Genomic DNA, 139,089 nt, shown 5'->3' on the forward strand with positions numbered 1-139,089 from the left:
CCTCGTTAAAAAGACACTTAAGTGTCAGTGCCCCTTTAGAGTAATCGGTCGTTTAACTGATGATGGTTGGAGGATAACCGTTGTAGACGACACACATAATCACTATCCAGCTGAGAATCTGGAGGGTTACGCGTACGCAAGAAGGTTGACTGAAGAGGAGAGATTATTTCTGGAAGAAGAATATCATCGTGGTAGTACGCCCCGTAGGATGTTAAAGCTGTTGAAAGACAAATTTCCAGGAAACTTGACCCGCAGTGATGACATTTACAATTTCCAAAAAGCTATGCGGAAGAAGGCGGCCGAAAAACATGGGAACACTCCAATGCAGGTATATCATATCAAATTTACATATCTTTTTATTTATTTACTATGATAAAGTATCTGAAACGACATATGTACGCCATATTGTTCAAACGAAACAGGTTATGTTCAGTTTGCTTAAGGAGCATAATTACTTGTATTATCATACAACAAACAGTGTATCTGGTCGGTTGGAGAATTTGTTTTTTATACATCCGACAGCATTTAAATTGTGGCGTGCATTTCCTTATGTTATCCAAATAGACGCCACGTACAAAACGAATATGTACAACATGCCATTGGTCGAGATCGTTGGTGTCACTCCAACAAACAGGACCTTTAGCATATCATATGCGTTTATCATAAGCGAACAAGAGCATAATTATAGATGGGTGTTGGAGTGTTTGAAGTCGACGTTAGGTGAAGGCTTTGCTGTGCGTGTTGTACTCACGGACTGGGATTTGGCCCTAATTAAAGCATGCAAAACCGTTATGCCTGAAGCATACCATTTATTGTGTAGAGTGCACATATGGAGGAACATAGACAAATTTAGCATGCCATCGTTAAAAGGGGAAGGGAAATGGGGGCCTTTTTACGGATGGTGGAAAAAACTATACGAGTCCCGCACACTAGAAGAGTACACCAACAATTTATCATATTTAAAAGAAAAGATGGGTCCCCGTTTAGATAGTAAGCGAACTGCTTTTGAAGTTTTTTTTTCCCTAATTTTTGGTAAATCACATATACCCACACAAGCTAAGCACATGTTAAATTGACAGAGGTTTACAAGTACCTGCAGAAGGAGTGGCTTTCCCCGTACAAGGAAAAGTTTGTGTCCTTTTGGGTGGATCAGCACCTCAACTACCGTAATTACACTACCAATAGAGTTGAGGCTGAGCACTCACTCCTCAAGTCCGAGTTACAGGGGAGATGTACATTTCAACGAATAATTCAATGTGTTAATGATGTCCTCCTCGGACAAGATACAGAAATCAAGGGCCAACTGGAAGAAAGCAGGATTTATAGAGCTGGTAAACACAACTACCCATGTTTGAAAGACCTGCTTTGTGTGGTATCTGTGACAGCTCTTGATATAATGGTCGATGAAATAAAACGATTAAAAAATGAGATCGGAAAAGACTTCAGAAAATGCGGGTGTAAGGTGTGGACTAGTTGTGGCCTTCCATGTGCTTGTCTTCTAGCTGCGTACATGCATTGTAGTAAGTTTATTGAAATATATGCAATTGCTTTTTTTTTCTTCTAAGTGCACAAATATTGTAATTATTTTTCGTCCAAAATGTAGACAAACGTGTTGAGGTGCATACCATAAATGACTTTTGGAGAAAGCTAGACCTGACACCGTCGACATGCCTTCCGGACAACGATCATCGAAAAGACTCTGACGATGACGAAGCTATCGACCAATTAGTAGAGGATGTTAAAGTCCAGTTTAAGGATCAACCGAAGTCAAATCGCAAAAACTGGATTTCTAAATTAAAAGACATCGTCTATCCGGGGAGAACGAAAATCAAGGACCCGTCTGTTATTAAAAATAAACGTGGAAGACCAATCGGGTCAAAGAAAAATATACCTCAAGTATGTCGGATCATAATTAGAAGTACATTTAATTAATTGAAATTTTTTTTTTTTTGGTCATTGCCCCCTATTTGTTAGTATACTTGCTAAGTGTAATCCGTTATTAATATTTTTTTTTTGGTAGGCGCCCGAACAAAACAGACCAGCGACAAACACAGCATCCTCGGGTCTTCAAAAATCCAGGTCGGTTCAATTCTCCGATCAATTTTCGCAGCCGTCATGCACATTTGGAGAAGGCCAATATGCGAGACACAGCGAATACGTGAGCACCCAATCACGTTTTTTTGAAGAAAGGGAAAGTCAACCACAATCACCTGAAAGTCGTAGACAGAGTGATTATGTGGGCACCGGTTCATTTTTCGCGGAAACACCATCACGTTTCTTCAATGAAAATGAAAGCCAGGCACAATCACCTGAAAGTCGGAGACAGAGTGATTATGTGGGCACTAGTTCTGTTTTTGCGGAAACACCATCACGTTTATTCAATGAAACTGAAAGCCAGCCCGAATGGGGTCAGATTGGGAGACAAAGTAATTATGTGGGCCTATCAATGAACGTGCCAGACAATGTAGACGAACCATACAACGAAGTAGTATGGGGTCAAAGTGGTAGGCAAAGTGGGTATGTGGGTTATGAGTTCAATATCCCGGGAAATACAGATTCCTTTGGCGAACCTTATAACAAACTATACTGGGGACAAAGTGGCAGACGTAGTTCGTATGTGGGTAGCGATTCACGTTTCGCAGACACACAAAGTTATTTCGGAGAGCAGAATAACCAAACGCAAGAAGAAACATATAGCTTTGTTGATCAATTGTTCTCGACACCCACTACACAGAATACACAAAATCCCCAGAACAACCCTGAACCGTTTACACACAACTTTTTCCCGAGTGAGTCTACATCGTTTGACATGAGTCATTACCTAGGCCAGCTCCCTAAGTTCTTTCAAAGATATGTTGTAAATATTAAAAATGTACAGTCTGATGGTAACTGTGGGTTTCGGGCACTGGCTGTTGCTTTGGGTGAAAACGAGCAAAAACTCGAGTGGATTCGCAAACTAATGCTAGATGAGTATGAGTCCAGGCGCGGATACTATGAGGGTGCATTCGCTGGTGACGCTAAGCACATACACACTTTGCTATCAATGTCTTATCCAAATGGTCGCCCACACGATTACTGGATGATGAATCCATATTGCGCTATGCTGCTGTCTAATGCGTTGGGGGTAATAATTATCTGTTTAAGTTTAGAGGAGAACATCACATGTTTTCCTTTTTGGAAGGGGCCAGGCGAGCTATACGTAGATGACCCGATATGCATTGCCCTGGTATCGGGGTCGACACATTTTGTTACGGTTGTTTTAGATACGGACTACCCAATGCCTTACACCTCAGCTTGGGGACATGATAAACCTGCATCGCAGGCCTGGGCAAGACATCCGAAGTACAGAGACCATTTTGCTGAGTACCACAGACACGTTCAAGCTAATAAGGCACCTACGGGATATGAGATCCTTGAATAGTTTATTTATATCATATAATTGTTTGTTTGTAACTCTTTAACGTATGTAATAATAGTTATTACAAGTAGTAGATATCGTTGATGTATTTTTTTACATATATTTGTTATAATGACTACCGGGAAATAGTTGACGTATTCTATATCTATCTTTGATGTTTTTGTTTTTAAAAGTACTAGATATCGTTGACATATTCTATTACTAATAATAGTTGACGTATTTATTTATATATACTAGGCATATTTTTTTTACGTTTTTTTCGTTAGTTATGACCATCATCACCAGCACATCCGAAAAGATAAACACATATACACCACAAACATATTTTATACAATAAAAAATATATTGTTTATAACAAAAAAAACTAATCATGAGCACCATCGCTCTCATCATCATCATCATCGTCATCATCGTCATCTAAATTGACATGATACGATCCGCCTGAGTACTGAGGGGCTGTGGGCAACTGCTGGGACGGCTGAGGAGGAAAAGAAGCCTGTGCATAACTAGAATAGTTAAACAATTCCTCAAATAAGGAGGACGTTTGGCTCGGCCGAGGTGGGTCATTGTTCAAGTCGAATGATGCACGTGGCTGTCCCTGGGTAAGATGCGTATAGTCATACGCCTCGGTACCCATCTGCCTGATGACCCGCCCTATGCCTCGACGATGCCCCACCCGGGGTCCCCGTACATCCATGACAATGTCAGGATCTGGTGTGGGAACGGGGTCCTGTTCAGCCTCCTCCTTCTTCTTCTTGAGCTGAGACTGTAAAAAACATTACATTATACATAAGGTTGATTAATTAACGTTTAATACTAAAAAATATAAAATCTTACAGAGAGACACATACATGTATTTCTTCAGCCATCGGGTGTTCCCATTTTTTATCCTTCTTCTTCTTGTGCTTAATCTCGAACAAATCCACCAAGTCTACGTCTTTGTTTTTTTCAACCTGTAAACACATCAATTTATCATAAGACATATACATTCTTTAATTTTTACTTTTAAACACAAGTATTTATATTTAATACATATATATTATAAAAAATATAAATTATTAAACTTATACTTTTAAACACAAGTATATATATTTAATACATATATAATTCATAACTAACCTTCTCCTGGTGGACGTACTGAGAGTAAGACTTACGACCATGGGTCCCCGCAAGAACTTGCTTGCCCCTGTTCGTGCTGTTTTTCGCCGACTGCTTCACCCGGTCCTCCCTCTGGTAATACCCCAACAAAGCTCTCCAGTCCTCCTGTGACATACCCTCTGGAGGAACAGCCTGTTCCAACTGGGGAACTGCATCCAGGCCCCCCTTTTTGGAAAAGTGGGCTCTCTTGAACTGGCTCTTTCGGAGCCGATACTGATCGGAGCAGTCCCTATCAACACACAGCCTGAACCCCCGCCTGATAGGATCCTCGGGGTTAGGAATCTGAATGAAGTGGTCCAGTTTGAACCGAGTCTGCAATTTATAAAAGTAAAAGTTAGCGAAATTAAAAATTGATACAAACATCAAAGAAGAAGTTAAAAATGAATAATATTTTACGTTCAGAGTCGGGATGATAAAATCCTTTCTCTCAGCAGGCACATGGTCCCAAGAGTCGTATGTCTGAGGGATGTGGCGGACCAAGGTGCCGATGAGGCTCTTATACATAGAAGAATTTGGGCCGATCGCCTGCCACGTCTTTAAGTTGCTCGTGTCGAAGTCGATCGACAGGCGGCCCTTTTTCGCGAACTCAGCCTCCAAAGTTAAATTTTGACATGGCCCCCTCCCATTTCCCTTTCGAGGGGCTAGAAAAAATTAAAAAAACAAGTTAGTAAAAAAAATATTAAATTAAAATATGAATTATAAAGAACCAAATTCTAAAAAAACAAGTTAGTAAAAAAATATTAAATTAAAATATGAATTATAAAAAAACCAAAATCCTTACCGCCGCTGCCTTTGCAGCCCCATGTAATCTTCCACCATGGTCGATGTGGGTCTTCATTGCCGCCATCACCGCCATCACCGCCATGGTAAGTCGCCATCTATACTGCAAAATACAAATCATATTATACGTTTTTTGCAAAATACAAATCATATAACAAAATTATCACAAATTTAATTACTTTTATATATATCTTTTTTACTTGATAATAATTTTTAGAACTCCGTTTATACAATATAAATTTACTTTTATACTTTTAAACTTAACTTTATAGTAATTTTTAATACGTCTAAGGTAGTTTATTTAATCAAAATTTTTAATTCAAATTTTTAAATAATTTTGTATATTTAGTTCAATACATATATTTTTAACATAATCTTGGCTATTTAATTTAATAAATTTTTTAACAAATTTTAATCTACGTCATATTTTTTTTTGTCAATATTCTAACCAAAAAGTAAAACACCTAACACTAATGACTAAAATATTCTAACAAATCAATATATTAACTTTTTAACTAAATTTTTTATACTTTTGAACTTAATTTTTTAAACGATTAATTTTTATGTATATTTTTGTTAAACTAAATTTTATTACGTCTTAACTAGTATATTTAATCAAAATTTTTACATAATCTTGCCTATTTATTTTAATCAATTTTTTAACAAATTCTAATCTTCTTAATTTTGCATTTAAAGATATATATTCTAACAAATCACTAACAAAACAAATTCGTGGCTCATAACAAATCACTAAATTATCAACAAATCAAAACTAACTATAGTAACAAACCTATTCAAATCCTATAAACAACTAATAATCCTAACAAAACTAATAAATATATACAAAAACTATACTCACATACCAATATTCTAACAAAACTAACAAAACTAATAAATATACAAAAACTATACTAAACATACCAATATTCTAACAAAACTAACAAAACTAATAAATATACAAAAACTATACTAAACATACCAATATTCTAACAAAACTAACAAACTAACTAATAATAACATACCAATATAATAACAAACCTATTAAAATCCTATAAAGAACTAATAATTCTAACAAATTAACAAAACTGATATATGTACAAAAACTATACTAACATACCATGGAGGTCGAATTTTTTCACTTTTTGCAGCGAGGGTCGCTGCAAAAATTATATAAACAACTAATAATTCTAACAAATAAACAAAACTGATATATGTACAAAAACTATACTAACATGCCATGAAAGTCGATTTTTTTTTTCACTTTTTGCAGCGAGGGTCGCTGCAAAAATTAGTAACGGTCTAGATAAAAAAATAATGGTTTGGATATTGGAAAAAACATAAAATACATACCAAAATTGAAATGGCTTGAAAATTTGGGGGAAGACGACCGACCGGAATTTGGGGGAGGGTAATCCCGACACTGGCGGTACTGCGGTGGCGGTGGACGGCGGCGGCGGCTGGCGGTACTGCGCGGTGGTGGCTGGCGGTGGACGGTGGTGCCTGGCGGCGGTGGCGCTGGACGATGGTGGCTGGCGGCGGTAATGCAATAGATGGTGGAGGAAGAAAAGGCTGGCGGTACTGCACGGTGGTGGCTGCCGGTGGACGGTGGTGGCTGGCGGCGGTACTGCAATAGCAGGGTGGAGGAAGAAAAAATGTAAAATTTTTTTATATATTGAAGGGAGGAGGAAGTGTAAAGTGTAAATGATAGAATAGATGGAACGGGGGATCGGTTTTTAAAACGCGCCGGGGTAAACTTATTGCAGCGACCCTCGCTGCAATAAGTGGAGTAACGGTCGGGTCAAACATTTAAAGCGGTGAGTGAAAAGCTGACGTGGCTAGTATTTTGCAGCGATGGTCGCTGCAAAATGTCCCTGGTCAAATTACTAAAATACCTGGTCGAGATACGGGCCGCGATTAATATTTCTATCATGGGCCATCAATGGTCACATGACCTACTTTCCGCGCCGGATTTTGGATATCAAATCCGTTTCATTAATTATTCACTTTTGAGCCATCAGGAATCTCTTTATTTGTTCATTTATTGTCTCCTCAGTCCTCACTATACTCTCAACAATAGTACATTGGCTTCAATGGAGATAAAACATCCAACGATGACTAGTTCAACTGGTTATAGAGGCATTCCAGGTTTAACTAAGGTTTTGAGTTTGATCCTTAAGGATGACAAGTCTTAGGGTTTTTTCCTCCGAATACTTGTAACGGCCCCTGGTCAACATCTCGTTGTCTAGGGTACGTGCAAGGCTTCACCATTATACAGTGAAGTTTCCTTGATGTCACATACCGACTGAATGTTTAGAAAAAAAACATTAATCCTTGTCGAGAGAACAATAAATACGTAACAATAGATATTGAACGAATATAATTGTTATTATATAGTTATGAATTTGTTAAATTGAGTGGTTACAGGTAAATCATTGTATCTTTTGGTAGTAACCCTCACTTTTTTTACGGGGGCGATGGTTGCGTCTTTTGGCCAATCATTGCATCGTTTTAAAGTATTATTTAATTATATTATCTTTTAATTATATACTAATATAAATATGTCTTATAATTCTTTGTTTTCAACTAAGTCAATAGTTAAACATTAATATTACATTTGTTCTCAAATGATATAAATATTTAAATGTGAAACGTATATAATAAATTAATAACAGACGATTTATATAATTATGAAACTGTTGTTATGAATGGTTAAAAGTTATTGAGAGGTATACGCTGCATTTCTTAACTAGAAAGGGAGATTATTAGTTGGATTTCTAACCAATTTTTTTAATGGAAATGAGCAATTACCGACAGTCTTTTATTCATACGAGTGTAAGTACCTGCACGTTGCGGCGGTGAGATGGTGGAGGTGATAGGTCATAAAGTGTGATAGGTCATAGAGTATGATAGCCAAATGCCTTAACCGTACGTCCTCAACGAATCAGATTTGTTCGACGATTTGCTTCAGGACAGGGCTCCTAAAGTAGAGTTTTCGGTGAATGGGCACCGGTTTGGAAAGGGATATTACCTAGCAGATGGTATTTATCCTGAATGAGCCACTCTTGTGAAGTATTTCAAGTGCCCGATGGACCCGAAAACCACCAAGTTCAAGAGATACCAAGAAGCTGCAAGGAAGGATGTCGAGCGAGCATTCGGGATTCTTCAAGGTCGTTGGCAGATTGTTGAGCAACAAGCCCGGGCCTACAGTGTGAACAAGATAAAACGTATCATGTTATGTTGTGTGATTCTACACAATATGATCGTTGAAGATAACGGGCGCGCACTCATACCGTTTGAAGAAGAATTGATAGCTAATACTGTCCTCCCAACCTGCACGTGGAATGAAAGGTGTTCAACACAGCTTTGTATGTACGAGGAGTTGCGTGATAGAAGGACTACTCATCATGAACTCTGCAATGTTCTGATTGAACATGTTTGGAACCTCCCGGAACGCGATCGTCAACGTTGATGCGTAGGTCTTTGTTTCCTAATAATGTGTTTTTTCACAATTTATGTTTTTTAGTTGAATTTTTAAGTTTTAAAATAAATGTAATGAGTTTTATGTTTTTTTTAAGTATTGTAATGTGTTTTATAATAATAAAATATGTTTTAATTATAATAAAATGTGTTTGTTTAGTTATGTGAAAAATAAAAATAAAAAATAGTGTTAGAAGTGGGTTAGAAGTGAGGGTTATAAGGCCGCTCCTTATAGCTCTTCTACACCACGTCTAGCCCGCTTCCGACGCACCAAACGCAGTCGACGCTATAAGCACCGACTGCGTCTAGCCCGCGTCTAGAGGGTTACTTCTAATATTAGAAGTGCGTTTTTGGTGTGTCTAGAGGGGAAGAATAGAAAAGAAGTGGGTTAGAAGTGGGGGTTATAAGGAAAGGATGTTTTTGGTGTGTTTAGAAGTGATGAATAGTGTTAGAAGTGGGTTAGAAGTAGTTCCTTATAAGGGGAGGCCTAAGGAGGGGTGTGTCTTTGTGTGTCTAGAAGAGAGAAAAACTGATGAATTGTATTAGACGTGAGTTAGAATCGGTTCCTTATAAGGAGAGGCCTAATAATCGGATACCCGGATTATATGTGTCACCAATATGCATAGATCTTTAATTCAGAAGAGACAACTAAACCAGTATGTTGAAAATAAGGCTAAGAACTTAGAGGCAATAATAGTAATCAAAGGTGAAAGTATCTCAGACAAGATGACAAGAACTCCATGTTGTAAAATCATTAATGGATCGTAAAATTGTTGGCGATTCTCATTAACACGATATTATTCCTAGCTTTTTTTTTCTTTCTTTTTCTTTTTTCTTTTTCTTTTTTAAGTTATTAAGTACGAAATGATCTTGATTGGACTATATACACTGTATGGTCTTAATCACCTCACCAAACACAAGGTCGATCTATAAGTATTCTAATATGTGGATTTGGTTGTTGGTTATCATTTTTACCTATAATTTTATATATGGTTTGGTTTACGACTACCATGTGATGCGATGAAAAATAGCTGATGTAAAAATCTAATAGCCAATTTTCTTGATTGGTGATACTACTTAATCGTATAAGCACAATTAATGAGAGTTGTTTCAAATTTTAACATAGAGTAATGAAGCTTTGTTTGTTAATCGAGAATATATTAAGAAAACCAGTTATAGTTGACCCTTTCATAAAACATAGCCATGTATATGGTTAATCTGTCACTATTAGGACTCTTAATTAACAAGTTGATCGAGCCATTTATCAAATTATTTAAATTTGAACTCAAATCAAGCTTGTTCGAGCCAAAGCTCGAGTTCTTGTTGAGCCTTGTATAATATGTAAAAATGCTAAATGAGAGTACTTATTTAATTAAACCGAATGTTTTGTACACACTTTTATAAAATGCTAAATGCTAAATGTAACTTTTATTACTAAATTGGAATTTGACTTTTAGTGTTTGTTTTGTTGTTTTTTCTTTATATGCAATCGAAAGGATTTATATATCTATTCAACCTTTTAAGGTCGAGTATAAACTTATCAAGTTTGAGCTCAATTCGACTCGTTAACGTCTTAACGGCGTATTTGTCTTTGAAACTTCTATGTAACCTTTGACCCGTGGCCCGTGGGCGTACTTGTAAACAGGGAACCTTTCAACTCTCATGTGAAATTTATCATCTGTTGTAATATGACATGATTCAATTCGTAATATACACGTACCGTGAGATCCAGAAGAACCTGTAAAGGCATTAAACATATTTGCCATTGATTTCGGGTTCCCAAAATAAGATGATTGATTAAGGATGGAGTGATGAATTCGGTTCTAATGAATTCAACAGAGAAGATGGACGAATTTTATAATTGGGAGGCCGTGAAGTTTTTTGTGATTAACCTTGAATTAGGGTTAATTACTCTCTCTATATATAAAGAGAGTATTTTCATATTAAGTCCCTCTGGTGTTTAATTCGTGCCTCATTAGTCCTCTCAAGTCCAATCACCTAATGGGAAACCCTATAATATGTCTTTAAGAGTAAATACGTCCATCGAATATTTACTTAGACATAGGGATTTCATTATCGTCAATTATCATATCAGGAATGACACATGATCAGTAACGGTCACACTAATGTGGTTCCCACATCATCAACCAAGAGAAAGACAAGGACAACACGAAAGTAGTAAAAGTATTATTATAATGCTAATATAATTAAGATTTCGGTTTTAATTAAGAAGTTTAATTAATTATAATAAGAAATTGTCTAGCAAGCACGAAGACTAATTATTCCACAGCACACGGGTCACACTAAAACTTGACCAAAGACTTTTCATAGTTGCCAATTTATAAACCTTTCTTGATGTATTGAATTCGACTTTTCTCTGTTTTTTCATGGATCATGTCAACATCTATAAACACCATATAAATATGCTAATATCATCACGGCTTCTTCACTAACAAATTATCAAATTAAATCAATAAATCTCATAATAAGTTAATTAAGTTCTCTTGTTACAACATGAATAGAACTAATTAAGTCCCTCTGGTGTTTAATTCGTGCCTCATTAGTCCTCTCAAGTCCAATCACCTAATGGGAAACCCTATAATATGTCTTTAAGAGTAAATACGTCCATCGAATATTTACTTAGACATAGGGATTTCATTATCGTTAATTATCATATCAGGAATGACACATGATCAGTGACGGTCACACTAATGTGGTTCCAACATTCTCCCACTTGACCGAGCGATCATTTATCTATGAGTATTCAAATAAGTTCCGGAATAATACTCATTTTTTTTTTTTATAAAAAAAACCGAAATCATAGCCAATAAGTACAGTCGTAGAGAAGAACATCAACTCAGGACCCCCACTAGTCAAACTATGATTCAAATTTAAAACTAATAAGCAATGATCAATTGACTAAGACAAATTTTGTCACAATAATGTCAACACACTAATACGAGTACTCAAAGTGTGATTAATAGACAAACAAAATCTGAATAAGGAGGAAAAATTTTAAACAGTAATACTAATGACCAAATAAGTACAATATGCTATTAAATTAAACTAAGTCTTTAGTAAGCCCCATCTTTGACACGTGTCCTACGAAGACATTAGGAGGAAGACCTTTGGTCATCGGATCCGCTAGCATGTCATTTGTACTTATGTACTCAATACAAAGAACATTTTCCTCAACCCGTTCGCGTACAAACAGATACTTTGTATTGAGATACAACCCAGCGCCAGTTGAACTGTTACTGTTCGAGAAAGTTACGGTAGCTGAGTTATCACAGTAAAGCTTCAATGGTCTAGAAATGGAGTTGACGACTTTGAGTCCACTGACCAGATTCCTAATTAACATCCCATGGCAAGTAGCATTATAAACGGCAATGTATTCAGCCATCATGGTGGATGTTGCAGTCAGTTTCTGCTTATGACTCCGCCAAGAGATAGGTCCGCCAGCTAACATGTAAATATACCCAGAAGTAGATTTCTTATCTTCCTTGCTTTTGGTAAAATCAGAATCGGAATAGCCTACTACTTCTAGATTGTCACTTCTTCTATACGTTAGTTTGTAGTCTTTGGTCCCTTGCAGATATCGTAGAACTTTCTTGGCCGCTTTCCAGTGTGCTAATCCAGGATTAGATAAGTAACGTCCTAGCATACCGGCGATATAAGCGATATCTGGACGAGTACAGACCTGAGCGTACATAATGCTCCCAACTACTGATAAGTAAGGTATCACCCTCATTTGCTCCTTTTCAATCTCAGTGTTCGGACTTTGGAAAGTGCCGAATACATCTCCTTTAACTACTGGAGCTACAGTGGGTGCGCAATGTTGCATGCTATAGCGTTCTAAAACCCGCTCAATATAGGCCCTTTGAGAAAGACCTAAAATACCATTATGCCTATCCCGATGTATTTCGATACCTATAACATAAGAGGCATCACCGAGATCTTTCATGTCGAATTTCTGCGAAAGCATCCGCTTCGACTCATGCAACATATCCAAGTTATTACTTGCTAGTAGAATATCGTCTACATACAAAACAAGGATTATAAAATTACTCCCACTGATCTTGAGATAGGTGCATTGATCCACTTGATTCTTTATGAAGTCTTGTTCTTTAATGACTTCATCAAACTTAAGGTACCATTGTCTTGATGCTTGCTTCAACCCATATATGGATTTCTTTAACTTGCAGACCATGTGCTTTTTACCTTTTGGAATGAATCCTTCAGGTTGCCACATGTATACGTCTTCTTCCAAGTCTCCATTTAAGAAAGCTGTTTTGACATCCATCTGATGTAACTCGAGATCAAAGTGAGCTACTAGTGCTATAACGATCCTTAAAGAGTCTTTACGAGACACGGGAGAAAAGGTCTCTTGATAATCGACTCCAGCCTTCTGAGTATAGCCCTTCGCAACCAATCTGGCCTTATATCGTTCGACGTTTCCTTTCGGGTCTAATTTGGTTTCGAAGACCCATTTGCAACCAACAGTTTTGGATCCTTCAGGAAGTTTAACCAATTCCCAAACGTCATTATGTTGCATGGAATTAAGCTCTTCAATCAATGGCTTCATTTCACTGAGTGGCCTGATCACTATTAATGGCTTCTTTATAGGAGGTAGGATCAATAAGCTTTCCAACATCCTCAACTTCAGTGAGATAAGTAATGAAGTCATCAAAATTGGTGGCCCTACGTGACCTCGATGATCTCCTGAGTTGATTTTCGGGATTTTCGGAAGATCCTTCAGCATTAGTGGTCTCATGATTAACATTAGGAGGAGTTGGATCAGTGACATTCGGAGCAGCGTTCTGTACAAGAGGAATAATACTAACCGACGAATCGTTTCCCCCCGCTTCTTGTACTTCTTGCAAATCGAAATTATGATTTGTCGTGCTCCCACTGATCTCTGAGTTCTCTAGGAAAGTGGCATGTTGTGCATCACTGATGCGAGTAGTGTGGGAAGGACAGTAAAACCGATAACCTTTTGAGTTATCCGGATAACCGACAAAGAAACATGTAACAGTCTTAGGATCAAGTTTCTTTAAGTTAGGGTTATAGAATTTAGCTTCGGCAGGACAACCCCATACTTTCATATATCTAAGACTCGGTTTCTTCCCTGTCCAGATCTCATGAGGAGTTTTAGGGACAGATTTAGAAGGAACTCTATTGAGTATATGAACGGCTGTTTTTAAGGCCTCAGTCCAAAGGAAAGTAGGTAAGTTAGTGTTGGCAAGCATACTTCTCACCATGTCCATTAGGGTTCTATTTCTCCTTTCAGCAACACCATTTTGTTGAGGAGAACCAGGCATGGTGTATTGGTTAATTATGCCATGTTCCTTACAAAAGTCATGGAAAGGACCAGCGGCTTGACCAAAATCAGTATGTCTACCATAATACTCACCTCCTCTATCTGATCTTACAACTTTTATTTTTCATTCAAGTTGGTTTTCAACCAAAGTTTTAAAATCAGTAAAAGTTTGTAAGGATTCAGACTTTTCCTTAATCAAATAAAGGTGCATATAACGTGAATAATCATCAATAAATGTAATAATGAAGTGTGTCCTGTAATGGAAGCGGGATAGGGGCCACTAATATCAGTATGAATTATTTCCAACAAGTTGGAACTTCTTGTGGCTCCTTTCTTATTCCCTTTAGCCATTTTGCCTTTGAGTTATTGAATACATGTTTCAAAATCACTAAAGTCAAGAGATGGTAAGATTCCATCCTTTACGAGTCGTGTCATGCGATCTCGTGAGATGTGGCCAAGACGTTTATGCCACAACATGGAGGAATTCTCTTGTTGCTTAAGTGATTTTGTCTTTGTCTTAGCTATATCATCAACATTAAAAGACAACAAAGATTGTGAGAAATTATGATCTAGTTCTAATTTATACAGCATTCCATCCAAGAAATCACGACCAAGCAATTCATTATTAAGAGTAATAGTAATCTTGCCGAAACCATGAATTATTACAAAACCTTCAATGTCTAGTTTAGAAATAGATACGAGGTTCCGAGTAATTCTCGGTACATATAAGGTATCTAATAGTCTAATACATTTTCCAGTACTCATATGTAAAATATAAGTTTCCATGGCTTTGACATCTAAAAGATCACCACTTCCAACTCTAAGTTTTCTTTGGCCCTTTCGTAGCTTCTGGATTGTATGGAATCCCTGCATTAAGTTAGTCACATGGACCATAGAACCAGAGTCACCCCACCATGTATTAACAGGAACATCAGTAGTAAAAGAATCAAATATTACATAAAGTACGTTACCTTTCTTAGCTAGCCATTCCTTGAACTTAGGACACTCTTTCTGAATGTGCCCTTGAGTACGACAGAACTTACACTTGATGTTCAAGGCATTAGAGCTAGAGGCAACTGCACCAGGATTCATCTTTGAAGCTTTCTTACCATTCTTGTTACTGTTGTTACCCTTCCTCTTCTTGGAATTAGCAGTGGTAGTAAGGTGAACAGCTTCAGGTTGCTCGAGCTTAAGGCGATCTTCTTCTTGTTGACACATTGCAATCAGTTCACTCATCTTCCATTTGTCCTTCTGAGCATTATAGTTAATCTTGAAGGCATCAAATTGAGCAGGCAATGATGTCATTATGAAATGCACAAGAAAGTTGTCAGAGACTTCCATTTCGAGAGTCTTAAGCTTGTTCGCCATGTCGCTCATTTTCATTATGTGTTCACGGACACCGCTTTTTCCATCGTATTTCAGAGTAAGCATCTTTAGCATTAAGCTGCTTGCATGCACTTTAGACGATCCCTTAAAGTAATCCTCAACAGATTTGAGGTAATCTTTCACTTTATCAGACTCGGGAATAGCTCCTCGGAGACCAAGAGGAATAGAGTTCTTGACCGTCATAAGTGACAAGCGATTCGCCTTGTCCCACTTCTCAAATGCCGCTATCTGCTCTGCAGTAGAGGTTGCAGTAATGGCAGCGGGTTCATCATGACGAATGGCGTAGTCCAGGTCATAGTACCCCAGAGTAAGATCTAACTGATCTTTCCATGAAGCATAGTTTTCACCGGTAAGTGGCTGAATGCCAATGGGAGGTACTACAGTGGAAATAAGGAGGATATAGATTTAGGATAAAAGTAATAGAAGATTAATGACGTAATGCCTAAAACTAAGGGCAATGAGCTTATAGTGACATAATTAGCTATCTAAGGCAGACTAAGTAGTATCTATAAAACTAATGGAACTAAAGTAATGCCTAAACTTAACTAAGGACTAACAATAATGTTCCTTACGTAAGAGGCTAAAGTAATGTTCCTGAAGTAATGAGACTAAGACCATTATACTAATGAAGCTAGTGATAGGTAACCTATTGTAAACACCAAAACAATAAGTTAACATAAGGCTATACTTAGATTTACATCACCTTTGGGCAGAAGTAACTAATATCTAAGTACACAGGAGCATTAGGTTCATGCGGCACAACGCTTATCTTTTGACCTTTGGGCACAAAATTAAGAATCGTGTATCTTATGCATGAAAAATGTTCCTTTCAGCACACAAAGTATATTAAATCACCTTTGGGCAGAATAAATATACTTATTGTTCATTATCTAAAAGGAAAAGAACACACCATGAGAATCACATCTAACCTTTGGGCACAAATGATGAAACCATGTACATTTGTGTGAAGCCCCCATACACTACGGGGGTCCGGGGGCAGCGCCCCTGGGAGCGGGGTCCAAGGGGCAGAGCCCCTGGCTTATTTTCGAAAATAAGAGACAAATTTAGCCATCGAAATTATAAGGTAAAACTAGTAAGCACGAACATGATAATCAACTAAGTTAATCAGTAATCCATGAAAATAAGCACGGTACGAAGATAGCTAAGTTCGTAATAAGGATTAACTTCGTAAGTAGTGATTAAATTCGTAAGTAGTTGACTATCTTCGTAAGTTGTTAACTATCTTCGTAAGTAGTGATTAACTTCGTAAGTAGTTAACTATCTTCGTAAGTAACAAACGAAGATAGCTTACGAACATAAGCAACGAAGATAGTTTACGAAAATAGTGTAAGTTCGTGAGGAAGTAAGTGCGAAGATGAGCAGAAGTTCTGTACACAGATAAACCTTACGAACTTAGAGTGTTCTTACGAACTTAGTGATTTTGTTTACGAACTTAGAGTTCGCAAGGAAGTTCTCACGAAGTTAGAGTTCTAACGAACTTTAAGTTCGTAAGAAGCATACGAATTTAAGCTTCTGCTTTCATCAGTTCACGAATTAGGGTACGAAAATGAATCAAATCAAGGGATAGCTTCGTAACCCGCTCTGATACCACATGTTGTAATATGACATGATTCAATTCGTAATATACACGTACCGTGAGATCCAGAAGAACCTGTAAAGGCATTAAACATATTTGCCATTGATTTCGGGTTCCCAAAATAAGATGATTGATTTAGGATGGAATGATGAATTCGGTCTAATGAATTCAACAGAGAAGATGGACGAATTTTATAATTAGGAGGCCGTGAAGTTTTTTGTGATTAACCTTGAATTAGAGTTAATTACTCTCTCTATATATAAAGAGAGTATTTTCATATTAAGTCCCTCTGGTGTTTAATTCGTGCCTCATTAGTCCTCTCAAGTCCAATCACCTAATGGGAAACCCTATAATATGTCTTTAAGAGTAAATACGTCCATCGAATATTTACTTAGACATAGGGATTTCATTATCGTCAATTATCATATCAGGAATGACACATGATCAGTAACGGTCACACTAATGTGGTTCCCACATCATCAACCAAGAGAAAGACAAGGACAACACGAAAGTAGTAAAAGTATTATTATAATGCTAATATAATTAAGATTTCGGTTTTAATTAAGAAGTTTAATTAATTATAATAAGAAATTGTCTAGCAAGCACGAAGACTAATTATTCCACAGCACACGGGTCACACTAAAACTTGACCAAAGACTTTTCATAGTTGCCAATTTATAAACCTTTCTTGATGTATTGAATTCGACTTTTCTCTGTTTTTTCATGGATCATGTCAACATCTATAAACACCATATAAATATGCTAATATCATCACGGCTTCTTCACTAACAAATTATCAAATTAAATCAATAAATCTCATAATAAGTTAATTAAGTTCTCTTGTTACAACATGAATAGAACTAGTATTGTTGCAACAACAAAGGTGTCCCGGTTGCTACTATCTCAACTGGGACCCCGTTTGTTCTCCACAACTACAAGTGTTGCCCGCTCAACCAATATCGTTGTACATTCCAAAAATCCAATGGGTTCATTCATTGGAACCACTAGAGTCATGACCATGCATGCTCGTCAGTGGAGCACGCATGCATCCTCTGACTCTGGATCGATTAAAAAAGATGAGAGTGAAAAGAAAGCAATCTCGAGCTATTGGGGCGTTGCTCCACCATCACTCACAAAGTCTGATGGATCTGCTTGGAAATGGAACTGTTTTCGGGTACGTGATCAATATGATCAAACTCTTGAACCTCTGTTTTACTATAACGAAGAACAGCCAAATTTAGCCAATCTACATATTATATGGTTGTAATTGTTTTATTCTTATCTTCATGATTTCAAACAAGTCAAATGGGTCAAATTTAGAAGCTTAATGAGCTACAATATACGCAAATGGGCCAGACAGGATGTAAATCATATAAAATGTTAATTTTATAATACGTTAACTAATTATATATCATTTTTTTTTTGGATGTAACAGCCGTGGGAAGCTTATCAAGCAGATACATCTATTGATGTGAAGAAGCATCACAATCCAGTCACTTGGAATGACAAAATTGCATTTTGGATAGTTCAAGCCCTCAAGTATCCCACCCATTTATACTTTCAGGTATACATCTATATATTGTTTGGTACGAGTATCATACATAAATATTTTTGTATCTAACTAATTATAACGATTGATTTTAATGAAATCGTTACAGAAAAAACACATACACCACGCGGTTTTGCTAGAAACAGTAGCCGCGGTTCCTGGAATGGTAGGAGGGATGTTGTTACACGCCAAATCACTACGTCGATTTGAGCAAAGTGGAGGCTGGATCAAAGCCTTATTAGAAGAAGCCGAAAATGAAAGAATGCATCTCATGACCTTTATTGATGTATACCAACCAAAATGGCACGAACGAGCCTTGGTTTTTGCGGTCCAAGGGGTATTCTTCAATGCATATTTTCTAGCGTATTTGGCTTCACCAAAGCTCGCTCATCGGATCACTGGTTACCTTGAGGAAGAGGCAGTGAATTCGTATACGGACTTCTTGAATGACCTGGAGAACGGGGCTATGGAGGACATTCCGGCACCAGCTATTGCTATTGATTATTGGTGTTTACCTCAAAATTCGACACTAAAAGATGTTGTTAGAGTTATACGGGCTGACGAAGCACATCACCGTGATATTAACCATTTTGCATCCGTAAGTTTGTCGCTAAATCTTATATTTTTGTTTGTAGATCTATTCAATTCGTCGATAATGATTTGAGAATTATTGATAGCTTTACTGCTTTTTGTTCTTCAGGATATTCAATGTCAAGGACATGAACTAAAGGAGCATCCTGCACCAATTGGGTATCACTAAAGAATACAAAACGTTTGCGTTAATTAAAGTTATATGAACCTGAGTGCGCGTGGGTTCGAATTGGGTAGGATATCAGGATATGTTATGTATAAATTTGTGTTATATCAATTGTATTCTTCATTTATTCTATAAGTTTAATGTATGAAAAAGTTGTATTTGAATATTGATCGAATATGAGACAAGAGGCTGGAAATGATGTCAACGTAATATATTTGACGAGTGAGTCTAAACTTGTTATAGGTGTCACATCGATCATAATCATATCATCACGAATCAACGACACCATTAGGTGTAACTCGTAATCCACTCGTAATGGAGTCACATGTGATGACTATTAAAATAAATGGTCATGGACTATTGATGACATTATATATATATAAAAAGGGAAATGATTAATCATCAGAAAAAGAATTAGCAGAACCACATGTCGATCTTTTTAATGTATCAAGAGGATTATTAAGCTAACTATTTAGTTAGAAGAATTTACTATTTTCCATATAACAGTTAAAGTTGAGCTTGTGTACAGTCACTTTATAGGGCAGTTTGATACTTTGATAGTTGTTAGTATGTATTAGTGATCGATGAAGAGGGTATCAAAGGTGTTCTTATTATTTTACCAAAACTCAAAAGTTGTCAAGGCATTGCATCTCGATAGGGCATCTACAAGCGAAAATGCATATATTCGATATAAATAAAATTGAACACTACTACATAAAGTTTATTTGCAGAACTCTAACACTCGTATAATTTGGTTCAGATTTTATACAACTTTGTATTTGAATCTTCTACTCGTATTGATTTATTTGTTGATCTTGAAATTTTTTAGTTATGAACTCACTTGACTAGTATTCTGGCTCGATCATTGAGTATATTGTACATATAAGAATGTGAATACATGACACATTTGATAATACACCCTTAATTATCATGTGTATTTTTTTTTAATTTATTTTTAGATATAACAATATAAGATGAAGCTATCATCTCTCATGAAATTAAGTATTTATATATACATAAGATAAAGTATTTTGCATGTAATAAATAATTCAATATTGCTTACTAATATCTATATCTATATTATCTATATAAACAAACTACCTCTAAAATTTAACACTCTACCTTTAAAATATCTAATTTACCCTTTTAATTTATACTACCATTAAACACTTTATCCCTGAAATTCCAAAAATACCCTTAAAAAAAACCTTATGCGTGCCCCTTCCCTGCAGTTGCTCACATAGTATACCAAAAAAGCTCACATGCGTTACTGAATTTAATAATGAATCAACATAAAAATGCTCACTCTAACACAACAACGCGGTTTGCACTTTCAGCCGGACTAAGAAACACTTGAATTGAATCATACATTCATGTAATAACACGGTATCACTACTTAACCATCTTTTTTTCCTATGCCCCGGCGCATCGCGCGGGTACAAGGCTAGTTTTATATTTATTGATCGTGTGTTTAATTACAAAGGCAAATGACTAGAAGAAATACCAAACAAAGGGCATGATGCAAGTTTCGTGAGACCTTTCATGATACATATTTGAGTAAAATAAATGAGTTTTGGCAGGACAAGTTTTCCTGGTCTCGTTGGCAATTTTTGATTCACAAAAAAGTCGACCAAATACGTGGGAGTTACTCAAAAATCTTGGAGCCAAAGAAAAGAAAAGCTTCCATTTGGCATATTCCCTGCTGTAAGTTACTATTATACCCTCATGGTGTTCAATTTGTCCTTTTGTATTCTTTGAATCTCTTTTTGAAATTACCCTTACACATTTTGCCCATTTATAATTTTCAACCCATATATTAGAACATAATTCTTTATACCAATTATATAGTCAGAATTAAAAAATCTAGATATTAATTATGAATTATATTTTACAAAATATAAGAGGTTTTTTTTTTCCTCTGAATATTTTAACGGCTCATGGTCAATATCGCATTGTTTATGGTACGTGCAAATTTTCATCATCATATAGTGAATCTTTACTGATGTCGTATTTTAACCGAATGCTCGAAAAAAAAATTATTTCTTCAATTGAATTATTTAAAATACATATTGGATAACAAACATAAAAAGAAAAAAAAAAAAATAATGTACTTTACAAAAGTCTACGCCTAATACTCCTGAATTTTATTTTTATTTAGACGATATACTTATCTTGTCTAAACTTTGTACAAAAAATTACATAGCATATTCTCCAAATATTGAAATCGAGGTAATGAAATTAAAAGTATTAACGATTTTAATTAATATTTGGTTTAGTATACACTCTAGAATCTTCTTAGTAACGAAAGGCTAATATAGGAAAAACGTATAAGCATAACCATAACGATTAATGACCACAAATTGACTCTTTCCATATACTTAAAAACGACACGAAACGGCGTCGTATCACACCACCGCCATACTTTATTGTATGGGTATAAAAAAAAACTTAACAAAACCCATAATCCATAAACCCTTTCTCTCCAAGAAAACTATATTCACACAAAATATATTTACAAACAAACTTCCGATTTTCTCGCAAATTTCCATTTTACTTCCTTCAAGTATAATAAATATATTACAAAGATGATGACACGTGGATCAGTAACCGCCTTCCGATCCGTCGTACATTCACGTTTGCTTGCCGGAAACGGAGTTGAGCCGGCGGCGGTGACGTGGTGGATGAGGAGTGGTGGTGGTGGTCGGAATGCGAGTACGATGGCGTTAGGTAATAAAGAACAGCAGGATGTACGGAAGGAAGATGTGGCGACTGACGGAGGTGCGGCGGCGGCGGCTGGTGGTGGTGGTGAGAAGAAGGAGAAACAAGTGATGAGTTACTGGGGAGTTCCGCCGTCTAGGATTACTAAAGAGGATGGCTCTGAATGGAAGTGGAATTGTTTTAGGGTTTGTATACTTTTTCTCCTTCTCTATCCTTATATATATGTATATATATATATTATGTATATATCTATGATGATAATTACTTGATATATGTATAGATGTTGAATGTACTTTGACTATATATGTGTAGCATTATGTAATTTATTATTATGTTAATCGATATTTTGACTATTTGTAAGTGAATTATAATTGTATGTATGTATAACATTGGCTAATGATCCGAATTGCTTGAGCTTTGTGTTAGCAAATTGTATCTAAATGCTGATTGTGTGTATTTGATAAGATTTAACAATGTTAGATCATAAAACTGGTATAAAGTGGTTGAAATTGGTAAAAGTAAAATTGGAGTAATATAATACAATTTCAATCTATGTACCTACATTCTGATTTGCATCAATTTGGCAGCCATGGGAGACGTATCAAGCCGATTTATCAATTGATTTGAAGAAGCATCATGTTCCAAAGACATTTTTGGACAAATTTGCGTACTACACTGTCAAGTCTCTGAGACTTCCTACTGATATATTCTTTCAGGTGACCAGATTTGAGCCAAATTTGTAAAATATGTTCTGAAGTTTGTGTGTGAATGTAAATTGTGCTGAAAGTTTTGATTTGGTATAATTAACAGAGGCGATATGGGTGTCGGGCAATGATGCTTGAAACTGTGGCTGCTGTGCCTGGAATGGTGGGAGGGATGCTTCTGCACTGTAAATCTCTGAGGCGATTTGAGCACAGTGGTGGTTGGATCAAGGCTCTGTTGGAAGAAGCTGAGAATGAGAGAATGCATTTGATGACTTTCATGGAAGTTGCTAAGCCAAAATGGTATGAGCGTGCTCTTGTTTTCGCGGTTCAGGGTGTTTTCTTCAACGCCTACTTTCTTGCATACCTCGCTTCACCTAAATTTGCTCACCGGATCACTGGGTACCTCGAGGAGGAAGCTATTCACTCGTATACTGAGTTTTTGAAGGAGCTTGACAAAGGTAACATCGAAAATGTCAAGGCTCCTGCCATTGCCATTGACTATTGGCGTCTTCCTGCTGATGCGACACTTCGTGATGTTGTTATGGTTGTGAGAGCAGATGAGGCTCATCATCGTGATGTTAATCACTTTGCATCGGTAAAATATTCTGCATTTTGTTATGTTAGTTTGCTTCCATGGTATGTATATCTTTGATGAAACTAATTGGTGACGTTTGGATTTGAATATACTGCAGGACATAAAGCACCAGGGACTTGACCTTAAAGACAATCCAGCTCCAATTGGATATCACTGAAGGAAGTCCCATGAGTAGTAACTGAAACTGAATGGGTCGTTGACCCGGATCAATAATAATAATATTGGTTTAATACTTGGGTATTAGTGATTTCTTTTTTTGCTTACTTTTGTATAGATTTTATGATGTTTTTGTGTTAGTTAACTGGTTTGAATGCTATACATGAAAACCTTTATGCTACAACTATTGAGGAAATATGAAACGCAATATCTTTGTTATATTGGTGTTGATGTGTTATTTTCGATTGGCAGGGTGTGTTACCTGCCTTTAATTCGATGAGATTCATCTTTCAGGACTGGTTTTGGTTTTGAAGGAGACTGGGATCTCTGATGAAGGTCTGTATATTAGTTGGTTTATAAATGTTTGGATTGCAATAACTTCTTATGGATTAGTTTCCGAAAACAATCATTTAATTGGCTTAGTGTCATCAAATTGTTCACATATGGAGACAGGTGACATAAGGTTTGGAAGGATAGATGTTTGATTTGAACAAAGATTTTGGAAGTGTTGCAGGGTTTAACTAAGATATATCAAAGGTAGCCTAAATGACCAAATTAAAGAATACAGACTGTTAGGTTGTTGTATTTGTGTGTTGGACTTCATCATCGATACAATTTAACTAGCTACTATTGATCTGGTTCGATAGTCGACCCAATGAAGTCAATGATGGAATTATTTTAACTTTGAGCTGCTATACATATATTGTGAGATTATTAACTTCGGAGTCAAAAGGGGGTTAACGTGAATGTGGACATTTTAAGTTGAAGGGGGTATTTTGGCCGTCCAAATAGGTGGTTGTAGAGCATGGATGAGACAAAGAATAATTATACGAGTAATTGTCTTACAATCGAGGATCTTGTTTTATTTTGTTTGTGCTATAAATGGTTTTGGTCAGCATGGGTAAAGTTACCGGGATATTTAAGCGCTACCTGTGAATTGTGGTCAAGAACAGGTGAATTGTATTTTCTGGAGTACTCGATTCAAAGGGAACACCAACTCCGTTAGCTATATTCAAGTCGCATCGATCATGGACTAAGTTGAACATTTTATTAGAGTGAATATAAAAGGAGGTTTTGTGGACCAAAACAATGTTAGGGCTAGGCAACAATAAGCAACTAGATCTATACCCGGTCGTTGACCAGGTTCGAAACTATATATACGAAGTGAATATCATCATCATCCCAATTAAAATTCATCCTACAAAAGAAATTGAAATAATAGAAAATTAGATACATTTTAGATAAACATATTAATAAGCAAAGTTATAACATATTAGATGTATATAATGATTTTGAATATATGTTTGATCTTTCATTATATAGAAGTCATTTTTTAGCAACTTAGCATCATCTAAAAGCTTATCACCATCAACCTCATCCTTCAATAAAAAAGGGTAAAAAAGAGAGTTACAAATTATTTTTTTTTACAAAAAGTATTAATTTACGTAATGTTACTTTTTCATCGCCTAGATCATTAACATTGATAATCTTATGCAATTTCATTGATTTGAGGTTTGCCTTACCCTCGGTTTCTTGTTTTGAATCATTGTTCTTCAAAAAGTTGTTGTCAACATTCAAGATGTACTCATTAAAGTCAAATGCATTTTTATTTTTTTTGTCACTTTGTTGGTTGGAAAACATGAATGTTGTAACTAAAAATATACTTGCCTTATATTAATAAGAAGCCATTTGACTGTTATGTTGTAAACGGCTCATTCACGTTTAATTTTGCAATCATGTTTAATATATTTGTATATAATTTCTAAATTTTCTTATTTATAAAACTTTGACTTTGACTTTGTATTTTAATGGTTTAGATTGATTTTTGTTATATTTTCAATGGTCTAGATGAAAACTTAAAATGTTTTTTTCTCTTGGCTATGGTAGCCATTAATATATATAATGTTTCAAAAGCCGGTCTTTTAGTTCATTGATTGGATGCCAAAATCGGTTTTAACTGGTTGAACTAGGTGACTAGCCAACTTATATTTCACCAAAATTGCTACTAAAGCCGTTACGTTTCAATTAAAGCACTTAACATTCACCGAAAAAGCATACAAGTGGTTATAATAATAATAAAAAAGTTTTAAATACAACAAACAATCCAAGATATTATCAAAGTATACAAATCATTGTCAAATTAATATAAAATGTTTTTGGGATAAAAAATAATAATAAAAGAAACAAGAATCGGCTCAGTTGGGAAAATTAGCTATTTGGATTAAAACATCTGCAGTTTAACCAAAAAGGGGCCTAGTTTAACCGGTCGATCGACCAGATACTGGGACGGTTCGAATTGGTTTTAAAACATCGGCTATCATAGGTCTTTATCTTGAGGACGATGTTAATTTATATCCCTATAAACAAAGGGTTTGAGCTATATGCATTCTTGTGGTGATTGGAACAGAGGTGTTTATATAATTTATACGTACGGATGAGGTCATAATGCCCATGCCGAGCCTGTATTACTCAAGTCTACTGACAGAATACGAACAACTAACCTTCCATGTAGTTCAGGTATATATATATAGTTTCCCCTTACTGGTTGTCTAGTCATTTATCATTTGGGCTTTTTTCCTTTTTGATGGTGGGTTAAGAAATCAGCAAGTTTGAAGAGTGGGATGTTATATATGGATTGGATTATTTGGACAAATGCATTTAGCCCATTAGACATGTATCGTATTGCTATTAAGGCATCCCTTAAGATATCGGTGTATCACATCACCATTTTTTAATTGGTCTTCATTTTTTTGTATGTTCGATTCTCAACGGATGAGTATATTCACTAATCCGATGATGAAAGGACACCGATAGAGGGTATGGTTATATATTAAATCCGTTTACTTCTAAAACTGTCAACGATCCGTTGGAAGTCCGATGTGTTATGCGTGAGGAACGGAACTAAATCTATCCATCGTAACTAGTTGTGTGTTAATTATACTCTTACAACTGAGGACTATACAAACGTTTAATTATTAGGAAGATAAATAAATTAATAAACGACTTGACAAAAGATGTCCTTTCAGACTTGGCAAAATAGAAATTAAACGAAGTCAAATGATCAGATTGCGTAAAGCTAAAATGTCGAGGGACCACTATTTATGATACACCTAATGACAATTACAACTTACAAGTTGCACTCCATAGAAAATTTTGACCTACTTGCTCATGTAAAGACAACACAAGCGTACATATACAATACTTGTACATGTACTATTTAATGTGAGTATATATTTCGAAGATACAATATATATTCTTTTATTTAATTTAATCCGAATAAAGAAAATTATGTTTCTTATGAAAAAAAACTAATGTAAAGGTTAATCTCATAACCTGATGTAACGAGAGAAGAAACTATATTGGTCCAACCTACTACGAGAATCCAATATCAAGCTACCCAACCTATACGAAGGTGTCATCCATCAAAGTCGAGTGATTTAATGAGTTATAACTCACTTTGTGATATCTCTCCTAAAACAAAATACAAAGATACAATAGGAAATATGAACTAAAGGCGCGATAATTGTGGTTAATTTCATGGAAAATTTGGATATTATTGTTTTCTTGAAACAATTAAGGTGTTCTTCACTCAACTAACATAAAATTAATTAACTTTTTTTTAATGTAATAATATATTGATACAACATAAATCTATAATTTCAAGTTTAATGTTTAATTAAAAAGTTTAAATATGCGTTGATATAAAAGTTTGTTATAATATGTTGGAGATGAAATTTTACCAACTCATGCATTGATTCCATGTAAACCAATAACAGAGGTTTAATTTAAGAACTATTTCAACTTTGAAGTATGAAGTTACATCAGGTGTTACTTATCCGTTATTTTATTTTTGAGCTGGCTAGTGCTGCAATTTAGTTAGTCTTTCGGGAAAATGAAGTCAAGTGGGTTTGAGGCTCCGTCCATCTGAATTAGACTAGTTGGTGCATACTTATAGTCGTTAGAATGTTATGTACGAAATACCTGGTATGAAAATTGATAATAGTACCATAATTTTTGTTTAATCTATCAATTATGTATATATTATGTTTGTATAGTCTGCTGTTTTAATTGTTCTGATATTGCATGTTTGTATAGTGTGTTGTTTCAGTTGTTCAGATATTTCATGTGTACTAAATGGTAGATTAACTAAAAACCATGATCAAGTTTGAGGGGTGGACTTAAAAAGTCCCTCTATGAGGTATTGGTTTGGGTAAACCAAGTTCAAGTTTGAAAGGATAAGGTTAAACCTATTAATCGTCGTGCCTTCAGGTAGATTAGTAGGAGTTTTTACTCCATTGGATATTTGAAAAAACATATCTATTTCGAGAGAGTTCTCTAGCATAGACTAAGTTAAAACAATATATACTAGACCTCCTACTATCGTTATCGAATTGTGACACGAAATTTCAAATGAAATTCGCCTAAAATAATAAAAACCATCGTTACAAACATGGGTTCCCATTCCCATCATTATAGAAAATATAATTATGGGTAAATTACAAAAATCATACCTGAGGTTTGTTCAAAACTACATTGGTCATACCTAAAATTTAAAAATTACGCGAATCATACCCATCGTTGTCAAAAACTTACACTGACCATACCTATCACCGACGGCCGTCAATTTGGCCGTTAAGTCAAGTCACGTGCTGTGTATGTGAGATATCAAAACCGTAATTTCGTGTATACTTCAGGTATCATTTGTGTAATTCACTCTAATAAAAATTATTAAGATATTTATATTTATATTTCATTTATTAAAGTAGGTAGATATTCTATATTAAAATTAACACACACACACATATATAATCTATTTCAAAATAAAAACTAAAAAAACTATAAATGGATGTCATTATGCGATACAAGTTTAGGCTTAGAAATTCTAAGATTAGACTAACGATTAACCCTGGAACTTTAAATACAAAATACTACAAATTGTTAACTTTGAGATATATTCTAAAACCGTAACGAGTATTCGATATTGCTTTACCTATCTAATCTGAGGGGGATGTCAACAAACCATATGAAAAAACTATATTGCTTTTTAGAATTATATTTTTTAAATAGGTTTTTATTAAAAAAAAAATAAATCATACATTAATAATAATAATAATAATAATAATAATAATAATAATAATAATAATAATAATAATAATAATAATAATAATAATAATAATAATAATAATAATTGTGGCCAGCTAGGGTACCTTCTGGGTATCTTGGCGAGATGGAATGTTGGTATGGAGGTCATGGGATCGAATCTTTTATTTCTCATTGACCTCGGACATTTACCTCTTCAGCGTAAAATGGGCTCCCTTTGGGGGTACTAGCGGTGTAAGGCGCCTCGAACTCTGAGCATACTGCCCGTTTGGATGTCACTGCTCAGCTCGATGGAACGACCTTCCCACTCGCCGTTCAAATAATAATAATAATAATAATAATAATAATAATAATAATAAAGTGAAAATTTTAGTGGTTTTGATGGTTCTCATCCTTGTTATATTCACTATACACATATAACAAAATAATAATGACATGTTTAATAATAAATACATTCTTGTATCAACTATTTTTCTCGATATACTTTTTATTATATAAATTATTGTTTCATAATAAATGTCATATCTACCCAACTTAATAAATGAAGTATAAATAAAACTCTAAGATTCTTAATAATTATTTTTATAGTGAATTACAAGGATAGTACCTAAAGTATGCACGAAATTACAGTTTTGATACATCACATGCATGACACGTGACTTGACTTAACAGTCAAATAGACGACCGTCAGCGATAGGTATGGTTAGTGTAAGTTTTTGATAACAGTGGGTATGACTCGTGTAATTTTTAAATTGTAGGTATGACCAGTGTAGTTTCGAACAAACCTCAAGTATGATTTTTGTAATTTAACCTATAATTATTAATGACATTCTGGTGGGCCCTATCATTGAATCACAAAGTCGTTTAAGAGATTCCATTTGTACCAATGACAAGATACTGTATATCCTACTACTATATACACACCTTGATCCTTCCTTCATCTCATCTCTATATATTCTTTGACTTTTTATTATTGTTCCTACCATCACAATTCACAAACAAACAACTCATATATATACACATCTCAATATAGACACTTGTGTCACTCTATTGTTCACACCCTCCACACATATGGCAACCTGCCCTCCCTTGGATTTCTCCGGCAAGTATTACCAGACGTCGGGTGACAGTTGTTTGAGGCAAAACAGTTTCTTTGAGGGCAAAGCTGTCCTAAATCAAGGAGTTGGCTATTCTGTTATTCTCGGATTCGGTGCTTTTTTTGCTTTCTTCACTTCTTTTCTGGTATGTAATTATGAACCCATCATAACAGTTTTTTTTACTCCTAATTTGTTAACTTTAATTTATCTCAAAATAAACGTCCATTTTCATGTTATATGATTTATATCTAAAACATGTGGTTACTTGTATGTCCAAAACATTATTTGATGTAGGTTTGGCTAGAGAAACGTTACGTTGGAGCGAAACATACATCGGAATGGTTCAATACAGCAGGAAGAAATGTTAAAACAGGACTTATTGCAAGTGTTATTGTATCTCAGGTACAATTCTTATGCTATTTCCGGTTCACGTAAAATTGACTAGAATGTGTTGACTTTTAGTATTTCCGAACCTAAAGGATCTGCATTTAACCCGGACTAAACCAAACTATAGTTTGTTTTAATATCATTGTCTAATCTTAAATTCAACTTCTAAAGTATATATTTACTTTATGGAAATTGAAAAGGAGACAATTGTATTTGTATGTTTTGGGCCATAATTTTAAGTTTGGTACTTTTGAATTTTTGACAACTTTTTTGCAAATTAAACAGACAAGATTTTGGGTCGGACAAACCAAACTGATGAAAAAGGTCTAGTTCGGCTGTTTGTGACGAAACTGAAGGACAAGCAAATAAGACAAATTAAACCCTTTATTTTAAGAAAACATAAAAAGTTGTATCAATTTCTCTGTATTCTTACTTTTCTCAAAATCAATTTCCACACTATTTAATTTGGGAGGTGCTCCATATACTCATTTGTTTTTAGTCTTACACTACCAAAATAATTATTTTGACTAATTTGCTCTTACATAAGAGATGGTTAAAAGGCAAACTGTACAAAATAGTCAAAACATTTAGTTGTGTATGGTCAAACATGTTTTTTGGGTTCCATTTGGTCTCAAAAACCATTAACCGAATGAAAAGACACGATTTTATTTAAGCCAAATTACTTCAGCTCATTGCAGTTTAAGCACATGTCTGCGTGTCCTGTGACTGGTCCTTGGTGTTCTATGCATTATCTATTTTTTCATAGTTTGGGCTCGCTTCTCTACTATATGTGATCTGACCCGTTAAAAATGTACGCAGTGGACTTGGGCTGCTACAATATTACAAAGTTCAAATGTTGCTTGGCAGTATGGAGTCAGTGGCCCATTTTGGTATGCTAGCGGTGCCACCATCCAGGTTCAGTTCCAGCCTCATCGCGCCTTTTGAGTCCATTTCACCATTTTTTTTTAATTATATATTCTACTTTAAACACTAGCAGTTTTACACACTTTTACATAAAAACAGGTACTCTTGTTTGGTGTAATTGCTATAGAGATAAAACGAAAGGCTCCACATGCTCATACTGTTTGTGAAATTGTTAAAGCTCGGTATGTTTTAGATCTCGTCAGTTTGGATTATCGTTAGTTTTATGCTTACATGATTGTTTGAATATACTTTATTCAGATGGGGGACGGGTGCACATGTCGTGTTTTTGGTCTTTTGTTTCATGACAAATATCATAGTAACAGCTATGCTACTTCTTGGTGGCTCTGCTGTGGTGAATGCACTCACCGGCGTCAATATATATGCTGCCAGTTTTCTAATACCACTTGGAGTGATTGTATATACGCTTGCCGGAGGCTTGAAAGCCACTTTCTTAGCTAGCTATATACATTCTGTAATAGGTAGTTTACTAATCTCACTCTAATATTAAGTTTACATTAACTTTAAGAAAGATTTTGACACTATAAGTGATTTCCATGAACTTTGATACCATAATTTAGTTCTATTAACCTTAAAAGGTCTATATTTCTGACTTTTGTGAGTTGATCTTGTTTGTAGTTCACTTAGTGCTAGTCATGTTTGTGTTCTTGGTATACACGGCGAGTAGTGAGCTTGGGAGCCCAAGTGTTGTCTATCGACGCATAATGGAGGTCTCGAGCAGATCAAGAATATGTCAAGAACCTCTCTCCCACAATGCACAAGCTTGCGGTCCTGTTTCAGGAAACTACAAAGGATCTTACCTAACAATGTTAAGCTCTGGCGGGCTCGTTTTTGGTATAATCAACATTGTTGGTAATTTTGGCACAGTTTTCGTCGACAATGTAAGTTTCCATTCCAACTCGAAATATTAGTCCTTCACTTATGAAATCGTCTATTCGGGGTATGTTTTATCTCTACTGGCTCAAATGAATTGAGATTGGTACACAATGTATTTTATGGAATAAAATCTCCAAAGATTAGACTTTTATTGACATAATATACTTTTTCTGGAATCACATAACACACTATTTGTGAACAAAGTAAGAGTTTTGAGCAACCCGGGAAGGAATTGGTTTTTCAGCAAAAAACAAACAAAAGTTTCAGAGATTAAATTTGTGACATTCCTAAAAATTACTTGAATTTCAAATCATTTAATTGCTTTAACTACTCATGCTATGGATGAGGGTGCATTTTGACTGTTTCAAAACTAGCCCAAACATACAAATGACTGTTTCCTATTTTTCATCATCTTATTTAGGCAAGATATGTTCAAGTTTTGACTCTAGAATACATGTTTATTTGTCCAGGGATACTGGGTGAGTGCCATTGCGGCTAGACCATCATCAACTCATAAAGGGTACCTATTGGGTGGGCTTGTATGGTTTGCTGTGCCATTTTCGTTAGCCACATCACTTGGTTTAGGAGCTTTAGCCCTTGACCTTCCACTGACAGCAAGTGAAGCTAGCCGCGGGCTTGTTCCTCCTGCTACAGCTATCGCATTAATGGGAAAAGGAGGATCTGTTCTCCTTCTCACAATGCTTTTCATGTGAGTACCATCTATCACAGAAACTCGAATGACAATTTCAACCCATTACTATAAGGAGGAACTGATTTGGGTCATGTTATATTCTTACACACTGTAAAAACAGAATAAGAAAATTAGCCTAAAAAGCTAATGGGTTATATGGATCAACAGTTGGCCAACTTGTATTTGAAAATATACAACTTAGTAATCTCACCAAATAGTTACGAACAATTAAGATTTTTGAACAAAAAGTTTAGGGTCAAACAACCTGTCTCATTTTGACCCATTCAAAATCACCTGTTTTGACCCATTGTCCAATATGCCTAGTTTTAACATTGATCGTGCAACAGCTGGAACTTCAAACTAATCCCATTTTCCGAATCTAATTAATGTGTTTGATTTGCATCAGGGCTGTGACTTCTGCTGGCTCTTCTGAGCTAATTGCAGTCTCATCACTTTGCACATATGATATCTATCGAACATACATCAATCCTGATGCCACCGGCAAACAAATCCTGAGAGTTTCTAGAGCAGTCGTGTTCTCATTCGGTTGTCTCATGGGAATTCTAGCAGTCATACTAAACAAAGTTGGGGTTTCCCTTGGTTGGATGTACTTAGCTATGGGTGTGTTCATTGGATCTGCTGTTATGCCTATTGCCTTTATGCTCCTATGGAGAAAAGCTAATGCTTTTGGCGCCATTCTGGGCACAGTCGTTGGATGTATACTTGGAATAATCACTTGGTTAACAGTTACTAGCGTTGAATATGGCCGAGTCAACCTAGATACAACAGGAAGAAATGCACCTATGCTGGCTGGGAATCTAGTCTCTATCCTAACAGGTGGAACGGTCCATGCTGTATGTAGTTTATTGAAGCCTCAAAACTATGATTGGGAAACTACTAAGCAGATAACAGTCGTTGAAAAGGAAAAGAGTGAACTTGCAGTCGATGAATTTAAAGAGGAGAAGTTGCTTAGTGCAAAGAAATGGATCATTAAATGGGGTGTCGGTTTTACCATTGTGATCGTGATCTTATGGCCTCTTTTTTCACTTCCTGCAAGTAAGTTTTTCATGTGATTTCATTTAACTCCTTTACTTTTTCACTTCAAGATTCTTTTTGAATTTGATTTTTGTGTAAAATGTGAATGCAGAGGATTTCAGCAAAGGATACTTCACATTTTGGGCGATTATTGCAATAGCATGGGGGACAATTGGGTCGGCTGTGATCATTATTTTACCAGTAACCGAAAGTTGGCAAACTATACAAAGTGTTCTACTTGGAACGTTCACAAACGATAAGCTTGTTGAGAAAATCGAAGAACTGAATTTAAAGTTGGAAACTATCATAAAAGCTGTACCCGATGCTGAAAGGATTTACTTGCTCGAAAAGGGAAAAATCAAGAAGAGTGAAACTTCACAGTTGGTATGAAACTACACATTTCTTAACAAGAATAAAGATATTCCCACGTGTGTTGGTTTTAGTTAAATTCGTTTAGTTTATTTAGTTCTCCTGTTGTTTTGTCTAGATTTATCTTCACATCAAGTAAATAAGAACTGTAAAGAGAGGCCAAACATTCAAATGAAAGAGTGTTATATTCCAACTGTAAAAAAGCATGAATATATCTATATAAACGATAACCAAGATTACAGTTTTCATCAGAATTCTAACCATTTTGTGTAGTAAACACAATTAGTTGGAGATATAAGCCCATCAGGTGTGCACTGTTTCATTCTGGGGCAAACACCACAAGGAATCGAAACCATGGCACCTAATTTTGGACCGTGATCTCCAAGATTTCCATCAAGACACCTATAACACACATTTCCAATAGGGATTGAAAAGTACTCCCCGAGCCCAGTGCTCTTCACTTCAATAATCGCGTTGTCAAGAACCAAAGTCTTCAAAATTTCACTTAACTGTTGGCTTGTGCACTCGGTCTTTGTCAGCCTATTCTCCTTGAAAAAGTCATAAACGCCCTCAGCTGTTGCTACTTTCAGCTTCTTTATAATCTTTAAACAGATTCCTTTAAGTTGATTAATGAAATCGGTATCAAGGGCACCATCAGTAAACCATACTCCACCAGTGACCTCATCTGTTGGCTCGAATTCTGCTGCAATAAAGTGTTTTCCTTTGGCATTGGCACGGCGGATTTCCTTGATCAGGGCCAAGTCTTTGAGGTTCTTGATGATCTTGTTGAAGGCCGCTCCTTGCAGGTTTGTTTCTTTCTTGATGTTCCAGTCCGTAATAGTATCTGCACCTTTGCTCTTGATGACATTGAGTACCAGACGATTGGTTTCTGTTAGACCACCCGCCGATCTGGCTTCTGGTCTCTTTCGTTTCTGTAACAGGCTCATCCTAAATACGAGTAGTAAACTTAATCACAAATTTCCTATATACAACAATTTATTTTCTGAATTTTTTTAGGAAAAAGATGTGAAAATTAAGATATTATTAATTAGCTTAGAATGTTCATTATTTCAATATGTCGTATGTGTTTTAGATAGTAACAAATAGAAAGCCATAGATTTAACAATTTTCTTCACAATTCATGTGTATGAATTAAACTTAATTCAATATATAATAATTGCCAAGTATATTAAAAAAAAGTGTTTCTCTATATTCAATATATAACTTTTTTGGGCAAATTTCATTGTTAGGTAACATAATCAGTATTGGTTGTGATTTGAAGGGTCACCTTAAACAAAACCATATTTAAATTACTAAAATACTTACAAATTATATGTGTGTATATATATATATATCTGCTAAAATTTTTTTACCTGTATGACGTAACCAAAGAATCCGAAAAATATCTTTCAACCGAACATTCGAACAAGGAGAAGCAACCAAGGAGAGGGGCGGAGTGATGATCAAAAAATAAGTTGTCCTGATTTACTTAAAACGTGTGTCCTAAGTTTCCCACTTAACAAATTTAACAAACCTACAAAATCGTCAATAAAGAAAATGGGCCCAAAAAAGCTGGCCCATCCCAGCACTAAACCAAGTCCTATTGGGCCCTCATATCTAGGCAATAATTGTTAAGCCGTTAAGCTTTTTAACGGTGATTAAGCATTCAAGCATATTAAATCAACAAGACATTCTTGTAGTCAAATCGCAAATGTATAATGTGAATTTGAGAAATGAAAGAGAACAAACATTCTGATGAGGATCATACACCTGAATTGACATTTTTTCGATAACTTAAAGCAAAAGAACTTTAGTTTTTAATTAATGTAATGGAAAATGATCCGTACTGCAGACTTTACTTAAGCTTAGGTACTGTCACATTAAAAAAAAGTTACAGATTAAACTTTTGAATTTGATAAACATACATAACGCTCCTGAATTTTACATAACCCCTGAATTTTACATAACCCTCTGCTTTACTTAAGATAGGTACTGTATGCATTATCTAACCTTTCTCTTAGTATAATTAGAAAAGGTGTCTAGTGATTAGGTTTTAATTTTGCACTTTATGTAATGGTCAATCCATCATCCTTCCAAAAAAAACATAATTCTATAAGTAACTTGTCCTGTAAACATTGTAATATATCAATATATACTCCCTCTTAGGTAAGACTTTTAAATTAGTTTTTGCAATGTTATTTAGGGAAAACGTACGTATCCAATTTACACATCCGATACACACATATTAATGCTCAAAGTAGTCGTCGGCTTGCTTCCCATCAAGTTTAAGCAATCGAACATCTTTGTCCCAAATATGGAGAAGCAATATAATTTCAACCATCACAAGTGGTTTATTATGGTGGTTAGATATATATATATATACACACATATAGAAGGACTAAAGGAGAAGATATATTATGAAGGGGATGTATTAATGATCTTGAAAGATAACAAAGCAGTGTGGTGACATACATCATAGCCATGAAAACAAGCAGCCTGTTTGTTCTAGATCTCATTGTTTGGTTTTTGCTTCTTCGAAGCATATTATGTTACACAACTTTTAACAAAATCTTATTGCCTTCGGGTGTCACCGGTCCTGAATCTGCTGTTTTTGATCGTGGAGGTGGAGGTCCATATGTAGCAGTCTCAGACGGTAGGATCCTCATATGGCTAGGTCCCACCGTTGGGTTCGTTGATTTTGCCTACACTTCACCTAACAGGTTAATTATGCAACTTATTTAGCTTCCCTAAGACCCTTTCAATCTTGAGTTGTAATTAAGGTGTCGAATTACTAATTCTATATAGATATACTCATTTTTGCAGGACCAAGCAACTATGTGATGGTACAAATGATCTGCAGTTAGGACCAACATGTGGGAGACCATTGGCTCTTAGCTTCAACTATAGAACCGGTGATCTCTATATCACCGATGCTTTCTATGGTCTCCTTGTCGTAGGATTCAATGGTGGGCTTGCAACTCAACTTTCGGGTGGTCACAAGTACCTTTCTGGAATTGACGTTGAATCATATACCGGATTTGTATATATGACCGATGCCAGCTTGACCTACGACATAAGGTAAGGCCCGTAACAAATTTACTCGCAATTATAACATCTCACCATCAGTTAATTCGTTATGAAAGATTTGTGCCTATGTATTGTTGTTTGTAAGTATAGCTTTGATAGAGGTACTTCTTGTGCAGAAACATGTCACAACCAGGTTTTACACCCGATTCAACTGGAAGGCTGTTGAAATATGATCCATATAATCATAACGTAACTATTTTAGTAAGCAGTCTGTCAGGTGTAGGAGGACCAGCTGTTGGTAGTGCCCGAAACTATGTTTTGTTTCCAGACAACGTGAATAAGAATATCCAACGGTATTGGTTGCAGGGACCAAAAATAGGCACAAGTGAAGTATTCCTGACTGACTGTGGGAGCCCGAAAAATATTAAAAGGGCTACAAATAATGAAGAGTTTTGGGTGGCACTAGAGAAACAGATCCAACAGCCCACACCGGGGTACAGTCAACCACAAGGTCTAAGGGTTAACGGATCTGCAGCAGTGCTGCAAACTGAGCCCCTTACTGAGTTCTTAAACATGAATATTGCTGTTGTTCAGGAGATCAATAATGCTATATATGTGGGTTCGAGTCACACTAATTTTATTGGCGTTTACACGAACTAAAATCTTGTAACTATTCCTAAAAATGGGAAGAACTCACTGTACTATATATATTATTGTATCTGGTCATGTGATCCAAATATTTTCTTCTTAATAAATTACAATGAATAATATGTTGTCCTCATTCATGGATAACCTGTTTGATGGAGAACTTCTGTGAGATTTTATAAATCTAGTATTAGTAAATCTAGCTAATTAATTATGTCATTTACTATCAAGGGTCACCAACAAACTGCATCTAAGTAATAAAAACTGGTAAATCTTACGTCGTAAGTACAAGCTTTGCAATAAAACCTGGCCAGTAAACATATTCTAGAACACTTATATTGTTTACAAATTTTTTACATCTAAGTAGTCAAGATTACACACAAGTATGAATATTAAAAAGAAAAAAAAAACTACAAATAAAACATTAGACAATGTGAATATATACTGATATTGCAACGTATTAGATGCAAGTTGACTTTGAGCTATCAGATATGGAACGTAAATAGTACTCCATAACAGAGAGCATACTAGCTTGTTGACGTTGTCAAGTTGCAAATACATCAAGTTTTTAGCTTGATGATAGAGAACAAACATTCTGATTTGTATTGTATCACAATATATGGCCTTTCTCTAATTAGAAGTAAAGAGAATTGACTTATTTTTAAGACATAAAAGGACTTGTTTTATATATGTGTGAATACTTATTGCATGCTTGGGTTTGACTTCATACTTTATGTAATGATGAATCAATCAATCATCCAAATATTATACATCAAAAAGGTAAATGTATTAAAATATGTTACACATAAACAAGTATTATTTGAAAAAAACAAGAATGTATAATGAAGTGTTTTCCAAATAAGCAATTCCATGCAAAGAAAGATACAAGTATAGACATCCAATACATACATAAAAATACACACAGAATTAGAAGTTGGCCTGCTTTCCAACACGTTTAAGCAACGTACTATTATCTTTATCCCAAAATAGGATAAGCACTAGTCAACTATTACATCTTGTTACTACATACATAGTATGTGCGTCTCTAGTATTGGTTTGAATGTGTATATAAGATGATGCAGTTTTAGGAAAGATGCAATATTGCAATTCACAAATACATACATATACATCACTAGTGTTTACATAAAAAGTACTAGTAGCCATGAAAACAAGCAGTCTTTTGGTTGTCAATCTCATTATTTGGTCCGTGCTTCTTGGAAGTGTGTTATCTAATAATGAGTATATAACTTTTAACATACTCGCATTGCCTCCAAGTGTCACAGGTCCTGAATCTGTTGCTTTTGACCGTGGCGGTGAAGGCCCGTATGTTACAGTCGCTGACGGAAGGATCCTTAAATGGAAAGGTCCCACCGTTGGGTTCGTTTATTTTGCATATACTGCGCCTACCAGGTTGTGTTAATTTTCTTTCCATTGTTTAATGCCCCATTCGTTCCACTAAACTTGTCCACTTTTAAAATTTCAAAGTCAAACTTTACCAATTTTGACCATAAATATTTTTATTTGTGTTATATAATAAATGTTGAAAGTTATACCAGTGAAACACAAATCTAAAACACAATCAATTTATATAACTTTCATCAAATGTTATATAACACAAATAAAAATATTTATGGTCAAAGTTCTTAAAGTTTGACTTTGAAAATATAAAAGTGGACAAGTTTAATGGGATGGATTGAACATAAATGCCCAAACATAAAAACCTTAGTTAGTAGTTTATCTTATTCATGTTCGTTCATTTAACTGATGAAAGAACTTAATTATCAAACAGGTCACGCATAGTTCAATAATAGTTAAGGTCTCAAGTTTCTAATTACTTGTAGCTTGATCATCATATATTATAATAATAACAGAACCAACAAGTTATGTGATGGCACAAATGATCTGGAATTAGGACCAATATGTGGAAGACCAGTTGCTCTTAGCTTCAACTACAAAACCAGTGATCTCTATATCACTGATGCTTTCTTCGGTCTTTTGGTTGTTGGATTCAATGGTGGTCTCGCAACTCAACTCTCACGCGGTTTCAAGTACTTATCTGGTATTGACGTTGAGTCATATACAGGAAATGTTTACATGACTGATGCTAGTTTGACTTTCGACATAAGGTGAATTTTGTCAAAAGTAACTCTTATTTAAGATTATAGAAATTAACAATGTCTCGAAACAATGTGTTTATATTGACATAATATTGTGTGCAGAAACATGGCACAACCCGGGTTTACACCAGACTCAACTGGAAGGCTATTGAAATATGACCCAAGAACCAAGCGGGTAACTGTATTGATAAGTGGGCTGTCAGGAGTAGGTGGTCCAGCAGTTAGTAGTGACCGAAAGTATGTTTTGGTTCCTGACTATGTGAACATGAAAGTCCAAAGGTATTGGCTGCAGGGACCGAAAAGAAACACAAATGAGGTTTTCCTTACCAACTGTACTGGGAGCCCGATAAACATTAAAAGGACAGTAAATGACGAAGAATTTTGGGTCGCGGTAGATAATCAAGGTCAACAGCCCACAGTGAACAGTGAACCTCATGGCCTCAGAGTTAACGGGTTTGCAGTGGTACTCCAAACTGCTCCCCTTCCCCAATTCTTGGACATGAGTGTCACGGTGGTTCAGGAGATCAACGATGCACTGTACGTGGGCTCAAGCCATGCTGATTTTGTTGGTGTTTACACGAAATAGAACGTTGTTACCACCCATTGAATGAAAAGAAATATATATACGGTATTATTATACATATATAGAAGTATGAGATGTGATGGATATGCATTCTCCCACAATAAACAATTAATTTCTTTCTATAAGATTTGTGAAACCAAAATGTGTTCAATTTTGAATAAACCCCATAACTTTAAGCTTATAAAAGCCTGCTAAAAGCCCCTTGCCAAACACGCCATAGTATTTCATTTTTTTGGGAATGAGGTGATAAATTGAGGCTTATAGTGCAAAACATTGTAAACATCAGGGACTTTCAAGCCTCTTGTATGTTGTATCTGGCTTAAATAAGAAATTCCATATATGGCTCTAGCATTTTTTAGTCTTAACAAAATCATCATTAATCTTTTGCTGGTTTCTGAAATTTTGGCCAAACAAGAAATCATAACACAAACTTAAATGGGTTTGAAGGTATGTGTATTTTTCTAATTATATGACAATTTGTTGATATAATCTGAATCCAATCTAATTTTCAGTAGTCATAGGTTCCCTAATTATGCATGAAGCCTGAAATCTATTGTAAATTTCAGGAGAAAACTGATCAAATAATTTCATAACATATTCGTGAACATATACATTACATTGTCATCCCCAAGATTATTATATCGAGGCATGCTAATTAATTAAAATTATCTAAGAATCGAATTTCCCACAAATTCAATTTGTTTCCATCTTGTGGCCTGGATTGAAACTTGAAGGTGGTCACGTGTGAACACATTTGGGTCGACGGTGTGACCCACTAAACATTGATTGATTGATCTCTTAAAATGGGAACCTTAGTACGGGGAGGTGGTCTCACACGATCCTTCTTGAGCGTTCTACCTTCTCTAAACAGACCGCTCTTTTATCTGTTTTTTTGGCAAAAATGAAATGAGATGTTATCCATTTAACATCTATAGTAAATTTGCTGAAATAAGATTATATAAACAGTCTTCCATCCAAACATGTATAAAAAAATAAATAAATAGTTTAAAAGTAAGATTACAGGCTTAACATTTTTTTTTTTTTTGTAAATTAGCTACATTCTTGAATGTTTGTTGTCACATTTGATTGTTAACTTTAAAGGAGGACTTTGAGGAATATGCTCAGAAAGCGAAGACTCTTCCGGCTGGTACTAGCAATGAAAACAAGCTTATATTGTATGGATTGTACAAGCAAGCCACAGTTGGACCAGTGAATACAGGTAGTATCAGCTAGCCTTGTTTAGCTACAAAGTATGTCTATTTGATATATTTGATCGATGGATTTTCAGATCGTCCTGGAATGTTCAGCATGACTGAGAGGGCCAAATGGGATGCTTGGAAGGCTGTTGAAGGTATTCCTCTGCCTGTAAACAATGGTTATGAATGTACTGTTACATATGTTTTTTACTATGCAACTTTTTGTTTGTTAGTTAATCACTTAATCGTAATTTGTTGAGCTTTGTGTATAAAAGTGGAAGTTTTGAAATGTAAATTGTAATTTTGATGAGATTAGCCCATTAGAACATCTTTGTACAACTTGTTTAATTATCTTATTGTGGTCTCTCGTTATGTGACAGCAAAATCCAAGGACGAAGCAATGAGTGATTATATCACTAAGGTGAAACAGTTACTTGAAGAAGCTTGATGCTCTGCTGCTTGAGTTCGATGGCTTGCATGTTATACACATTTTAAGAATTATATCTGATTACACCAACTATTAGAAAAATCTATTATTTATAATGCTTGTAAATTCTACATTATGATACTATATGATACAACGAAATCATTGTGTAAGTTCTCCAGGGTAAATGGATATATATTTTCCATTCGATCGGGGGCTGTTGAACCAGTTTCAAACTGCCACCTCCATCATTCACAGCCCTTTTAATATTTGTTGGGCTCTCACAGTCAGTTATGAACACCTGATTTGCCTCTTCTTTCTGTCCCTGCAGCCAATAACTTTTTGATTTCCTTGTTGATCATATAATCTGGAACCAAAACATAGTTTCGGTCAATACTAATCGCTGGACCATCTCCACCTGACAGCCTGGTGGACCATGGTTTTGTGGAAGAAGAAAAAAAAGGGGGATTAATTGATTATTACATACATAAAGTGAAAATTCAAACACAAACAAGCAATCCACTTTTTTCATAAATTTATGTAATTAAACACTAAAGTTCTACCTTGTACTTGAAATTAGGGAAAAGATATGGTGTATAATCCAAATAAGAATGTTTGTTCTCTATCATTATTATATTTGCCATTTACAAGCAATGCAACCACTTGTTAATTTTATGATTATACTATTTTTTTAACAATGTACCAAATATTAACCTAAAAATGTATGTTGATGACAAATGCAAGATTAATGAAAATGTGGATTAATGCTCTTTTTCAAACTGATTTCTTAGGGGCTTGTATATCGAAATCACTCTAGAATAGAATGATCATACATAAAATTTTTGTGCTATTAGAACTCTCTTTATAAGCCAGTTTTAGTATGCATTTAGGATTGTTCATTATCTAAAGAAAACTAAATGGTCTCTTCTGTTTCTTATTCGGGTTTCTTGATTTAGTTATCAGGTAGTTTAGTTTATTGGTGCAACTATAACTTAATTGAGGTTAAAATGAGGCACTAGAATTTTAAACGCCTGCAGAAATGCCCAAAACAGAATCCATAATCAGCTACAGCTTGTAGAGAGTAACTTCCAAATGATAAGTGAAAATAATTATAGCATTATTTCCATTATTTCAACATCAAAAGTGCAGAAGATCACTAAACAAAATACTTGAAAGTACTGTGACCATGTTAAAACATGTAATTTATTCAAAAGACTGCAAAGTGCAGAATCCTAATTCTTGTAAACACCAACAAAATCCGTGTAACTCGAACCCACATATAGTGCATCGTTGCTCTCCTGAACCACTGCAAGAGTCATGTCCGAGAATTGGGTAAGGGGGACTGTTTGAAGCACTACTGCAGACCCATTAACCCTTAGACCTTGAGGTTCAGTGAGCACGGGTTGCTGTTGGACCTGTTTTTCAACTGCCACCCAAAACTCTCCATCATTTACTGCCCTTTTAATAGTTTTTGGGCTCCCGCAGTCAGTTAGAAATACCTCAGTTGTCTCTTTTTTTGGTCCCTGCAGCCAATACCTCTGGATTTTCTTATTAATGTAATCTGGAACCAAAACATAGTTGCGGCTACTACTAACTGCAGGACCACCTCCTCCTGAAAGCCCGCTTAGCAAAACAGTTACCCGTTGAGTTCTTGGATCATATTTCAATAGCCTTCCTGTTGAGTCAGGTTTGAACCCTGGTTCTGCTGTGTCTCTGCACAACATAAATCTCTTGTCAAAACTATACTTACCAAGTTATAATGCGCATTTTATATAATCATTCAATGCCAAAATCAAAACCAAAATACTGATACAGGAGTTGTTAAGGGAAAAGAAAAAATTGGAGGGAACGTTACTTCTGCAAAAGCTACCTTATGTCATAAGTCAGGCTAGCATCGGTCATGTAAACATTTCCAGTGTATGACTCAACATCGATTCCAGAAAGGTACTTGTAACCACCTGAAAGTTGAGTTGCAAGTCCACCGTTGAATCCTACAACCAAAAGACCGAAGAAGGCATCTGTGATATAGAGATCACTGGTTTTGTAATTGAAGCTAAGAGCCAATGGTCTCCCACATATTGGTCCAAATTTCAGATCATTTGTACCATCACATGCTATCTTGGTCCTGTAAATAATTAAAAAACAAAATAGACCATGTAATTAGTTACATTAACTCTGGACTATTCAGTATTAAGAAATTATGAGGTATGTGTAAGTGAATAAGTAGCAAAACCTGTTAGGTGAAGTGTAAGCAAAATCAACAAACCCAACGCTCGGACCTTTCCATTTAAGGATCCTACCGTCTGCAACTGTCACATAAGGACCTTCACCTCCTCGGTCAAAGGAAGCAGATTCAGGACCTGTGACACTTGGAGGCAAGACAAGTTTCTCAAAGGTGCTAAATGATAAAACGTTTGCAAGAAGCAAGAACCAAACAAGGAGATTGATAATCAACACACTACTAGTTTCCATTGTTAGGGTGAATGTAAACACTTTGACTAGTGTAAGATATGCATATATGGATGTATTTCTTCCTCTACATATACACACGATTAAAGTCACACTAACACGCATACGCATACTATACACGTCGCAACAACTTGGCATGGTTGGCCACTTTTTCTCCTCTCTTTTGGGGATAAAAATGATTGCTTAAACTTGGTGAAAAGCAACCTGAGTTACGTGTGCATTTTTGTGCATTGACCTAATAGAGGTGTTATTCAGATGGATTACACGGATTTTGGATTATTCAGGTCGGATTATTTCAGATTTGACCTATTATACTTCCATCCAAATTTAAACCCATATAAGGTTCGGATTATTAACCCTAAAAAGCATAGTTTTTTTCATCAACTCTTTCAAGCCTTAGAGCCAGACAGATTAAGCTTCTGAGTTTGACATATAGATAAAAATAAGCATTAAACTGTCATAAGCGACTATAAAGTTTGCATCAAACGCCCCCTTAGTCCATGAAAAGGAACCTATATCTCTTATTCGATTTTGTATCTGTACACGACTTTATTTACTTCATTCGTAATAGAACAATTACAATCCCCAGTTGACAGATCTAAACCTATTACGTTCACACTTCGGGCTTGCTTAAAAAAGTTTCAGTGACAAAAACAACTACATCACTTGCTTATGAACTACTTTGATTGGTAATAGAAGTCGATTTATAAAAGCAGTTAAAATTTGAAGTTACTAAAAACTATGGTCGACTGGAAGAAGTGTAATTGCTTGATCATTACATAAAGTGAAAATTCAATCACAAGCATGCAATCCATTGGTCAACAACTACTATAATACATACATCCTAGAAATCATAAAACACCAAAGTTCATCAGAATGTTTGCTCTTTTTCATTATCTAATCAATAATATATTTGCCATTTGACAACAAATATGAACTGCAATCACTTGTTTAACACTTGATCATACATATGAACATAATTAATGATTTACAGAGCTTACAAGTTTATGTTCTCTATTTTGTATATTGTTACATGATACTTTTATAAAAGGGATTTGCTAACTGTGCCCTTATTGCACCAGTTAAGTAACATTTAATGAAACATTTAATAAAGTCCAATCTTATTAAAATATAAAAATATGTATAAATTATTCATTTAAAAATAAAAATTGTTAGGTTCAATTGATACACATTAGATATAATTTTTGATTAATAAGAAAATAACAAGTTCATTAAATACTTTTTAACTAGTGTACTAGGGATTTGATAACTAGTATAGTTTTTCTTGCATGTTCAAGCCCAACTCAAACTGCTACTTTCCCTGTAAATCTTTTACGTTAGGAATATAGCAAAACGAGTTAACAATTTTTTTTTTTTTTTGAAAAGTATACTTTATTCACATATCGCCAAACTCACACAATAGTGGAGTTGTCAAGTATTACATACAAGTAATTACATATCAAACCTCAAAAATGTTCCATTCTTGCCAACTAATGGTGTCAACTCTCGATCTATTTCTATACCATAAAAAGCTAGTGGTCTTGATATCTTGAAAAATCTTTTCTACATTGATCTCCCGGTCTTGAAACCTCTTCTCGTTTCTTGCCTTCCATATGCACCAACATGTGACAAACATCACGCCTTTGAAAATCTTGCATTTTTTTCCTGTTAGGCTAACATGCTTGCTAGATTCAAAAATATCTTTAACGGAGAAAAAGAAGAGTGGGTTTGTTTTACACCATTGCTAACTCTGAACCAAATATCCAGGGTCATATTACATGAGCATAGGAGATGCTCAATCGATTCTTCCTCCTCACAGAAGACGCAATCCAAGCTGCCAAAATTAACATTCCTTGCTCTAAGTAATGTCATTGTCGGGCATCCATGGAAACCCTCCACATGAAGACGTTACATTTTTTTTGTGACCCATTTAATTTGACCACTTAAAAATATACCTCCCTCCATAGTTGGTGCATATGAAAGGCAAGAAACGAGAAAGAGGTTTCAAGACCCGGAGATCAATGTAGAAAAGATTTTTCAAGATACGTAGAAAAATCTTATAGAAACGACATTAAGACAGAAATAGATATGTAGAAAAATAAATGCTTATAGAAAGTTGTAATTTTCAGATTGGTTCCAACACACTTTTAGGAAATAGCAGTGAGCTGATGACGATCTGTCATCAACACAAGTTTAGTGCCAACAGCAAGTTCTAAAGTTCATACTTCAGAAACTTGTGAATGTATCTGAAGAACTAACTCAGGAGGTCTCGTATATCACCAGATTCAATTAGGAGTATTTAGCATTCAGTTGGCATACAAGGAGTTTAAGGAAATTAAAATAAAGATAAGGGCCAGCCATAGAGCATAAGGAAAAGATCAAATTAACAACCAAATGACCTAAGTGCCAAAAAAAACCGTTACCATCTTCTCCATTTCAACAAAGTGTTAAAATCAAGAAATCTAAAGCTTAATAGAATCTCTGATCTTTAAAATAAAAATTAAACTGTTTGGGATATATAACTTAATTAATCTTTTCAACCAATAGTCTTTACTAATTCTTTTCTTCCTTCTCAGCCTCTGCGACTCTCTTCAACCTGGCACCAATATGAGATTCGATTATTCTCTCAATACCCAGTTTGGCATAAGCTTTGAATGATTTCATAGCCTCTGTGACCTTGACAAGTTCAGTCACAGGCTTCTTCATGACAACAGGCAAGACAGTACCTTGAACCTGGGTGGCAGTTGCAAGCTCTTCGGGAGTAGAATCACCAGCCTGATTGATAAGCATAAGGGCCAAAGAGTATAAGTAGTGAACGTAAACCTCTCATTACTTATGAATACATAAACTTCAGATTGTATTTTATATCAAACAGATTAAACTGGTAAAAAGAAAAAAATAGTCGAGTAACAAGCCAACTGAGTAAAAGGTCACCCAAAGTGTATTCCTTTAAACTTTAAAACATAAATCAGCTAAACTAGTTAACTCAAATGCTACATTACTACAAAGTATTAAATTAATTTTTGGGTAGTAAACTTATATAGCTTCATGATCATCTTTGCCACATTAATACACCCAAAGTGTGTTTGATTAAACTTCAAAACATAAACCGCTAAACTCAAATGTTACATTACTGCAAAGTATTAAAATTATATAGCTTCATGATCATCGTTGCTACATAAATTACTTGGGACAAAAGGGAATCCAGGTCATCCAAACCCAGCCTCTTCCAATGAATACAGATATCATCTCTCCCAACCCGCAGTTAACTCAAGATATCTCACCTCTATTTAAGAAATCGTTTGGCAGTAAACTTAAAATATATCTGACCTGTATCTAGGAAATCAATGGGCAACAAAGTGACAAACTAACAGTGTCTAAATCACAAAGACACAACCTCAAGAAAACTTGAAAATCACACAAAGTAAACATAACCTAGCATAAACAGAAACACAGTAATGGAAGTTTACCTTGGTTTTTCTAGCACGTCTAGGGAAGATAACAAGCTTATTATTGAAGGTTATAAGCCTCTGGGCATTAGCTTAAAGACCTTCCAAAGAACGATTTCTACGACGATGGTCCACAGAAATACCAATAGTCGGTGCAAGTTTCTTTGAAATACCTGCAGCCTGTTTGGATAAGCAATATCAACTTATGCAATTAAAAATTCATCCCAAATGTTCTAAGCCAGCTTAAGAAATACAACCTGATCATCATATAACAATGATGACAAGTTTTGAAACTATTAATATACGAAACAAATACAATAAGAGCCAATTTCTGTTGCAATATTACATTTCTCTGTGACGGGAAGATGAAACGAGAGACTAAATGTGTTGCAAATATCTTCCAAATCACAAAACATGTGGTCGTCTATTCACTAATTTGTGTCCACACAATACGTAACTAATTTGTCAAGCTTGTTTATAGTTAACATTCCAGATCCCCGCCTTACAAGCATGTAATGTGTAGACCAATTATATATAAGTTTCATTACAAATGTCCGTATCAAAATATTCTAATAGTTTCATTTAAAAACAGGGTAATGCAGCATTTAGGTGTGCAATACAAGCTGCTACTAAATCTTTATGGGCAATTTTTTCAAACGCTACACACCTCCTGAAGAAAACACTTATTAGATTATGCACATATAATAGTGAATGAGGATTATTACCTTCAACTCTTCAAGAGAAAATCCACGGCCCTCCCTGAGTTTCATGTTGTATTTAAGAGTCTGTCCGTGAACCTGAGGGCAAAGCCTTCCAGTTGGCCTCGGGAAAACCTTTACAGCCTTGGCTTGTCTAGCTGAAACATACATATACATAAATATATATCTAAATACCACAAACCGATATAAACAGAATTGGATAACAGCAGTATGCGAGTTTAACAAAACACAATGTACCGCTGCGTCTCCTGATTTTACGGGCAGGCTGGTCGAACCAAGTCTTGACATAATTCGGCCAATGCTTTTTGAAATGCCCGTTGGGGATGACGTTGTTATGCTTAACCATGATTCCTCTGCATCATAACACATATCATACTCTTTTTGTTATCAACTACTATTTCAAAGCCTCATCATACAACTTTATTATAGATATATATCAACCACACACACACACAAATACAACAAGTTCGACAAATATATTTATATAAAAAACTAAATCGCTTATTTATCACATCTTTGTAATAATTATAGAAATAGAAACATAAGATAGCAGACATTGAACCGAGACAAGATTGTAATAAACTAATAATGATGATACATGATATAGTATAAGAAAATTGAGGTACATCATATCATACTCTTTTTGTGATTATATATGCTATTTCCAAGTGGCAACTTATATATCAGTAAAATAAATAAATAACTAAATCACTTATTTGTCACATATTTAACTATTACTTCACTATTGAAGGTAAAATAGAAACATAAAAGAGCAGACATTAATATGAGACATTATAAACAAGTTTGTAATGATTAAATTTTTATTACGGAGTATTATATAGTATAATGATATTTTATATTTCTGAAAGTCAAAAACGGTAAGGTTTGATGAAAGTTATACCTGAGCTGCTGGGGCAAACAAGGACAAGGAAAAGATGAAAAGAAAATAAGTTTTTTGAGGTTGTGCGAGTATATAAGGTAGGACCGTAGGACATGTAGGCGGGTATCCCTAATTCTGTAATATGGGTTTATACTTTTTCACAGGCCCAACTAACTCATAAAAGTTTTGGCCCATTCTAAATTTCCTGTACATGTTGCTAAAAAATACTAATGGAAAACTCTCATTATTTTTAGAAATGTTTTCAAAATCTCGAATTAGGCTACTTAGCGGTTCATGGTTCGATGCTTCAAATCAGATCTGATTAAAATAAACCAGTCTTTATATTTTCATACGAGATGGGTACCAGCACAATACGGCGACGGTGGCGGCAACGGGTGGTGCTAGTGGCAGTGGTGGTAACGATGTGGTTATTAATCTAAAAGTAATTGACGTAAATAATAGTGTAGTTATTTTATAGTTAAGAGATGTATCGTTTGTAAATAACTTTATTAACAATATTATAGAGATATTAGGTTGAAATATTTAAACTAATTAATAAATGAGATCATTAGTTTTGATAAATATGGGTGTAAATTATCTTAGGGATATATTGGGTATATTTTGTGTGTGAGTTAGAAATGTGTTGAAAATTTTGAGTATTTTAAAGGTAGATAGTTGAAAAGGGGAGGGGTAGTTTGTTTATTAATATTGTATAGATATCTTAAAAAATAAAAATATTGAATTGTGTAAATAAAACATATGTTAAAAACTTTACAATTAACATAAATAAAAATACTAAACTGAGTACATAATGTTGTTATAACTCATGTTTTCTGGTAGGGCTTTCAAGGTAACTGATCGAGGTTGTAGAAGGAACAACACAACAACGCGTTTAGTTATATGTATATGTTCAGAGGTGTGACCCTCCCAAGGTGTGACCCTCCCAAACCTGGAGTATATTGAATGGCAACCGGTCCGGTATCTAAGGAAATACTGCCTCGTAATACCGGTACCAGTTTAGTGAGGAGGAGACTGCAGACTGTGGTGTCGGTTTCACTGCCGGTTATTGTGACCGTTACCAATGATTGATTTATATATAAAAAAAAAACCTTCTTTTATTCTTTTTTTCTTCCTCCGTCTTTTCCTCCTTCCTTTTTCTCCTCTTTTGTGGCTTTATGTTTCTTTCTACCGCCATTTTTCCGGACGAGTGAGAAAGAAGAAAGAACATACTCATATAGAATATTGATAGTGGATGTCATATGTGTGAAACTTGTGATGCTGTATTTATTATCAAGATAGATAGATAGATTTTTATATATTATCAAGTTAGATAGACAAATTTTTATATAACAAAAATATTAACTTAACACTATCTTATCTTCAATAATACTTATTATTATTCTTTTAGTTCAATTATATTAGTTTTTATGTGAATAAAAAAAATAAATTAAATATATGTCACACCCCACCTTAGGCGGAATCGTAGGATATGACGAAAAGACACAACGTAGCACATGGAATTTATAATAGAGTTATACTAAATGAAATCCATAAATGTAATTCCCAAAAGCGGGATAAGACTAGGCAACACGTCCAACGAATAGCAAATGATGTAGCAAATAGAATTCAATATTCAAATGCAACTAGGAGTCCATGAAGGATCTCTTTATTAGTCTTCCTAAAGTCCTTATACTCAGTCTCCTTAAGCATTGTTATTACCTGAAAATGAATGCTCGAAAATGTCAACATAATGTTGGTGAGTTCGTAGGTTTAAAGTAATACAAATGAATTTGCTGTGCATGATATATATATGAGGTTTGGACAATAGTGTAAATATAAACATGTAGCATCATGTATGCAATCCAAATACTGATCAATGCCATCATAGTTATCCAACAACACAATCCCCATCACTCTTGCCAACAACTCAATCATGCTTTAAATACCAACAACTACCAGCTGGAGTATAAAGTTGGTCGATAGTTTTCCAATAGTCTTCAATAGATATCAAAAGACATCTATTGCATCAAAGAAATCAATACAAGCAAGCTAACATACACATTTTATAATTACACGTATTTGTCCATGAAAACAAACAAGTTTTGGCACAGCTAGTAAAGAAATGAAAAGTGTTTTGAGCATCATTTCCCCCCAAAGAGATAATATAAAAAGGGGCCACGAAACTCACCTCAATCAGCAAGCAGTTATGCAAAGTCCAAAAGATCACTAAAATCTACACAACATATACATGTACAAGTTACAATTATGGATATGGTTAATAACCGTCTATTGTAACCCGCATTCGATGATATACATATATGGCTACTTTCAAAATATTCACAACTGATTTGTCATGTATTATTAAGTTACAAGTCACATAACTTAATATAGTGTATTTGTTTTAATGATATACCATTGGTTTCCACAAGTTCATATTCACTGAAATTTTTGGTGACTTTATCTATTTTTTATTAGGATGAAACGACCAATTCAAGTTTTCAAATCTTAACTACTGTAACCTTAGAGTGTTATAAACTTACATGAATTTTTACTTAATTTATTTCGCACGTTAACTATTTTTTAAAAAATTCCATAATCACAGACTAGTTAGAAAATTCACTGTTTGCGCGCAGAAAAGTTTTATAAAAGTTAAGGGTCTTCGAAGCTTCAAAAAAATATCCAAATTTTTACTGTACACTCTTAACACCTTAAAAATATCTCTGAAAAAAACAACCTTCCAGTTCGTAAAATCGACCAAGATATGACTATTTGAGTTTGACCTAAATCTGTTCGGAAAACTCAGCTTTGTGCAGTTTTGTTATAAAATTCGTTTGATAACCTTAAACTTCATATTTTGACACGAAACCACATCCACCAGAAAGTAGACTTCCTGAAATTAATTTTAGACACCAAAAACATGACTTAACCATCTTCCATGACCAAGATACGACCTTTCAAAGTTAACAAACCGAATCTGTCCAGATTCTGAAATAACCCAAACTTACTGTTTTAAAGACTACTACAACTAATATTCATATATAAACTTTCAAATCTTTCCAACACCTATTTACATCTGTTATTATGATTTCCATGCCTTCATAATTGAATTTCTCTAATTACATTTATTATTATGCTACAATAAATACGTAAACTTTTAACATTAATATGATTTATATTTCAATCTTTTGATTTAACCTTAAAAAAAACCCTTTCATTCATTATAAATTTGCCATAATATATATTCATCAAATAGGTTACTTATATTATATATAAATATATATATATAATTTAATAAAAGATAAAGATTAAGAATTTTACCATCAAAGTTGATGATCACTCCTTAAAGTACCAAAATTTGCTTTGACATAATGTTTATAAAACTTGGCTTGATGAGGATTTTAATATGCTCTTGTGTGGTGTTGTATGTGTTCGACGGCAGGAGAAGAAAAAGAAACAATGAAGGGTTATAATTTTGTTTATGGTGATGAGTTTATATTCATAGATAAGTCTTTGATATAGTTTATAATTAGGATTTATTAGTGTATAATTTAGCAAGAGTTATAGTAGGATTTTAATTCCTCTATCCGTAAATTACAAGCTAAGGATTTGGGAAATTTGTTGTTGTTATTTAATAAGTAGGTTACTTGCCTTCCATGTTTTTTTATATATAGTTACTACTATCATTATCTAGAATTATTTAGGATTTGGATGGGATGGACATCCCTTTGACCGAACTAAGACCAACAGGTAGATACATTTATTTTTATTTTTATTTTTTTTTAGTAAAGTGTTATAGGCTTTTAGTTAATCTTAAGTGTGATTCATACAATGTCATGGCCCAACTTGTTAGATTATAACTCTAAATAGTCAACGAGTAGTACTGCTATTAAGAAATGAATATGACTAACAACTACGCGTCTAAATATTACGGGAACAGTTATAGTCATTTATGTTTTACGAAGATCAAATGTCTAAATCCTAAACTTATTGGAACCCAAGTAATAAAAGTCACATATTGGAATGATCACAACATCTCCATGTTTGTTATACTATGTAGGCACATTAACTAGTCAAGAAATTAGGAATACAAATTAGAGACTATAGTAAATTATTGGTTTGGTGACGGATGTCACAATATAAAAGAGTGGGGAGGGGCGAAGAAGCAGTCCATGTCATCAGGGAGCGTAACGAGAGGAGAAGAAAAAGCGGGGAGGGTTGGTGAATTACTCCCCCCACCCTTAGGGTTTCATGTCGGCCGAAGATTTGATTAAGACCTACATGTAGGAGAATGATCACCAAGTGGTAAACACCATTTTTGTCATGTCACCAACTTAAAACCCCTTAAATTCTCTCCAAAGTTTACCAAATTGAAAGGAGTGATCATCAAATTGAGTGAACTTCCATAATTTTCCATATCATTGTTTCTTTGTTTCTCTTTACATGTGTTTTTAATACATAAAATCACAAACTATATAAAAATAGAAAAAAAATAACAAGAATAACTCATTTTATAATAAGATTAGATCAATTTAGCCAAAACACAAAATAGTCATCAAAATTACAATAAAAGACAAAACTGTAAGGACATTTGTAAAATAAAAAAAAAAATTTACCGATCCATATAAAACCATAAAACAAATTTCCTTTTTTTTTAAGGGCAAATTTTCGAAGGTCTAGACATACGTTGTCTTAATCAGACCCGCGTTAGGACACCTTAGAACAGCAACACCATGACCACGTAGGGGGAAAACCCCAATTAAACCGCTCACATGCACTACATTTGGGTAAACCCTAATCTCCTAATATCAAGAGACTTTAATGTCACTGGGCTATAGACCCAATGACTTAAAAAAACAAATAATCCACTCTATATATAGGCCTTTCAAAAAATTTCTTATTACATACGAGTAATATACTCACACCAATAAAAGAAAATTTCTTATTACATAATACTTGCACACCAATAAAGAAAATTCAATACAAGTGTGCAAGACTCAGTCTCATATGGCCAGATTGACAATTGTCAATAACCCACATTGATTATAGGCCTTAAAAAAATAGAAAGATAAAAAGATTATAAATCGTTGACTAAAAGAAAATCACACGTTTCAGCTTAATTCTTCTTCACATCTAATTCTTTGTAAAAACAAACCCATAGTAATATAATCTTAAAAAATAATGACATTTTAGTTTAACTATTGGATAACGTACTCTTGTTCTTGTACGTGTTTTCTAATCGCACGGATCACCACAAAAGCATGGTTTGACTTGAAGATTGAATATTGTAAGTATATATAATCTATTGTTATTGTTATGATCAAAAGGATACTATTAAATAAATTTTGTTCTTGTAGGTGTTTTCCATCTCTATTTCCACGAAGGCGTCCAGTTTTTAAAGGAAATATATCATAAATTCATAATATCATCCTTTCTTAATTAATTAAGGTCAAACCTTTGGTTGGATATTGTTACGTTGATCAATAATCATGTTTCCCAATGGTGACATCGAAGCATCCACCTCCACTGCTGGATTGTCACAAACATGTTGTCGGTTCGAGTTTGACGAAATCCTGTTAGCAACAGAAAATTTTAATGAATCATTAGTAGTTGGGAAAGGTGGTTTTGGGAAAGTATACAAAGGCAATATTAGGATAGGAACAACCCAAGTTGATGTTGCAATCAAAAGACTGGATTATTTGATATCAAAACAAGGGGCGACGGAGTTCTGGGCGGAAGTTGAAACGCTTTCCAAGTTGCGTCACGCTTATTTGGTGTCTTTAGTTGGTTATTGTAACTATGAAAAAGAAATGATCCTTGTGTATGAATACATGCCCTACGGAACACTTGAAGATCGTCTACATAAACTCGATACCCCCCTTTCTTGGATTGAGCGACTCAAGATTTGCATAGGTGCGGCCCGTGGCTTAGACTACCTTCACACTGGTACAGGTACTAAGGTTGGTGTTATACATAGGGATGTCAAGAGCTCTAATATTTTGTTGGATGAAAGTTGGACGGCAAAAATTTCGGATTTTGGGTTGGCTAAAAAAGGTCCAATAAATAAACCATCAACTTATGTCAACACATTTGTTAAAGGCACTTTTGGGTATCTTGATCCAAACTATTTTGCCACTGGAAAGTTGACAAGGAAGTCTGATGTGTATGCTTTTGGAGTTGTATTGTTTGAAGTGTTGTGTCAAAAGCAACCATTGGATGAGAGTTTTGAATGTGGCTTAGCAACATGGATACAAGACTCAATCAAAGAAGGGAACTTGAAGCAAATAGTTTATTCGGGTATACGAAGTGAGATATCTCCAAAGTGTTTAAAAGGATTTGCTCGGATAGCTCAAAGATGCTTGAATTATCATCCAAATCAACGTCCTACCATGACTGAGGTCGTCTTTAGTCTTGAATCTCTACTGGCTCAATCTGTATCGTTCTCGCAGCAAAAAACCAATAATTGGTTGCAAGCTCCAGGCAAGATACTTGGTAGAATATTTGATGCGTTTCCCTCTAATTCCCCTGGTGAAAACTTAGGTACACTACTCCAGACTCTCTTAGTGAAAACTCAGGTACTCAAGTCTCTCGTGGTGAAGACTCGGGTATTCAAGTCTCCCCATTTACGTGTGCGGATTCTTTTTGATGAGTTAGTCCATAGTTACACGTACAAATACAGATATATATACATAAAAGAAATATTTTTTTAAAAAATATAGTGTGCTACTATACGTTTGGGATAAAAGTAGAAGAAAACAAGAAAGTGACTGAAGCCTTATTTTCAGGCGTTGCTACAGTCTCACAAAGTTCTATTTATGTTTGGGTATTTCCTTGACTCCCATATCAACTAAAATCCAATTCATATAACCATTATACATATGTATTGAAGATTTGGAGGCCTTGAAATCTGTTGGGTCTTGTACAACCACCCCAACTGCACTGCTTGATAACATAAATATATTGGAGGTATTTAAAAGTTTAAGGTGGTCGAATGTAGTATACAAAACCACGTTGGTCCTTAACTACTACTGGAGTCGATAAAAGGTCTCCGAACCAGCTATGTTAGGTCGGATTGGGTGGCTGATACAAAACATAAATCCTAATGTATACGCTTTCTTTTTCTGGATATCATATATGCATATATAATATATCGGGCCTTATTTATATACTCTACACATGCATCCTAAATGTCTACAATTAGACAATTAGTAAGCGAAACATTACAAACATCACACATTCTATATGGACATTTATGCTCAAAAGGTGAGTACATGGATATTAATTTGGAAATTAATATATACTTGTAATGATGTAGCTAGTATGAGAGAGCCAAGGACCGGTGGAGCTGCAAAAAATGAGGTTCCTCAAAAACAATTGACGTTGTTATCATTGGACGAGCTAAATAAGATCACGGAGTATTTTGGTATAAAGTCTTTCATTGATGAAGGTTCTCTATCTTGTCGTGTTTTCCGTGGAAAACTAAGCAATGGGGAAGAGGTGATCATAAAGAAGTTCAATACCGGCTCTTTAACAGATTCCGAGTCCGGGTCTGATTTTAAAAAAAGAGTGAGAAGAACAGCATTATTTTTATCCAATATAAATGTTACTATTATACGTATCCAACTTTCTATGATTGATATTTTAGGTATCTTGTACTAGCTAGTGGTATTTTTTGCTTCTGTGACATCCGTATAAGTTGCCACATGACATCCACATAAGTTGACACGTAGTAAAACATCACTGGATACAAGCAAATTAGAGTTGTGTACACATAATAGCAACAATTATTAAAGTTGGATACATGCTACAGATTCCAGGCTATAATTAGATACATTTTCAAGCAATTAACCCATTAAAGTATTAATATATTTATATATATATGGTTTATTCATTGTTTACATTTGAATAAAATGCAGTTGTCCATGATTTCAAGACTTAAGAACGAGTATTTATCTCAACTGTTCGGTTATTGCTTGGTGAAAGAGAATCTAATCTTGGTGTATCAATGTTCAACCATGGGTTGTTTGCATGATATATTACATGGTAACCAAACCACAAAATATATGTATAACTTTGTAACCTCTTTTCTACTTGAGACTCTGAAGTTTCATGGTTTTATGGTTCTGTTTAGGGAGACGAGGTGGTGAAGGTGATGAACCTGGTCTGGTTCTGAATTGGGCCCAGAGAGTAAAAGTTGCTTATGGTGCAGCAAGAGGTCTTGAGTATCTACATGAAAAGGTTCAGCCTTCAATTGTTCATGGTGATGTAAGGTCAAGCAATGTCCTTGTGTTTGATGATTTTGAATCCAAAATAGTCTATTTCAGCTTGAGCAACTTCTCTTCTGACAACGCAGCTCCGTGGTATAATGAGTAAGTCTTAGGGCCTGTTTGTTTTTTTAACTATTAAGTGACTGAATGGATAAATAATGTCTGTATGGATTAAGTCAATACAGTTGTTTTTCGTTTATTAAGTCGGGAAAACAAACAATTTTGATGACTTAATGAATTAAGTTTTTTTGATTAAGTCATGACTTAATTTATTAAGTCCCAAACAAACACCACCTTATTATAATACAGTTTTGGTTCTTTTGTCCAGTGTGACAATATTAATGCTCATGTTTTTCAGGGTGCATCCAACAAAGTTTGCCCGGTTGGAAAGTTACCATCCCCCTGAGTAAGTCTTGAAATCATACAGTTTTGAGTCTTTTGTTCAGTGTGATTAATGCTCATGTTTTTCATATAGGTACGCTATGACAGGACAGTTGACTCAACAGAGTGATGTCTACAGCTTTGGGGTTGTTCTTTTAGAACTCTTAACAGGAAGGAGACTATTTGATATAACAATGCCTATAGGACAACACAGTCTTATTAAATGGGTCTGTCACTCTTTCTTGCTACCCACAATTCACTCTATATCCTGCTTTTCAAGAAGAGTCGACATTTGACTTGTTGATTTTAATTACTCATAGACTATATAACATGCAGTGCGTATGCAATTCCTCAAACAAGGTATGCTTACTCAAATGGCATATGATCTGCTTGTAACAGGCTACTCCAAGATTGAGCGAGGACCAAGTAAAGGAGTGTGTCGATCCCAGATTAAACGATGATTTCCATCCAAAGGCAGTTGCGCAGGTCCACTTTATGTCTATACCGCTCTTCACTTGTTCTGCTTTTTATGGATCCACCGATCCAGTCTTCATAGTACCAAGAATGGAAGTTATAGATGGCATGGGGTGATCTGGGTTTTGTACTTATGTGTTCCATATCAAAAAAGCAAAAAATTTAGCTAACAAGGGAAACTGGCCCAGCAGATTGAAAGTAATGTGAAATCTTTTTTTTTTTCTAAAAACTAATAAATTGTTTTGGCGAAAGATCTAAATTATTACTTAGTATTATATGTTATTTTTTATTAATAGTAGTAGTAGGACAGCAGTTGATTAAAAAAGTACTCGTATAGTTTTGTACGAGTAATAACTAATAAGTATTACTGAGTAATTCATCAATTACAATAAGTAAGATATATTTCTAAAAGAAGATGGAGAAAAAAGGTGTTTGTGGAAAAACATGACCCGGCTTGGCCCAATTGACTTAGTACTAAAGTATAAAGATGAATCATCTCATCCCAAACCCATAACCCAACCCACTAATTTTGTCACATTCACTAAATGTAAAGTAACTGCTCAGTGCAGTCTTCAGCGCCTCGACGGTGTATGGGGGAGGTTAAGATGTAGGCAGACCTTACCTCTACCTAAGTAGAGAGGCTGCTTCCAGTTTCTACCTAAATGGTAGAAAAGGCCCTCTAACCTTTGCATGGATGAAGATCGAACCCATGACCTCTGTCTCCAGAGGCAAAGGTGTTTACCACTGATCTGCTTACCACATTCACTAAATGTGTTTATCATTTTCTCCAATCTCAGATGGCAAGAATAGCAGCACTGTGTGTCCAAGATGATGCAGATTGTCGGCCACATATGAACAGCGTGGTCAATTGGATGCGGCCACTTCTCAACTCTAAACCAGCAGCCTCCGAATCCTAGCTCTATTCAGCGTTTGACCAGAAAGCACAAACAGTTTTCGCTGACCAGCATTGTTTGATTTCTTCCCTGACTTCAATCAAGACTTGCATTGCAAAAACCAAAATGCCAGTTACTTGGTGCGATAATGATCCCAGCAGTGGAACTGGTTAAAACAGACGGTTTTGGAGCTCAGAGATCCCATGAGTCGAAAGCAATAAGTTTTATATATATGGCTTCACATCCATTGCACTCTTGAACATCTAAGACCATCTTTAACGCTCGAAGTGTTCTCGGTGTATTCAGTGCAAAACGCCGAGATTCCGGTGTGGCGGGTTAAAGCCGCCAGCGTATTGGTCGGCGTTTCCCCCCGAAGTGGTGGCCACCGCACTGGATGTTTAGGCGTATTGAATTCTTTATTGTTTTGAATTTGTTATTTTTTCCTCTCAAATGGGAATTAAATAAAGAAATAGAATTAAAGAAATAGAAGCTTTTTTATCGTCTTCGAAATGGAGTTGCAGGTATAGAGCGGAGAAGACGAATGAAATGGTCAAATGGTTATAGATTATTATAATATATTAAATAAACTTTCATATTAACCCCTTAACTCTTATAATGTTTTACTATAATTTCTTATTAGTTTGAAAAATTATCTTTTAGTTCTTTATCTTACTTTTCAATTTTATTATTTAACTTGTTGTATATTATAAATAAGTTTTTTAAATAATTTATTTTAATCTATTGTAATGTATTTTTAATATTAATATAAATGATAATGTGACATCAATACACTGGAATTTAAGTGTGAGGGTTAATGATAAAAATGGTTCAGTGTGGTGAGTCGGTGTATTGCTGAGGTGATATCAATACACTGAGTTTAAGTGTGGTGGGTTAAAGATGGTCTAACAATAATATTCGAATTCTCTCCGCTGTAACATCTTTATAAATTAGTGTTGGGGTATTTGTGTATGAAATGGTATACAGCCAACCGTTGGATGACAAAGAATGTCCCTGAAAAGTTAGTCATGAAAGGGTACATTCCATAACAACGTTGGTGTATATTTGCGTATAGTCTTTTTACAGGTTATATTGACCCTCTATCTTTATCAAGTTGTAAATGTTCAATTACTTCAAAAATATTCTATAGTTAAGGTAGTGAAAGTAATATTAGCCGTCTATATCTATATTTACTAGATTTAATCTCGTGTAAAACACGGGTGGATTAAAGATATAAGTGATAATTCGTCTTTGAAATTGAAATAATGGTTGAAATTTGATCATCAAACTATATAAAAATTTAAGATTGTAAAGGTTTTTTTATTATTGAAAAATATACATATTTATTATGTGGCCCATTATGATAATTGCTTTAGCCCAATTATAGGAATTATATTGGGCCCACAAATGGAAATCTAAATTTTAATGTAGCCCAATTATCAGAATTGGTTTAGCCCAGATTTGATTTATATATAAAGTTGTAATTCAAAACAAAATATAGTTCATACATAAAAGTAATATTATACTTCATATTTAATACATAATATAGTTCATACATAAAAGTATGTTGCTGCAAAATAAAATTCAAAACCAGCATTCATACTTACTAATTGTCATTTTTCGAAGTTGCCATATTACTAAACCCATAGAGTACTAATTGTCCAAACATAAAATCACAATAACTTCCATGTTAACATAATTAACAAACATCAAGATGGAGTGTTTGAATTTCCACATTGTCATCAGGGTGGTATTGAAACCTCAAGCTATCATCTTCCTCGATTCCAGTCTGCAGCATGAAATAGCTCCAATCCATGATCATATGCAAGTCAGCAACATCTCCAGTAAAATGAAATGGGAAGATCATTTGATCGAAATGAAGGATTCCTGAATTGTAGTTGAACAACTTGTGCTTACGAACAAAGGTATTTGACAAAGTCTACACGAAATGAAAGCTAATCTTAATAAGTTTTGTACATACAAAAGTTGTTCAGTATGACTCAAATTTAATGAATACAATGAATTAAACAATAAATTTATATAATGATTGCAGAAAACATAATTTTTAAATCCCGTGTTAACCACGGGTGAAGAAAAAATTTGAATTTGTTTTCTTTTCACACACTTCTATAACATCTATAATCGTGTTTTATTTGTTTGGTATGTGATTAATCTTGTGATTGTGCTTGTTATGTGGTCGATCTCTACCGGATAATGAAGAGACAATGTCACTTAGTCTAATTATCATTGTTGTTAAAAAACAAATTAAGTAAACTGGAATACGTTAAAATGATTTGGCGTGCAGACTTAAACACAATGCAAATTAAAGAAATGCTCACATAGCCCATATAATACAAACAAACGAGTTATTTTAGTCAAGCAATACTACACTTAACACCATCCTCAAATAATACGACACATCAAACACAAAAAAAAAACATCAAATATAAAGGTACATCATCTCAAACAATTCACAATGGTATAAAACTTAAAAAGAAGACATGAACTACCATTGACAACAAAAACATGGTCACTAGCTCCCTTTCACCGGAACATCTCCAGGCCTTGGTCCCTGTAACAAACCAACACCCCAAACAAATTCAATAATACATATCCAGCCCTTTCTTTTTAAATGATTTAGTTACAGAGAGATAAAAGTAAATTGCAGATCACAACTAATCAAAACAGACGGGTGATTTTAACGCTTAAAAGAAGTCCAACATCAATGCTATAATTAAAACCAGGAGCTTTAATCAAAAACACCTACAAGTTGAAATAATCACAATCTAGTATAGCATGAACTAATTATGAAAAAGATAATAGAAGAGTAACAACGGAATACAAGTATCATTAAAGATAACTCTCAAGCAAACTTGGAGGCTTACCATGTTACTTTTGCAAACTCAAAATGCATTTAGCCATGTCCACCTTGACACTTTTATTTCCTTTCGAGGCTGCTGCCTGCTACAATGGAAGATTATAGATGCTTATAGTTTGGGTAAGTAACAGAAGCATGTAACAGGAGTAGATCAACATGTCCATTTAGGTTACACATACATTAAAGTTATAAGACAAGCCAGATAGAGCACTTAACCTTTGAAGTTCAACTGTAAGTAACAAAAGTGACCACGGTATGCATGATGCATGAACCCTAATGCGTGTCGGTGACTGGAGGGTTATTGACGATGTGTCATGTTATTTTCATAGCTTTTTAGGCTGACTGTATCATGACAATAAACACACATAGAAAGTGGCGTGAGTCTTTAATAAATAGGACTATATCAGTGATATTTGTATCTAAAAAAATATGATTAAAATGAAATACATGAATATGAACACGCATTGAGCCGTTATAGACCTGCTCAAACATTTTGACTCATTCCCTAATCACCCGGCAAGTCTCCCGTTTTATTGATTAATATGATATGAAGACAGAAAACCAGCAACCAAATTGCAAATGAACATCACGAAATAGCTGCAAAATAGTCGTATGTAAACCAGCAAAATGTGGTCAGCTCGTTGACCTGAATAAAAAAAATAACCCATTTGCAACCAATACTAAGTTTATCCTTTTACCCAACCCACCCATAAGAGGTGCCTGGAGAAGAAATGGTTGAGGGTGGACAGGTAATACTCCCGTCAACATAGCCAAACAGATTGTTTGTAATAAGAAAAGGTTGGATTATGAGCTTCCAATGACCATAGTATGTAGGAGATAAAGTGAAACCAAACTTATGAGAGTTGTGTGCAGTTTTCTCAGCGGAGGTAAAAGTTGTAAGCTCTCCCGTCAGAAACAAGATCTGAAAATTTAAAAGGTGATAATTTGTGTTTGTGGACAGGGTGGCAGCATAAAGCAAGGGCAAACCCGCTCTGATACCATGTGAATCAGAGAATAGATTGTATATTGATTGTAATTGAGAAGAATACAAAGGCCCTATAAATAGATCTATACATAAGCATATCAAGGGATGCCAGTTATCTATACAAAGGATATCAAAAGGGGTCTTTAATAGTAGGGCCTTTAATATACTGACTGCCTTTAATACACCGACTAATACTCAAACTTTCAATCTCAGCTCGATCTCAAACTCAGGGACACAAACTTAGATCTAGATCTAAAATTTTGTTACCGTTAGGGAGAGAGCTTAGAGAGAGAGCAGAGAGAGAAACATAAGATATATGTCTAAGAGAAGATGAAAAAAAAGGTGTTTGTGGGCCAACATGACCCGGCTTGGCCTAATTGACTTAGTAGTAAAGAATAAAAATGAATCATCTCATCCCAAATGTGTTTATCATTTTCTTCAATCTCAGTTTGCAGCAATAGCAGCAGTGTGTCTCCAATATGAAGCAGATTCTTGGCTAACTATGAAGATTGTGGTCAAGGCGATGCAGCCACTTCTCAACTCAAAACCAGCAACCTCCGAGTCTTAGCCCTAGTTAGCATTTGACCAACAGGCACAAACAGTTTTCGGTGACCAGCATTGTATGATTTCTTCCCTGACTTCAATCACGAATTGCATTGCAAAAACCAAAATGCCAGTTACTTGGTGCGATAATGATCCCAGCAGTGGAACTGGTTAAAACCAACAGACTGTTTTGGAGCTCAGAGATCCCATGAGTCGAAAGCAATAAGTTTTACATGGCTTCACATCCATTGCATTCTTGAACATGTAACAATATTCGAATTCTCTCCTGCTCAAACATGTGTCTAGATTATTGTTGTTGTATTTGTATATGAAATGGTATACACCCAACCATTGAATCACAACAAATGTCCTTGAAATATTAAATGAAAGTTATTATACATTTTGTAACAAAGTTGGTGATTTGTATAGTCTTTTTATAGGTTATATTGACCCTCTATCTTTATCTAGTTGTAAATGTTCAATTACTTCAAAAATACTCTAAAGTTCAGGTAGTGAAAGGTTAATATAAGTCCAATGTCTATATCTATATTTATACTTATATATTATTGGGTTTAGTGTGTGAGAATGCATCAAACTATGCCCAAAAGGTTATAGTGTGTACGAACTAACATTTTTTTTATTGTATGCATAAACTTAATAAAAAAGTTTATATCATGCAACTTTTTGTGACCAACCAATAAAAACCTTACACGTGGCCAGTTCAAAAAAAAAAAATTTACACGTGGCAGCTCGTATGAGCTGACACGTATACACATTACATGATTTGAACATTTTTACTAAGTTTATGTATACAATATAAAAAAACATTAGTTCGCGTACACTATAACCTTTTGGGCATATTTTGTTGCATTCCGACGTACTAATCCCTATATTATTCCCCAAATATACAATGAACAGAGAAACTTCAGATCTTCCCTGTAATCAAATTGTACATCTCTAAAGTTAAAAGTGGGATGTGCAGCAACCATCAGAATTGATGACCTTATCAAAAGATATTACAACCCACTTACCCACCTAGATTTTTTGTAGCACACAACTAACAAATAGGAATCAAATTATAAACTGTAATAGAACAAGATGTGGAAAATATAATATTTATAAATTTGCAAGAAGATTTACACCTAATTAAGCTTATTCGATCATGTTAGGGAAAATGATTGGTAGCACCTAAGCTTGCCAGTTACAACTACACTTTCAGATGAAAAAAACTTTGACTCTCACTTTTAAACAAATCAAAGTAAGAGGGGTGTTCTGGTCGACACATTCTCAAGTGATTACCACCCAAAGTTGTGTCTAACACTACACAATTCCGTGGGTTATACACTTATACATCAAAGCTTCAAATATGTGATTACTAAAGGTACCAGCGCAATGCGCCGATGATAATAGGTCGTGACGGTGGTGACGACGGTAGCGGTGTGGTTATTTATTATATGAAAATATTTAATTAAGAGTATTATAGTTATATTATATGAAAATATTTAATTAGTAGGAGTTAAAATATTTTAAGGGTATATTATATAGATGTAGGGTGTGGTTTGAGAAAACCTTTATAATTAATTGTATTTAGAGGTTTTGAAAATAGAAAATTTAAAAGGGAGAAATGTAATTTGTTTCATAAAGGAGTAAAATTATGGGTCTATCAATATCTATATCTATACTACCTTATAATACCCACCATATTTGTCAAAAAAATACTATATGAACCCAAACTACTCATTTATTTTTGTAATTAATTTATACATTTTTATCTAATATACCTATTATACTAGGGCTGTCAATCTAGACCCAACCCGAAACCCAACCCGGAAAAAAACAGGTGGGTTACGAAATCTCAACCCGTCAACCTGCCAACCCGCTAACCCACTAACCTGGTTTTTTTCTGGTTGGGTTCGGGTTGACCCATTGGGTTAACAGGTCAACCCGCCAACCTGATAAGAATTTAAATTTATATAATTTTTTTAATAAGTCGACCCGCCAACCCATTTGACCCATCAACCTGTCAACCCATGACCCATTTGACCTGAAATTTACCCACCAACCCATGACCTATATGACTTGATTGACCTAAAATCAACCCGATAACCCGTCAACCCACCAACCCATTTGACCCGCCAACCTGAAACGCGACCTGTCAACCCCCTAACCCGATTCTGTTCAGGTTGGTGGGTTGGGTTCGGGTTGACAGGTCATGGGTCAGGGTTGAAATTTCTGACATGAATTTTTTAGTAGGTTGGGTTAGGGTCAGAGACTTTCAACCCACCAACCCGAACCCATTAACAGCCCTAATCATACCCTTAATGAAATTATTAACAACATACTTTCTTCGACTATGAAAATAAGTACACTACTCATTTACATCATATTACTTTACATTAAAAACCACACCACGACAGCCACCACCACCTCTACAACCGCCGCCACTCCACCCGTCTCCGCCGCCATCCCTATCTCCGCCACCACCACCCGTCACCGCCTCCACACCATCGCAGCACGCGGACACATTTCTAATCTTTTTAATATGATTATTTAATCTAACCTGAACACGAGAAGGCGTGCATTAACAACCAACACGTGTTTATACCTTTTGCGTTTGATACCTTTGCGTTTCTTGCTCCTGAGGCCATCGAACTACTTGGAAGGGTACAATGGGTCATGCATAGTAATGTTATAACGTAACGATCGATGAATATAGTTATTAAACGTCTTAGTTTTGCTATACAAAAATGAGTGACGGCGCAACATGTAGCCCGTTTGCCTTCTATTTCTATGTAAATCACTAAATATTTTCTTTATAAAAATCCATTATATTTAGATGAAAAGAAATTGAGTAATTCAAAGCAAGACTAACATCCAGATGGCCAGATACACAACAGCCACTTCAATGATTATAAATCGTTGACTCTTATATACAAATACAAAAACATAACATGTTTCAGCTTCATCTTTTCACATTTCATTCTCTATTCTAAAAAACAAAGATTTTTAGTTTAGTTATTGTATAGCGTACTCTTGTTCTTGTACGTGTTTTCTAATGGCACAATCACCACAAAAACTTGCCTTGATTTGAAGATTGAATATTGTAATTATAATGTATTGAAGTTATGATCAAAAGTTGTGTGAAAAGTTTATGAATTTCTAATTACTAATGGAGGGGTCCATCTGATCTATTTCCAGGAAGTTGTCCAGTTTTTGAAGTAAACTACCATCATTCCATAATTATATAAGTAAAGAATTTGGATATTGTTACGTTGACCAATAATCATGTTACCCAATGGTGACAATGGAAAAGGGTCTGAAGCATCCACCTCCACTGCTGGATTGTCACAAACATGTTGTCAGTTCGAGTTTGATGAAATTCTGTTAGCAACAGAAAATTTTAATGAATCATTAATAGTTGGGAAAGGTGGTTTTGGGAAAGTATACAAAGGCAATATTAGGATAGGAACATCCCATGTTGATGTTGCAATCAAAAGGTTGGATTTGGTATCAAACCAAGGGGCAACAGAGTTCTGGGCTGAAGTTGAAATGCTTTCCAAGTTGCGTCATGCTTATTTGGTGTCTTTAATTGGTTATTGTAATTATGAAAAAGAAATGATCCTTGTGTATGAATACATGCCCTATGGAACACTTGAAGATCGTCTACATAAACTCGATATCCCTCTTTCTTGGATTGAGCGACTCAAGATTTGCATAGGTGCGGCCCGTGGCTTAGACTACCTTCACACTGGTACAGGTACTGAGGTTGGTGTTATACATAGAGATGTCAAGAGCTCTAATATTTTGTTACATGAAAGTTGGACGGCAAAGATTTCAGATTTTGGGTTGGCTAGAGTAGGTCCAATAAACAAACCATCAACTTATGTCAACACACTTGTTAAAGGCACTTTTGGGTATATTGATCCAAATTATTTCGCCACTGGAAAGTTGACAAGGAAGTCTGATGTGTATGCTTTTGGAGTTGTATTGTTTGAAGTGTTGTGTCAAAAGCGACCATTGGATGAGACTTTTGAATGTGGCCTAGCAACATGGATACAAGACTCAATTAAAGAAGGGAACTTAAAGCAAATAGTTTATTCGGGTATACGAAGTGAGATATCTCCAAAATGTTTAAAAGGGTTTGCTCGGATAGCTGAAAGATGCTTGAATAATCATCCAAATCACCGTCCTACCATGACTGAGATTGTCTTTAATCTTGAATCTCTACTGGCTCAATCTGTATTGTTCTCGCAACAAAAAACCAGTAATTGGTTGCAAGCTCCAGGCAAGATATTTGGAAAAATATTTGATGTGTTTCCCTCTAACTCCCCTGGTGAAAACTTAGGTACTCCAATCTCTCGTGGTGAAAACTCAAGTACTCCAATCTCACGTGGTGAAAACTCAAGTAATCCAATATCTCGTGATGAAGAATCAAGTACTCCAATCTCTCGTAGTGAAAACTCAAGTACTTCAATCTCTTGTGGTGAAGACTCAGGTATTCAATCAAGTCTCTCCATTCCTGAATGTCTACAATTAGACAATTAGTAAGCGAAACATTACAAACATCACACATTCTATATGGATATTTATGCTCAAAAGGTAAGTACATGGATATTAATTTGGAAATTAATATATAATTGTAATGATGTAGCTAGTATGAGAGAGCCAAGGACCGGTGGAGCTGCAAAAAATGAGGTTCCTCAAAAACAATTGACGTTGTTATTATTGGACGAGCTAAATAAGATCACGGAGAATTTTGGTAGAAAGTCTTTCATTGATGAAGGTTCTGAATATTTTCATGTTTTCCGTGGAAAACTAAGCAATGGGGAAGAGGTGATCATAAAGAAGTTCAATACCAGCTCTTTTACAGATTCCGAGTCTGATTTTAAAGAAAAAGTGAGAAGATCATCATTTTTTTATCCAACATAAATGTTACTATTATATGTATTCAACTTTCTATGATTGATAATTTAGGTATCTTGTACCAGTGGTACTTTTTGCTTCTGTGACATCCGTATAAGTTGCCACATGACATCCACATAAGTTGACACGTAGTAAAACATCACTGGATACAAGCAAAATTTAGAGTTGTGTAAACATAATAGCAACAATTATTAAAGTTGGATACATGCTACAGATTCCAGGCTATATTTAGATACATTTTCAAGCAATTAACCCTATTAAAGTATTAATATATATATATATATATATATATGGGGTTGGGTATTGTAAAACAAGTATTAAAGTAAAACAAATAAGACAAGATAGATCATGATTAAACTGATGCAAGAAGATTCACAAAGCAATTGATGCACGATGATTTTCATGATGACGGTGATTTTCAGTGAAAAGAATCCTATTGTTTTATTTGTTTTACTTTAATACTTGTTTTATTTTACCTAAAACCTATATATATGAGACTGTTAGGCACCTAAGTTGGGTGAAAAACCCCTCACATACCTTTTTTTAAACCATAAAAATCATGGGGGGCCAAACATTTATTCAAAATATTAAAATATTGATATGTGAGGGGTTTTTCACCCAAGTTGGGTGTATAACAGCCCCATACTCACTTTTCTCATATATATATATATGGTTTATACATTGTTTACATTTGAATAAAATGCAGTTGTCCATGATTTCAAGACTTAAGAACGAGTATTTATCTCAACTGTTCGGTTATTGCTTGGAGAAAAGGAATCGAATCTTGGTGTATCAATGTTCAACCATGGGTTGTTTGCATGATATATTACATGGTAACCAAACCACAAAATATATGTATAACTTTGTAACCTCTTTTCTACTTGAGATTATGAAGTTTCATGGTTTTATGGTTCTGTTTAGGGAGACGAGGTGGTGAAGGTGATGAACCTGGTCTGATTCTGAATTGGGCCCAGAGAGTAAAAGTTGCTTATGGTGCAGCAAGAGGACTTGAGTATCTACATGAACAGGTTCATCCTCCAATAGTTCATTGTGATGTAAGGTCAAGCAATGTCCTTGTGTTTGATGATTTTGAATCCAAAATAGTCTATTTCAGCTTGAGCAATTTCTCTTCTGACAACGCAGCTCGGCGGTATAATGAGTAAGTCTTATTATCATACAGTTTTGGTTCTTTTGTCCAGTGTGACAATATTAATGCTCATGTTTTTCAGGGTGCATCCAAGAATGTTGGCCCGGTTGGAAAGTTACCATCCCCCCGAGTAAGTCTTGAAATCATACAGTTTTGAGTCTTTTGTTCAGTGTGATTAATGCTCATGTTTTTCATATAGGTACGCTATGACAGGACAGAGAACTCAGAAGAGTGATGTGTACAGCTTTGGGGTTGTTCTTTTAGAACTCTTGACAGGAAGGAAACCTGTTGATGACACAATGCCTAGAGGACAGCAAAGTCTTATTACATGGGTCTGTCTTGCTACCCACAATTCACTCAATTTCCTCGTTCTAGGAATAGTCGACATTTGACTTTTTTTTTTTTTTTTGAACGGAAAATTGTGTACTCCTTAATTGAATTATGCAGCTACTTTTGGAAAATTTTCACTGCCTCTTGCATGTTTAGAACCCACGCCCTACAGAGGAAAAACCCAATGGGAAAACTCCCCTGACCACCAGGCTATGAACCTGATCTCATAGAGAATATAACATGTAGTAGTAAGTATGCAATTCTTGAAACAATGCATGCATACTCAAATGGCATATGATCTGCTTGTAACAGGCAACTCCAAGATTGAGCGAGGATAAAGTAAAGCAGTGCGTTGATCCCAGATTAAACGATGATTTCCCTCCAAAGGCAGTTGCGAAGGTCCACTTTATGTCTATACCTCTCTTCATTTTTTCTCTTTTTTATGGATCCAGTCTTCATAGTACCAAGAATGGAAATTATAGATGACATGGGGCGATCTGGGTTTTGTACTTATGTATTCCATATCAAAAAAGCAAAATATTTAACTACAAGGGAAACTGGCCCAGCAGATTGAAAGTAATGTGAAACTTATTTTTTTCAATAAACTAATAAATTTTTTTGGCCAAAGATCTAAATTATTACTCAGTCTTATTTGTTATTTTTTTTATTAGTAGCAGCAGCAGCAGCAAGATTGTAAAAGTATAGTTTTGTACGAGTAATAATTATTACGAGTAATTCATCAATTACAATAAGATATATTTCTAAAAGAAGATGGAGAAAAAAGGTGTTTGTGGGAAAACATGACCCGGCTTGGCCCAATTGACTTAGTACTAAAGAATAAAGATGAATCATCTCATCCCAAACCCATTACCCAACCCACTGTGTGTCCAATCTCAGATGGCAGCTATAGCAGCACTGTGTGTCGAATATCAAGCAGATTTTCGGCCACATATGAACCTCGTGATCAAGGCGATGCAGCCACTTCTCAACTCAAAACCAGCAGCCTCCGAGTCCTGGCCCTAGTAAGCGTTTGACCAGCAAGCACAAACAGTTTTCAGTGACCAGCATTGTCGGATTTCTTCCCCAGCTTCAATCAAGACTTGCATTGCAAAAACCAAAATGCCAGTTACTTGGTGCGATAATGATCCTAGCAGTGGAACTGGTTAAAAACAAGAGACGGTTTTGGAGCTCAGAGACCCCATGAACTGAAAGCAATACGAATTCAAATATTGTTACACACTCTCAAGTCTCGAGTGATGACCATCCAAAAGTTGTCTAACACTCATTGCCATACGGGTTATGCATCAAAGCTTCATATATGTAATTATTATCTTTTTAATATATATGTAACTTTTTCAATGTATATGGCCTTATACGGACGTTTACATTTTGCAAGAAACACCATAGAAACAAACCGTCCATACACTCTTTGGAAAGTCAGTTTCAATTTTGGTTTAACTGAACTGATCGAGTGATCGGTACAAAGGAGGACCCAAACTAAGAACCAAAAAATCCATAAGTCCAGTAATGGGTTAATTCAAGTATTTTTACTAATCTTGGTCAACCTAGTATAACATGCCATTCGCATATTGCATTAGATTTCACCTAATCACTCCTTGAACTTGAAGACACGAGACAAATCTTAATACATTGATGGAAGCAATGTAATCAGAATGAGATCAAAAGAGTGAACTCAAAAAAGTTTATAACATGAGCTAACACACCATCTCTAAAGAAAATAGAGTTCAAAATAATTTCAAACAGGTAGGTAATCAAAACAAACATTGAAACCAAGACAGGGCTTATTTCTTTTCTTCCTTCTCTGCCTCTGCAGCCCTCTTCAGCCTTTTACCCAAGTGACGTTTGTTTGTTCTCTCAACACGTAGCTTAGAGTAAGCACCAAATGACTTCATCTCTTCAGTAACTTTCACAAGTTCAACAGCAGGCTTCTCTCTGGGTATAGGCAATACTGGACCTTGAACCTGAGTGGCATTTGCTAGCTCCTCTGGTGTAGAGTCACCAGCCTGATTCAAAAAAATTGTCAACTCATTATAACACAGAGGGCCTAACATTTCATTTGGTAAATATAAAAGAAATGACAAAAGTGAGTGGTGCATGGGTAATTTGTTCTGGCCAAAATAGTTACTTATAAACGACAAAACAAGGCAGGTAGGGTTAACCTGTCAGCATTTTCTGTCAACCCTTTATAGAAGTTAAACCAAAGAAACCATAAGCTACTGTAAGTCTAAAAGTATACAAGTTTTTATAACTAAAATGAATTAGTGATTGAGAACATCTAAAAAACACAACTTTCGTGATTTTCAAACGACTTGACTCACTCGAACTGTCTCATGCTTACCTAAATTGAACTTTGGTTTTCATAAAGTAGAAGTTTTAAAACCAGGGCCGTCTCTAAAGATTTATTGATCTAGGCCGAGAGCAAAAATAAAGGCCCATAAGCTAAACGTAACAAATTATATTATATAAATTAACCACCAAAAATGACAATAAGTGTTATATCAGTAAATAAAATCTAAAGCCCAAAGACATAAATAAAATTTCAATAGGTTTAAAACAACATAAAAAAACCTAAAGAAATGATAAACAACAAACAACTATGTCATTGTTTTTTAAATAATAATAATGATTTACATATCTGTTTAAAACCCAAATACTAAAACCGCCCCTGTTTAAAACTCAAATACTAAAACCGATTAACTGATTTTCACATATAGTGAAAAGTGCCACAAGATAAGTTGGTGGAATAAGCTTACCTTGGTTTTCCTCGCACGTCTTGGGAAGATAACGAGCTTAGCCTTAAAGGTTTTTAGCCTCTGAACATTAGCCTGCAAACCTTCCAAAGAGCGGTTCCTGCGGCGATGGTCCACGGCAATACCAATAGTTGGAGCAAGTTTCTTAGGAATACCTGCGGCCTGTTTGTATATACGCAATATCAAGTTATGCAACTATAACACATTCCATATGTTTTGTAACTAAGGCAGCTCAAGCACCTAATAATAATATAACAATGATGACATGTTTTGTAACTAGCGATAAAGAAAACAATAAGAGCCAAGTTCTGTTGCAAAACTTTCAATTCTCTGTGACGGTGTGAAACAAAAGACTACATCTGTTGCAATTATCTTCCAAATCACAAATTTTGTGTTCACCTATTCACTCATTTGTGTCCACACAATAAAGTAAATAATTTATTGAGCTTGTTTATAACAAACAGTCCAGATGGCCGGCTAAAACCATTCACTCCATGTTACAAGTGTGTAATGTGTGGACCAATAAGCTACATTACAAACGTCCATATCAAAATATTCTGATACTTTCATTTCAAAACAGGGTAATGCAATATATTGGCGTGCAAATACAACCTGCCACTAACTCTAAATATTTATACCCAGTAAATCAAACACATTAGCTACACACCTACCATGTTATCATAAACCTACTGAAAGATACTCATTCGATTACTCAGATACGATAGTAAACGAAAACTATTACCTTCAACTCCTCAAGAGAAAATCCACGGCCCTCCCTAAGTTTCATGTTGTATTTTAGGGTCTGTCCATGAACCTGAGGGCGAAGCCTTCCAGCTGGCCTCGGGAAAACCTTTACAGCCTTGGCTTGTCTAGCTGCATATACATAAATATACATCTAATTACCACAAACTGACTATAAGATGAAATCAAAAACAGCAGTATACAAGTTCTAAAAACACACTATATACCGTTGCGTCTCCTGGTTTTACGGGCAGGCTGGTTGAACCATGTCTTGACATAGTTCTGCCAATGTTTCTTGAAATGGCCGTTGGGGATAACGTTGTTATGCTTAACCATCTTTTATTCCTCTGCATCATAACACACATCAATATCATACTCTTTGTTATGATCTACCATTTCCAAGTGGCAATTCATATAAATAATAAAGTACCAAAATTTTACAACTATATACAAAAAACTTGCTGATAAGCCTCGTAATACAACTTTATTATAGATATACATACATATATATATAATACATCATATCATACTCTTTGTTATAATCTACCATTTCCAAGTGGCAATTCATATAAATAATAAAGTACCAAAATTTTACAACTATACAAAAACTTGCTGATAAGCCTCATCATACAAAATACAACTTTATTATATATATGAATATATATGTGTGTGTGTGTATACATATATACAAGTTCGACAGATATATTTATATGAAAAACTAAATCACTTATTTATCACATATTTGTAATGATGATAGAAATAGAAACATAAGATAGCAGACATTAAAATGAGACAAGTTTGTAATGATAAGGATTCATGATAAAGTATAAGAAACTTGAGATACAACATTTTTATATTTCTGAAAAGTATAGAAAGATAAGATTTGAAGAAAGTTATACCTGAGCTGCTGGAGCAAACAACCTTCGGCTACAAAGAAAGAAGAAGAAAACAAGTTTTTGAGGTTATGCGGGTGTTTAAGGTAGGATGGGTAAACCCTAGATATGTATATGGGCTTAGTGTTTCCACAATGGCCCAACTAACTCTACAAAACTTTGGCCCACTTTTGTATTGTACATGTTACCAATGTCACTACTTACTAGTAATATACTAATATTAACTTGCTTGTAGGTTCAAAGGCGTTGTTTAGAAAATTTCATAAGTTTAAATTAGAGATGTGGATGTTATATTACAAATGATTAACAAAATCATTTTAACACTTATAATTATACCTATTTTAATTGTAATTATTCAACCCATCAACTACAAATAAAATTTTTTATATCGCATAAGGCTGTTACCAAAAATATCTAATAAAACACCCTGAATATTTAAAATAGAGATGATTATAGAAAATGTGAAATAATTGATAGCCAAATGTTCCTGGAAATTATTGCTCCCAGTGGACTATTTGTATCTATGTGCATCAGGATCCTAATTCATGGATCTTTTGGTTCAAGAAAGAAAAAAAAAAAGGATCCAACCATCTCGTCTGATTCTTTTTCAAATTCGATAAATTGGTTGGTCGTATGTTTCATTAGAGTTAATTATGTGTTAGTGTATTAAGTAGTCCAAGTGATGGTCTCTCTACTTCAGTACTACCCACCATCACTACTTTTGACATGTACAAATTATACTTGATAGATTATAATTTCAATTTGACTTCAACTGAAAAGTATGTTGTTTGTTAAAAAAAATTATCTAAATATTACACCAATATAAGTTTAGTAATTGCTAAGCGGTTATCTTTTTCTTGCACATTATTCTACCGTGATAAACGTGAATTACCGTTCTCATATATTACACTATATATGTCACATGTTACACCAACTATGACCATCATCAGTTCATCACCATCAGGGCCATCTCCAAAAATTTGAAAAAAAAAAAAACGAGGCATATAAAAATAATAGGTCCCTATAATTATAAAAGCTTAACCTAACCTTTGTTGATTTTTTAATTACATGTTATTGTTATTCAAATTCTCACTCGGTGTCTGATTTAAATTTTTTTTTTATTAGGCTTTAAAAAGTTAAGATCACAAAAAATAAAAAAATAAAAATACAAAACCAAAATTTTGGGCACTTTCAAAAATTGGGCCCAAGGCACAAGCCTTTTTGTCTCAAAGCTGCCCCGGCCACTACCACTAGTTATAACTCACTTCTCATATCTTTGCCTCCACAACCATCACCTTGTCTTATTATTGTACGGATATCCAATGGTAAAGCCATTTTGAACATAGGAAGGGCCAAGGCCCACCCTAGCAACTCAGTCTCGGTAAACAAATATCAATGTATGTTTATAAAGAATATGAGGTTTTATAGCATTTCACTCATTCTAATTGATTTTTATTACACAGACTTCGAAAATTTAGAACATTTGACTGATTGGCCCATTGGCTCAATGATATGTGTATATTTATTACAATAATTGTATTTTTTTTTTCTAATAATTCTTAAAATTTATATTGTAATTTTTATGATCCTTTTGTTTTCTATTTTGGTGCTCACGTGAACCAATTCAAATGTATTGATTTTGCAGCTTCATATATAAAAAATGTATCGTATAATGTTTTTATAGCTTCAATTATTATAAAGCATTTTTAATATAACAGTTTAATCTATGCAGAGTAGTGATAAATGGGAGTAAGCCTTTGGTATTCTGTTATCGTGGGAAGATAGAAAAGGAACATTAGACCGATTAGCTAGCATGGAAAATAGGGAGCATTGCGCAACACCTAGTAGACGGCAAGTTTTTTAGTGACGTCAACTTTGGAGGCTTTTTCTAGACTTGGAACGGGTTAATATGTTATTAAACCTATTGTTAAAAGGTTTTACTAGAATAAACTCTCGTTATTGTAAGTCCTAGTTAAATAAAGGTAAATATAAGTCAAACATTGTAAATATCCAAGTCCCAAAGCTGAAAAAACTAATATATATGGAGACTTTAGTTGATCACCTAACCCACATATATGATCAAGCCGACTATGCCTAACACTGCGGATATCTTGCTAGAGTGTTGGGTGCATTTTTGTTTCACAGCGTAACTCATGACTTGATAATTTGATGTAGTCATAACAAGAAATAACAAAATAGTTTTCTATGTCTTTTGTACAATTTATATTTGTTAATGTTGAGCTACTATGTACCTAAAATGAATTCAGAACAACAATATACTTATGTTTATGTGAACTCTACAATAATAATAATTTATTTATTAATAATATTATTGGAAGCTTTGCGCAAAGGTATACGTTTCAATTCTTTCTTTGTTAAATAATAGTATTACATATACGTTTCTTTCTACTGCGTACTCGTGAATTGTTATATGTTTATGTGCTCATATTCTAACATTAGCGCAATGCAGCAACGATAATAGGCGGCGATAGTGGCGACAACGGTAGTGGTGTGGTTATTTATTAAAAGTGATTAATGTAAAAAGGGGTAGTGTAGTTATTTAAGATTTGAGAAATATTTAAATTAAGAGAGGAGTAGTTTGATCAGATAGGAGTTAGAAAATATTTTAAGGTTATGTTATATAGATGTAGACAGGTAGTGTGGTTTGAGAAAATGTTAAAGGTTTTGAAAAATAGAAAATTTTAAAGGGAGAGAGATAATTTGTTTTATAAAGAAGTAAAATTATCTATCAGTATTTATATCTATATCTATACTATCTTATAAACCATTTATACTCTCTATATTTTTCAAAAAAAAAAAAAAAAAAAACTTCATGAACCAAAACTACTCAATTCTTTTTATGATTAATTTATATATTTTCTATATAATATACCTATAATACCCTTCAATAAAACTATTTACAACATACATCTTTCAACCAATAAAATAAATACACTACCCCCTTACATCAAATTATATTTACATTAAAAACCACACTGTCACGGCCGCTGCAACTGCCGCCACTATCATCCCTATCACCGCCACCACCAACCGCCGCCGCCGCCACACCATCGCAGCGTGCGAACACATTTCTAGTCTTTTTAATGTTAGTATTTGATCTAGAATGAAAATATCCTATTATCTTTTTGCTCTGCTAGAGAAAAAACTCATTAGCATCACAAACAACTTACCTTGTCATATAATAAAACCATAAAATTATATTATGGGAAAGAGAATATGAGGCTGTTAGGCACCTAAGTTGGGTGAAAAACCCTCAGATACCTTTTTTAAAACCATAAAAATTATGGGGAACCAAACATTTATTCAAAATATTAAAATACTGTTATGTGAAGGGTTTTTCACCCAAGTTGGGTGCATAACAACCTCATACTTACTTACCTCTTATATTATACTTTTAAACCAAGTAAGAAAATTGAATGCAACACTAACATCCAGATGGTTAGATTCTCTCAAATTGTCTAACTTGACTATCAAGTTGGGAAAATCATGACCATTAAATATAATCAATGGTCAAGATTTAAAGTTGTACTTTGAATTTTAACGATTTTTAATTCAATGGTCAAGATGCTTTTAACTTGACCCCTCAAGTTAAAAAAAAAAAGACAGGGGGGGGTAGGGGTGTTAATCGGTACGGTTTTTGGTTATTCGGTCTATTTGGTTCGGGTTTTTCGGTTTTTTTTTTATTTTTGTTTTTCAAAACCAAAATCGAACCAAAACCTAATTCAAAATTGAAAACCAAACCGAAAACCAAATTAGAATTCGGTTCGGTTTTGGTTTAAAACCAAAAAAACCAAATATGAAAAAACAAATTCACAATTTTTGTCTAAGTTGTTTTTAACCAAAAGGTTCATAATTTTTCACCAAAGTAGTAATTTTAGACTTCAAACATGAAATGGATAAATAAGTAACATAATCATCACAAAAAAAACTATTCTTAGAAAGTACTGAAACAAATAAATTCTTGGTTATCATCATGATTAAAAACTTTTAATCTTCGATTTGCAAGTTCTTTATTGTTTTTTCTATCTAATCGTTTCAAACAATTAAAAAAGATGAATATAATAAACAAATAAAACATCTGATGTAAGAAGTGCATTAGTATTAATCCATATAAATAAGAAAAATATTAAATATTTTTTGAAATACATGATAATGATAAAAGTTATTCGGTTTTTTCGGTTTAACCAATTTCGTTATCGTATACCCATAATCAAACCAAAAACCAAATATACAATTCGGTTTCGGTTACAAACCAAACCAAAAACCAAATTCAAATTCGGTTTAGTTTTTTTCGGTTTTTTAAACGGTTCGGTTCACGGTTTAACCGGGTAAAAACCAAACCACGAACACCCCTAGGGGGGGGGGGGGAGGGGGGAGGGCGGGATTCCCTAAAGTTAATGCCCCAACTTGAGTCAAGTTGGAATAATCTTGCCCTTAAAAAAGATCGAAGGTTAGGATTCAATGATCATTTATAAATCTTAGCATTTGATTTTTATCTAAAGATCAAGATTACTCTAACATGAGGTAACTTGCCTCCCGGCTAGAGGTGAGGAATCTCCGTCCTATGCATTAACCACTTCAATGATTATAAATCGTTAGACTCTTATATACAAATAATAAAACATACGAGTACTAACATGTTTCAGCTTCATTTTTTCACATTTCATTTTCTGAAAAAAGAAAACCATAGTAACGGATTCTAAAAAAACAAAGATTTTTAGTTTAATTATTGTATAGCGTACTCTTGTTCATGTACGTGTTTTCTAATCGCACGAATCACCACAAAAGCATGGTTTGACTTGAAGATTGAATATTAAGTATAATGTATTGAAGTTATGACCAAAAGTTGTGTGAAAAGTTTATGAATTTTCTAATTACTAATAATGGAGGGGTCCATCTGATCTATTTCCAGGAAGTTGTCCAGTTGTTAAAAGGAAACTACCATCCTTCCATGATTATATAAGGTAAAGAATTTGGATATTGTACGTTCCGTTGACCAATAATCATGATACCCAATGGTGACAATGGAAAAGGGTCTGAAGCATCCACTTCCTCTGCTGGATTGTCACAAACATGTTGCCGGTTCGAGTTTGACGAAATCCTGTTAGCAACAGAAAATTTTAATGAATCATTAGTAGTTGGGAAAGGTGGTTTTGGGAAAGTATACAAAGGCAATATTAGGATAGGAACATCCCATGTTGATGTTGCAATCAAAAGGTTGGATTTGATATCAAACCAAGGGGCAACAGAGTTCTGGGCAGAAGTTGAAATGCTTTCCAAGTTGCGTCACGCTTATTTGGTGTCTTTAGTTGGTTATTGTAATTATGAAAAAGAAATGATCCTTGTGTATGAATACATGCCTTACGGAACACTTGAAGATCGTCTACATAAACTCGATACCCCCCTTTCTTGGATTGAGCGACTCAAGATTTGCATAGGTGCGGCCCGTGGCTTAGACTACCTTCACACTGGTACAGGTACTAAGGTTGGTGTTATACATAGGGATGTCAAGAGCTCTAATATTTTGTTACATGAAAGTTGGACGGCAAAGATTTCTGATTTTGGGTTGGCTAAAATAGGTCCAATAAATAAACCATCAACTTACGTCAACACACTTGTTAAAGGCACTTTTGGGTATATTGATCCAAACTATTTTGCCACGGGAAGGTTGACAAGGAAGTCTGATGTGTATGCATTTGGGGTGGTGTTGTTTGAAGTGTTGTGTCAAAAGCGACCATTGGATGAGACTTTTGAATGTGGCCTAGCAACATGGATACAAGACTCAATTAAAGAAGGGAACTTAAAGCAAATAGTTCATCCGGGTATACGAAGTGAGATATCTCCAAAATGTTTAAGAGGGTTTGCTCGGATAGCTGAAAGATGCTTGAATAATCGTCCAAATCAACGCCCTACCATGACCGAGGTTGTTTTTAGTCTTGAATCTCTACTGACTCAATCTGTATTGTTGTCACAACAAAAAACCAATAACTGGTTGCAAGCTCCAGGCAAGATATTTGGAAGAATATTTGATGTGTTTCCCTCTAACTCCCCTGGTGAAAACTTAGGTACCCCAATCTCTCGTGCTGAAAATTCAGGTACTCTAGTCTACCCATTTATGTGTGCAGATTCTTTTTAATCAGTTAGGCCATAGTTACACGTATGAATACAGATACATACATAACCAGGGCCATCTTGTGCCAACAATATAGGCCCCATAAAATGGCAAATAATCAGAGATATCGAATGAGGCTATCAATACTTATAGAAATGGTATGCGTTAAAAAACTTATTAAGCCAATTGAAGTGTTACAAGAGGGTTTCAAAAAGAAAGGTTTTCTTTAATATATATAGTGTGCTACCTACCTATGGGATAAAAGGATTAAGATCCTCTAAAGATCCTCTAAAGTTCAAATAAACTTTATAGGCAAAGTTGAGGGATTTCAACTATTGGATTAAAATCAATGGTTAAAATTAAGAAGTCATCTTTGAATCTTAACCATTGATTTTAATCCAATGGTCAGGATTCCCTTAACTTTACTTATAAAGTTATTCTACCTTTAGAGAATCTTTATCTGGGATAAAAATAGAATAAAACGAGAAAGTGACTGAAGCCGTAGCCTTTTTTCAGGCGTTGCTACAGTGTCACGAAGTTCTATTTGAGTTTGGGCATTTCCTTTGTTCCCAAATCAACTAGAAAACATTCATAATTTATTGGGCCTTTTGTTGATTACTATATAAACATAGTACATATGTATTGAAGATTTATATGCCTTGAAATTTGTTGGTCCTGTACAACCACCCCAATTGACCACCCAATAATTTGAGGTTTTTAAAAGTTTGAGGCGGTCATCGAATGTAGTATTATACAAAACCATGTAGGTCCTTAACCCACTGGAGTCGATAAAAGGTCTATATCAGGTCGATCGGATTGGGTAGCTATACAAAACATAAATCTAAATGCATATACTATTTTTTGCTTGAGGAATATGCATATATAACATATTCTACACATGCATATCCTTAATTTCTATAATTAGTAAATGAAACATTACAAACATTACACGTTCTATATGCTCAAAAGGGAGGTACATGGATATATATTAATGATTACCATATGGAATTTAATATAATTGTGATGATGTAGCTAGTGTGAGAGAGCCAAGGACCATTGGAGCTCCAAAAACTGAGGTTCCTTACTCATATTTGACAATTGAATCACCATCGTTATCATTGGACGAGCTAAATAAGATCACGGGTAATTTTGGAACAGAGTGTTTGATTGAAGAAAATTTAGATTGTTATCAGGTTTTCCATGGAAAACTAAGCAATGGGAAAGAGGTGATCATAAAAAAGTTCAATACTAGCTCTTTAACGGATGCTGAGTCTGAATTTATAGAAAAAGTGAGAAGATTTTCATCATTATCTATCCTACATAAAATGTTTCCAATTAGCAATGATTGACATTTTAGATATGGGATAATAACTACAAAGGCCACTTAAAAATTTAATTATTGTTTTTCTTCAGGCCACTAATGTATTATAAAGGACTTATAGGCCGGTTAAAATAGTACTTTATTTCATTTATAAAAGTTATAGTTAAAACTACTTGTTATGAAAATAATAACCTTATAATATAGCAAGACTATTATACCCTCAAATAAATTTACGCTTTAAATGTGATAAAATAGTTACAAAAAATGTTAGGGTTTTCTTATGTTTTTGTGTTTACTAGATGATAAAGGTTTAAAATTATTATCATGTGTGTTCATCTTCATCGATACCTTTCGTTATTAGAGGCATAATGCAACGGTAAGGATAAATATATTTTCTCCTATATTATTATTTTATTGTTTACTTGTTTCCACCTTTGATACTATACATGATAGTGTGCATTTTTATTATAAGTGTCTTTTTATGCATGGACTAGCTTGTTGATGCAATATTAACTAAGCATGCTTATGGCACATGATTGTTGTCTTGATCGTGTTTTATAACCATATTTATACGGTATGTATATAATTCATTTTCATGGGATTTGTATATATATTATTTGTTATGTGTGGTGTGGCATTTTACTTAATAAGTTCATATACATAATGAGTTAAGAAAAATAAAGAATGTGTTGATGAAGATTAATATAAAGACCTATATTAAAGATATAATATTCAAATGCATAATGAAATGGCATAATTGGTATTTCGGTGTATATTTGTTATGTATAATGAAGGGACATAGTTGTCATTTTTATTTTTTTCTTTTGTAGTTTTAATATAAATTGATGTAAATGGAAAAAGTGATAAATTTAGATGATCTATAAGCGTTATATAATAAATTAGTGGCCTAAAAGAAAACAATAAGATAATTGGATGTCCTTTGTGGAATGTCAACCGGTTAAGGAAAGTGAAAAAGTTTAGCCTGTAGACATTATCCCTTTTAGATATCTAGTGGTATTTGCTATTGTGACATCTGTATAAGGTGCCACTTTGACATACATTATAAGTTGACACGCAGCAAAACACCACTGGATTCAAGCAAGATTTAGAGTTTTGTACATACACATAATAGCAACACTTGGAGAGTCGGAGTTAGATACATACTATTGATTCCAGGCTATAGTATTTAGATACATTTTCAAGCAATTTTTAATTGATTAGAAAATTACAGTTTGAGAGGGCTTTCACTCAATTTAGGTGTAAAACAACACCACCCAAATGATCTGTAATACAGATTTGTCAAGATAAATTTTTCCATTTTGCCTCCTGAAGTTTATTAAATGTATATACTGAATCCCCGGTGTGTGAAAGGGGCAATACCCAAAGGTTGAGTATTGCCACAGTACTGATGATATCCACTATATATATGGCTTATTTGTAGTTCACCTTCATAAAATGCAGTTATCCATGATTTCAAGACTTAAGGACGAGTATTTTTATCAATTGTGTGGTTATTGCTTGGAGAAAGAAAATCGAATCTTGATATATCAATATGCAACCATGGGTTGTTTGCATGATATATTACATGGTAACCAAACCACAAGAGTAATGTATAACTTTGTAGCCTTTTTTTCTACTTGAGATTCTAAAGTCTCATGGTTTGGTTTAGGGAGACGAGGTGGTGAAGGTGATGAACCTGGTCTGGTTCTGAATTGGGACCAGAGAGTAAAAGTTGCTTATGGTGCAGCAAGAGGCCTTGAGTATCTACATGAAAAGGTTCAGCCTTCAATTGTTCATGGTGATGTAAGGTCAAGCAATGTCCTTGTGTTTGATGATTTTGAATCCAAAATAGCCGATATCAACTTGAGAAATTTGTCTTCACCAAAGGTGTTGCAAACTTTTGGTTACCTTGCTCCTGAGTAAGTCTTGGTATCATACGGTTTTGGTTCTTTTGTTCAGTGTGACAATATTAATGCTCATGTTTTTCGTATAGGGACGTTATTGTAGGACAGCTATCTCGGAAGACTGATGTCTTCAGCTTTGGCGTTGTTCTTTTAGAACTCTTGACAGGAAGGAAACCTGTTGATAACACAATGCCTAGAGGACAACAAAGTCTTATTACATGGGTCTGTCTTGCTACCCACAATTCACTTAATTTCTTCAGTTCCAACAAGAGTTGGCATTTGACTTTCTGATTTGAATTACTCGTAGACATGTCACAGATTAAATGGAGTTTGATCTGCTTGTAACAGGCAATTCCAAGATTGAGCAAGGACAGAGTAAAGCAGTGTGTCGATCCCAGATTAAACGATGATTACCCTCCAAAGGCAGTTGTGAAGGTCCACTTCATGTCTATACCTCCCTTCATTTGTTCTCATTTTTATGGTTCCTGTCTGCATAGTACTAAGAATGGATCTTATCGATGGCAATTATGGCCTATTTACTTAAAAGTGGGATAATTTGGGTTTGTGTCCCATGTCAAAAAAGGAAAACATTTAGCTACAAGGAAAACTAGCCTAACAAGATTGAAAGTAATGCAAAGTCTGTTTTTTCCATAAAAGGCTACTCAACTGTTTTGGCCTAAGGTCTAAATTATTATTATTAGTAGTAGTCGTAGTAGTATTGTAACATTATAGTTATTTAATAATTATTACAGTAGTTCATTAATGACTATAACTCTAAAAGATATATTTCTAAAAGAAGAAGATGAAGAAAAAAAGTGTTTGTGGGCCAACATGACCCGGCTTGTCCCAATTTTCTAGTACTAAAGATGAATCATTTCATTCCAAACCCATTACCCAAACCCAGCCCACTAATTTTGTCACATTTACGGAATGTGTTTATCTTTTTCTCCAATCTCAGTTTGCAGCAATAGCAGCACTGTGTCTCCAATATGAAGCAGAATTCCGGGCAAGTATGGGGATCGTGGTCAAGGCAATGCAGCCACTTCTCAACTCAAAACCAGCTGCCTCCAAGTCTTAGCCCTAGTAAGCGTTTGACCAGCAAGCACAAACAGTTTTCAGTGACCAGCATTGTCTGATTTCTTCCCCACCTTCAATCAAGACTTGCATTGCAAGAACCAAAATGCTAGTTAATTTGGTGAGATAACGATCCGAGTAGTGGAACTGGTTAAAAACAAGAGACGGTTTTGGAGCTCAGAGACCCCATGAACTGAAAGCAATACGAATTCGAATATTGTTACACACTCTCAAGTCTCAAGTGATGACCATCCAAAAGTTGTCTGATACTCATTGCCATACATAGTTCCTGGGTTATACATCAAAGCTACATATATGTGATTATTATCTTTTTAATATATATGTAACTTTTTCAGTGTATATGGCTTTATACGGACGTTCATATATTGCAAGCACCACCATAGAAACAAACCGTCCATACGTACACTCATGGAAAGTCGGTTTCAATTTTGGTTTAACTGAACTGATCGAGTGATCGGTACAAAGGAGGACCCAAACTAAAAACCAATAGTGAAACCAAAAAATCCATAAGTCCGGTAATGGGTTAATTCAAGTATTTTTACTAATCTTGCTCATCCTAGTATAACATGCCATTTGCATATTGCATTAGATTTCACCCAATCACTCCTTGAACTTGAAAATACAAGACAAACCTTAATACATTGATGGAAGCAATGTAATCAGAATGAGATCAAAAGAGTGAACTCAAAAAAGTTTATAACATGAGCTAACACACCATCTCTAAAGAAAGTAGAGTTCAAAATAGTTTCAAACAAGTAGGTAATCAAAACAAACATTGAAACCAAGACAGGGCCTATTTCTTTTCTTCCTTCTCTGCCTCTGCAGCCCTCTTCAGCCTTTTACCCAAGTGACGTTTTGTTCTCTCAACACGTAGCTTAGAGTAAGCACCAAATGACTTCATCTCTTCAGTAACTTTCACAAGTTCAACAGCAGGCTTCTCTCTGGGTATAGGCAATACTGGACCTTGAACCTGAGTGGCATTTGCTAGCTCCTCTGGTGTAGAGTCACCAGCCTGATTCAAAAAAATTGTCAACTCATTATAGCACAGAGAGCCTAACATTTCATTTGGTAAAGATTAAGAAAATGACAAAAGTGAGTGGTGCATGGGTAATTTGTTCTGGCCAAAATAGTTACTAATAAACGACAAAACAAGGCAGGTAGGGTTAACCTGCCAGCACTTTCTGTCAACCCTTTATAGAAGTTAAACCAAAGAAACCATAAGCTACTGTAAGTCTAAAAGTATACAAGTTTTTAAAACTAAAATGAATTAGTGATTGACCTATGTAGCACCGAAACGGATACCGCAAAATGGCACGGGAACGATACGGGAACGGGAAACCGCAAAATTAAAAAATTTAAGATACAGATACGGCAATGAAAAATTTTTAAAATAAAAAATATATTGATTTTATATGGAGAGAGACTTGAGACTTGTGAGATTATGTATAATTATATACGTATAATTTTATAATATATGTTTGATGGTGACCGGTGATCACAATTAAATTTTTACCAATCAATTTTGGAATAGAAAAAGTTGGATGGTAATCTCAATTGTATAATGTAGTTGGTTTGTGTTTGGGGTATGCATAGTCGCAAGATGACAATCGTTTTTGGAATAGAAAAAGCTCATTGAAACCTCAATATTAATTAGATATGGTATAGAAGTTTCACAGAAATGTTTCGGTATATATGGAAACTTGAAGGAAACGTTTCGTACGAGTTTCGGTTCCCATGAAGTTTCCGAAACAGGTACGGCAACCTGTTTGAAGTTTCGGTGCATCATAGTCGAGAACATCTAAAAAACACAACTTTCGTGAATTCGGAATAACAAAATAGTTTTTTAAAATGAATTCGGTAACCTAAAATGAATTCGGAACAACAATATACTTAAAAATGTAGGTACTGACTTCTGATACCTGTTTTCAAAATGCGGGTTATAAAAAATTTTCAACCGTACTAAATCCAATAAACAACCTCCATCTAGTTAAAAAAAGAAAAAGTTAAAAACAGACCAGAAACAACCTCCATCTGAAAAAAGCTAATAAACCCAGCAAGTCAAAGAAAACACCCGGCTAAGAGTTGCCCGTGTCAAAGTAAGTCTCCCGATTCGACCGACGACAATGACACATCATCATCACCTGGGAAGCTAATCAATAAAGTAGACCATCTTCACGAATTTGTTTAATGGTTCGTTGTTACTTCATCATCATCCATCTGCTCTATCTTTCTTATCTTTTTTAGGTTCGGAAAAAAGAAAATTAGTAAAATGCATCCTTTTTTTCCTTCTCAAATTTTTTGATTGATGTCAACTTTTTACATTATTATATATAGGTTTATTATTATTGTTGGATTTTCAGTTTTTTAGTAATGGTTCAAGTTGAAGTTATTATTGCTTATTTAAGGCTATCGGCTCGAGCTGAATAGCAAGAAAAAGTAAGCTTTGCTAAGATATGTCAAAATGGTAATCCCATCATGTTATGTGGAGCCATTTAAATATATTAATATAATGACTTGGGAGGTTTTATGGATTTGTAAGTTGAAACTCACTTTGGCTGAATTCGACATGTTTGACACTTTTGGAATTTTCTTTTATAGTATCTGTTTGACTCATTAGAGATAATACATAACCGGAGTCAGCTCATTTGTTAACTGTAACTATATAGCCTTGTCAAGTTCTTGTCTCTTGCCCTTTTTGTGATTTTACCAATTTTTCGTTACTACAATGCAGAAATTGAGGAACACTGGTAATAGACAAATATCCATTCCGATGGGAGGGAGCAACGTGGAATATTCGGGGATTAACGAAGTGCATTCTCCTAGAGATAATACCAGTAACACTATCAACAAAATCTCGATTTTGCCTCTCATTTTTCTCATATTCTACGAGGTATCCGGGGGACCTTTTGGTATTGAGGACAGTGTGAAAGCAGCTGGCCCTCTTTTAGCACTTGTAGGGTTCTTAGTGTTTCCATTTATATGGAGTGTCCCTGAAGCTTTAATAACTGCTGAAATGGGCACTATGTTCCCAGAAGACGGTGGTTACGTTGTCTGGGTATCATCTGCTTTAGGTCCGTACTGGGGGTTTCAACAAGGTTGGATGAAATGGCTTAGTGGTGTCATTGATAATGCATTATACCCTGTTCTGTTTCTTGATTATTTGGCCTTAGGTGAAGGGTATCCACGAATCTTGGCGGTAATAGCTCTGACTATTGCCTTAACATACATGAACTTCAGAGGTATGGCAATCGTAGGGTGGGTTGCTGTTGCTTTAGGTGTGTTTTCAATTCTCCCATTTATAGTTATGGGTCTCATTTCGATTCCTAAAATTGAGCCTTCAAGATGGCTGGTGTTTGACTCACATACGGTGGATTGGAACATATACTTAAATACCCTTTTTTGGAATTTAAACTATTGGGATTCGATAAGTACACTAGCCGGTGAGGTGGATAACCCAAAGAAGACACTCCCGAAAGCTTTATTCTATGCTTTAATCTTTGTTGTTTTTGGTTACTTTTTCCCGCTCCTTGTTGGGATCGGGGCCGTCCCTCTCCAGCGTGGCCTTTGGACTGACGGTTATTTTTCTGAAATAGCAAAAATCATTGGCGGTGTGTGGTTGAGATGGTGGGTGCAGGCAGGTGCCGCCATGTCAAACATGGGAATGTTTATAGCCGAGATGAGCAGTGACTCGTTTCAACTTCTCGGTATGGCTGAACGCGGAATGCTCCCGGAGTTTTTTGCTAAAAGATCTCGTTATGGGACCCCGTCTGTCGGGATCTTATTTTCATCTTTTGGTGTAATTTTACTTTCACAGTTATCGTTTCAAGAAATTGTAGCTGCAGAAAATTTCCTATATTGTTTTGGTATGATTTTGGAGTTTATAGCTTTTGTAAGGTTAAGAATGAAGTATCCAGTTGCAGCCCGACCTTATAAGATACCGGTGGGAACGGTTGGTTCGGTTCTTATTTGTGTTCCTCCAACTATATTGATTTTCGTGGTTTTGTATCTATCTACGGTTAAGGTCAGGATTTTAAGTTGTGTGGCTATACTTATTGGGCTTGTTTTGCAGCCGTTTTTGAAGTACATAGAGAAGAAACGATGGGTCAAGTTCTCTACTTGTGCAGATCTTCCAGACCTTCATAATGCTCAGATGAATAGTGAGACTTTGGAGTATTAGAAGCATTACCATGTTTGTCAGCCTGGTGGATTGGATAGAGTAGAATTTTTGTTTTGATCTTGTTTATATCTTGTTGTATGATGAGAACTGTCTTTTTTGTATTTGACTTTGAATTTTCTGCATATTAATGCAGAAATGAAACTAAAAAAGACCCAAGAATTTGAACGGAATCAAGTTCATATTTGCACTCAATTGAGTTTAAGCTCAAATCATGTTTAAACCCTACCGACACCACCTACAATTTTATCAGTCATGGGAGCTTAAAATACATACGTGTACAACAATCAACCAAATCATATTGCAAATGTTATTCATGTTGATGATCCATTCGACAAGAAGTTATGGATGCTAGTATAAATATCAAAGGCTACAACCTCTTGTAGAAAATACTTACCAAAAAGAGGCAACCTAACAAAAGCATAACAAGCACTTCACATAGGCACAAAATCATGACTAACAAGTCTTAAACACGCCTTTGCTTCCTGAATCGGCATCCATTATATGAGGTTTTACGTGTTGGGTCTACAACATAGAACAATTTGGGCACACCAGGAGTGGTATACCAGCAGAACATGAGTACATGACAAATACAAATACATATCTAGTTACCATAACAAATATGGACATCTATGCGTAAACAATCAATATATCTTTTCTAAAAACATGATCCAATTTAACTTGTAACCAGGCTGTTTTGGCACCTGATACTACTCAGCCATGTTGAAACAGTAAAAGCCTAATTGGCTTGATGGTGTCCACTATATTCAACCAAACTTGTTCCAAGTCAACTAAAAATAAAACACAACCTATCTGCATATTAACACAGAAATGAAACTAAAAAAGACCAAAAATTTTGAATGAAATCAAGCTCATATTTGCACTCAATTGAGTATGGGCTCAAGTCATGTTTAGTCCCTACCGACACCAACTACAACTTTATCACAATTGTGGGAAAATACAATACAGACGTGTAACGCAATCAAGCAAATGATATTGCAAATGTTATTCAATTTGATGATCCATTCGACAAGAATTTATGGACTGCTACTTGTATAAATATCCAAGACTACAATCTCTTATAGAAAACACTTGCCAGAAAGAGGCAACCTTACAAAAGCATAACAAGCACTTAACATAGGCACAAAATCATGACTACAAGTCTTAAACACGTCTTTGCTTCCTGAGTCGGCATCCATTATGAGGTTTACGTGTTGTGTCTTCAATATACACAATAGGATTTTTGTCAGATCTTGAGTTGGTGTATCCATCTCTAAAACTCAAAATCGCCAACTTCTTCCTTTTGAAAAATGTAAACCCATTCACCTTCATTACCACCGACTTCAATCCCATACTTCTAGCAACACGTCCTACGTGTTCAGCAGTTGCTTCAGCAGAATATTTATTTGTAACTTTTATTTTATCTTCCTTTTTTGTTTTAGCTCCAGATAATGATCCAGTAGATGCTCCCATTTTCTTGTTCCCCTTAGAATCTGTCACCGTAACAAACGTGTTGTTTCGCATTATTTTAATATGAACGATGTCTGCATTTTGCTCTGTCCCAGACCGGTAATTTTCATTTGGATTATCTTTAATGATTCCTCTTACAAAATTCATGTTCCTACCAGATTCAGGTGAGCCAAAATACCTACCAAAAGGTCTGACATCGCGTCCCGTTTCAGTGGGGGCGCGGGTCCTATCCATGTCAACAAATCTCCTGCTTAAACCCTCAAAGAATCCAGGGTTCTGCGGAGTGATCACAGGTGGTTGTGACTTATTTACATCTTCTATTCTTCTACTTAAACCTTCCAAGAATCCAGTATTCTTCTCAGTAACAATGGGTCCATTGTCCATGTCTCTCTCAAACTCCTTCGGACCCACAGAATGTATAGAACTTGTGAACTTCAATGAACTAGGAACTGAATTTGCTTGTGCAAAACCAACTCTTCCCAAGAAACTTGGCAAAGCATTATGAAGAACATGAGCTGGACTTCCATTGTTCTCTACTGATCCAGCAAAAACATACCATGTTATTCAAAAGAGAAGGAAAGGGGAAAAAAAGGAACAAATCAATCATAAATAGTGGTGACCAGATGGGTGACTTGGCTTATAAGACAAAACAGGTTCAGGTTTTCGGGTTTGGTTGACCTGCAAACATTACTTGTCCACATTTCATTTTCCTATAATAATGACTTGGTTATGATTAAAAGAAACTATTTTACCAAATATTTGAATAAAAACGATTCAACAGATTGTATGAATTGTGGATAAATTTCTGGCAACCTTAAACCCTTTTAACCTATCCAACCAAGTTAACCAGTTCCCTTTTATAGCTTAGCAATGGCTTTGACCAGCTTCAAATTAAACATAACCCAAATCAACCATAGTTGTCAAAGGCGAAAGCGAACTCAAAGCGCAATGGCCCTATATGGGGCCTAGTCGAGAGTCGGAAAAAAAAGCAAGGAAGAGTATATAAAATTTCAGTGTCTCTAACAAATGATAATGAAGAAACTTTCAGCTAAAGAGGGTATATAAAATAGCAGAAGAGTTTTAATAATATAAAAATAGAAGAAAACTTACCTTTTAGTTACATAAAGAATAGTATGATGAATGATGATATTGATGATAATGATATATACCAAGTGATTTTGGAACAAAGATTCTGTTGTGATATCACTATAATATACATGATTTATTTATGTGGAACAAAGGGTTGAATTAAATGAATAAGTGTACATCATACATTTATTGGGCCATAGGCCTAGGGTTTCAGGCGTTAAGGTTGGGCCTTGCGCGCCTAGGCGCAAGAGGTGCTCGCCTTTGACAACTATGAAATCAACCCATAAATCATGCATATAACTTTTTGTATGTTCATGAAAAACTCCTTCTGTTTCATAACCATGCTAGGAAAGGTAACCCTAGTTTTAAGTCATACTATTTATACAACACAGTCAAGTAAACGTACAATGTGTTCTCTAAAAACGATTAAGGTCATCAAATTGTATCTTTTAAACTTAAGTTACATTTTTAGCATCTCAAGTCTAATCATTACGTTACTTGGCACTTGCAACGACTACATATGGGTTATTAGTTATTAGTTGGTAGATAAATATACTGCTACAGTGCTACCCATAAACTAAGACTTGATATATATTCCTATACAAATACCTTGTGAATACAAACTTTTGAACCAAGTAATTTTAACACAACTTCCCTAAAAGAGATTTCACAATTTGCGATAGATCCAAAAAGAAAAGCTACAACTTTCATGAGATACAAAAAGTAACAAAGCCTATTGATTTAACTATCATGCCGAAATAGTACAACAACGCCAGTTAACCACATCTTTGTCGCCGTTAACTCTTCTACATCATGCCTTAATTCTCTACTTTAAGATAACCAAATTTTGAAATAAGATTGGCATTCCAAATCCCTCCCACTAGGGCGACTTATCCCAAAAACACTAACCATGGTGCTCAAGAGCACAACTTTCTTTCGGATTGAGCCCAGAAAGCCCTTCCAAGCTCATTTCATTATAACCCAAAGATTCCTAAAACTTAGAAGTAGCACCGACATTCTTGATTTCCTTTAAATCCATTATCCATCCATTTCTATTATTCCACTCTCTTCTCACTTGGATCTATTTATTTATTTTTCTGCTTTTTCCCTGTTCATAATCGTGCTTGCACAAAAGTGTACCCACAAAAATTCGCAAACTTTTTTTACGGTACAATATTATACGATTCTAATGTTAGTAAAATTCATAACTTTGCAAAGCATTTCTGCTAGGAAAATGTGATGAAAAAAACAAATCACCGAGAAAAAAAAATTGCTTTTTCGATGCAAAAACCCGACTTTTTCCAGTTTTCCAATGCAAAAACTAATACTTCTAATCCACAAACAAGTTTCTATGAAGCACAATCAAGATTTAATTAGTTTAAGGGCCTTATCTTAATTAACCCTTTTTATTACAGATCATCCCTAAATCAACTTAAGTATAAATCAAGTAGACTGTAGCATAAACCCTAAATCAAAATAACTAAAAATTATATAAACCTATAGATACACAGTCCAGCATTGTATAAATATGGATTTTTAGGATGAAATAGAAGTTTTCATATAAATATAAATCTGCCAGAAAACATTACAATTTTTTGTGAGATTTGGGAGAACTTACCGGCCGGAAGAATATTCCGGGAGAAGAACCGATGAGGGTGGCCGGAAAGAGTGCTTCGACCTGGAATACGAGAAATGATGCGTTGGAAAAGCATTGGATTGAATTTGAGCCTGAAATTATTAGGGTTTCTGATTTTGTTTGAAATGAAATATACTTACAGACTTACAGTAAGATATAATTTTACTGGTTTAATACCCTTGTTTATTCTTGTAGTGAGAGTTTTTCACTTAAAATTTGTTTATATACAGAAACAGTCCTCCAGAAGCTTATTATTTGAGTTATCTGTATTATTATGTAATTATGTAAATAAACAGAACGAAAACAAATTTTTTTCTTCTTTCTTTCTTTTATGTCTTTAAGTTTAATATTAGAGGACTACAAATATACCATTCATCATCTGCCAATATACCATTAGGTGGGACTCATTATCCATTATCATTGGGAGGTTAGTGGTTGGGATAACCAATCATGTAAAACTTTTTTTTATTTCTCCCATCTCATACACATATTATATGAAATAAATTATAAATGGTTATTAGACTAGTGGTTGATTAGTAATGTATTGTAAATGTTGTACAGAATTAGTGATAGAAAAGGATTTTTCTGATGTAACGTTGATATGACGCTGACAAAGACTAGTGATAGGTTGATAATGAGTGAGCCATCGCGAGTGCTCTAACATTGGCGTTAAGTTTAAAAATGTAATGCCATTGTGTACTTAGTTACACTTACAAATATTGAGATATAACCATTTTCTTTGTCAAATATCATTATATCAATGACTAAATATGCAATATGAGCATGTCTCATTTCCTGGCTGGCATATGTTAAATAAATGTGTGTATCAAAAAAAACAATCATATCATTTTTAGATTGGCTTGGTACATTATTAACCAGAAAATGATACCAAGTAATTAGGACATCAGTAGATGACTCAGGAGGTGTTTGGTCTGGCTTATATTTACTTGCTTATGCTTATTTGTAAGAAGTAGCTTTTCGCTGATATATTTAAAGTTTATAAGCTAATGTCTAGTTTTTGGATTAGCTTACATGGAAAAAAAAAAAACTTTTTTCTTAGAATTTAAAGCTTTTGTTTTAAAACCTTGTCAACATGGCTTCTCAAAATTGGCTTATATAAGCACAAAAGCACAAGCCAAAAAAGCTCAACCAACACTTACATTGCTTATTTTGTTCTGAATAGGCTAAAAAAGCTATAAGCTTTTAACGTTGATGGCCTACAAAGTAACATTCACTCTTTAACTTTAATGGTCAAATTGGTATAGAGGTGTTTAAAACTAGAAAACAATGTGAAACTGGTTGAAAAATTATCAAATTAAATCAAGAATAGTAGCAGATACCAAAATAGTATCAATGGGTTTCTTTTTGAGTTCGCACCTGAGAATCGTATCATCAAAAAGACATTGACTGGACTTGAGAGCATTCTCGTTGACTAGTTATGATCGCCAATAACTTGACTTTGATTTCACTCTGACTTGCCCAAATCTGAGTTGTGTCATATAAGGATCAAGATAGATTACTTTTGTCATATTGATCATCAGTCAAAGGGGTGGATTAGGCGAGAGTAGGCAACTAGCCCATCCTTGCTAGAACAATTGACTCCAGACTTGTATACAAGAATCAAAAGAGACAGAGGCTCTATGGATGAGAGCTTAGGTGAAGGCTCGAATAGCTTAGTGAAGTAAAGGAGAAAAGAAGCTAATTTATGCTAGACATGTTTGATGATATAATACAAACAAGTTAATAATTATTAGAATTAGAAGATACTGCATAAGCCACTAGAGTATCAGTTTGTTAAATACTTGCCCCTCTATATTTTTGCAGAATGTTTGTTAAATTGTGAATTACAGTATCAGTTTGTTAATTGTAGGCGAAGATTGACAGCATTTAAACAAGAAAAGTATGAGCCAAAATCGATACTTTTCTTAAAGATAATCAGAATCTAACAATATTCCACTAATGTGGTATTTGATACTAGGTCCGTCACTATATATCTTTCTACATTGTATTTAAATACTAAAAGATGGCAAAATGGGCAAATCGGGTGGGTTTTTTAGGGTTGAATTGGGTCAGGTTGATCATAATCACTTAATTACTTTATGTTCATATTTTCACATACATAGTTAATGTGAACCATTAAGTTACAATATGATTTTAATCATCATTCATTTGTTGATCATAAGCTATGATATTTCATGCCATCTAAAATAAACTTTGGGAAGCTTTTGACCCATTTCATCCTCAACTTATTCTTTGATGCGTTAGAGATCAAATATGACCCATAATAGATGAATTTAGTAATTTCTTGCATAAAATATTTTGGTACCAGGAGAACTGGTAATTTTTTGGTACCAGGAAAATTTTGTTTGACTCGTTTATTTTAAGCCATTTTATTATATTTTACCAATTTGTCAGTTAAATGTAAAACATACCTTGTATGGACCAATCACCACCCATAATAACTTGTTCCAAATTCGTTAGATGCATTGATATGAGAATGGTAATGTTGGGTTCCTACTGATGCTTACGAAGATCACGATAAATCAAAAGATGCAAAACCAGCAACAGTACCAGCAGTTCCCAGAAGTCAGCGATATATCTGAAGTAGAACCTATATTTGGGTTTGTGGCATATATCAGTAAGATTTTTTCTTGATTTCGTTTTATGACATGTCCATGTTGTTTTAAATGGTGCAGTTAAAATAGCCAAACCACCTAAAAGAGGTTAACTATGGGATGTGACCAGTTTGATTCATATTTTAGAAGTTTCTTTGTTATATTACATTGCAGAAAACTCACCAAAGGCACTATAAAAAAGTTCAAATAATGGACGTACATTATTTTGATATTACTTTTATAATTAAGGGAAATTATTGATCTTTAGGCTAAAAATCTGAATCTGCAGTATATATCAGTATGTATTATGAGTGATCAGTAGATTGATGCTTTACAGAAGTAAAACAAGAAAGACAAACATAATCTGGCTTAACTAAGTCACAAGTAAATAGATCAAAATTGTCGCCTCTATAATAAATTACTCAAAGTAACTTTCTTTCCATATTATTACAAGCTCTGAGAGTCAAAACCCACTTTTCACAGGGGTTTACTTCCAAGATGAATTATTGAACAAATTTGGAAAGCTGATTAAGGGCGACTACAAGATTGCTAAGGCAATCAATAAGCCTATCACCATCACGTCTAGTTGAGTCATGAGTAGACTCATTGTTCATCGAATCCTGTTTCACAATAGCTTCAATTAGTTCTGCATTTTCTCTTAGCTTCTCAGCCAGTATTTGTTCTTGCATATCTCTGCTAATTTCTTCAGGTGTCATGCTTCCATTTGAAGTGTGGTGTTTTGGTTTTGAACTGCATTCCTCTACTGCAATCTCTTCGGTTTTGTTGTGCCTTTTTGGCTTTGTAGTGATTTCTTTGCTTTGTTTTTGAGTTTTTATCTTTGACCTTCTTTTCTTTGAACCTGCTGATACTTGAAAGAACCAAAGTAAGATCGTTGAGTGCTTTCTTCTGAAGCAGAGGTTGAAAGAATATTAAGAACATTTCTACGAATCAGAAATCTCTAAGAGGTTCACTTGGTTGCAGCAACATAAATTAGCAATAATAGAAATCACGGTCAAATGTGTTGAACGGGTCAAAAATCGCCAGAAGTGCATTTATGAGGCATACATCCTTATGAATTGGTTTTTGAGAATCTAGATAATCGTAAGTAATACATTAACTAATTAACCAATGACATGTTTTCACCACTTATATGACCCAACCACCCAGTACACCATATCTACTACTTCCCGTGGAAGTTGCGACGTATTGATTAAGAACATCCCCTGTAAGAAAAATTTTTAGTTGAATCTAAAAAAAAGGGTAATGGGGGTGAAAGCCATCATCACCAGAAGTGATATTTCCAGAGATTTGAGGAGCTTCCAATCAGACAGGCCTAATGTCAACATGACTAAATGCAAACTTCTACATCATGCAAATCTATATACAACTGTAATCCCGACAATAGACTTGGAGTGGATCAGTGGAATAATTTGATATAAACAACAAACTGAGGACGTTTGGTCACTTCTTAAATTAGAAAGGAACTTTTACGGAGCATTAGTTCTATAAAGTTACAAAATTGTTTATCGTGAGTTTCGGATACAGATAAGGTTATGACTTATAAGCATTTACTGATTCAAATGTTAGAAGGCCCACTTCAATCCCTTTTGATAGGAGCAAAATCATTTCGCCTTTTTTTGTTGCACAAATGAGTTCCACAACAACTAAAAATATCATGGTCCCAAGTCCCAACTGTCATTTTCAAAAATAATAAATAACCCGAATACACAAACAACATAAAACTAATTCTTGCCAAACTAAAGACAGCCTTAAGATAATAAAATCTCATAAACGGATATACCTCAAAAGCTAAACTGTAACATGACTTGTAAGCTCTTGTAATCTAATCAGAATCTATTAACTCTAATAGCTCCTCTAATACCATCCCCCCTAACCTAAGAGGCAACTATCTTTACTTTTAAAAAAATCTTTGATACGGATTGTTAAACCTACTTCAACTTGATACCGAGTATTAAACCTACCTCAACCAGATACTATACGTTAAACGTTATAAAAAGCAGTAATGTACTTGCATTTTACTAATTATTACCAATTACAACCATACTACTTGACTATTCTCTTCTTTACCAATTATCACAACGTTTTCAGCTAATTTCGCCGTAAACAAAATTCCTCGAAAACCTTAAACCATTAACAAAAAACCGAATAAAGTTCATACTAAAGTACTATACATATTCCAAAACATGTAAAGTAGCAAGCTTTTTCTAAGTAATTAAACCTATCCCCATAAATCAACAAAATGATATACAAATCAGTACCAGATTTCATAATTGAAGCCAGAACCGGTTCGGGTTCAACATCCATATCCATATTCACATCCACATCCAAATCCAAACCCGCATCCGAATCTTTATCCTGATTAGTCCCACCATCTTCAAATTCCTTAACATACCATTCAATAAGGTTAAACAAATCATTATTAAAGGTAGCTGCTTTTTTAGAAGAAGATTGTTTAATCTTTCTATAATCAGATAATAAAGATTCCCACTTCCTTCTACACTGATTTTGGTTTCTGTTCACCCCCAACGCGTTACAATTTTCGACTATTATTTTCCATTTTTGGAAAGATTCCAGTGTGTCACGACAGTCTGATTCCACTGCTGTCACCTCGTTTACCAATATTAATGATTCTTCCACTGTCCAATCTGGGGCTAGTTTTGATCGGGTTCTTAGCCCACCGCCAACAACGTTGTCATCTTCCATGTTTATGTTTTTTTGTGTGTTCTTTTTCTTGGAGTTAGATACAGAGATGTATAAATATTTTGAAATGTATTTTGTTTTAATAAATTGATTAAATATGTGGAGGATAACAAAATGGGGATGTAGCTCAAATGGTAGAGCGCTCGCTTTGCATGCGAGAGGCACGGGGTTCGATCCCCCGCATCTCCATTTTTTTTCTTATTTTGAGTTTCACTTTGATTTTTATTTTAACACATTAGTCTTTTTGTGGATATTATCAACAAAAGCTCAAGCTCATATGTTATCTATGGTCTAAACTGATAGATGAATATAAATCTGCATATGAAGACAAGAGACGGAGCCAGAATCTCTATTTCGAGGGAGAAAACTTTAAACATTAGTCTTACGTATTGTGTATTCACTATATTTACTTTTTACTTTTTTTATACGGGAAAACTTCAAATATAACTTTAACATTTGAAAAAAAAAATTACATTGTACTAAAATGGGATGGGGGCAGCTTCCCATACTGCCCCCAAGCTAGCCCCATCTCTGGCTACTTAGCCGGTAGATATTTTAAATTTGAGCTCTAACTTGAAATATGAAAACTCATAATACAGAATATTGAATATTAATTACTCCAGGAAACAACTTTAATCAATAATGATGATGATGATGAAGTTAAGTTTGATGTTGCAATACGTGTTTAAATAGTTAACTAAAAAACTAGCTCAGATTAAACCGTTTAAAGTTGTATATGATCCGGTTCAGATATGGTTGCGATTTTTCGAACATTGTATTGCATCGAGGGATTCATGTAACAAGTAGTAGAATTAAATTTCCATGGGGGATGGAAGAAGCATTGTTTGATTAAAATGATAAGCTAAAAAATGGTAGTAAATTTTTTTCAAACGATATCGTCCATCTTGAAACATTCATTAGTTACGTTCTGATCTTGGGACCATGGCACATCTTTATTTCTTTGCAAAGGCCAAAGCTTAATTCGATTTTTCAAAAAAATTCATTGCTTAAAACAAATATTTCTTTTCACAACAAATGATTAGATTAGTTGAGCTGTAGTTACTTTACAAAGGCAGTAACTTTCTTTGTGATTAAATTGTCAACATATAACATACCAAATAAGGATATATACAAGAGAATGATCTATATTGTAGATATCCATATGTATATTCCTTCTCATTTTCCCCTTGTATATATCCATATTGTTTCTTAACTGAGATTAAACAAATTAATGTTGCATGATAATGGAAATGATCAATATTCTTACATAATAACAAAAGCTAGCTAGTGACTGAAAAAGAGAAATTATCATCATCCATGCCTCTTGAAGAGTAAGCATCTCCCTCACTTGCATAAGATGAGTATTCTTCATCATCTTCCTTCTCTTTCAAACCTTCTATATTCTCAATGGCCTCTTTGATATCCCACCTCCTTGCTATATTCCATTCACAACAACACATCCCAATCTTCAATAGCTTCAACATTTGTCCCTCGCCGTTCTTCGTCCCTTTCATTTCTTTATCAAATACCTCACCCGTCCACTCTTCTCTCACAACCGAATTCACCCATGTCCCCAAATCCGGTTTGCCACCCTTACCCTGTTGTTCTAGATAGTTTGCAGGGAATTTCCCAGTGAGCAATTCTAGTATCAAGATCCCTAGGCACCAAACGTCTGTCTTTTTTGTAGTGCGTCCGTGTTGTGTGAATTCTGGTGATTTGTAGGCCGCCATGAGATGTTGTGCGTGATCCTTGTTGATAACAGGAACCAGGGCATAGTCTGCTAGGAGGGGATTGAAGGCATCATCAAGAAGTACATTTGATGATTTTAGGTGACCGTGAGGTAGTGACAGACGTGGAAGCTGTTGATAAAGATAATCAAGCCCTCGTGCTACACCCTTGATTATTTTTAGCCGTGTTGCCCAGTCCAACCCTGGCTCATCCGGTTGTCGTTTAACTGTTGAAGAAAAAAGGTATAAATAGAAGAATCATAGATCAATCGAACTGTCTATATCATAGAGGTACAAACTAAAGGACCGCTTGGTTCACAGAATATAATGGAATTTGAACTTTCTTCTTTGTCATGTTTAATTAACGTTGGAAATTCCAAAGTCCATTCCACTAACCAAACAACCCCAAAGGGTTTAGTTGAATTATATCCACCAAATTATAAATTAATTGACCAAGTAATGCATGAAAAAACTTACCATGAAGATGACTTGCCAAGCTACCATTGATAGCAAAATCAGATATCAAGAGTTTTTCATCCCTCTTGTAGTAAAAAGCCACAAGAGGAAGTAAATTAGGGTGTGACAAGCTTCCTAGCAATCTCATATGTGCATGGAAGTCTTCTTTTCCTACATTTGTCATTTCTTTGAACCTCTTGACAACCACTGCAGGCCCTTTCGCTAGCATCGCTTTGTATGAGGATCCAAAGCTTCCACTTCCCAACACATCAGCCGAGGCTCGTAATAGGTCTTCCAACTCAAACTTTTCCCTGTCGTTCATGACAAAATGAAGCTTTCCTCCATTATCAGTTCTTTTGTAGTTCTCTTCCTTGCGCACCTGGATTTCATTTGCATTCTTTTTATCGATTTTGGTTGTTGCTTGATGGTTTTTTACGATTTTGGTTGCTTGATGGTTTATGTACATGTTTTTACGTCTCTTTTTAGCCCGAAGGATGTATAAGGCTATAATAATGAGAGCCAAGACTGCAACAAGGGACGCGACGCCGATGATGATGATCATTAGTTTGCTTAGTTTCTTTTTACACGCTTTAAGAGGTTTGCCACATAAGCTGTCTCCTGCATGGCCAATTGAAAAAAAAAAATTCAATATTAAGTGCATGCCATGAAGTGTGTGTGTGTGTACAATATCTATATATTACATACAAATATTGAAACATTACTAAAAAAAAAAGTAATATACCTGAAAATGAGCTTGGATCCTGATTTCTAAGCCCCTTGGGTATGGAACCATTAAGTTTATTATTAGCAAAGTTCACTTTCAAATCCTTCTGCTCAAAATTTGGTATCTCTCCTTCAAACGCGTTGTTTTGAAGCTGCAAATCCGCAAGAATTGGTAACTTAGTAAGTGATTCTGGGATTTTACCAGTGAAACCATTATTAGCCAGTTCGACTTTTGTCAAAGCAGTCATTCCTGTAAAAGCATCATGTACAATCTCCCCGGAAAACTTGTTATTCGAGAGGAAAATCCCACGTAAAGGGACACTTAGTTTTAACAAGTCAGGCATCGAGCCCTCAAAGGTATTGTTCGTGAAACTTAATGATCGAAGACTTGCTATTCCAGCCAATGTGTCTATGTCTATCCTTCCTCCCAATCCCATGTTCTCAAGCTGTAAGCCGAAAACAGTTCCATTATTTTTGCATATCACTCCTTTCCAATTCACCTTATCATCACTCGTGCATGGTGTAGTGGAAATTTTCCAAGTAGTGTCTAGAGCACCGGTGTTTGTGAGCGATTGTTTGAACGTCAATAGCCTAATAGGGTCTTGTGGATCGGATAAGATCGTTGAACATGTTAATAAAACGTGAATCGTGAAGATTGTTAGCCAATATGGTGGCTTGCGATTCCAAGCCATGTTTGGTTAATTATGGTTAATAATTGTTGATGAAAAAATGTGGCAAATTTTGTAGAAGTTTGAAGGTGTTGTTAAGTAGTGTTATTCTAGGGCGATGATACTTAGAACTATGTCTACATCAAGGGATTAAGCAAATAGAGGATGAGTGGTTAATTAGAGGCGCAAATATTGAGGGTTATATGGAGAGAAAATGACAATCTTATATAAAATGGTGAAATTTCCTATGTGTTTAATTAGGATGATTGTGATTTGTGATAATAAGCTGTTTTCTTCAAGGCCGGACGGCTAGCTAGCTAGCTAATATTTTTGCCATTTGTTACAATTATTTCATGTAAACCAGCTCAAATTGTATTTGTATCAAACCAGTCGATTGAGCATGAACTAATTATTAGCTGGTTAATTAATTGTTAGATCGAATCTAAAGTTTTATGTCTTACATTTCATCCGAATGATATAATGTCGTCACGATTTCAAATAATCATGAATAAATGAGACTGTTCGTGTTACTAAATACCGACCCTTTTTTAGATTTAGTTTTTATGGATGTTTTAATTTTTTCCTTTTATGATACCGCATCTGAATTTGATATATGTTATCATTGTTACGTACGTATATACCCTTGTTTGATTTTGCCACTTTAATGATATAAGACATGGTAATTGTCCTCATCGCCAAATGGGATCTTATAATTGTAGGCATATTTGTTAAAAAAACAAGAGAAAGCTGCCTATGAAAGATATAACTCTTATTTGACTTAACGCTGTCTGTCTTTTGTAGTTTCGTTAGATACAAGGTTTAGATTGTTGCTAATGGGAACTGTTCAATGGAATATTTGTCATTTTACAATTATTTTATCAAAATATATTCATGCCTACAAATCATACGACACATAATTGTTGCTCTTATTAATACAAGAAATACATACATAGGACTTGTTTTTAGAGAATGAGTATATTCAGTACGTTTGGTAATTTTGTATTTCAATCAATCAAATAGTATAAATGCATAATCATCGATCCTTCAAAGTAATTGTTTGATGATAAGTTACACGAATATTACATTAAGATAATATTAAGATTTGGTTAAAATACAGGATCGATTTGGATTTTATCTTCCTAAGTTTTCTTTTCTCCATAAAAAACAAGAGTTTGGTAGATATAGTTTTAGCTAAAAATTGAATGTTTTATAGCTTTCTACAGCCAATGGGTTGTAATTTGTAAATAACTATTGAGCATTCACCTTTCATAAAAGAAAAACTATTGACCATTTGACCTTACTGAAACTTTCAAACCATCAGGCCCATAATTCTTATATTGGCCCAATAGTCTTATCTTGCAAATTGACTTTTCAATATTCTTTTGCGTCTTTATTTTTTATTTTTTTTTTATTATTATTATTATTTTGCGTCTTTTTTTTTCTCTTTCTAGTTTAAGTTAGAGTTTATTTAGCATCACTTATAGATAGATCTTCTCTTCTATATATCATGTCATGCTCTCAATTGTTTTCAGTTTTCACTATCCTTTTTAGATTGACATTGAAATAGTAGCATTTCATTTCATTTCTTCTATATATATATATATCATGCCATGTTCTCAAGTGTTTATATATATAGATATAGTAGCACCCCCCTACCGATTTAATAACCTCTGCTACAAAGAAACTGATAAGACCAACTCCGTTTGGAATTCCATCTATTATTCGTCTATCAAAAAAATGAGTGAATTCGGCGAATTTTCTCGTCCCCACAATCAAGAATCTTCTATCATTTCTTATTTCATTTCGGATGCAATCTTGTAATCATTAATAAGTTAAACGCATACATATATTTAGTTATATAAATAATGACAACAAATCATACAAAAAATGATTACAATGTCAAGATCGAATAACATATAATTAAACCTCATTTGCAACTTCACTCACTCTCCCTTTCATTGAATCTCCAAACAAGAAATCAAGATTGTAAAGTATAGGCACCATGCTAAGGGAACATAATAACACAAGAACCGGCCCAAAAATCCAAAGCACGATTGGGAGCGCTAGATAAAATATGCGGTTCCCTAATGCATTGAGCGTGAAACTCTTCTCTAGAAGCTCAGACACATACGAGGTCGTGACTATTGTAGAATCTTGTGGGCAGTTGATCAAGAAGTTCACTTGGCTAATAAACCGGATTGATAGAGAATGACAAATGAAAGAAAATAGAAACAGAACAAGGAGCGTTACATATTTTAACGCTACCATGAACTCTCCATGTGCCCCATAGATTGTGTCGTTAAGCGGTTTTTTGACACTGTAAGTACTGCTGATAACTGCTGCTAAACCAGAACACAAAAGTATTGATGTTGTTGCCATTAAGGTTGATCCCATGATTGAGTTTCTTATTGTCTGAACGGCTAAGATGTTTTTCTTATCATTATCCTGAAGAAAAAGTTGTAACAAACACTTCAAAAGAGTGACATTAATAGTAATTATACATTTGCCTCAATTTAAGACTTTATTGATTTTTTTTTTAACAAGAAGGTGTGAACATTCTATTTTATCAAAACTTGTTTGGCAATGCCATTTATATGTCTCACTTTCTAGCTAAAAATAAACAAACTAACGTTATCATTTAGTAAATTTAGTGATCCATATCTTTAACCAATTGATGAGGTATTTCTCTATTAGTTTACTTGAAAGGGATGTTTAGTTTGAAGAAAACTTGAAACAACAAAACACCTAGAAACAGAAAGTTTAACATTGGCGTAACAAAGTTGTTGAACCGTCACAGGGGTTACGATGACAGCACGTAACTCCATGCCGTTTCTCGTCATCAATCTCACACACGCAACGTAAAACAACATGTGACACGAACACGACACACAAAGATTCACGCGTAAAATACATGTATAACTAGATTGTTTGAAATACAATTGAAGATCATATATAAGTATAAGCCACACCTTGGATATTATACAATTGAAAATCATTCATATTGCGAGTTTTATGATCGATAAAAAAGATTTTCACTTGTCCTTAAATTTTATTAAATGTACACTTTGAATCCTTGGGGTGGGTTGGTGATATGTAACAACTATATATGATATTTAGATGGTACGAGTAAAATACTAAAAACCAAATATAGAAAAAGGGGAAGTGAAAAAGATTTTGTCTCCATCGATCTATATAATCTTTAGATTGGAATATTGGATTCCAATAATATCTTTAGTACTTTACTGAGAAGACAAACAGAAATTCGTATTGTATATCCATCCTTTTAATTGAACGCAAATCACCTTACTTTCCACAACCTCAAAATGCCACTTGAAGTTGCCTCCCTATATGGGAGACCCTTTTTTTCTTTCTTACTTCCTACTAAGATATCCACCCAAATTTCGACCCACTAATTAAAATTTTTCTATATGACTATATACAAATTAAATTATAACGTATCCTAGCTAATTGCATCAATTTGAGTGTATATTATATAAGCTCAATTATATAGCACACTTTAAATCACGATTGTCGTTTTCATTATATATTGGGCTATTTTTTTTAATGATATATAATGAATCTAGCTACTTTTATGTTATTCGCAAGTTCCTGAATTATAAATTCAAAGTTTGTTCAATATTCAATGTGACTACATATGAGTTCGTAATCTACTAATCTATCATAAATATACATATAGATGTGGTTGAAACTTTTATTGTAACCTAATTGATACGTCAAGGATCTATATATGATCATCAATATATATGGAAAGATAACGTACAATAAATATATCGCCATCTCAAATGTGACTTTGTTGGTTTAATTTCTTGGGTATTTATATATGATATGACAAAAAGCATGCATCTTATTTATCCTTGATGCAAATCTACAGTAGAAACATGACATACATATATACATTGGAAGTAGCTAGCTGGTAAAAGTACTCATTTTAATAGAATAAGACAAGAAGAGTAGAGCATGAATTATATATTGACAACAAGAAAATGTCTCATTTCAGTTATATATATGTCACCTTGTACATGTATATAATTAATTAATCGTTTAGTATTATAAGAAATCAACTTAATTTAATTGTTCCAAATTAACATCAAACGCATGTGCTTAATTAGCATTATCACATCGTGACGTCGGCACATGTAAGTTTGGTTCTTTTTCCGCATTTGAACTATAAAGCGCATGAAGAGAAGCATGCACCTTTTTCAACTAATTTCTCATTTTAACATAGAGTATGTTTTACATAAATAAGTTATTTAATCATATAAGTTTAAAAAGTAGTATCAAATATATATGTATATATATAATTTTTTTTGTTATATATTAGTCGATAAACATTATATCAATAAAATGTACCTTTGAAACTTAATTAATTCATATATGTTATATCAAGTGTGATATATAACTCAAACAAAAACTTTTACGTTCAAAGTTGAAAATAAAAGACTCAAAAAGTTAAAATTGGACACTTAATATGGGACGGAGTGAGTACTCGCGTACTAATTCATGATGGAAGATCAAGGATGCACTTAATATTGTGACGCCTTAATTCGTACTAATTAAAAATAGAAGAATAACTATAGATTCGTGGTCGTTGACGTTCGATCACAGGAATAGTATGTTTATAAATGCAAGCTAGAATAATTATACATGTATGTACGTACCTTCATAATGGTTGATACCCACAAGCGGCGTCCATGAGCATTGGTACCGATAACAGTGGAGAGGGGTTGAGTTCGAACCTTATGCCACAACCAAAGGTGATAGCTGATGGATACCATAAAAGATAAGGGTACCAGGATTAGATCAAGATAACCCTTCTTGAACTCCATCTAGTCTAGCTACTATTATATATGTCACTACAATTTAAATCTTATTTTTTGGTTTTCTCTAGCTCAATCTTTTTCTCTAGCTAGCTTTTGTGTTTCAAATGATGTCTTAGTAGGTGAAGTGTTTATATATATAGAGATATATAGGGAAAACTATTTATGCCACAACCGGTGATCATGGATGTGAATATGTACGTAACTTTTTGAAAAGTAAAGAAAACGTATTGTTTTATATAAGGGGAGAACTTTGGTAAAATATGAAGCACTCATCTTATGTAAAACATGTATATTTTAAGGGGGTTATTTAAAATTAAGGGGTTTTTATATATTTATCAAATTTAAAGGTTTAATTGTAATAAGTACTTAAGATAGATAAAGTCATGTAGTACAGATTATTTTCCCTTTAAATAATTAAGGGGAATGTTAAACGTAACCTAGGAGTATAGTTAAAATATAACTCTGGGATTATAGTTAATTTGTTTTTACATATATGATATTATTATATTTTGATATTTATACATATTTTCAAGAGGTAGTTAAATGAATATATAACACTTTCTAACATGTGGTAACAAATTAAACATAACTCCTGATGCTATGTTTATCATTTCTCAATAATTAATGATGTTTTATCGGTTAAGAAAATAATAATATTAATGTATTACAAAAACAATTTTTAATTTTATCATTTTTTTGATTATATACATAAATATATATGTTAAATGGGAACTTCCGCAATACAACGTAGGTAATGGCTATTGGTGACAGCGGTGGCGGTGTAGTTCTTATTGAAAGGTAATTAATATTAATGAGGGTAATGTAGTTATTTTAAATGTTGATGAATGCATTTTGTAAATATTTTACTTAAATGTATCATAGGTATACGAGATAAAGTACTCGCGTTTTGCGGCGGTGAGATGGGGTAATAGGTCATAGAGTGTGGTAGGTCAAAAGAGGTAGATAGGTTATAGAGTGTGATAGCCAAAATCCTTAGCCGCACGGGGCTGCACCCTCGGATTTAGAAATTCGTCGAAAGTATATCGAATGACATTTCTAATAAAAGAGCATGAAATTTTAAGAGCATCCATATAATTTTTATAATTTATCGATTTAAGGTTTTTAAGATAAAAGATTTTGAATGAATTAAAAGAATAAAATAATTTATGGAGAAGAGAAAAAAAAAATGAGTGGTTGAAATTTGATGAGAGAGATGAAAATAAGTGGCTGAGATTTCCTCTAAGAGTATTATGAAAAATGTTAAATAAAGCTCTTAGGGCTTTGCTTAAAGTGCATAAAAAAGTTATATGTTTCCATATCAAAAACTCACCCCCTGAATTTTGTGGTAAGTGTACAACTATTTAATGTACTTTAACAAAAGCACTTAGGACTTCATTTAGCAAAACACTATAGTTATTTTATGTAAATATATTTAAATTATGAACAAATAATTAGGGCATTATAGGGTTTTCAAAATTTTGTTTAAAAGTAGAAAAAATTTGACGGGAACAAAAAATTTATAATGTAGTAAAGATAGAGATAAAAAAGTATAAATATGGATAGATCGAGATTAGGTAGAGATATTTAACTTAATAATTAAAGAAAATAGATAATTTAAGTATTTTAAAGATTGAAAGTTTAAAAAAATTAAGAAGAATAATTTGTTTTATATAGAAATAAAGGTAACCTATCTCTTCCTATCTTAAAAAATTAATCATTTATTTTTAAACTTTTCTTTTATGATTCCATGCATATAAACTAAGCTTGCCCGGCCTCGATCTATATCTATATATTGAAATAATAATTCTCTTTATCAAAAACCAAATACATATGTATTGGTTTGTAAACATGCTATAATGAACTAATGAATTGTTTAAATATTAGTGTGCGTGTTTTTTGTTCTTTTAACATGGAAAACAATCTAACTTTATAAAAATGATAAGTGAGTGGGTTCAATAACCAATCGAATATGCTTAGCTCTACGTACATTCCTAATGGACATCCATTATTTCCTATTTGCCCCTTATTGGCCGGCCACCTTCCTCTCGAAGGGATATGATAATTACTCGTATTGATTTAGGCCGGGTAATTTTGAATCTAGTTGTATTTCAATCAATCATAAAATATGCAAGCGGCCGGGGAAAAGTAGCTAGTTAATTAGTAATTACTACTTAAATGCGTAATTCCGAATCTTAATTAAGAATCAGTGCTAGTTAACTAATCGCTCTCCTGTTATACTTATTCTTGCGCGCTATTCAATTCAATCGCTTTATTAGTTGAAGATTTTATGCTCATCATGGCTGATACATGCCTAATTAAGTATCTAGCAACTCGCATTGAGCACACGTATTAATTAATTAAGTTAAATTAAATCTACTTAGATCGTACTATAATCTCTTTGCATGTAAATAAAGGTTAATTATATATGCTAAACAAAGCGTTAAAGTTTTAGACTTATTGTTAAATCTAATTAAATAGTTGTACACGTATTATAAAATTCAGGGGGATCAACGGTGTATTTAGTATTTTCTTTCATAAATGAAAAAGGTAAACTAATTTATTTATTGGGTTTGTGTTAACATGCATTGCCCATGGGGACGGCCTAGCCCACTTTCATAAGTCCTTGGTTCGGGGGCGAGTAGGAAAGTGTTTTTGAGGCAATGGTCCAAGCGTTACTGATAATACGTTGACTTTTAACCCCGGTCAAGAAATCACTAACCCATAACTCCATAAGGTCTCTAATGATGATGTAAAATTACCTTTTGTTGAATTTAAAATTCTTTATCTGTAAGTGTTTAATATTTTGTTTCATAATTATAAATGTGAAGATTAATTTCTATGACTAGTTAACTTTCTTCGGATTACAAAATATAATTATTAATATTTTTGATACTTACTAGTTACTTCCCGTATAGCAAACGTAACTAGCAATTGGGCCGTTTATCAAAATCTAAACACTCAACAAGAGAACAGTGATATACAACTTAATTAACGTGTAAGCCTTTTACATTAATACTAGCTAGGTCTCTCATCTACACCAACTTCGGTAGTGACTAATTAATTACCAGAATTTTTTGAAGATCGAGCATGAGATTTATCAAGTTTAGCATGATAACTAAATAACGCAATTAATTATATGTAGGACTGTAAACGAATCGAACAAACACGAACAGAGATAAAACCCTGTGCATTTTTCTTGTGTTGCATATGCGTATATAGTTGCACGGCACGAATATGTTCTTTTTTTTCTTTGCTTCTTGGAGTGGAATCACGTCTTCTAACCAATGTTTTAAAAACCGGTATTTTAATCATACCGGTGTGAAAAAAATTTCCGGTATTACCGGTATTATCGGAATTACCGAAAATACCAGCCGGTACGCCTATTTTAGTTTAGTTTATTATTATTCTACAAAATTTGTTACAATTAACGAAAATAGTCAAAAAATAATTATAATTCACTCAAAAATAATAACAAATAGGTATTTTATAACAGAATATAAGGTTTAAATTACACAAATAACAAAAACTAACATTAAAGTATTATAAAAAAAATATTTAAAAAAATTTTTAAAAAAAATGAAAATACCGGAAATACCGGCCGGTATGAAATAATGAAAATACCGGAAAAATACCGGGATTAAAATACCGGAGTACTCTCAATTACCGGTAATACCGGTATTTAAAACATTGCTTCTGACACCGATACTACCTTCTTAGTGTTTATTGAAATATGTAGAATTAAATTAGATTTGTCTTCTAAAAAATAGTATATGTGTATATAGTTAAATAAGAACAATAACTCCCCCATAACTCATGCATTAACTTTATCATATATACCGCAAAACAAAACAGACAAATTAAGTATGTACGTGGATTTTCTTTCACTAAAATAAGCTTTTGATTGAGATAATATTTTTAAGTTTGTGGAGAAATAAAGATGGATGTTTGGTAAAAGTTTGGTAGACTTTCTGGCATTCAACTAAATATTATATTCGTAGTTAAATAATCTCTAATTAATTTGTTATATCAAAAGACAAAAGTGATTTGAGACAAAGTGGTTTGCATGGATACCATCTCAGTAAGCACAACACAGGAGATAAAATACTCCTAGTTATAAAGCATGCATAATGGCCACCATTAAGTCCAAGCGTTAATTACTTATCAAAATAGCTAGCTAGTGGGATTTTTGTTTTTTTTCGTTTTTACATGCTTTTTTCAAGACTTGATATACGAGTAATATATAGTATTGTAGTTTGAACAAGTTGTTATTTTAAATTCGAAACTATAAATAGTTTATAGAAAAAAAAAATCCATCATGAGTATTTGAAAACTTACTAATTTAAGACCTATAGAAAACAGACAAAAGTTAAGTAAAATCAATCCAATCGCTTTAAGTTGTTATGCAACATAAAAGTTAAGCAAGGGGAAAAAATGACGTTATCTTTTTGAATTTTTGTAAATTATGTAATTCTTATTATAGTAAAAATGTTATATATACTGACATCATCTTACTAAACTTTTTATCAACTAAAAGTAGGTATAGTCGTTGAAATTATCAAATAGTTTCAAGAATCACCTAAATGTATACATTGTCATTTCTCATAAAATCAATCTCATATATATGCGTTTAGGGCGAGGTCTATATATAAAACAAATGTATATAATTAAAGTTAACAATTTTCACGAATGTATCCGGCTCAAAAAGTGTCACTAAAGATCACATAAGTGTTACTAAAGTGCAGATGGGTAATGGGTGACAGAAAAAAAAAGTGTCACTAAGAACGCTGTTTTAGTGGCACTTTTCAATCGGTCACTAAATTTTTTTGGGTTTTAGTGACACTTATTTGTTATGTCACTATGGACATTATGAGTTTTAGTGATACTTTTTATTTGTGTCATTGCACCTTAATTGTTTACAAAAAATTTCTTTTTAAAAAATCAGATTTATTTTTATTTATTAATATAATTATTTTATGTTTTTTAATTATAATATCAATATAATAAATCTAGATGTATTTACGTATATTGTGTATATTTTTTGTATTATATACATCGTATTTTTCTAAAACAAAAGAACAAATCAAATTAAAAAAATAAAGAAATATACATCATAAATTAAAATCATATTAACAAAAGTCTATCCATCATAAATTAGAATCAACAAATTACATATATGTATACAATATATTATTTAAGAATAAAACAAATCATTCTAGTAAACAATACATATAGATCTGTGGTGGTTGATGACAGCCACGGTGCAGGGTAAGCAGTGGCAGCATGGTAGTTGTTGATGCGGCTTCTGTGGTGGTTGAGGGCAGCCGCGGTGGAAGGTAAACAATGACGGAAGTAGTGGTTGGCTGTTAATAAACATATAGCAAAGAAGACAAATCAGTAACAAGACTAACTTAAATTACATATATATTCAACTATATAAAAAACACAAACAAGAAAAATAAAAAGAAACGAAGACAATGGCGGCGGAAGACGGCAGCAATGGTGATAGGTGGGTTGCTGTGGTGGCACGTCGAAGGTAACCAAGAAGCAAGCTAGCATTTCATTACAAGTTCCAATTATATTACACACACAAACATATCAACGATTAAACCGAATAACCCCAAAAGACATTAACCATAATTTCAGATAAAAATAAACCCAACCATCCAATCGATTTGACCACCTAATCCTTTCGATGTCGTTTTGCTCCGCCCTTTACCGATCCTTTACCTCTCTTTTTTGCTCCTGTCATTAACTGAGGATTTAATTAGAATGACTTTGGTATTTTTGTGTTAAAAATTTGGTAGTGGATTATTTAGTTTTTAAGAAAAAGTCAGATTATCTTTTACGAGTACGTAGTCGGTTTATTGATTTGGAGAAGAGGGTATGGTTTTGTGTTTGTTGATGGTTATTGTGAACCGTAGGATTGGATTTTTTGGGTTGGTGTATGTGGCTCAGATTGTTATCCGTGTGAGGGGGTTTAGAGGTTTTTGATTGGTTGTATTCTTTTCATTTGTTCATTGGAGGCATGTAGCATATCAACTGGTTTATCTATTTTCGGTTTATTACTGACTAGATTATTATCCCGTGTATATAATTAATGACATATTAAATTTTTATAATATCATAGATTGACAAATATTTAATCTATACTACTATACAAAGCAAACTGTCCTTCCCTTTTAAGTAATTAAGAACCTGAAATGACCATATTACCCTTTTTATTTATTCACTAATTTAAACATCTTTACCTATATACCTATAATACCCTTAATAAAATAAACTACAACATAGATTCTCCAATCCTTAAATAACCATATTAACCCTTACTGTCACACATCATCGCCACAATTGCCGCAGCCACACCTTTGTCGTTACCAACATCACCGCTGCATCGCGCGGGCACCCCGTCTCGTAAGATAAAAATTAAACTACTAAAGACATGAAATTACATTAGAAGTCGTTGAGATTCCTGTTAACAATGACCAGACAGTTGAAATATAAATACATCAGTACATAATGTATAACTAATTATCATTATTTAAGTGTTTAACAACACATTGATCTATCCAAATCGAAAAAATCATGTTTTTTTGTTTTGTGCATGCATCTTAGATGCATATCAATCAGAATGGATGCATTCAACAAAAAATTTTAAATGGAAGTATTATGTATGTTTTGACAAGACGAACATGAGTTTTAAGGTGCAGAATGTGTCAAAATATAGACTAAGGTGCTTTCGGCATCCTTCGCGCCACGAAGTTGTATGGTTGCACCATTAATAAAAGATTTCTTTGTATTATATGATTAGAAAAATCAACTTTTGGTTTCAATCGACGAGGTCGTGATGGTTTTTTATCTTTAGTTTTGTCATAGTAATAGTGACGCATAATTTTTTCTGACATTAATATATATACACTACCTACACAATTTTTAAGTGCCACTAATATATTAATTTTTTAATAACACAATTTTTAAGTGTCACTAATACATCCGTTTTTTAGTAACACAATTTTTAAGTGACACTAATACATCCATTCTTTAGTTACACAATTTTTAAGTGCCACTAATACAGCCATTCTTTAGTAACACAATTTTTAAGTGACACTAATACATCCATTCTTTAGTAACACAATATCTAAGTGCCACTAATACTTTCATTCTTTATTAACACAATTTTTAAGTGTCACTAATACATTCATTCTTTAGTAACATAATTATTAAGTGCCATTAATATACTAATTGTTTGTACACCAAATCGCGCTAGGGTTAAAAAAAGGGGGTTTGAGGGGTTTTGGATTATTCGTTGGCGATTCCCATATGGTAGAGTGTAAGCCTCTTTAAGATCGTGCTATTGTGTTCTGATCTGTTTGATAGAGTTTATGGATGAGTAAGAATGAATGAATGAATGATCTCGTGAGCTCTTCTGAGTCGCCTTTTATAGGAGGATTGGAAGAGAAACCTGTAGATCGGTTTTTCCATGATTTAAAGGGATAGATTTAACTTCCCAAATTAGTTGAAACTGATCGTCCTTATTTTAAGGAAGAAGAGATTTAGGCAATCTCTTCTTTATTCAAGTATTATTTCCAGTTGGGCGCCTTCCCCACACAGGTTCCTTCGTAACGCTGCGGGTTAGCACTTGTCCGTTTGGCAGGCATTTCGTAGCGTAATGTGGATACGCCATCAAGCCCCCCAGTCCAAGGGGATGATTTTTGCCAAATAGACATTCCCTTGGACTATATTTGAAATATAATTCATCATGAAAGGACATGTTGCAGTTAATGGGAACCAAAAAGTCGTTGCACGTATCCCTAGGTGTGTGATCGACGGTTGGGACTTTTTCTCTTCTGTGCCAAAATAGTTTGCTGCGCAGGAATATTTATTGCTTCAATTGAACTCCTGCCTTCAGTCTTTTCGTTGTTCCCTCCCCATAGGTCACTGTTTCTACTTTTCTTTCATATACCTCCATCTCATTTTATTTTCTTCAAAAATCTCTATCTTCGTTTTTCTCGCCAGATTCCAGAGCCATGTCAAAGAGAAAGGTTACCGACGTTGATGATGACTCTGTCTCGGATAAAGGGAAGGGTCCTGCTGCTTTTCCTCCCATCTCCTTTTCTGGTGATTCTTCTCGAAAATTCATGGAGGAAGAACTCTTATCTGATAACATGAGTGAACGAAAAAATCTCTTGGTCCGTGGTATGTGTCGAGAATATGAGTATTCTCAGGATATGTTGAAGGAGTCTCAGCTTGTCATCACTAGTTTATTTGACCGGGTTGCCTACTTGGAGAAGCGCTTATCTGAGCAAGATGTGGAAATGAAGGTGTTGCGTGCGGGTTTGAAGAGGCGTCATGATGAGCTTTTGGAAAAGGATCTGGACAATGTTGAACTTCGCCGGGAGGTAAAAGTGTTTGTGAAAGAACTAATTCCCCATATTTGTGAAACTCTTGCTTTAGGGCCAGAGGCTGTTGCTTTGGTTGATGTCGCCGTGAATGCTTCAAAGAAGAAAAGGATGGCTTTTGTGCAACATTCCGATCAGTCTCCTGAATATCTCCAGGCTAAACAGGTGTTTGACCAAGCCATCTCAAAACTAGCGAATTACCAGAGTAACTATGTTCATGATCTCACCCACCTGCACAATACTGGGGCGCACAGTTTCCTAGTCGTGAAACCCCGGTTTGGTTTACTATATATGTTATGAAATAAATATTTTTAAGACTTATTTTGGTATGTACCTTTTAATCTGTTTTGATGTCAAACTATGGTACTTATATGCATGTTTAACATATGGTTTAGTTTCTTATTTTGCTTATGATATGTTTTTATATGACCATATTCTGTGTTCTTAGAAATATCATTGTATAGCAAATTTTGCTATTATTGGCTTGAGAACCAGTTTTTAGAAGTAGTTAAAACTTGCTTCTCTTACGTAATTACGTGTATAAGGATAGCTTATTCAGGCGTCCTTGTTAGCTTGTTCCCTTTTTACGAGGATAGCGACCCCCCCAAGGCGAATATCACCGTGACACTTTCGCCCCAGCCGTACGGGACTTTCTACGGTTTTCTTTTCTATATATATATATATGGCCATTTTATATATATTTTGTTTGCACTTTCCCGTAGGATTTTGATGCTTAAATGAGGCACTTGGCCCAATGTATGTATGATCAGAATTGCTTACAGGCATTTTTATTTAGTACTACATATATTTTAAAAGGGAAGGGAATTCTAACAGTAGAATTTACGCAAATTTGAGTCATTCCATGTTCTGTCAACCGGAGCTCCTTCGGGCGTTTCCAGCTCGTGTGCTCATTTTCCAAATGCTCTCCTTACCCTGTATGGACCCTCCCAAGTAGTTCCCATTTTTCCAGTGTATTCTTTTTCGCTCGTGCTATTCAACCGCAGCACATAGTCACCAACTTTGAATGTTGTTGGGTTTACCTTTTTGTTGTAATACCCTTCAATCTTCTTTTTAAACACGGCTTCTCTGATGGCGGCGATTTCTCGTCGTTCTTCCAGCAAGTCCAGATCTATCCTTAGTTCGTCTTCGTTCCCTTTGGTGTTTATCATCCTGTGGATAGAGACTTGGAATTCTGCTGGGACGACAGCCTCCGTTCCGAATGCTAGACTGAAAGGGGTTTCTCCGTTGCTTCGTTTTGGCGTTGTCCTGTTGGCCCATAAGACTAGTGGTAGTTCGTCTATCCATCCCTTGTGGTTTCGCCCTAAGCGTTTCTCTATTCCCTTAATTATTTCTCTGTTGGTTACCTCCACCTGCCAGTTCCCTTGGGGATGGTAGACGGATGTGAAGGATTGTTGAATTTGAAATTTCTTGCAGAATTCTGGGAAGACGCCTTTGGCAAATTGTGGGCCACTATCCGAGACAATTATATGAGGTATTCCAAACCTGCATATGATGTGTTCCCATACAAACTTCTTCATTTGGTCCCCGTTTGTCGTGGCCAGCGGCTTTGCCTCCGCCCACTTAGTGAAGTAATCGATGGCGACAACCAGGAATTTTTTCTTGTTTTGGGCTTAGGGAAGAGGTCCCAAAATGTCGATACCCCATTGTATGAAGGGCCATGCCGACGTTACGGAGGTCATATCATTCTTAGGTTGTCTCGGGACGTTGGCACGTATCTGGCATGACTCGCAGTTTTTCAATAATGCTGTGGAGTCCTGATGCATTGTCGGCCAAAAATATCCTAGCCTCATAGCCTTCGTTGTGACGGATCTTGCTCCTGCATGTGCTCCGCAGATTCCTTCATGTATCTCTCGGATGATCATTTCTGCTTGGTTTGGACCTACGCATCGGAGCCATGGCGTGACGAAGCCTTTCTTATACAGCTTTTTATCTTGGATTTTATATTGCGGGGCTTTCACTCTTATCTTTCGGGCTTCGTCCTTGTCTGCGGAGAGTATTCCGCTTACTAGGTACTCGTAAATGGTGGTCATCCAATTTTTGCCCTCTTCCTCCACAAGGTCAGAGAGTTGTTTTTCTTCGATCGATCTTTCCTTGAGGACTTCTACCAGTACTTGTTTCCCTAGGTGTCCGAATGTGAGTGAAGCTAGCTTGCTCAAGGCGTCTGCTTTTTTGTTTTGGTTCCTTCGAATGTGCTCTATTTCGAAGTGACTGAAACATTCCATCAGTTCCCGCACCTTTTGTAGGTATAGTTTTGTAGTATTCTGCTTGGCTTCGTAGTCCCCTTTTACTTGATTTGCGACCAATTGGGAATCGACATATACCTGTAGGTTGCGGATCTTCATATCTCTGGCGATCCGAAGCCCTGCTAGCAATGCTTTGTACTCGGCTTCGTTATTTGTTACTCCAAACTCAAATCTCAGAGCATAGGTAAATTCTTTGCCTTCGGGACTGATTAGCATCAGACCGGCTCCACAGCCATCGGAGCTTGCGGCTCCGTCGGTGTACAACTTCCATACATCATTTTCGACGTTCCCCAACACTTCGAGTGACACAGAGTGTGTCATCGAGTTTTCGCCTTCGTGGACTTCGCTGATGAAGTCAGCCAATACTTACCCCTTAATTGCATTCCTGGCCTTGAACTCAATGTCGTGCTCCCCCAATTCGATGGCCCACTTGGCCACCCGTCCCGACTTTTCTGGCTTAAGCAATATCTGCCTTATTGGTTTATCAGATAATACCACGATGGGATGCGCTTGAAAGTACCTTCGCAACCTACGTGCCGCGTGGACAAGGGCCAAGGTCAGTTTTTCTAACTCGGGATAGTTGGCTTCTGCGCCTTGCAGGACTCTGCTCACGAAGTAAATGGGTATCTGTTGTTTATCCCTTTCTGCCACAAGCACAACGCTAACGCATTCAAGTGAGGCGGCCAGATACATGTAAAGTATTTCTTTTGGCTTTGGGGCTGTTAGCGTTGGCAGGTCTGCAATATATTTTCTCATCTGTTCCAAATTTCTCCCCGCCTCCTCTGTCCATGTAAAATCCTTATTCTTGAGACATCCTTTCAATACTTTAAAAAAGGGTAGTTGCTTGTCAGCTCCGTGTGAGAGGAAGCGGCTAAGGGCGGCAAGCTTGCCGTTCAGGCTTTGGGCTTATTTGATTGTCCTTGGTGCCAAAATTTGCTTTAACTTATTTATCTTGGAAGGATTTGCATGGATGCCTTTGTTACTTACATAGTATCCTAAAAACTTGCCTTCCTCCACTCCAAAGGAACACTTTTTGGGATTGAGTTTCATGTTGATTTTCCTGAGGTTCCCGAAGGTTTCCAGGATATCCTCAATGAGTCCTTCTTCATCCCTGCTTTTGATAACCATGTCGTCAACGTATGCTTCTAGATTCTTTCCTATCTGTGTAGCGAAGGCCTTGTCGACTAACCTTTGGTACGTAGCTCCTGCGTTCTTAAGGCCGAAGGGCATCTTTCGATAACAATAGGTTCCCTTACTGGTGTAGAAGGCTGTCTTGTCTTCATCTTCCTCCGCCATCTGTATCTGGTGGTATCCTTTGTATGCATCCAAAAAACACTTTAGCTTATGCTCTGCTAACGATTCTACTTTCCAGTCGATCTCCGGGAGGGGGTAACAGTCTTTTGGGCATGCCTTATTGATATTTGTAAAGTCAACACTCATCCTCCACCCTCCGTCTCCTTTCTTGACCATTACCGGGTTAGCGATCCAAATAGGGTAGACGGACTCCCTTATTATCCTAGCTTTGAGTAGTTCGTTTACCTCCTTCCTAGCAGCCTCATCTCTTTCGGCGGAAAGCCTGCGTTTCTTCTGGTGAACAGGCTCTATATGCTTGTGTTCCTTCAGACGATGCTCCGTGACGAAGGGTTTTCCTTCCAATGTTAGGGTCCTTGGAACCCCCTGTCATATCTGAATAGTCCCATGCAAAGACATCTACATTGGCCTGTAACAGTTTTTTAAGTTTGTGCTTGCACCCTTCTGAAAGTTAGGTACCTATGGAGATCGTTTGTTCGGGAAAGTTTGGGTTAGTCATCAACCTTGTTGCGTCCTCTTCTTCCTGCGTTTTCATGGGGGTAGGTGGGACGTCGTCATCTACCCTTTTCACATCATTGATTTGTTTTGTTGGCTCGTAAGAGGAGTGGATCGATCCTATCTCACTTTCAGATTGGAATTTAATGACCCCATGGATGACAGAGGGGACCATTTTCATCCTTTGCATCGCAGGTCTTCCCAAAATTATATTGTAGGGGGATGGAGATCGTACTATCGAGAGATCCAACATCTCCGTTCGCTCGTGTATCCCATTTGTGATGGTCACGTCTAGGTCGACTTCTCCCAACGGCCATGCATGCTCTCCGGAAAAACCTACCAATGGTCCCCGGGGATCCGTCCTTCGGGCTCGTATGGATTCTGGCATTTTGAGGAAGCAGTGTTCGAAGATAACGTCACACTCACCCCCCCCCCCGGTCCAGATATACCCTCCGGACGTCAACGTTGAATACAGTGGCTTGGATGATGAGCGGATCGCTCGAAGGTTCGCTTTCTCCTAATAATGGGAAATAAAAACCTTCCGGTGTCGTTTTGGCCACAGTCAAGTCGTTGATTGTTGCTTGTTGAATGGCCAGAGCAGACCTTCTTCCTCTCGTCATCCTGTCTTTTTTCTTTACCATTTTTACAGCGTAAGATGCACAGAACGGTATATTAATGGGTTTTTCTAGTTCAATAGAGTGGTCCCACGGATGGCGCCAATGTTTGTACACCAAATCGCGCTAGGGTTAAAAAAGGGGTTTTGAGGGGTTTTGGACTATTCGTTGGCGATTCCCATATGGTAGAGTGTAAGCCTCTTTACGCCAATTAATTATGATTGTTAGCCGATTAAGATCGTGCTATTGTGTTCTGATCTGTTTGATAGAGTTTATGGATGAGTAAGAATGAATGAATGAATGATCTCGTGAGCTCTTCTGAGTCGCCTTTTATAGGAGGATTGGAAGAGAAACTTGTAGATCGGTTTTTCCATGATTTAAAAGGATAGATTTAACTTCCCAAATTAGTTGAAACTGATCGTCCTTATTTTAGGGAAGAAGAGATTTAGGCAATCTCTTCTTTATTCAAGTATTATTTCCAGTTGGGTGCCTTCCCCACGCAGGTTCCTTCGTAACGCTGCGGGTTAGCACTTGTCCGTTTGGCAGGCCTTTCATAGCGTAATGTGGATACGCCATCACTAATTCTTTAGTAACACATATACAAATGTCACTAAAGACCACCATATAGTGGCACATAATTATATGCCACTTAAAGTGTGTGCCACTAAAAGGCATTTTTTTTGTAGTGACGAGAGTAGTGACGATATCATATATGAATGTCACGGAAATGGATTCCACCAATGTATGTTCCACCATAATATCGAAGACCAGAAACTATGTGAAATAAAAGGTTGTTCTTAACAACGATAACTATTCATTTAAGTCTTCGGGTAGCACCACTAGACCTTGTTGAAGTGAAAATTCTCATCATATCTAGTGTGGAGCCAAATCTTATTCTTATTCGCCACTACTTGACATCTAGAAGACATGGTATTGAGTAGCAGAACTATGGGTAACCAAGGGTGGTTGGTAACCCCAAATTGGCTATAAAATTCTATATTTAATTTATAGTATAATGTTTATGTTTTTATTTAGTGTAAAGATAGAGTTCAAGCGTTCCATTCTCATGTTTTATAAGGTTGAGGTCCTTTTCTATCTTAGAAGAAACCCGTCAGCCTCTCTACACCGTCGTAATAAGAATACAGTTGTCTATATATTAACATCCTCTATACACTATCGAGTATATATTGATACTCCGAACCGAAGGATATAGAAAACAACATTTGATGTTTCTTACAGAGTATTTTTTTATGCAAAAGTAAAACAGAAAGCTTACACATGCTTTTTTTTTCTCTCAAAACCAATGTTTTAAATACCGGTATTTTAGTCGTACCGATCGGGTGTTGGAATATATAACTAAATATCATTATTTACGAGTACGCAACGGAAGCAAATAAAACCATGTAATCAACTAATTAACCTTGAAATAGGATTAAGGAATACCTTTTAACGTTGAGGATAAAGTGAAGAACTTTAAAAAGCTTTGAAATAAATCCATCTACGATCGCACACTAGACACCTCTTATATCGTACGCTAGTACCCCGATCACAAACCGAACAACCCTTTGTTTTTATCCCTAATAATCGAACCAACCAAAAACCCGAAAAACCTTTTTCTTTGGGGTTCGGCCGAAGCCAAGAGAGATGGAAGAGAGGAGAGAATTAATGTGTGAATTGAATTAAAAAACCCTTGAATTAAGCCCTCTATGTATAGGGAAAAATTAAGGTTTAATTATCTTAGAAAACAAGTTAAATCAAGGCTTAAAAAGCCCTTGATAGAACCGACCCCCCATAGGAAAATTAGGGTCCAACACTAATTTTTTATTTTCACATTTAATCCTCCTTTTTAATTAATTTAAATACAATTAACCCTTTAACTTATTTAAATTAATCATTTTGTGATTAAACTAATTAATATATTACTTTAATATATTAATTAATAATATAGAGTTATCGTGTCATTTCGTGTGACGTCCCCGTAGGCTTAAATTATTTCCAGACATACGTTCATTTTACGTGATCATATACTAACATCGGGTACTCGGTACAAGTATTACCGGTACGTATTGACACGGTAATTTAATTTTTGTATTTTTATTTTTATAGAAATCCTACAAAACTTTTTACAATTTAACCAAAATAGTCAAAATACAAATACAATCCACTCAAAAATAATATCAAATAGGTATGTCATAACAAAGTATAAGTTTTAGAGTTTACAAATAACAATACATAACATTAAAGTATAAAAAAAATTCAAAAAAAATAATCAAAATACCGGTATTACCATTCCGGTAATACCGGAAATACCGGCCGGTATTGAATAGTGAAAATATCGGACAAAATACCAGGATAGTTTTACCGGGTACCAACCGATATCCGTTATTCCGGGTAATACCGGCCGATACGTACAGGTATTTAAAACTCTGTTCAAAACCATGATCAGGCCGGTTTCTCCACTATTCCCAATTTGAGACTTTCAACTGCTCTGATTGAATAAAGAGTATTCAATTTGTTCAAATTTTTAAATGACTCTCAAATCTCATTTCACAAGACCTCAAGCTGCTTTTTGAGTTTTGTACATATTCTCTTTAAAGTTTAAACAACAGTGTAACAACTTATGCTTATTAATATACTACAAAAATCAACATTAATTACTCAATGGCAATTTGAAACATGTGCGAACTCGATCATTCACGGTCTCATGGATGATGGGCTCAGCTCGATCATTATGAGTGTTTACGGACCGGTCTTACAATCATATGAAATTGGTAAATCGGCCCACACTATCAGGCTACCATTGTGGTTATTCAACATATTCATTTCATAATCAAAAACATTAATTTAACTCAATTAGATACAATTAAAGACAACATTTTCAATGAGAATGTGTCACACTTCATTATTTCTTAAGCCATTGCCGTTTTCTTCTTTGAATCATGGAACAACAAGTCAAGATTATAAAGAACATACACCATCGTCGAAGAACACAACAATACAAGAACCGGCCCAAAAATCCAAAGCATAATTGGAAGTGCGGAGTAGAAAATCCGATTCCCTATCATGCTTAGTGTAAAACTTTTATCTAAAAGCTCCGACACATACGTTGAGGTCACATATGTTTGAGGAAGGTTGATCAAGAAATTCACTTGGCCTATGAATCTAATCGATAATGAATGACACATGAAAGAAAAAAGAAAGAGAACAAGTAGTGTTACATATTTTAATGCTACCATGAATTGTCCGTGTGCCCCATAGACAGTGTCGTTGACTGGTTTTTTAACACTGTAACTGCTACTAACAACAGCTGCTAAACCGCAACATAAAACTATTGATGTCGTAGCCATTAGGGTTGATCCCATTATTGTGTTCCGAATCGTCTGGATGGCTAACATGCTTTTCTTGTCATCATCCTGTTAAAAGAGTAGTGAAAGGATATTAATCTTCCGTCCCAGTTAAAATGTCTTAATTTGACTTTCAAAGTTATTTTTCATAATAACTTTTATTTGTATTATATGTTAGTCGATGAAATTTATATCTACATATGCAAGTAGTTTTAAACCCAATTTATTAATATATTTTATATCAAGGATTGAATAACATGAATAAAAATATTTACGGTTAAAAAAAAAATTTCAAAAGGTAAAATAGAAAATCTATATAAAATGTAAACTAATAATCTATCAAGAATCGTTGTTTTAACTTGTTGTTGAGTAAAGCAAGGTTCCCGTCACCTATCTAGAGATAAATGTTTGGAAATCTAAAATGTATATGTGGAGGTGGCAAAAATAAAATTCCTTCATATTTCTACTGTGAAGATGATTGTGTTATATATATATGATGATCAATATGTTCATGGTGAAAGTTTAAACATTATAATTACCTAACATCTAAACGTGGTTAATTAAAGAAAAATTAAGTTTACGTACCTTCATAATCGCGGATACCCATAATTGACGTCCATGAGCATTGGTGCCCATAATAGTAGAGAGTGGTTGAGTCCGAACCTTATGCCACAACCAAATGTGATATCCAATAGATATCATAAAAGATAATGGTATCATTATTAGGTCAAGATAGTATTTCTTGAATTCCATATATTTATACTTACTCTCCTTAGTTACATATATCTTTGCTTATCTCTAATGTTTTTCTTTGGTTATATATGACAAATGATACTGTATATATGCTATATATGTATACAGGATGTGGGTTGGATTCAATGGTATCTACTATATATTTATACTATATATATATATATAGCATTGATTGGAAACATCAACTCAAAGAGGAACCAAATAATTAAATAGTAAATATATAACTCCTCTAAGGAGTATAATATTGTTTAATGACCGGCCTGTATTATAAGCTAAGGGGGAACTGAACTTAGGTTGTCTTAGATTTAAATTGGATTAAAAACTTTTTACATTTTAATTTTTTATTGAATAAAAATTATGAGTTTCAATCATTTATATTTTAGTGATGTTTTATTCATATTTTAGTGATGTTTTATTCAAAAGATATTTTGAAAATAATATATGAGACATTTTTCGAAGCTTACCTTTATTTTTCCCTTATTATAATCTTTATTTATATTAAATAAAACAATATTGTTTCTAGAAATTTTTTATTTATGTGGCATGCCACCATTTTTTCTTATACTATTTTTAAAAATATATGATGTCATAATAGTTTTTTTTTTCTTTCAAAAACTATTTTTTATATTAGGTAATATGTCATTTTTTTTTTCATATTGTTTTTTTAACCTTATTTTTTTTTAATTAATATGAAAAATAATCGAATGTATCATTTTTTATTGAACAATATTTTATCCTATTCTTACTCCTAAATTACACGTATGTCTAGAAATAAGGATTCTCGGAAAACACCCTATTAATCCACCTCAAAAAATTTGAAAAGTGGATCTTCCGGTTGTCAAAGACCTTACCAATTAATGCACCACCAACCCCATTGTTCAACTGTATCCAAACTCTTTAATTTTAGTTTCATATGTCGGTTTTATGTATTAATGTTCATCTTTACAAGTATGTTGTTAATTATCTCTGTATCAAATTATAATATATTATCAACATATTACATATTATTTCTATATATTTTTGGTTTTAAAATTTTAGTTACACGGATTGATTTGCTAGTTATATTAATAATTCTCCATTGTAAATGTATTGTTGACCACGAAGCACTTTTGGATTTGCTTTGTCACGTGATCAAGTCTCGATCACTTATCATTATAAAGGGGCACTGGGTAAGTACTTCATATATAATGTAAAAAACTATAATCAAATGCATATAAGAACAAATTAAGATTTTAGATATTATATAACAACGTGATGTTAGTTAATGTTCATTCATGAAATCAAATTAATAAATCAAAGATTTGCACATGGTAGTTCATATAAGTTGCGACATATGTCATATTACATAATTTGTACAATTTATCAAATTATTAACATATAATATCTAAAACCTTAGTTCAATATTACTATATACATTTAATCATGTTTAGTTACATTCCATAATACTAAAATTGGTATCATATCCATGCAAGCCATTTTAGACCATGACGGCATGACCTACAATCCACTTTCATAAGAAGTCTTAATTAAGAAATACTAACTTTTGAACATTATAAATCGACCTAACTTGTTTTCTACATAAGTAAATATTGGTATAATTACCTCCTTCCCCATGTTTAATCCTTCACGAAACATTCCTTAACATTAGGTATAAAATTTGCACATCTTAATATTTTAATTTATAAAAAAACATACGAACCCAATCATTTATTCATTATATAATAAATATTAAAAGTTAGTATGTGCGAGGTTTTATACCCAAGTTCACTTATATAATAACTATATATTCACTTTTTCATATATATATATATGTGTGTGTGTACGTGTGTGTGTGTTAGATACCTGGGGGATTAGAGGTGGGTACCAAATGATACATGTGATCAGAGAGTTTCTATCTAATTATCTTTTTTTTTCTTTTCTTTTTTAATATGTAGTTGTTAAATACCCAAGCTTGAGTATAGAACTTCTCAAATCTTAATATTTTAATCCATAAATAAAAAACATAGAGATTCAATCATTTATTCATTATACAATGAATATTAAAATATTAGTATAAGAGTATTTTTTATACCCAAACTTAAATATCCAACAGTAATATATTTACTTTTCTGATATATATCCAGGTCAATCTATAGAGAGTACCGGGGCATCACAAATCATATCATCAAAATCACACAAGTACACAACATATATTGTCAACCGGGAAGTGCTATTTCTACAATAAAATTTTGCCATCTACAACGAATGTATAGATTTTTTTGTCCAGAATAAAACTGCATGATGCATGTATTGTTGTAGATGACAAAAATGTATTGTGGGAATATCATTTCCCTTGTCAACCTAACAACTAGCTAGCTAGATCCGATGCTAACATGACCTATGTTAGAGATACTAAATGAAATGAACAGAACAAAAAAGAGCTTATATAGCCCCTTTTTTGAATCAATTATATCAGATATGATTTCATATATATGTGTCAACCAATCATTCCAGTACTCTTTCCTAACATTAAACTTAAATTTAGATTTTTTATTTCCTATCACAATCTTATTTTGTTTTTTCAACAACTCAATATATATATTTATAATTTATAAACCCTTATAAAAAAATACATGTTCATTAAAAATACCTACCAAATATAAAAATAGTACTAGACATACAAGTAATTTTAAAAATATGGCTCCCTTGTTACCTTTTTTTATAGTGTCACCGAAGCCACCTTTGGCCTCCATGTAGCTTCGCCACTAAAAAAAGATGTATGACCTTACAAGGAGTAAGGATTGATGACCTCACGACGTAAACATGAATATTTTGAAAATTCAAAATATGACATTTTTAATGGGACGAATGGTATATAAAAAAATCGAAATATGAAACAATTAGGTCAGATCAATCTAAGGGAAAGGGAATTAGAAGAAAGATAAAGGAAGCTGGTAGGGAACAATTAAGACTTAATAGTGAAGTCTGACTGGGAATGAATACGGAAACAAGAAGCCACGCCAACTTCAACAAAGTCTTGTCCGTGCATGTGTTCCACATTCACACATGTTTACATGGTGCTCACTCGTCCTTGATCGATAAAAATTTTGGAAAATGTTTGGTGCCGTTAACACTTACCAGCACCTAAACATTGATGTACATTTGTAGTCCAAAATAAGTGACTATTTTCTGCTATATGATATGAAAAACGTAAAGTAAAGAAAATAAAAAAAATTGTTTTTATTGCATCCAAATTAGATGTTGTCAATAGCATTTATGATATATATAAGGATATTCCAAAACAAATTACAAAATCACAAGACGTCAAGACTAACATCATGTTATATAGTACAAGTGACTTAAAAATTATATATATAGGGGTGAGTTATTTATACTATAAACATTTAAAAAAATACAAAAAGTACATGTGTAAGTTAACTTATACATGCTTGTTCCTTCCATCTCCGACCACCACCACCATGATCCTCCGGCGACGGCGACCATCTCCGGCGAGACTTACACACGTGTAAGTACAACTTACACATGTGTAAGTTAACTTTCCGGCGAGAATCAGGTTCGTTTTCGGGTGGATACGGTACCGGCCAGAGGCCTTCATCCGTTCTAAGCTGACCGTCAAGGGACGCATATGGGAATCGTATGGATTTGATGGGCGGTGATCCAAGATATGGTGACGGTTTGCTACGGTACGGGCGAAACCCTTGATGCCGGCGTCGTGGTTGGGGTGGTCGAAGACGATGATGGTGGCTGGTGGTGGTTGTCTCGCGAAGGAAAAAACCTAAAATGCTAAAAAAAAAGTTGTACTTACACATATGTAACTCTCGCCGGAGATGGTCGTCGTCGCCGGAGGATCATGGTGGTGGTCGGAGATGATCATGGTGGTGGTGGTCGGAGATGGAAGAAAGAAGGAAGAAGAAGGAGGAAATACCTTATACTTTTTGTACTTTTTCAAACTCTTATATTAAAAATAACTTTCCCATATATATATATATATATATATATATATTGAATCATGGAAACATGAAGATCTTTTAGGTTCAATTGATCCAATTTATAATAAATCTTATTGTGGCTAAATAGTCAGGAAAACATATATACACATATATAAAAAGTGGACATTGATGATACAAATACACATATTTTTCTTATACTACTGAGTAGTTATAAATATACGGAGTAATACTCCAGTCTGATATACTGTAATTATTAATTAGGGCGTGTTTGGATGGCATGGTACGTTCTTTTACTTTTTTATCATTAGGTCTCGATGTTACAAATGTAGCCTAAGTATTTAAAGGTTAAATTAATGTTTATGGCTAACATGAATTTTGGTTTAAATGTTTAATATGCATGTGAAATGATGATTCATATATACATACACAGTTATTGGTCGATTTATTTAATGTTTTCCGATATGGAACTTTGATGACGGAATAGCTACTCAAATGATTTTTTTAATATATCAGTTGCTAGTCCACCAAACATACAAATCAAAACTACTTTCATTTTGAAGTTAGCACATTCGTATGTCATAATAAAATGATATCTATATATGTAGAAAGCAAAAAGTTGGATAAAATTTTGGCCACTAACTAGAAAGGCTTTTATTTGATGAACATGGCAAAGAACACGACCATGTTCTTGTTTCGTATTTAAAACTAATTAATCTTCACTACTAGAAAGCTGACATATTTTGATGGCTTAATCCGTCCAAATTTTGTTGAAAAGAGCCTTTATTACATAACTTCGATGGAAATCTGGTTTTGATAGTAGGTCTGTGTGCATCTAAAAAAACATTCCAGACGGAATTATTCGTTGTTAATATGTCAATAATCTTTATAAAATGACTAGTCACTCCAAACGGAATTATTCTTTGACAGAATACTTTATCGATGAATTTTAGACGGATTCTAATATGTAACGGAGAACCAACGATATTTATTCTAGCAAATTTCAACCAGATTATTCAAAAAGAAAATATGTCCTAATCGAATATATCCAAATTTTTCATGGAATTGTGTAATTTGCACAAACTCAACCAAAAGCCAATAACCGAATTTGACTAAAACCGAAAACAAACAATTTTTTGTTTTCAAAAACTCAAGTTTTCGGTTCAATTTATAGCTTTTGCAAAGAATAACCATCAACCTATAGACAAAAACAAAAAACCTTGTACTAGTATGTATACTGCGAAAGTGCCAAATTGCATATAGAAAAGGTTGTGAGGGCCAGCCCGCCAGGGCCTATGTCCAGGTCCAGCCCACTTTGGTTCAAAGCCCAAAATCTAAGTTTGAACTTTTTTTTTAGTGATTGATCACTTATATACTTTAATTTAGCTTATCTTAATCTTTATCTGGAATACGTACATAAAACACGATACGTGTGTGTGTCCAAATTTATTTCAAAATGTGAAACACACCAATATGATTAATTTTATTTATACGGGTTGTATGATATGGATAGTGGAATATAGAGAATGCAACATGTTTAAATCCAATCTAGGGTATATATCAGTATATATGTGCTTAATGATTTGACAATATAGATGTAAATGTTGTACACATATTTCATAGAATGATTCTAGTTAAAGAATGGGAAAGGAATCTACTACGTATAGTGTGAGAAATTAAGTTAAAGTGTAGCAGGATTGAGTTACTTAAGAACTCACTTTTACGATGTAACAATTCTTTTGGTTTGAGGTATTGGTGGAACTTGTCTCAACCGATTATCTAACTTAATAACGTTGTTGTTTAACAAAAAAAAAAAAATTTGTTTTGATCTGTACGTGAATGACAAGTGATGAAAGAAATTGTTTTTATTGGCAAGTGATATTGACACTATCATTTTTTTAACGTATACCATTAAATGTGTTTTCCATTATTGACGGTATAGCATATAAAATATGTGGGTGATATACGATTAAAAGATATCATATACAAATCATTAACTTTTTTTTACAAATAAAAGATTTAGACTTGTAACCATTTAGATTAATAATCTCAAATGAGTCTTAAATTTTATAAGATACTGACTGATAGATCATAGTTGGTTACAAAAAATGACACAACCTCTTTCATTTATATTGGGCTTTGTTTTAAAAGAATGAAGTAGCAGTGAGTAGTCAAGCAGCGTTCAATTCAATCACATGGGTGTGAGAAAATGAAAACTGAGAGTAAAATTGTTCACTTTGTTCATTTTATTTAGGATAAATATAACTAATTATATATTAAAAAAAATGTATTTAACCTGCTATATCAGGTAATAAGTCAACAATTGGTTAACCATGTAAAAATTTGAAAAATTTGTGGATGATACTCATCAATAAACCAGTCTAATGGACAACTATGTACATAGGTAAAAGTATATTGGGTATCCAGTGATTAAACCCTTCTAAATCCTTTGATTAATATTGATCATACATAACGCAAGCATACTAAAATTCCTTTTGATCATAGGGAGGGTCTTATGGCGTTACTCCCATATAAAACTTCTTCTAATACATGAACCTTTATTGGAAAGAGTTTAATCATATGATATTGGGTACTTTACATTTAGTCGATCATTTACACAATGCATTATAAAAAAACTACGATAACATACGATATAATATGCACGCTAACTATTAGGCTGTAGTTTAAAAACACTAATTTGTTATGAAGATTTTACTTATATTAAAAATAGCATATGAACGAACATAATTATTGGTTATAAGCTTAGGTCGGTTATGCTGATAACGACTAAGCTTATTGGTCTCTAGTTTAATCTCATGAGCAACTAGATTTTATTAATGTGGATTTTCAGACCACGGATTATCTTAGTATCTGAAGGTGGAAGGCTTGGGTTAACAAACCTTGTCTGTGATGGAGTATATCGAGTCCCCTTTCGCTATTGAATTACTCGGACTAACCAAACTTTATTAATTTACCATTAAAAAAACAAAGGTTATTTCACACAAAAAAAATATGATATAATTCGAGCACCCGTAAAAGTATAAGGGCTAAAATGACAAAACCGAAAAAGCATAAGGCGAAGATTTCTTGTTGCAAAAGCCAGAAAATCATAAAATTATACTACTTCCCCTTCCCCTTCCACCCAAATCAGTACACACACATCTTTACAAATTAGGGCTTAATTTTTTCTTCAATTAAAAAAAATAAAAATGGATCACCATGTAAACGAAGATGTTAACGCACCTCACTCAATGGGAACGACGATCATCGGCGTCACTTACAAAGATGGCGTCATTCTCGGTGCCGATTCCCGTACTAGCACAGGTAAAAAAAATCGAAACCCTAATTATAATCTTTTATATTATTCTTAGATATATGTGTTTTGTATATATATTTGAGATGGGTTTTTGATTTTATTAAGTGGGTTGCTGTTTGATTTTTAGGATTGTATGTGGCGAATAGGGCGTCTGATAAGATTACACAGCTGACTGATAATGTTTACATCTGTCGGTCTGGATCGGTAATGGCTCGATTCCGGTTAACTTTGAATTTTATTTATATACATATATTTTTGTGTATGTATATGCATTAAAAGTTTTAGTATTTCGAATGTGGTTGTGAATGTGGATTATTGATTTCGATAGAAACCCGATCGGGTGGGGGGTGGGTGTTAACAATAACCGAGTTTATGTAATTTTGAAAATGACACCCATTTTTAGCATGAGCTAGTTTAAGTATAAAAGCTATATCTTTTGTAAGAAGATATATAACAGCTGATTTGTTTTGCTTTTAATTTTTCAGGCTGCAGATTCTCAAATTGTCTCAGACTATGTTCGATATTTTCTTCACCAGCACACGTAAGTTTTACTAAATGCTTATTTTGATGTAGATTGTCTAAAGTTATGTTCTTTATCCCTGGAGGATGAGTACTTGTTAGTTGTTACATATGCATATACCTTGAAACTATCATGCCCGATTGCCCCCTTTCTTTTTATGGTCTGTGTTTTTCTTCTTCTTTAACGTAACGATGTAAACACCATGATGATAAACATTCAAAATTTTGAATCTACTAAATGAAGTAAATATTTCGGTAACAAGTATCAACTGTACCTGATCACTCGTTAAATTGCTCATGTAATCAGTTTTTACTGACAATTGAGTTGTGTCTGTCGGAGATCTCAAAGAAAAACTATGACAATGCATTTCTTGATGTGTTCTGATTTGTTTGCGGACCATTTTGTGTTATTTAAAAGAGCATAGAGATATTTTCTGGGAGTACAATTTTTAAGAGTTGGACTGCGTTTAAATATGTTAAGTGGAGTATTTAGTTTTTCTCATTGGTAGTTGCAGTTGTTCATATAGAATCCATTAATCAAATTGTTTGTTTGTATTATATAATGAGTTGAGGATTGATCTTCAGAAATTGATTTATTCTAATCTAACTGATCTTCATGGCTCAACAGGATTCAGCTTGGTCAACCTGCCACTGTGAAAGTTGCTGCAAACCTTGTCAGACTTTTATCTTACAGCAACAAGGTTTGTGTTCTCTTTGTAAAGTTATCATTTGATTGGTACCTGTGGCATTTTTCTGATTTTCATATCTGTTTCAACTACAGAATATGTTGCAAACGGGTATAATTGTCGGCGGATGGGACAAATATGAAGGGGGTAAAATATATGGTATCCCTCTTGGTGGAACAATTCTTGAGCAGCCATTTGCCATTGGAGGTTTGTTTGCATTTTCCTTCTATACAACTGAATTGTCCTCCAGGTTTTGTACATAGACCTTTTTATACCCAATTCTTTCTGTCAAAAACTTAATCTAACAGGCTATGGCTGCTTTAACAAAAAATAGTTATCACTTGAAAGAAAAAACAATTCTCTTTGACAGCGGTATGATTGTTTGTTTTATTTACGCTTTTCCTACTCTAAAGTTTTATGGGTTCATCTCTTTTGTTTTAGCAAATTTACTATCTCTTGGTGTGTATAGTATAGTATGGTTGTCACGTCGGGATTACATATATTAATTAGACTAGAGTTAACATTAGTTGTGTTAATCAAAAGGTACCATGTAAGCCAATAAGATTAAGTCAGTTGACCCATTTGGCATGTGTTTCTGTGATTTTGGGCATATTCAATGGGTTGATATGGGTGGAAGGCTGAAACATTTCAGAAATTAATCGAGTTGGAAGTTGGATCATGGTTCATGTTATAGCTATCTTTTTATTAGCCATCTATTTTTAATTTTCTTGTAACAAGTAATTTTCACATAGTTGCTGTAACAAGTAAATTGCAATATGGATCCACAAAGTTGGCCATAAAAGCATTTTTTTAATTATATAATGTGTAAACATCAACAAGCAATACTTTTATAATTTTGTTTATTGTATCAGTTAATGAAAATTAATAAAAAGCATAATGAGAGCAAACACTGTTTTCAAATTCAATCGCTTGCAGCCAGACCCATCTCATACATTTTGTCATTTCTTTTCATGAGTGAAGGGAGGTGAAAAGAAGCTAACGTGTTTATATGCATGCAATGATGTAAATCAATTTTTGAGTTTAGCTTAATGGTTAGTGCTCCACAGGATCTGGCTCCAGTTATTTATACGGGTTCTTTGATCAAGCTTGGAAGGATGGGATGACCAAGGAAGAGGCTGAGGTAACACCAACTTCATTTTGTGCAATTACGTGTCTGTCCCTGTCTCCCTGAACACGCGATTGTTGTGTATGTCAGTCATTTGAGGATTTTTATCCCTTTAATTAATAATTAGAGACTAGGTCTGTAGCGCCACAAAAGTTTTTTCCAAGTAATATAGTATGCTAAATGCAAAGACAGTTTTACATGATTTTTACTTTGTGAGGAAATTAACAGACCTCTGATTTTGTTTGATGCAGCAACTGGTTGTTAAGGCTGTTTCACTAGCTATAGCACGAGATGGTGCCAGTGGAGGTGTCGTTCGCACTGTCACTGTAAGCTCCCTTTGATTCACCTTATGCATATATATCTAGCGTCGTGAAAATTGGGGTGTGAATTTCTACCTATTACACATCAAGATTGGGTTGATATGGGTTTTTTGCAGTATCTTTGATGGGTAAAATCTAAAACTTGGCTAAAATGTAAGCAGTTTAAAACTGCATAAAGTATATTAGACGTTAAGAACCTCTAATGATCAATATAGTTATAATGATATTACTTATTTGTACTATAGTTAGACAAAAACGTGCTGGTTAGTTGTTCCAGACCAACTTTACTTGCACAGTTGCACCTCAACTAATAACCATAAAGGGTAATGGGCGCCATAAGTGTGAGATCCAAAATGCATCTTGTGCTTCCCATGATGCTAAAGCAGTTCCATTGCAATTACGTAATGTCAATTTGTTTGCCACTGTCATCTGATCATAATTGTTTTGTAGATAAACTCGGAGGGGGTTACAAGGAACTTCTACCCAGGTGATCAGCTTCCCCTATGGCATGATGAAGTGGAGGCACACAATTCATTGTTGGACATTCTCAACGCACCAAATCCCGAGCCAATGAACATCTAGACTTTCTGATTGTGATATTCTACTCAACAGAACTAGTCTGGGATGCAATTCTCAACTGTTATTTTAGTTATTTTCAGCTAAAGTACTGTTGTACTCCTGATTACAAATTTTACTTTTTAGTTGAAGTTTCACCCAACTTTTATGGATTGTATTCTGTTTATTTCAGTTTGGCTTGTGTTTTCTTTGATGTCTACACCTCCTATAACATCCAGTAATCAGTAAGCAATATAATGAATGTGATATTATGCAAATTCTATCATTATCATATGTTAGCCAATCTTGTAAAAGATCACAAGCATGACTGTTTTCATGAGCCTCCTAGCTGACCTATGTCATGTTCTTGATTGCAAACTTTGTTTTATACTAATATACCATTCACATTCTATGGCTTGCATTATGGAACTTGCTTCACTCCTGTTTTCTGCCTTTTAATGTGTAAAATAAATAGATTATCGTTTCTAAGGAATGCATATCCATAAACAACTAAATGATCAAAAGTAGACCTAATTGCAATCTGAGTTGAAGCCAGGTTTTTTTGAAAATGAAATAAATGGCATATGGCAGATACTGCATGAATTATTTTCATGACTATACAAAGCATGATCTTTCATAGCTGAAACATCTGATGATTGGGTTTTGCTGGCTGGAGAGAATTGATGGATATCATCAAGATTTAGATCTGGCAACATTTATGTCGAAAGATTGTTGCCATCATTCGGCTTATAGTAGGACTCATAGGTTGCAACTCTTGGCTTGGATTCAGGTAGCTCCTGCTCTTCCACAAACCCTATGGTCATATTCACAAAATCTTTCATCTTTGACTCCTTCCACACCTGCAAGTACCGGTACGTCAGATTACTTTGAAACTTCATAAGGTATATAGATATAAAAAAATATAAGCTTGAGATAGCAAAATAACGGGTGGGTAACATATCAAAATTGTTAACTTTGGTACACAGATTTGGGATAGATTGGGATTAACAAGAAAGGCAGAAACACTTTTTGTCCAAGATTTCTAACTTATCTTTAAAAATTACTTGTGTGTTAAATATGATTTCAAAATGCAAATTAATACACATTATAATCCAGATTTCTTTTCAATAAAGCAAATTAAGGGGTTTTATGAATGGACCTTTAACCCATTTGACATGTTAAAGATGGGGAATGACCTGGATAGATCCATGTACATAAGTAGAAGAAGTCAGATCTAGAAAATTGAAATAACTCATGTGCAGTGCACTACTTTGTTTTGCACGAATCCAAGATTTGGGAATCAAAACAGGCAGCTAGGTTGCATGCGTAGATTGTAAATTTGAAACAAAATATAAGCAGGTATACAACAAAAGAGTATTACCTCAAAATCCCATTCTCCATAGAGATCAGGGTCGTCCTTGTCGACCCAAACGTAGGTGTAAGCCTGTAATGTATCAGAGCTATCCTGCATAACCAATCAAAATTTTATAAGTAACATTTGGCTACCAACTTATATATGAGAATGGTTTCAGATACAAACCAGCAAAGAGACATCAACAAGCCTTTTTTCATACTCAAAATCCTCGAATTTATCTAGTATATCTAATTCTGGGGCTGTAATCCCTTGTAAGACCTGCAGCAATATGATCAACAACAGTCATAATACACGCCTACACAGTAACTATAAAAAAATACCCTTCAATTATGATAAAATACGAGAATTGTACTGAGAGGTAATTATAACTTGGAAAACTGTCCAAAAATTTAAAAATGTTGCAATTTACATGGATAAGATGGATTCCCAAAACACATATTGGTATATTGTAACAAAAGATTGGCTTGATAGTTTTATAGTATAAATTATATTCATATTCGCCAATGGCGCTGATGTGGGCGCTGATGTGGCAGTGTATTGAATGTATTGGGAGCACCCATTGGGGGTGCTCTTATAGTAAAAATGGCAAAATGACTATAAGATCAAGGACACGACATAAAAAGGAACAAACATACCCTTCCTGTAACATTTTTGTTTTCTACAGGTAGAATCGCAGGATACACACGCCCTTTGACGCTAAATCTATGACTACAAGAAAAGAAAAATATATATATGTTACAGATGAAAGTCAAGCCTCTGAATTCTTAAAAATATATATTACAGATGATCAACGTGATGAAAAGGCCGATAAACCTTACTCGACCACTTCTAAACATGTGGTTTATAATTGTCGTCACGTTCAGTAAGGTTAGAAATGTAATCCAAAAACAAAGGTATCCCTAACAAACTGTCAGTTTACGGGAACAAACCTAAATCATACATTTTATAAGTTCATACACCTAATCAATTCCTGTCACGTTTATTCACGTAATTTAGCATCAACTTGCTCAATTGGTAAAATGGATATGATATGTTACATTTTTATCTAATTGGAAAATCGTTAATATCTAAGATATATATGGATGTAAATAAGCAATTTTAATTAATAAATAAATAAAAATAAAGAGAAAGGGAGAGACTGACAAGCCGTGAAGAGTGGCAGGTGAATTTTGAGGTATGCGGTTAAGAAGGACCCGAACGACGTCGTCTGCTAATAAACTTCCGTACACAAATACATTTGTAACTGTATTTGCTGATGTCAACATTTTTCTTCTTAGTTTTGATCAGTCAGTGTGTGTCTGATTTTTTATCTAAATCTAATTATATGTCTCAAATGAAATAGTATTAGTTAAATTAAAATAATGATTGATTGGAATTGGAAGTGAGATTTGAGATTGGAATAAGATGAAGATGTTATTCTGATGATGACGACGACGACGAATTTAACAACCAAAAAAAGTTTCACGAACTTTACAACAATTGGCCTTGGTTGATTGGTTAGCAAAGTTTTTTTCCCCTAAATAAACAACTTAGCTCATTTGCTTGTTTTATTTATGCACTACAAATTAAATAGGAAAATGACTAATTCTTCTAACAAAATAGCTTAAAAATTCTCCTAACACTCTAAGAAGGTGACATGTGTTATCTATTAATACTCTTTCTTAATCATGCCCCTTGATTTTTTCACATATCATCATCCAATAGTTAGGAGGATTTTTAAGCTATTTTGTTAGGAAGATTAATCATTTCCCAAATAAATAAGCAATCTCAAAGATCAATATCTTTACTATCTTATAAAGCATTTTGAGTTTTTATTTATGGAATGTCTTAAGAAATTAAGCATATATTTTTTTATCCCAAAAAGCCCCTTTCAACATATTTATGGTTCCAAAATGCTCCTCCACACACTACAACACTAAATTACTATATCCACCATTATAAAAAATTGTCACTTCTAAAACAAAATTATACCGCAATGTGCGGGTATTATGCTTGTATCATAACAAAATAAGAAAGTGCCTATCTATCTTTTTTGAGTGGTGATATTAATATAAATTTACCACAGATGTAAATTATATAACATACGGTACAACTGTTTAATATATTGTTGTGATAAATTTATCAATTTATGGGGTACGAATATCACCATCTATTTTTTTTTTAATTCTAACAAAAAAACGCTTAACTATAAACATGATGAATCACTAATGATATGAGTCGTCGTAAAATATATATGATAGAAACAAATGAGTGGAGTGGAAATGTAAGTTTATGCATGGCACCCACTTCGTTCTTTTAAGAAGAGCACTAACGATAGTCACTTGGACTAAATTGGAAAAAATTGTCATGTTAACACGACATTTAAGTATTTAACGATCAGTCGATCACGTTGGTTGAATCCTATTTTACCTTTAGTAAATCACAGTTCCATATAATGATTAAAAAAGATAAGATTCCAAAATACACTCAAAGCATCGACGAGCATGATATTTGACCGGTGCGATATGGTTTCACGGTGTGAAAACCACCTTACACCGAGTCTTTAAAACAATGATGCATGGTTCTTTTGAAATGAATTGGTAGGTATGAGAGCACGATATTTTCTATTCTACACTTCTACCGACTTACACCGCATTTTCGAGATAAAAATTAAA

The 139,089-nt window shown here is 34.4% G+C and overlaps 22 protein-coding genes, 1 long non-coding RNA gene, 1 other non-coding gene and 1 pseudogene across 31 annotated transcripts; 14 read left to right on the forward strand and 11 right to left on the reverse strand.

The window, feature by feature from the left end:
• Positions 1-8,441: 8,441 nt before the first annotated feature.
• Positions 8,442-8,825, forward strand: LOC122601689. The gene has a single exon (XM_043774429.1). The coding sequence runs from the start codon at positions 8,442-8,444 to the stop codon at positions 8,823-8,825; it is 384 nt and encodes a 127-aa protein (XP_043630364.1).
• Positions 8,826-11,226: 2,401 nt separating this feature from the next.
• Positions 11,227-19,608, forward strand: LOC122599871 (ubiquinol oxidase 2, mitochondrial-like). 2 transcript variants are annotated; one of them, XM_043772468.1, is made up of 5 exons: positions 11,227-11,347; positions 17,987-18,310; positions 18,572-18,700; positions 18,795-19,283; positions 19,386-19,608. In XM_043772468.1, exons 2-5 carry the CDS (start codon positions 17,987-17,989, stop codon positions 19,443-19,445), a joined length of 1,002 nt encoding a protein of 333 aa, XP_043628403.1. In that variant the 5' UTR covers positions 11,227-11,347; the 3' UTR covers positions 19,446-19,608. The 2 variants fall into 2 exon arrangements, with proteins under 2 accessions (XP_043628403.1, XP_043628402.1); XM_043772467.1 differs by lacking the exon at positions 11,227-11,347 and having other exon boundaries at positions 17,866-18,310.
• Positions 19,609-21,903: 2,295 nt separating this feature from the next.
• LOC122599744 (ubiquinol oxidase 2, mitochondrial-like) lies at positions 21,904-23,834 on the forward strand. Its single transcript, XM_043772305.1, has 4 exons — positions 21,904-22,345; positions 22,748-22,876; positions 22,971-23,459; positions 23,557-23,834. The coding sequence occupies exons 1-4, from the start codon at positions 22,028-22,030 to the stop codon at positions 23,614-23,616; spliced, it is 996 nt and encodes a 331-aa protein (XP_043628240.1). The 5' UTR covers positions 21,904-22,027; the 3' UTR covers positions 23,617-23,834.
• Positions 23,835-29,698: 5,864 nt separating this feature from the next.
• On the forward strand, positions 29,699-34,336 carry LOC122600715 (urea-proton symporter DUR3). The gene is made up of 9 exons (XM_043773466.1): positions 29,699-29,957; positions 30,107-30,214; positions 31,019-31,114; positions 31,223-31,305; positions 31,382-31,602; positions 31,760-32,022; positions 32,488-32,726; positions 33,115-33,764; positions 33,856-34,336. The coding sequence occupies exons 1-9, from the start codon at positions 29,787-29,789 to the stop codon at positions 34,131-34,133; spliced, it is 2,109 nt and encodes a 702-aa protein (XP_043629401.1). The 5' UTR covers positions 29,699-29,786; the 3' UTR covers positions 34,134-34,336.
• LOC122600716 (DNA-directed RNA polymerase III subunit RPC6-like) lies at positions 34,298-35,587 on the reverse strand. Its single transcript, XM_043773467.1, has 2 exons — positions 35,486-35,587; positions 34,298-35,060 (listed from the first exon to the last, which is right to left on the reverse strand). Exon 2 carries the CDS (start codon positions 35,057-35,059, stop codon positions 34,361-34,363), a length of 699 nt encoding a protein of 232 aa, XP_043629402.1. The 5' UTR covers position 35,060; positions 35,486-35,587; the 3' UTR covers positions 34,298-34,360.
• A 1,006-nt stretch (positions 35,588-36,593) lies between these two features.
• On the forward strand, positions 36,594-37,799 carry LOC122598936 (protein STRICTOSIDINE SYNTHASE-LIKE 12-like). Its single transcript, XM_043771405.1, has 3 exons — positions 36,594-36,832; positions 36,936-37,171; positions 37,333-37,799. The coding sequence occupies exons 1-3, from the start codon at positions 36,594-36,596 to the stop codon at positions 37,797-37,799; spliced, it is 942 nt and encodes a 313-aa protein (XP_043627340.1).
• A 1,147-nt stretch (positions 37,800-38,946) lies between these two features.
• LOC122601690 (protein STRICTOSIDINE SYNTHASE-LIKE 11-like) lies at positions 38,947-40,487 on the forward strand. Its single transcript, XM_043774430.1, has 3 exons — positions 38,947-39,194; positions 39,656-39,910; positions 40,004-40,487. The coding sequence occupies exons 1-3, from the start codon at positions 38,947-38,949 to the stop codon at positions 40,485-40,487; spliced, it is 987 nt and encodes a 328-aa protein (XP_043630365.1).
• Positions 40,488-40,852: 365 nt separating this feature from the next.
• Positions 40,853-42,312, forward strand: LOC122602214 (acyl-CoA-binding protein-like). The gene is made up of 4 exons (XM_043774928.1): positions 40,853-40,931; positions 41,586-41,703; positions 41,773-41,835; positions 42,061-42,312. The coding sequence occupies exons 1-4, from the start codon at positions 40,920-40,922 to the stop codon at positions 42,126-42,128; spliced, it is 261 nt and encodes an 86-aa protein (XP_043630863.1). The 5' UTR covers positions 40,853-40,919; the 3' UTR covers positions 42,129-42,312.
• A 1,024-nt stretch (positions 42,313-43,336) lies between these two features.
• Positions 43,337-44,576, reverse strand: LOC122602397 (protein STRICTOSIDINE SYNTHASE-LIKE 12-like). The gene is made up of 3 exons (XM_043775088.1): positions 44,338-44,576; positions 43,985-44,229; positions 43,337-43,791 (listed from the first exon to the last, which is right to left on the reverse strand). Exons 1-3 carry the CDS (start codon positions 44,574-44,576, stop codon positions 43,337-43,339), a joined length of 939 nt encoding a protein of 312 aa, XP_043631023.1.
• Positions 44,577-46,977: 2,401 nt separating this feature from the next.
• LOC122600018 lies at positions 46,978-49,664 on the reverse strand (annotated as a pseudogene).
• A 5,103-nt stretch (positions 49,665-54,767) lies between these two features.
• LOC122599910 (probable protein kinase At2g41970) lies at positions 54,768-60,143 on the forward strand. 3 transcript variants are annotated; one of them, XM_043772519.1, is made up of 9 exons: positions 54,768-54,905; positions 54,976-56,158; positions 56,934-57,184; positions 57,535-57,661; positions 57,750-57,987; positions 58,244-58,291; positions 58,361-58,493; positions 58,666-58,752; positions 59,538-60,143. In XM_043772519.1, the coding sequence occupies exons 2-9, from the start codon at positions 55,108-55,110 to the stop codon at positions 59,655-59,657; spliced, it is 2,055 nt and encodes a 684-aa protein (XP_043628454.1). In that variant the 5' UTR covers positions 54,768-54,905; positions 54,976-55,107; the 3' UTR covers positions 59,658-60,143. The 3 variants fall into 3 exon arrangements, with proteins under 3 accessions (XP_043628454.1, XP_043628455.1, XP_043628456.1); XM_043772520.1 differs by having other exon boundaries at positions 54,976-56,098; XM_043772521.1 differs by lacking the exons at positions 54,768-54,905; positions 54,976-56,158 and having other exon boundaries at positions 57,072-57,165.
• Positions 60,144-61,967: 1,824 nt separating this feature from the next.
• On the reverse strand, positions 61,968-63,881 carry LOC122599911. 2 transcript variants are annotated; one of them, XR_006323962.1, is made up of 5 exons: positions 63,363-63,881; positions 62,989-63,105; positions 62,725-62,850; positions 62,516-62,591; positions 61,968-62,202 (listed from the first exon to the last, which is right to left on the reverse strand). It is a non-coding gene; the product is annotated as an uncharacterized LOC122599911 (long non-coding RNA). The 2 variants fall into 2 exon arrangements; XR_006323961.1 differs by having other exon boundaries at positions 62,956-63,105.
• A 3,427-nt stretch (positions 63,882-67,308) lies between these two features.
• LOC122601691 (receptor-like kinase LIP2) lies at positions 67,309-71,459 on the forward strand. The gene is made up of 8 exons (XM_043774432.1): positions 67,309-68,531; positions 68,688-68,932; positions 69,666-69,792; positions 69,881-70,118; positions 70,189-70,236; positions 70,306-70,438; positions 70,749-70,835; positions 71,334-71,459. Exons 1-8 carry the CDS (start codon positions 67,322-67,324, stop codon positions 71,457-71,459), a joined length of 2,214 nt encoding a protein of 737 aa, XP_043630367.1. The 5' UTR covers positions 67,309-67,321.
• A 606-nt stretch (positions 71,460-72,065) lies between these two features.
• On the reverse strand, positions 72,066-74,952 carry LOC122600485 (60S ribosomal protein L13-1-like). Its single transcript, XM_043773205.1, has 5 exons — positions 74,848-74,952; positions 74,176-74,295; positions 73,950-74,080; positions 73,211-73,369; positions 72,066-72,460 (listed from the first exon to the last, which is right to left on the reverse strand). The coding sequence occupies exons 2-5, from the start codon at positions 74,282-74,284 to the stop codon at positions 72,239-72,241; spliced, it is 621 nt and encodes a 206-aa protein (XP_043629140.1). The 5' UTR covers positions 74,285-74,295; positions 74,848-74,952; the 3' UTR covers positions 72,066-72,238.
• Positions 74,953-79,867: 4,915 nt separating this feature from the next.
• On the forward strand, positions 79,868-82,323 carry LOC122601692 (receptor-like protein kinase FERONIA). Its single transcript, XM_043774433.1, has 2 exons — positions 79,868-80,957; positions 82,007-82,323. The coding sequence occupies exons 1-2, from the start codon at positions 79,868-79,870 to the stop codon at positions 82,321-82,323; spliced, it is 1,407 nt and encodes a 468-aa protein (XP_043630368.1).
• Positions 82,324-83,284: 961 nt separating this feature from the next.
• Positions 83,285-85,633, forward strand: LOC122600484 (probable protein kinase At2g41970). Its single transcript, XM_043773204.1, has 5 exons — positions 83,285-83,883; positions 83,965-84,214; positions 84,289-84,421; positions 84,548-84,634; positions 85,158-85,633. The coding sequence occupies exons 1-5, from the start codon at positions 83,751-83,753 to the stop codon at positions 85,275-85,277; spliced, it is 723 nt and encodes a 240-aa protein (XP_043629139.1). The 5' UTR covers positions 83,285-83,750; the 3' UTR covers positions 85,278-85,633.
• A 1,686-nt stretch (positions 85,634-87,319) lies between these two features.
• On the forward strand, positions 87,320-89,648 carry LOC122599680 (probable polyamine transporter At1g31830). 2 transcript variants are annotated; one of them, XM_043772226.1, is made up of 2 exons: positions 87,320-87,484; positions 88,026-89,648. In XM_043772226.1, the coding sequence occupies exons 1-2, from the start codon at positions 87,482-87,484 to the stop codon at positions 89,469-89,471; spliced, it is 1,449 nt and encodes a 482-aa protein (XP_043628161.1). In that variant the 5' UTR covers positions 87,320-87,481; the 3' UTR covers positions 89,472-89,648. The 2 variants fall into 2 exon arrangements, with proteins under 2 accessions (XP_043628161.1, XP_043628159.1); XM_043772224.1 differs by lacking the exon at positions 87,320-87,484 and having other exon boundaries at positions 88,020-89,648.
• A 794-nt stretch (positions 89,649-90,442) lies between these two features.
• On the reverse strand, positions 90,443-93,824 carry LOC122599681. Of its 2 annotated transcripts, none has more exons than XM_043772228.1 (2): positions 93,646-93,824; positions 90,443-91,471 (listed from the first exon to the last, which is right to left on the reverse strand). In XM_043772228.1, exons 1-2 carry the CDS (start codon positions 93,737-93,739, stop codon positions 90,633-90,635), a joined length of 933 nt encoding a protein of 310 aa, XP_043628163.1. In that variant the 5' UTR covers positions 93,740-93,824; the 3' UTR covers positions 90,443-90,632. The 2 variants fall into 2 exon arrangements, with proteins under 2 accessions (XP_043628163.1, XP_043628162.1); XM_043772227.1 differs by having other exon boundaries at positions 90,443-91,474.
• Positions 93,825-96,667: 2,843 nt separating this feature from the next.
• On the reverse strand, positions 96,668-99,036 carry LOC122600828 (trihelix transcription factor ASR3-like). Of its 2 annotated transcripts, none has more exons than XM_043773600.1 (2): positions 98,558-99,036; positions 96,668-97,140 (listed from the first exon to the last, which is right to left on the reverse strand). In XM_043773600.1, exons 1-2 carry the CDS (start codon positions 99,000-99,002, stop codon positions 96,782-96,784), a joined length of 804 nt encoding a protein of 267 aa, XP_043629535.1. In that variant the 5' UTR covers positions 99,003-99,036; the 3' UTR covers positions 96,668-96,781. The 2 variants fall into 2 exon arrangements, with proteins under 2 accessions (XP_043629535.1, XP_043629534.1); XM_043773599.1 differs by having other exon boundaries at positions 96,668-97,146.
• A 79-nt stretch (positions 99,037-99,115) lies between these two features.
• Positions 99,116-99,188, forward strand: TRNAA-UGC. The gene has a single exon. It is a non-coding gene; the product is annotated as a tRNA-Ala (tRNA).
• Positions 99,189-100,279: 1,091 nt separating this feature from the next.
• On the reverse strand, positions 100,280-102,597 carry LOC122601693 (pollen receptor-like kinase 4). Its single transcript, XM_043774434.1, has 3 exons — positions 101,925-102,597; positions 101,204-101,800; positions 100,280-100,953 (listed from the first exon to the last, which is right to left on the reverse strand). The coding sequence occupies exons 1-3, from the start codon at positions 102,595-102,597 to the stop codon at positions 100,280-100,282; spliced, it is 1,944 nt and encodes a 647-aa protein (XP_043630369.1).
• A 1,792-nt stretch (positions 102,598-104,389) lies between these two features.
• On the reverse strand, positions 104,390-107,570 carry LOC122602276. The gene is made up of 2 exons (XM_043774985.1): positions 107,253-107,570; positions 104,390-105,018 (listed from the first exon to the last, which is right to left on the reverse strand). Exons 1-2 carry the CDS (start codon positions 107,418-107,420, stop codon positions 104,494-104,496), a joined length of 693 nt encoding a protein of 230 aa, XP_043630920.1. The 5' UTR covers positions 107,421-107,570; the 3' UTR covers positions 104,390-104,493.
• A 15,833-nt stretch (positions 107,571-123,403) lies between these two features.
• On the reverse strand, positions 123,404-124,591 carry LOC122601694. Its single transcript, XM_043774435.1, has 2 exons — positions 124,424-124,591; positions 123,404-123,907 (listed from the first exon to the last, which is right to left on the reverse strand). Exons 1-2 carry the CDS (start codon positions 124,589-124,591, stop codon positions 123,404-123,406), a joined length of 672 nt encoding a protein of 223 aa, XP_043630370.1.
• A 7,055-nt stretch (positions 124,592-131,646) lies between these two features.
• LOC122599663 (proteasome subunit beta type-6) lies at positions 131,647-135,252 on the forward strand. Its single transcript, XM_043772208.1, has 8 exons — positions 131,647-131,862; positions 131,982-132,058; positions 132,340-132,395; positions 133,002-133,074; positions 133,155-133,266; positions 134,127-134,200; positions 134,437-134,511; positions 134,956-135,252. The coding sequence occupies exons 1-8, from the start codon at positions 131,748-131,750 to the stop codon at positions 135,085-135,087; spliced, it is 714 nt and encodes a 237-aa protein (XP_043628143.1). The 5' UTR covers positions 131,647-131,747; the 3' UTR covers positions 135,088-135,252.
• A 323-nt stretch (positions 135,253-135,575) lies between these two features.
• LOC122600626 (AIG2-like protein D) lies at positions 135,576-137,882 on the reverse strand. The gene is made up of 5 exons (XM_043773371.1): positions 137,579-137,882; positions 137,071-137,143; positions 136,601-136,693; positions 136,442-136,525; positions 135,576-135,920 (listed from the first exon to the last, which is right to left on the reverse strand). The coding sequence occupies exons 1-5, from the start codon at positions 137,698-137,700 to the stop codon at positions 135,777-135,779; spliced, it is 516 nt and encodes a 171-aa protein (XP_043629306.1). The 5' UTR covers positions 137,701-137,882; the 3' UTR covers positions 135,576-135,776.
• Between the last annotated feature and the right edge of the window lie 1,207 nt (positions 137,883-139,089).

Source organism: Erigeron canadensis, chromosome 5 (genome assembly GCF_010389155.1).
Source record: "Erigeron canadensis isolate Cc75 chromosome 5, C_canadensis_v1, whole genome shotgun sequence".
Taxonomy (NCBI): Eukaryota; Viridiplantae; Streptophyta; class Magnoliopsida; order Asterales; family Asteraceae; genus Erigeron; species Erigeron canadensis.

Excerpts from the sequence above, each read along its gene's own strand:
- LOC122600484 (XM_043773204.1), top strand. The coding sequence starts at position 83,751 with ATGCAGTTATCCATGATTTCAAGACTTAAGGACGAGTATTTTTATCAA. Across the intron at positions 83,884-83,964 it reads TTTGCATGATATATTACATG|GGAGACGAGGTGGTGAAGGT; the intron begins GTAACCAAACCA and ends GGTTTGGTTTAG. Across the intron at positions 84,215-84,288 it reads TTTGGTTACCTTGCTCCTGA|GGACGTTATTGTAGGACAGC; the intron begins GTAAGTCTTGGT and ends TTTTTCGTATAG.
- LOC122599680 (XM_043772224.1), top strand. The coding sequence starts at position 88,020 with ATGCAGAAATTGAGGAACACTGGTAATAGACAAATATCCATTCCGATG.
- LOC122602276 (XM_043774985.1), bottom strand. The coding sequence starts at position 107,420 with ATGGAGTTCAAGAAGGGTTATCTTGATCTAATCCTGGTACCCTTATCT. Across the intron at positions 105,019-107,252 it reads GGGTATCAACCATTATGAAG|GATAATGATAAGAAAAACAT; the intron begins GTACGTACATAC and ends CTTTTTCTTCAG.
- LOC122601693 (XM_043774434.1), bottom strand. The coding sequence starts at position 102,597 with ATGGCTTGGAATCGCAAGCCACCATATTGGCTAACAATCTTCACGATT. Across the intron at positions 101,801-101,924 it reads GGATCCAAGCTCATTTTCAG|GAGACAGCTTATGTGGCAAA; the intron begins GTATATTACTTT and ends TTGGCCATGCAG. Across the intron at positions 100,954-101,203 it reads CTTGGCAAGTCATCTTCATG|TTAAACGACAACCGGATGAG; the intron begins GTAAGTTTTTTC and ends TTTCTTCAACAG.
- LOC122600485 (XM_043773205.1), bottom strand. The coding sequence starts at position 74,284 with ATGGTTAAGCATAACAACGTTATCCCCAACGGCCATTTCAAGAAACAT. Across the intron at positions 74,081-74,175 it reads TAAAACCAGGAGACGCAACG|CTAGACAAGCCAAGGCTGTA; the intron begins GTATATAGTGTG and ends ATGTATATGCAG. Across the intron at positions 72,461-73,210 it reads GACGTGCGAGGAAAACCAAG|GCTGGTGACTCTACACCAGA; the intron begins GTAAGCTTATTC and ends TTTTTGAATCAG.
- LOC122601689 (XM_043774429.1), top strand. The coding sequence starts at position 8,442 with ATGGACCCGAAAACCACCAAGTTCAAGAGATACCAAGAAGCTGCAAGG.
- LOC122600715 (XM_043773466.1), top strand. The coding sequence starts at position 29,787 with ATGGCAACCTGCCCTCCCTTGGATTTCTCCGGCAAGTATTACCAGACG. Across the intron at positions 29,958-30,106 it reads CTTTCTTCACTTCTTTTCTG|GTTTGGCTAGAGAAACGTTA; the intron begins GTATGTAATTAT and ends TATTTGATGTAG. Across the intron at positions 30,215-31,018 it reads CAAGTGTTATTGTATCTCAG|TGGACTTGGGCTGCTACAAT; the intron begins GTACAATTCTTA and ends AAATGTACGCAG.
- LOC122602397 (XM_043775088.1), bottom strand. The coding sequence starts at position 44,576 with ATGGAAACTAGTAGTGTGTTGATTATCAATCTCCTTGTTTGGTTCTTG. Across the intron at positions 44,230-44,337 it reads GCTTACACTTCACCTAACAG|GACCAAGATAGCATGTGATG; the intron begins GTTTTGCTACTT and ends AATTATTTACAG. Across the intron at positions 43,792-43,984 it reads GACCGATGCTAGCCTGACTT|CTGACTCAACAGGAAGGCTA; the intron begins ATGACATAAGGT and ends CAGGGTTCAAAC.
- LOC122600626 (XM_043773371.1), bottom strand. The coding sequence starts at position 137,700 with ATGTTGACATCAGCAAATACAGTTACAAATGTATTTGTGTACGGAAGT. Across the intron at positions 137,144-137,578 it reads CCTGCCACTCTTCACGGCTT|TCATAGATTTAGCGTCAAAG; the intron begins GTCAGTCTCTCC and ends CTTTTCTTGTAG. Across the intron at positions 136,694-137,070 it reads ACAAAAATGTTACAGGAAGG|GTCTTACAAGGGATTACAGC; the intron begins GTATGTTTGTTC and ends ATATTGCTGCAG.
- LOC122601691 (XM_043774432.1), top strand. The coding sequence starts at position 67,322 with ATGTTACCCAATGGTGACAATGGAAAAGGGTCTGAAGCATCCACCTCC. Across the intron at positions 68,532-68,687 it reads CTCTTGTGGTGAAGACTCAG|CTAGTATGAGAGAGCCAAGG; the intron begins GTATTCAATCAA and ends GTAATGATGTAG. Across the intron at positions 70,237-70,305 it reads GAAAGTTACCATCCCCCCGA|GTACGCTATGACAGGACAGA; the intron begins GTAAGTCTTGAA and ends TTTTTCATATAG.
- LOC122602214 (XM_043774928.1), top strand. Across the intron at positions 41,704-41,772 it reads AGTTGGACCAGTGAATACAG|ATCGTCCTGGAATGTTCAGC; the intron begins GTAGTATCAGCT and ends ATGGATTTTCAG. Across the intron at positions 41,836-42,060 it reads TGCTTGGAAGGCTGTTGAAG|CAAAATCCAAGGACGAAGCA; the intron begins GTATTCCTCTGC and ends GTTATGTGACAG.
- LOC122599871 (XM_043772468.1), top strand. The coding sequence starts at position 17,987 with ATGAATAGAACTAGTATTGTTGCAACAACAAAGGTGTCCCGGTTGCTA. Across the intron at positions 18,311-18,571 it reads GGAAATGGAACTGTTTTCGG|CCGTGGGAAGCTTATCAAGC; the intron begins GTACGTGATCAA and ends TGGATGTAACAG. Across the intron at positions 18,701-18,794 it reads CCACCCATTTATACTTTCAG|AAAAAACACATACACCACGC; the intron begins GTATACATCTAT and ends AAATCGTTACAG.
- LOC122601690 (XM_043774430.1), top strand. The coding sequence starts at position 38,947 with ATGAAAACAAGCAGTCTTTTGGTTGTCAATCTCATTATTTGGTCCGTG. Across the intron at positions 39,195-39,655 it reads GCATATACTGCGCCTACCAG|AACCAACAAGTTATGTGATG; the intron begins GTTGTGTTAATT and ends TAATAATAACAG. Across the intron at positions 39,911-40,003 it reads AGTTTGACTTTCGACATAAG|AAACATGGCACAACCCGGGT; the intron begins GTGAATTTTGTC and ends TATTGTGTGCAG.
- LOC122599681 (XM_043772227.1), bottom strand. The coding sequence starts at position 93,739 with ATGCTTTTCCAACGCATCATTTCTCGTATTCCAGGTCGAAGCACTCTT. Across the intron at positions 91,475-93,645 it reads CCGGAATATTCTTCCGGCCG|TAGAGAACAATGGAAGTCCA; the intron begins GTAAGTTCTCCC and ends TTGCTGGATCAG.
- LOC122598936 (XM_043771405.1), top strand. The coding sequence starts at position 36,594 with ATGAAAACAAGCAGCCTGTTTGTTCTAGATCTCATTGTTTGGTTTTTG. Across the intron at positions 36,833-36,935 it reads GCCTACACTTCACCTAACAG|GACCAAGCAACTATGTGATG; the intron begins GTTAATTATGCA and ends TCATTTTTGCAG. Across the intron at positions 37,172-37,332 it reads TGTATATATGACCGATGCCA|GTTTTACACCCGATTCAACT; the intron begins GCTTGACCTACG and ends TGTCACAACCAG.
- LOC122599744 (XM_043772305.1), top strand. The coding sequence starts at position 22,028 with ATGATGACACGTGGATCAGTAACCGCCTTCCGATCCGTCGTACATTCA. Across the intron at positions 22,877-22,970 it reads CTACTGATATATTCTTTCAG|AGGCGATATGGGTGTCGGGC; the intron begins GTGACCAGATTT and ends TATAATTAACAG. Across the intron at positions 23,460-23,556 it reads ATGTTAATCACTTTGCATCG|GACATAAAGCACCAGGGACT; the intron begins GTAAAATATTCT and ends AATATACTGCAG.
- LOC122601694 (XM_043774435.1), bottom strand. The coding sequence starts at position 124,591 with ATGGAATTCAAGAAATACTATCTTGACCTAATAATGATACCATTATCT. Across the intron at positions 123,908-124,423 it reads GGGTATCCGCGATTATGAAG|GATGATGACAAGAAAAGCAT; the intron begins GTACGTAAACTT and ends CTCTTTTAACAG.
- LOC122599663 (XM_043772208.1), top strand. The coding sequence starts at position 131,748 with ATGGATCACCATGTAAACGAAGATGTTAACGCACCTCACTCAATGGGA. Across the intron at positions 133,075-133,154 it reads TTTTATCTTACAGCAACAAG|AATATGTTGCAAACGGGTAT; the intron begins GTTTGTGTTCTC and ends TTTCAACTACAG. Across the intron at positions 133,267-134,126 it reads GCAGCCATTTGCCATTGGAG|GATCTGGCTCCAGTTATTTA; the intron begins GTTTGTTTGCAT and ends AGTGCTCCACAG.
- LOC122600716 (XM_043773467.1), bottom strand. The coding sequence starts at position 35,059 with ATGAGCCTGTTACAGAAACGAAAGAGACCAGAAGCCAGATCGGCGGGT.
- LOC122599910 (XM_043772519.1), top strand. The coding sequence starts at position 55,108 with ATGTTTCCCAATGGTGACATCGAAGCATCCACCTCCACTGCTGGATTG. Across the intron at positions 57,662-57,749 it reads TTTGCATGATATATTACATG|GGAGACGAGGTGGTGAAGGT; the intron begins GTAACCAAACCA and ends GGTTCTGTTTAG. Across the intron at positions 58,494-58,665 it reads AACACAGTCTTATTAAATGG|GCTACTCCAAGATTGAGCGA; the intron begins GTCTGTCACTCT and ends TGCTTGTAACAG.
- LOC122601692 (XM_043774433.1), top strand. The coding sequence starts at position 79,868 with ATGATACCCAATGGTGACAATGGAAAAGGGTCTGAAGCATCCACTTCC. Across the intron at positions 80,958-82,006 it reads CTCTCGTGCTGAAAATTCAG|CTAGTGTGAGAGAGCCAAGG; the intron begins GTACTCTAGTCT and ends GTGATGATGTAG.
- LOC122600828 (XM_043773599.1), bottom strand. The coding sequence starts at position 99,002 with ATGGAAGATGACAACGTTGTTGGCGGTGGGCTAAGAACCCGATCAAAA. Across the intron at positions 97,147-98,557 it reads GGCTTCAATTATGAAATCTG|TATCAGCAGGTTCAAAGAAA; the intron begins GTACTGATTTGT and ends GGTTCTTTCAAG.